Source organism: Cyprinus carpio, chromosome B4 (assembly GCF_018340385.1).
Source record: "Cyprinus carpio isolate SPL01 chromosome B4, ASM1834038v1, whole genome shotgun sequence".
NCBI lineage: Eukaryota > Metazoa > Chordata > Actinopteri > Cypriniformes > Cyprinidae > Cyprinus > Cyprinus carpio.
This window is the reverse complement of record NC_056600.1, coordinates 27892414-28036592: the sequence shown is the minus strand read 5'-3', so window position 1 is coordinate 28036592 and position 144179 is coordinate 27892414. Positions and strand designations below refer to the sequence as shown.

Genomic DNA, 144179 nt, shown 5'->3' with positions numbered 1-144179 from the left:
GGGTGATGCTGCACAGACAAGCCAGTCATCCAGGTACGGTAACACTCTCATGTCAGTTCTCTGGAGTGGTTCCAATGCTGCCTGGATGAACTTCGAAAAAACTCTTGGTGCCAAAGCCAGGCCAAACGGAAGAACCCTGAACTGAAATATTGGACCCCCTATGGCAAATTGAAGGAACTGCCTGTGCTCTGGTGCAATCGGAATATGAAAATAAGTGCCCTATTGTCACAAACGTATCTTGCGGCATGATGGCCTGCAACACATCTGTTGTGCGTAACATTCTTGGTCAAGCGTGAGCACGGGGAGTTTTCCACTAGTGCTTTCAGCACTGCCTCTGGCAGTCTGGAGCTAAAGGAAATAGAATTAAGTTTCTGAGATGTTTATAGTAGTTTTGTAATTGTATTTAAATAGATTAATCAATAACAAACATTATATTTGTATAATAAACTAGGGGGCTTATTCATCAGAGTAGGTGGGCCTGTGCCCTCTGTCTTTGTCCCCAACGCAACCCATTGCAATGCATTATGACAACGATGTCTCAGATAGTCTGACAACAGATAAACGTTACAAAAGTTCGCATCAAATACACTGAAGACGGAAGCTCAAATGTGTGTGATACACTAGAACAGACCTCACTGGTTTTCATGCATCACATACGCACATCTTCTTTCGGTTTTAATGGTGGCTCAACACACACATTTGAGCGTCTTTATTCCTTTTAATGGTGGTTGGCCACTCTACTGGAAGGCGAATACTGATACCTACTGCAAGTTTTACCACAAGAAAACGCTTAACATGCAACTCAGCGCGTTTTGATCATATTCTGGGCTATATTCTGCTCGTCTGTAAATGGTATATGCTTTATTAATAAGGTGTGTTGAACTTGGTCCTCCAACTGTATTAAACCAAAACAACTCGTTACAGAATATCCCTGAAAAAATGTCCCATTTCAGAATGTCCCTTTAAGAATGACTTAAGTCATAATTTTGACTTTTGAAGTTATAATTATGACTTTAGTCAAAATGTTGAATTTTTTCTCTCTTAATTATGACTTTTAAAGTCATAATTTCAACTTTTTATTTTGTAATTATGACTTAAATGTGTTATAATTTCGACTTTTTAAGGCATACATTTTTTTCTTACGTGGCGGAAATGGGCTTCCATTCATTGCTGCCACTGTGGTGTGTGTTGAGTTTTTAAGTTTGTGTTTGCTCTTCCATACTTCCATACCCTACCCTTGCAGCAGCTGCAGCCCTTTGATTAAATCTGGGTTCAAGTAGGGTAGCCTCAGAAAGCAGACAAAAATGCTCTAAGTTGGAGGTAGTCACATATCAATCAACATTTTTTTCTATAGCACATTTAAAACAACACAAGTTGACCAAAGTGCTTTACACTCCCAAAATTACAAAAAAAAAAAAAAACTAAACATACAATAAAAAACAAAACTTACATGCAATAAAGTAGAGATGCATCTTCAACATTGATTTGAAACATTCAGTTGAGTAACAGGATCTAACATGTAGAGGGAGGCTATTCTAAAGGCATGGCATGGCTACCGAGAAGGCATTTGTAAGTACAAGTCCATCTTTTTAATAAAAAGACACTGCTATGATTTCTGGGTCCCCCTCGGTAGATGACACATTCACTGCTAACACTGTGGTTTGCATCCTTCCAGTCTGCCAGTGCTGGTGTCATATAAACCTCTGAATGGCACAGACAAAGGAAGCTGTGGAGGCATGCTGAATAGGCATGTATAGGCCTAGATGTAAGCAAAACAGACAGTTATCTTTTCTTGTAAAACGTGACAAGATTGTAAATTCAAAAGTGAAAGCATCCAAAGCCACCAGCTTATAACATAGCAAAAGAGAAACTCCCATTCACAAAATTCAAATCAGAGATAATACTGATGAAAAAGAAAGGGTTGAATGTTAACCACTTTTGTTACCATATAAATATAAACTATGATAAAAGCTCATCAGCATGCATTGATTAATCCAATGTTGTAGCCCAAAAAATGTGACAAAAATTGTGTATATTTTTTGTTTTAATTGTATTTTATGGACACATTCTATTCATTAGCAATAGTTATTTGAGTTATGTAGCTCGAACTAACAAGAACAACAAGAGTACTGCCTTTAGATTTGTTAATCTTTGTTAGATATGTGACTACTTAAATAAGTATAGAAATAAATCGTTCACCCAAAAATCGAATTCTGCTATTATTTACTCACCATCATGTCAAACAGATGACATAACTTGCATGTATGGGTCGTTACTAGTTCATGTTATGGGTGTTAGATTAAGTGTAAGTCAGTCGCATGTTAAAATCATTCGCGAAACTACTGCCAAGTGGCACAAAGGGATGGTTTGCGAACTGAATGTAATTGTAAAATGTTGGTTTGTAAATGGAGATGAAAGATAAAGTAAAACAACAATAACATTATAATATAACATTGTAACATCCTTAAAAACCATTAGAAAATTTTACAGTGAGTTAATTTCAAAACGTGGGATAGTCTTAGGCTACAGTCTACACATCAAAAATTAAAAGAAAGACCTTTACACAAAGGTCTATATATACAGGTCCTTCTCAAAAAAATAGCATATTGGATAAAAGTTCATTATTTTCCATAATGTAATGATAAAAATTAAACTTTCATATATTTTAGATTCATTGCATACCAACTGAAATATTTCAGGTCATGAATAATATCCTCAAATGGGCAACATCACAAATATGGAAACATTTGGATTTCTTTTTTTATAGCTATATTATGATATACTGCAATTATATTTATCCATTAGAATTATATATTTTAAATTCTTGTTCTGTTCTGATAAATTAGTTAAATTTAAAGGATTTGTTGTAAAGTGAAGGGAACTAAAAATATCCTGTTGGTACATTAGCCTATAACATTATTAGGCCTGCTGTTATAATTTCTGAATGTAATAAAATGCAACTTATACATGACTTATTTTTTTTTCCTCTCACAAACTTTATTTTTTATCATTTTTTAAAAAAAAACATGCAGCAAATGAAAATAGGCGATTAATCGGTTAAAGTTTGTTACTTGTGGGTTAATATTTTTTACAATATATACTTAGGAACAGAGTCTGGGCCTAATCTAGGCTATGTTGTTAACTATTTATAAAGTTTTGTGTATGGTTTTATCTAGTGTTTTTTTTTTTAATTGCATCTGAAAATTAGTTTCTGGTGCAGAACCTGCCTCCCGCATTGCTCAGCTGTGGATGATTTCAAAATGTTTGATATAAAGGTTGCTGTCCCATTTTATACAGGAATTGTTCATTTAAAAAAAAAAAAATCTAATTATATCGTTAGTTTTATGCTAACATGCAATCAAGGTCTTCGGATTCTATAAGATACAAGTTAATTTAGGCTAACATGTACTGTGACATTTTACCGGTTCAACTTGTAAACTCCTTGAGATTTTAAAGTCAGTTTAATAGTATTGAAACTCAAGTTGAATCTAGTATAAAAAAAGGTTTTAATTGCTTAAATTATTTCTTTGAATTAATAATATGTTAGCGTGAAATTTTTATCATATTTTTACGAGCTGTATTTGTTTTCCGAAACCAAGCACTCACATTTTTCTTTTTTAAATCTATTATTCGCTGGCATATCTCCTTCAACCAGGCTTTTTTTTTTTTTTTGAGGAAGGTGCCACTGTCAGGGGAGTCAAAATATAATTACATCATCATTAGAGTTGCCAATTATCTTCAGAAATGGAAAATAAGGGGTAATTCAGATTCTTTCTTTTATTCTTTATTTATAATGTTTATTCTTGTAGAAAATAAGGTACAGAATAAGGGACGATCCAAATATTTGTAATGATAATATATTTGCAGTTAAAAAGTTATCATTTGTTTTGCTTCACCCATTTATGTAGGCTACAATTATTCGAAATAAAAATAAAAATAAATAATGTCGGCATGAGTAAACTTTACCATTATAGAATTGGGGTAGTAATTTAGGAGGTGAAAATACTGTGAAATTACAAATGGCATGGAATTTTAACTGAAGATCTATGAAACGTTAGTCAATAAAGCATTTTTTTTAAACAATGACACAAAGTTTTTTTAACTAAAATATTATTTCAACCATATAGCCTGTGAATAAATAAAATGCATACTTTTTAAATGAAAGAACACTTAGAGAGTGTGGGTTGTTTCTGGTGTTTGGATTTGTACTTCAATATAATGAGGTCCAAGTTTTTAACTCTCTATTTAACAGCATGAACTTACAATGAAATACATCTTTCTTCAGGTAGACTGAATGTTTTCCTGCCTTGCTAAATGTTGGGCTCATGATCACCGCGGACGGTGGAGCTGGGTCAGTTAGCGCTCGCGCTTGCTGTGAAGCGGGAGCAGCAGGCGGAGGATTCCGCTTGGTCTTAAAGCCTTCCTCAAATACCTACGTTCACAAATAACAAAGATTTTCGCAAAAATAATGATTAATTATCAATTGATAATTTGTTATTATTATTATGGTCTTGTGAAATTAATAACATGGGCTGCGAGAAAATAATGAATAAAAAGAGTACAGCTGCTGTGAGTGCAGGCATGTTTCAACCCAGTAATATGACAACACACCAGATGGAGGGGGTTGGGGTTTTTTGGGGTAGTTCTGTATAGCTTGTGGGGGTTGAAATAAAGGTGTGAACCTCTTGCTCTTTCATATGGACAGTGTTTTATGAGGGTTTCAAACTTGCAGAGCAGGTTTAGATAGGACAAATGCCTCGTCATTTTGGTTTAACGAAGTTGCTTTAACTCAAAAAAAAAAAAATTTGTTACATCCATACAATATTTTTTAGAGTGTGATATATATTTTCTCAGAGTGTGTAGTATTTTTTTTAAATATATTGAACCATCTCTTTATGTTTTTCTAAATCAGAGTCCAGACATCAGTAAAGTATCTGTCTATGAACATGTTTTATAGGCTATTTTAGATTTGGGAAATACACAAGCGTTACAGATGTGACAAAAAACACCAGAGTTTTGGGAGACAATATATTTTGTAGACTTTCTGTGATGTATAATGCACAAACCAGAAGCAATAATATCTGCAGAGAAGGGTTGGCCATTCTCAAAACATAAAATATCTATTTTATTTCAATTTTCGTTTTTGTGTTTTAGAGGAAAAAAATCAGTGTTAAGGTATCTCTCCATTATGGACCGTTCTGAAAGCAGAATTTATGCAAACATGTATAAAATGCTTTAAAAACTTTAACAGAGATGTCTTGAGGGTATTTAATAGGTCTGCCCCAACCTAAGATTTTTCTAGTTAGGCTAAAAGTCATTAATTTGTCATTATTCAACTAGTCGCAGGGTTATATTAAATTTACATCTATAATCCATAATGAGACTTAATATATTCCGCGATCAAGCACATGCATTAAGTTTGCCACAAAGCACAGGCAGAAGTAGCTTAATAATTGTAAAAAAGGAGACATTTTAATTATTTAAACAAATGCTTTCTTGTCGGCTCCAAGATGAAATTCACATTGCTTACTCTCTCCACATGGACGCGCCTTTAAAGAGAAATGCAACCTTCACAGATTACATAATGCTTTCATTTTGAATTGATTCGTTTAAAAGTATACATTTCAAGCTTTCTGTAGATATATTTCTAATGTATCTCCCCAATTTTAGATTTCATTATCAGGAAAAAATTAAAGTGATCGAGAGGGTGCCTCCCTGTCATGCATGCGCATTAATTTTCGCAAAAGCACTTGAATATAAATAATAATTCACATTTTGCATATGCATTACAAAGTAAATAAAACCAAACAAGATTTGTAATGAAGATAAAATGTAGACAAATAAGAATAAATGCTGCGCGTGCACTCAGCATAAAGCGCGCCACGTAAATCTTGCACTCTGATATTTTACACACCTGCATTTAAATGCGGTTGCAATTTATTTATTTATTTTTTAATTATATGAAAGCAAGTAAAGAAGGCTCCCTTTAAAATCACTAAAGTTGTCAGTTAATGAATCTCTTATTTACATTGTGTGCATTTTGTGATTATAATGAGAGAACTTGAGTTTAAACGTGAGAACGTTTTATTAATCAGTCCATTCTTTAGAGTTTCAATGATTTCGCTAAATCATGCAGGTTTAATTTATTCGTTTCTTGTTTTAATTAGGCCTAAATAATGGGAGCTAAATTATACAGTGCCTCACGTTTTGCTAAAATAAAAAAAATATAATTTATAAAATACGCAACAATTTCTTAATCAGTGTACAGACAGATATCTTTTTCCCAATAAGTTATCTGTCAAAATAAAGGACAGGTAACGAATAACAAAGTAGTGCATGACAAAAATGCATGCCGTTTTATTAAAGGAATTTTAAAATATAAATTAAAATATAGGCCTATTATGTGGAATGTTGACATTTTGCATATTAATCTATGTAGCCTAGCACACTAAAATAGGCTACCACTTTTAATGCTCCAATGCAAAGAAAAAACACAATTTCTTTATAATAATATAACACATAATTCATATTATATAAATAATACTGCACACCTATTAAATGTGTCAAATCTAAAATATGGTGTAATACTGTGTAGCTTAGAGAAAATATAAGCACAGGCTCATAGGCTTGACATTTATCCTGCTTGAATTTGTTGTAAGAAACGCACATAACTTCAAGTAATACACTTTCATCTGTGAATATTAAATATTTTAACTACAGTGTTTTTCTTTCATTTTTCCGACTGCAGCCGTCAAATGTAACATATCGGTGAAGCAAAGCTGATGGCTATTTGCAAAAATGTGCTTTGTTGTGCTTGTTTGATAACTTGTGGTTAAAGCGCCACTCAGCGGTCAAAAGCTGCAAATGCACTTTGCAGACGCGGTGGCGGCGGCACTCGCGGCGGTAGAACGATCATTTTGGTTGGCCACCTACTGTATATGATTTTATTTGTTCCTCGTGGAGTTTTAAAAGTACAAGGAAATTTTGCTTTACATGATAATTGTTGACTTCTGCATACTAAATTTCCAGAGCATTTTTTTTTGTATTTATTGAGGGTTTTTTTTTAATATTATTAATTGTTGTATTTTGTTGTTGTTATTATATTATTGTATTTTTTTTATTATTATTGCTTTTTTAATCGTGTTGTTTGTTATATGTTGGGATGAGAAGCATGGTAGGTTTTGCTCTGGTTAATTAAGTTGTTCCCTGAGAGTTACTTTCATAAAAGAATCTTTCTACACACCAAAAATTTATAAAATAACGTCAGCATATGTAAATACATGTTTAAACATTGGCGTTTAGCAAACATACAAGAAACATGAACCAGCTACCTTAAGACAAGGGTTGTTAATTTTTTTTTTACATCTTTTCCATATTATGCTGCATAATTAATTTTACTGCTCAAAAAGTGCGAAGCACCTGCCATTGGGACATGTCGCAAAACATCCACATTTTAACCCGGTGCTTTTATTTGAAAAATATTTTAACTATTGAAATGTTAAGGTTACTTTGTGCTTAATATAACAGAAACCATTCGCTTTCCTGCTATGTTGGTCTTCCTAAAATGTCACAGCAATGTGTCTTGAATATGTTCAGAGGTGGAAAGAGTACAAAAATATTCTACTCAAGTAAAAGTACCATTACATGAATGAAATTTTACTTAAGTACAAGTAAAAGTACCAGTCTAAAAATTTACTCAAGTAAAAGTAAAAAGTAGCTCATTTAAAATTTACTCAGAGTAAAAATTACTTAGTTACATTTTAACAGTAGGAGGGAGGCAAAAATGAAACAGGCCAAGGGTGTCAAACTCAGTTCCTGGAGGGCCACAGTCCTGCACAGTTTAGATATAACCCTAATTAAACACACCTGATCAAGCTAATCTAATCATTTAGGCTTATTTGAAAACTACATGATATGTGTTGTGGCAAACAAAAGAATCTGTTCTACTTTCACTTTCATTTTAGCGTGATTTTGGGTGGAGTGTGTCAATTAACGGCGGAAGGGAGTTGTATTTAAAGGGAGCGTGTCGTACCTGAAAGAGAGGCGTCATTCGTTTGTTTTGCACATGAGGGTTGCCCGTATGAGAGATGTTTTTACGGTGGAAAGACGGCTGCGTGTCAATCCGCTGTTCCATGGCGATGATGTCTGGTGCGTGAACTGAAGCATTGCCCCTTCCAGACCAACTGTCCATGAGCAGTCCTGAAGACAAGGCAAAAACTATCCGCTTATCCACCTATCTTGGTGTCTGGTGACCCGCGATACTCATTGGTGCCTTCAATACCTGCAAACGGGGTCAGTACCTTTGCGCCGCCATTACACACACTGCAACACACGCACGCACCCACTCGCATAGCTTTCATATTCGCACATTCTGTGTGCTTAGTGTTTTGTTTACAATTGTTGTTGCCGTTAAAATTATTGATGCTTTTGATTTAACTTAATGAGATGTTCATCCAATGTTTTCTTTGTTTTCTCTTTTCCTTTATTTTTTATGGACATTTTGTGAATGAATGTGGACACGAATCTGCGAACGTGGATTAGCGTGACACGGTCGGTTTCTGGCACGGGCACGGATTTCGAAGACCAGAGACCGCTAGTGGGAACGTGTGGTCATTGCTTATTTTGTTTTTTTTTTGTTTTTTATTTTTGTCCATTTCGGTTTTCTGTGTTATTATGATTTTGAACATATGGAAGAATAAATATCCTGATGACCTTTAGTCTGGGATTATTATTATAATTTGTTGTGTAACAGGTGGTTATTTTCCTGCTATCCGGGGTTAAGTTAATTTTTGATAGGTTTAATCCTGTCTGGCGCCCGAAGGTTTTTTTTTCTTCTTTAAAATAGTATTTGAGTTAGGGCGGCTACCACCGTTATATTGTGGCGCCCGAACAGGGACCTGAACTGAAACCTGCTTTGAACACTTGAAAACTTGAGTTTTTTGATTTTGACAATCCCTGTGAACTATTGAAACACTTAATTTAAAAAAAAAAAAAAAAAAATGCACCTCTGAAACATTGATTTGAAAACTTTATACATATATTTTTTCTTTTTTGGAAAATTAGTGAAACAATGAAATTGTCTGAATTAATCTTGTAAATTGTTTATGCTTGTGAAAATTGTTTTTTTTTTGTATAAACTGTGAACGCTAAATGAACAATTAGAGGTGTTATCTCTAAGGTGTCACAGTAATTGATAATTGTTTGAATATTTGAAATAAGTGAAGGTGAATTACTTTGAATACTTATTGTTTTGATTTACCTAGTGTTTGTGAGATAATACTGATTGAACAGTTGTGAAAAGTTGTATTCTGTTGTTTAGTAGAAATATTTCAGGGACAAACAAACTGATACACATCTCATTTACTGATATTTATTGTTTTTCACACTCAACATTCTTACACTCAATCACAGCAATCATGGCGCATACCCCTCCTTCCCAAACTACTTTTGTGGAAATTGAGCCTCCACCAGACATCTCAACTCCAGTATGGCCGCCTGCACTGCGACCAGGGATGCCTCTGGAACAACCTCCATATGCTCCGGTGTTCTACCATACCCCCACTCCACTCAGTTCTGTTCATCCTGGAACCCGTGTCCCAAGGTCCTTGCAGAATTTCTGGGCCGGTTTTAAGAGGCTTGGAAAAGAATTGGAAGGGGAGATTTTACAAAGTTTGATGTTTGTGGGGTAAATCCCTAAAAAAACCCAAAGACCCTCCAAAACCCCCCTCGGGAAAAACCAGTTATGTGGAGAGGGAAAAGGGACATCACCGGAAAAATGCCACACTATATCTCCCATCCCTAGCCTCCCAAATTCCCCTACCAAAAACCAAAAACCCCGCAGGTGGATGTAAAACTCTTTTTCCAAAAAAAGTCAAATACTCAGAAACCAAGCCCCCTCCCAAGTACAACCCCTCAAAAACCTATTCCCCCAAAAAAGGTTGTTCCCCTTTTGGTTTGCTGAAAAGCCTTGGGAAAAACGGTAAAGTAACACAATTCCCAGGAAAATTCTCAGACAGTAAACCCCCGACTGCAACTTTTTTCCTGGGTCCTCTTACGGCATGGAAGGGGCAGTTTCCCAATGGCTGAAACACCATTATTTACATGCCCCCAAGCTTTCCCTTACCTTTGGTCCTTTCTCCCGCCTTTAAATTAATGGGGGAGTTTGGGGGGGACTTATTTTCTTCCCCGTGGGCTGAACTCATTCTGATCAAAAACCCCTTTCAGCTGGACCCTTCAAAAGAGTACCCCTTTAAACCAGGAAAATCCAAGGTCCCAAAATGCAAGTCCCCAAAAAGAGAGATTCTTTTAAGCAAGCCACACAAAACCTTTTCCTTTAAATTCTGGCCCCCCTCCTCATCACCATGAAAATTCAACCCCCAGATGTCCCCATAAAAAATTGATAAAAAAATGTGTGGACGCTGCCATTTCCCCTTTGTAAAAAAGACATTTACCCAAATCCAAACGAAAGCCATCAGGGTGTACTCTCCGTACTGGACTACGGGGTTCCCAAACAAAAATTTTATGCCACCAGCCAATCCCCATTAAACAACGGCCATACCTTTTTGTCTCCCCTCAAGAATTTGCCCCGGGAGGAGCAACTTGATAAATTTTGAGGAAAGGAATTTGAACCCCCACCTGTTGGGCACCCGGGGGTTTAGTACCCAAAAAAAAAACGGCAAATTTAGATTCTGTGGGGATTACAAAAGGTTTAAAATTCGGTAACAGAAAGGCGCTTACCCTCTTCCCCAACATCACAGAAATTCTGGAATCCCTTTTGGGCACCATTTCTCTACATTGTTTAAAAACTTTGGGTTTGGCAGGTGACCAGGATCCCAACAGAAAAACCAAAGACAGCTTCACCTCCTGCGTCTCATAAATTTAAATGTTATCCCGTTTGGTCTCAAAAAGCTCCGCAACTTTTCAGAGGCTAGGAGACCTTTCTGGGAGAAAAAAGGAGAAAAATTCTTTTTTTACTCGATGACTCATTGGTACTCCCCTTTCCCCAAAATAATCAGCATTTTCCCACACCTCCAGACTGTCCTCCAAGACTGGGGAACTGCTGGTCTCCCCATAAACAAAAAGAAAAGAAAATTCGTCTTCAAGAACTAAACCTTCCTAGGACATTTGTAATGTCAAAGGCATTTTAGCGACCCAGTAAAACTAAGCCTTCTCCTATCCTTTTGCCTCGAACGTGAAGGAATTCAAAAGGTTCCTGGGGTTTCCGGGGGGGTTTTCACCCCTTTCTTCCCAAATTTTTCCAAGATTACTGAACCCCTCAACCACTGAAAAGAAAGGGACTTTTCAATGGGCAAATTTAGGGCAGCAACCTTTGACCAAAAGTCTTGTCTACTCACCTCCCCTTCGGGCCATCCCGATCTTCAGGCCATTCTGTTTAACCCATCCGCGCTCGGGCCCGGGGCCTATTACACAAAAAGGGGGATAGGCAAGAGGAGTTTAGCCCCAGCAAGCCCAACCTTAAGGGGGGCCCAACTAAATTATCCCAACGGAAAGAATGTCTTGCATTATCTGGGCCTGGAAAAATGGCAACATTAAATTTAGCCCAAAACTTTTTAAATTTTACCGACCATGCTGCCTGCATGGGTCATGAATCCACAAAAAAAAACCCCCAGCCGCCCCCATTCGTTTGGGTCCCCCGCGATTTCAAAAATTTTTTTTGTTTTTTGAACCGAAAAGAAAGCAAAATTGCTCGGGTGCTTAACCAGATCTTTGGTTTTCCCCCGGTGTAACTTGTACACCACGGAAAGACCCCCCGCCTGTATCGATTTTCCTGTGGGACGAACAGCACAAAGACCCCGAATTACAAAATTATTGCAAGCGGTTTTTCAGATAATTGGCCAGTTGATTGACCAACAAAAAATTGAGGGGCAAATTATACACAAAGCATACCCGAAAATAACCAAAGCATTACAGAATCTCATTTCCCGCATTCCCCAATCCCCCCTTCTCCTATATCACCCACTCCACTGTGGCCATGGGGGAAACTCAAGACCTATGGACTTCAGGAATAGCATTTTGGCCAGGCTGTGGCCCCGGTGAAACCATGGGACCTGTTTAAAAAGTTTTAAAACCTGAAAATTTATAACAGGGAAGCCGGGAAAAGCTACGCAAAAACACCAAGCCGCCCCAAAACCAAAAGGGGGATTTACCCAGGTCCCTTTTCCAGTACACAACTCAAATGGGAAAACCCCCTTGGTCTTTGTTATTATTATTCTCGATGGGTGGAGTGTTTCCCCTTCGATGCCACAGCGAAGAATATTGCCTCCATCTTCAAAAAGACATCCTGACCCTTGGGGGGGTACCCCGACTTGTTCTCTCCAAAAAGGCATCATTTTTTTTTTCAAACTGTTTTCAGAGAGTTTGTGAAACCCGAGTTTATTCCCAAATTAACTACACCACATCCCCCAAACCCCAACTGACCGAAAAAGTTTTTAAACGAAAAACTCAAAAAGATGATGGCGTTTGTGGACGACAACCATCAAAAATGGGCCAGTTTTACCAAATTTGATTCGCCCTTTTCGCCGTCAAGACCAGGGTTAAAACCCGCCGAAATCCAGTGGGGAGGGAAAATCCAAAATCCAATGGGGCCAAAACTTCGGGCCAAACTAACCCAGACGCTGCCCCTATGAGTAGTTTATAAACTTCATCATCTGCAAAACCAAACGAAGGAAACAGCAAAGAGCCCAAAAAGAGACAATTTAGGCTTAACAAAATAGGGAGATGTAAAAATTTAAAAACAAGGGGTCAGTAGGTTGCGAATTTTCCACAGCTAATGCCACGGGATAAGCGCAAAACTGCCCAAAAATGGGAGGGCCTTACCGCATTACAAGCCTGGGTTTCCCCTTTGAAACCTATCAAATAGCCCTTAAGCATGGGGAAGACGTACGTACAGCACATGTTTTCAACAAAAAATGTGTTATCCAAAAGCGCGGAACTGGAGAACAAAAAAGGGAAAAAATCCTGGGAAAATTTTAAAAATCTCTATGCGAAGATTTTCTAGGGTTTTATTCGCGTTCTCTCTCCTAAACACATAGTTTTTTTTCTAGGGGGGAGAGTGTGGCAAACAAAAAAATTGTTCACTTTCCTTTTATTTTAGCTTTATTTTGGGTGGGGGTCAATTAACGGGGGGGAAATTTTTTATTTAAAAAGGGGCGTGTCGTACCTGAAAGAGAGGGGTCATCGTTGTTTGTACATAGGGTTGCCCGTATGAAGATGGTTTCGTTAAAGACGGCTGTGTGTCAATCCCCTGTTCCCTGGGGTGATGTCTGGGGCGGACGAAACATTGCCCTTCCAGACCAAAAGTCATGACAGTCCTGTAGACAGCAAAAAAACCCCTTATCCACTATTTGGTGTCTGGTGACCCGGTATCATTTGCCTTCAATACCGGCAAAGGGTCAGTACCCTTTTCGCCCCCATTACCACCTGCAACACACCACGCACCCCTCGCAAGCTTTTCATATTGACATTCGTGTGCTTATGTTTTTTTTACAATTGTTGTTTTCCCCTTTAAATTTTTGAGCTTTTTATTTTAAATTAAAGGAAAAGTTCATCCAAATTTTTTTTTTGTTTTTTTTTCCTTTATTTTTTTTGGCTTTTGTGAAAAGGGAATTTGGTTGAATCTGCGAAAGTGGTTTGCGTACCGGTCGGTTTCGGCCGGGGACAGATTTCGAAACCAAGACCGTAGTGGGAAGGGGTCTTGCTTATTTTGTTTTTTTTTGTTTTTTTTTTTTTGTTGTCCCCTTTGGGTTTTTTGTGTTATTATATTTTGAAAAAATATGGAAAAAATAAAAACCTGAGACCTTTTGTCGGGATTATTTTTATAATTTTGTTTGGGGAAAAGGGGGTTTTTTCTGCTATCCTGGTTAAATTAAATTTTTTAAAAGGTTTTAAAAACCTTTGGCCCCCCGAAGGTTTTTTTTTCTTCTTTAAAAAAGTTTTGAGTTAGGGGGGCACCAACTGGCCACCTGGAGCTCTTCTCTCCTGTCCCAGCAATCCACAGAGAGAAAAAAAAAAAACACACAGACTTTCAACAGTCTAGAAAAATTGGTATTATTATTAAAAAAGTTAAAAAAAAAAAAAAAACAAAAAAAAAAGAAAAAAAAAAAAAACAAAAAAAAAAAAAAAAAAAAAAACAAAACTAAGCACAGGAGCAAAAACTTCAGGAGGGGACCAAAACAACAAACATAACAGATCTAATTTACAAAAGGGGTACTTTCTAATCTCTCAAAACAAAATTCAAAATAAACAACAAAAGTCTTACCTTACTCCCTTTCTAGCCAAAAAGATGGACAATAAAAGAAGTGGCATCCTCCTCCCTACTGCTCCAAAAATAAACATTCAACTTATGTGTCACCTTAGGAGTTTACTGGTATACAACAACTCCAAAGTTTCAAATTGTATACACCAACAACAGTGCAAACAGACAATTAGCACACGCTACAGTCAGGGGCAGGCAAAGAAGTCTCCAGCCGCAGCAGAGGCCAAGAAGGGCACCACTTCAGATGAAGTCTCCAGCTTTAACCACAAGCTCTCCCTCCATCAGCCAATCAGAGCAACCAAGTGATTGATGCCAACTAGGACCAGCTGATCTTCATTAAGCTTTTACACAGGAGAGAGAGAGAGAGAGAGAGAGAGAGAGAGAGAAAAAAACACTGCAAAGACAAACTGTAAGCAACATAGCAGCAATAATCAAATACCGCACAAATAACAAAATTATGCCTAGGGACGTAACACCCCCACCACCAAATTTACAACCCAAGGATTGTAAACACTGTTTCTTTCCCATGTACAGTAGCATACAGTCATCAGTCACCATCAGCATCACAGGCTCTAGAGAGTGTATCCACCACCATGTTCTCCGAACCTTTCTTGTGCTTGATGTTCAAGTTATATTCCTGCAGACAAAGTGACCAGCGCATCAAACGCTGATTGAGGTTGCACATGCGGGAGAGGAAAACTAGAGGGTTGTGGTCAGTATAGACAACAGGAGGCATGCAACTACCGCCAACGTAAACTTCAAAGTATTTAAGTGCAATCACCAGGGCGAGAGCTTCCTACTCGATGGCATGTGTCACATGACCGGCAGTAATGAGAGGACAGCAGATTTGATTTCCAGGCCAGTAGAAATGTTTAACAATCCTCTAAAACATTTTTGTGACACCAAGGTGTCCAGCAAGAACATGAGCCAATTTCAAAACATGAGAATGGTAGCTGGAAGGCAAAACAATCTGATATACTGTTTGCCAATCACCTCTATCTGAAAACTTTGGCTGCCATGTGCGCATCAGAATCCCATCATCCCAAAAGTGTACACTACCTTTGTCAACAAAAGATTGTGACCGTCCACTGCAGCACTAATGCAGTTTACAAGTGAAGGGTCTAACCTCTGGGCAACAGCCAAATGTTCCCTACCCACTATGGAATGAAGTTCAACTGGAAGCTGGGAATCATGCTTAGAGACCATTTCATCCTCAACAGATAACTTGCACTCTACCAGTTTAGGTTCCACACTCAGGAAAGAATCAGAGAGAGATCAACAACATCTTGAAAGCTTCTTGACTGAGAACGCGTACCAGCACATGCTGGAAAAGCTAGAGGATGTGTAGCAGAGAGATCAGGGGAATCACAGACTATTGGCTTGCTTACAACTATTGGACTGGGAAAAACGTTACCACTGGCAAGGTCATTACCCAGTATGAGGCCGACATTGTCTACAGGCAACCGTTTACACACCCAATTGAACCAAGCCTGTAACAAGGTCAGACTTCAAGTTAACGTTGTGTAATGGAATGCTAATGTAGCCCATCTCGATACCACGCACAAGGACATTTGCACCAGTATATGACACGTCAGAAGGGCAAAAAAAACCAAGCACGAAGGATTGAGCCGAACCAGTATCTTTCAGAACCTGCACACTCTTATCTACAGAGTCACCAGCTAGCGACACATAAGCTTTCAGAAGAGAAGGACCATAGGACGATGTGTCAGCAGCTAACAAATCAGAAACTGATTGTACAAATGCAACACCTTTAGGCTTTATATTTGTGGCCTTCTGCTTCCACGCCTTACAATCCACAATCATATGACCAGGATCGAGACAGTAAAAGCAAAAGTAAAAGCATTTTTGCCACTTTTTGTTCATTTAAATGAACAACAACAACGTTTTCCGGTACACAAGTTTTCAAATCCTCAAGTAAGACCAATTCTTGCAATTCCTCAAATGTGGTAACCTTACTAGCAAGACACCACTTTTCAAAAAACACCTTTTTCTCTTGCGAATTCAATAAGTTTGTTTGGCTTGCTTTAAACACGCCCTGAACTTTTGTCGATATGCCTCCGGCACCAACTCGTATGCCCTCAACACAGCTGTTTTCAGTGTCATAGTCTAATGACTCCACAATTGGCAAAGCAGCACATACCTCTTGTGCTTTGCCAACGAGGTTGCTCTGCAACAGTAAAGCCCACATCTTTCGGCCAATTCAACTTTGCAGCTACCCGCTCAAAAGCAACAAAATAAGAGTCTACCTCTGATTCACGAAAAGGTGGTACTAATTTGATGTATTTGCCAACATCAAATTCAGGTTTAGATGCAACGCTATCACTAAAGGAAGGCGGCCTAGAACGAGGTATAGGAATCGGGCGATTATGCAGAGTTTCCACTTCTAACTCAAGGTTATGCAACTTAATGTCACAATCTGCTTGTATTTCAAGAGCTCTTAGCCGAAGCAGCTGTGTCTCATGCTCCTGCTTTTTTAAATGCAAGATCAAGCTCTTTCAATTTCAGAGCTAACTGCGGATCTACAGAAGCTGCATGCTTACTGTTAGCTACCGAGCTTGAGTCATGTTCGGTGCCAATGCCAGCCTCATCCCCCTGCTCTAGTCTTTGTTCTGGGAAGATACCTGCCTCTACTAATTTGCTATACAACTCCTCTTTTATTGCTTGTTTATGTGCAGCTTTAGAAACTGACATGTTATAAAAGTCAGTTATCAAAAGCAGATCTTTTTTTCGACAACAGTTGTATTCCTCCAAAGAAGGAGACAGCGTGAACTTTATCAAATCAAAAATCCATATTTCCAATAAAACATAGGACCTCCTCAACCACCAAAGTTTAAAGCAGCCAAGCAAACTTACATCCAACAATGAGAAAAACTGCAGTTCAAATTTGTGTAGTTAAAAACAGACGAGCCCCCAATTGTAACATGCCTCCCTTGTCTAGGGTCAGGGATGGCAGAAACAAGGAAATTTATAAACAAGCTAGAAGAGACAACAACTCTTCTACTGGCCACCTGGAGCTCTTCTCTCCTGTCCCAGCACTCCACAGAGAAGAAAAGAGTAAAAAATAAAAAAAAAATTTTCACAGACTTTCAGCATAGTCTTGAAAATTGGTTTATTTAACAAGTTCAAAAAATAAAAAATAAAAACTAAGCACAGAGCAAAAACTTCAGGAGGGGACCAGGCCAAAACAACAAACATAACAGAGCTAATTTACAAAAGGGGTACTTTCTAATCTCTCAAAACAAAATGTAAAATAAAACAAAAGTCTTACCTTACTCCCTTTCTAGCCAAAAAGATGGACAATTAAAGAAATGGGATCCTCCTCCCTACTGCTCCAAAAATAAACATTCAACTTAAGGGTCACCTTAGGAGTTTACTGGTATACAACAACTCTCCAAACTTTCAAATTGTATACACCAACAACAACGCAAACAGACAACACGCACACGCAAAGTCTCCAGCTTTATCCACAAGCTCTCCCTCCATCAGCCAATCAGGCTCTCGCAACTTTCTTGTTAATTTTTTGTGTTGAGAGTTTTTGGTAGATGAAGTGGGACGCTGAAGACCAATAATGAACAACGATGCTTTGTGCTTTTGAAATGAGATGCCTTACTGTATGATCATTGTATGCATGTGATGCGTGAAAGGGACAGCTAATACAATTAATAAATCCTCGAAATAAACATCTATAAATTAAGTTTATATGTGTAATGGCTTTAATTTCTTCATAAAACGCCTGGATTTCTTAACTGAAATATTAGTCTGGAATCTTTGAAGCCATAACTATCTGGCAGAGTAATAGTGTTACAAATGAACAAAAGACTACATGCAGATAATTGATCTGAAATCAATAATTAATAACAGATTATAGCATTATACACTTTAGATTAAAGAACAAGCAATGTTTGCTGTGTTCTTGCATGGCTTTGACCAACAGATTCTTAATTTTCAGATTCTTATTATTAGGAGGTTTAGTCATTATGAGAAACTTTCTTACTATCAAGAGAAACTAACTCAATATTACGAGAAATGTTCTCATTATTACGAGAAAGTTTCTCAATATAATAAGATACTAAGTCATTATTAAGAGAAAGTTTCTCATTATTATGAGAAGCTAAGTCATTATTATTAGAAACTAAGTCATAATTATGAGAAACTAAAGCCCTATTCGCAAGGGATTAGTATTGTCTAGGGACCTTGTGTGATTTTGAAATTACCCTCCCACATCTGAATTTCGTGTGGTGCATTCGCACGGGATAAGAGAAGCCTGTGATTTCACTTGAATTTACTGACTTATCTCCCGGATACCCGGATGTCAAAGGCTTTTGACCCGTTCTATGGTTCAGATGGATTAAAAAAATAATATACGACCTGCCAAATGCTCTCCAAATCACAGAGATGACGAAATATGGTAGGTCTTTTGTGGGGAAATTTTTACTTTACAAATGACAGACATGGCCGATTCGCATGGGATTAAGATCACAGACAACCTCCGCAATTATTACAAATGACTGGAGGTAACCAGGTAATACTAATCCCGTGTGAATAGTGCTTAAGTCATCACTATGAGAAACTAAGTCAATATCACAAGAAAGTTTCTCATTATTATGAATTACAGAATCATATTTTTCTCAGCTGTGGCAGAAACGGGCTTCCATACCTATGTCTAAAATCAGGGATTAAAAATGAATTGGTTCTAAGTAAAATGGTAGGATTTTTTTTCCCCGCTACATTTGTCAAGTTACTGATTACAACAAAATAAATGTAAATGCACTGTAATTTCCTCATCCATTTGATACAAAACTATTATGTATAATGAATATATGTATAGTAATTTGATTTCGTTAGGCTACATTCATGATTTATGATTTTACATGTTTTATTTTATTTTGAAGTTTTGTTATGTTTGTATATTCATTATGAAGAAAATTCATTAGTCTAGCCCAGGTGTGGTGAACAGCTATGCATAGTTCAGCTCCAACCCTAATAAAATCTCACCTGCCTGTAGCTTTCTAGTTACCCTTAAGACCTTGATTATCTTGTTCAAGGGTGTTTGATTAGGGTTGAAGCAAAACTCTGTAGGGCTGCGGCTCTCCAGGACTGACGTTCGCCACCCCTGGAGTAGCCTAAAGTTGATTTCAATCATGACAACTCTCAGTAGATTTTAGCATGGTGATGGATATGACAATGTTAATGTATTTTGGTCTTGCCAGAATGACCGCGAATAGCATATAAAATAACCCATAGCAGATCTATACAGGTGGAGCTGGGGAAGGTGGAGGGTTTCAGAGAAACTCTGAAAGCGTGCTGCAGGAATCTCTAGTGAATGCTAGCCAGCCATATAAATGCAAGGCAGGAAGTTCATTGGCTGCATATGCAGCATGAACCAATCAGCTTGTGCCAAGTCGTTTAACTCTCTGAATATCATCAGTTACATTAACAACCTGTCAGCCACAGTGCCATCTAGAGTTTCGTGACTGATCTATATATTTAATATTCATCATAACAAATTTTAAGAAGTTGCAAGTTAAGAAAAAATTTAATTATTTTGTAGTCTATAGATAGGGCTATAGGCTATTTTTTTTCTTAAGTTGTTAGATGCATGCAGATTGAAATAAAATAATTCTTGATAATCTTTAAAATTAGATATTCACTGTGTTACATCTTGAGACATATATTTGATTGTTTTGTGCGCCTTGTGGTGTTTTTCCTTTTGTTTTTCCTTCTGTGTTTCCTGCTACCACTCTCATGGAGGAGACTGGGTTTATCTGTTGCTGATTTGCTGCCATGTACCTCAGCTTCACTGATTGGCTGCAGTAAGGAGAAAATCAGCATATAAAGTCAGCACTGCCTCACAGCAAGCTGAGAGGGAGAGGGCTGCAGATTGTAACCTGCCACCACAGTGTTTCCCAACCGGGGGTACGTGTACCCCTAGGGGTACGTGAGCAGTCCCCAGTGGGTACGTGGGATGATTCTCAAAACATTATAATAATCATGTTATAATATGGAAACCATTCAGTTAAGTCACCCTGTCCTTCCCCCCAACTGATTCTCAGCTCACTTGTCCGTGGCCGCGCGCGCGCTGCCGGGCGGTAGTGTAACCATAGCAACAGGCAGAGAGTCTAGCTTAACACTAAAACAGTAAAACAGAAACACTAGCTAGCTATGGATCAATGGCTAAAAAAATGCGCCACTCCAAACAGCAGCAGTGCTAGCGGCAGCTCAAGTGAACCAATGGAAAAAAAGAAAGAAAGCTGATAACTCAAAGTACCGTCAATTTCATGAACAGTATGTCATTTTCGGTTTTACGTCCACATCTACTGAACCGCCTCAGCCGCTGTGTTTCCTCTGCGGGGATGTGCTCTCTAATAATAGCATGAAACCAGCCCATTTACAACGACACCTAAATACCAAGCATCTTTCCTGTGTCGGTAAGACAGCAGAGTTTTTTTTTTCAAAGAAAACTATCGGAATTTAAGGGAAGTCAAGAAAAATTAAAAAAAGCGACTGCAGTGTCAACCAAAGCATTGGAGGCTTCATATGCTGTGTCGCTACTTGTGGCTAAATCCAAAAAACCATTTACTGTTGCTGAGGAGCTAATTTTGCCTGCTGCTGTAATTCTTGCAGAAACAATGATTGATAAGAAAGCAGCTGATGCACTGAAAACGGTACCATTGTCCAATAACACAGTGTGCTGGAGGATTGATGACATGGCCGTTGATATTGTCGATCAAGTAGTGGAAAAGTTAAAACTGTCTGGTTCATTCGCGCGCTGCAGTTGGACGAATCAACAGATGTTAGCGGGGAAGCCCAGCTTATTGCGTTTGTGCGATACAGAGACATTTCTGAAATTAACGAGCACATTCTATTCTGCAAGAAGCTAACGGGGAGCACTACCGGTAAAGATGTGTTTCACGTTATCGACACCTTTTTCTCAGAGCACAATCTGGATTGGAAGTCCTGTATTCATGTGTGCACGGATGGTGCTGCATCGATGACTGGGAGGGTGAAAGGATTAATAGCGCAGATTAAGAAAGTAAACCCCGACATTCAGTGGAATCACTGCATCATCCACAGAGAGGCACTGGCCAGTAAGAGAATGAGTCCCGAGTTACATGAAGTTTTGAATGACGCAGTGAAAGTGATAAACTTTGTCGAATCGCGGCCTCTGAACCACAGACTGTTTGAAAGGCTCTGTCATGACAGTGGCGCTGAGCACCAACAGCTACTTCTTCACACCAACGTACGTTGGTTATCGAAAGGGAAAGCACTACAGAGGCTTTTGGAGCTGCGCAACGAAGTAAGCGCTTTTCTGGCAGAACACTCACATCCCCTTGTTGTTATGTTGGGAGAACACAGACTGGGTAGCCCGCCTTGCGTATCTCGCTGATTTTTTTTAGCAAACTGAACAACCTGAATTTAAACTTTGCAGGGTAAAGACACACACATCCTAAACGTGTATGATAAAGTGTGTGGATTCATGAAGAAGATCAAACTGTGGGAGAGTAAATGTGAAGATGGGGACACAAGTTGTTTCCAGCAGCTCAACAGCTACCTTTCTGCAGGTGATGTTGACAGAGCTCCTATAGTGCAACTAGTAAGGACACATTTATCCAGACTCAGCAGTGAGTTCAACCACTACTTCCCTGATATTGAAAGCAAGTCTGCCAAACTTGACTGGGTCCGTAATCCTTTCATGACTGAAAGTACGGATAACAACATTCCAACCAGACTACAGGAAAATCTGCTGGATGTGTCCTCAGACCGTGGACTGAAGATGAGGTACTCAGAAACAAACCTGTCACAGTTCTGGTGTGATGTGGAGAAGGAATATCCTGATTTGGGGAAACATGCACTGAATGAACTCCTGCCATTTGGATCTACATATTTATGTGAAGTGACATTTTCATCCATGGCCGTAATCAAGTCCAAGCACAGGAACAGACTCAACTTGGAGAAAAGCCTGATAGCTGCTGTTGCCACACTGCCCCCAAGACTGACCAAGCTTATGAGTGAGAGACAGGGTCAAGTTTCTCATTAATTGGTGAGTCCTTTTGTGTCATACACAGGTCTAAACATATTTAGAGTAGGCTGCTACTATGTAAATAAAATGTAATCTTTGTTTTTGTATAATTGGTCTGGACATGTGAAGATGTGAAAATAAAAGTCATACAAATATTGAACGAAGACAATTATGAGTTATTATAGGAAGTAAAAATATTATTATTTACAGGTAAATTAGATGTTACACTGTGCAAACCTAAAATTTACACCAAATCTAAAAATCACACCGATCACATGCGCTTGTGGGGGTACTTCAGGAAGGATAAAGTGTTTTGGGGGTACAGTCCCCTAAAAAGGTTGGGAACCACTGTGCCACCACACCGACTTCACTCTACCTCTAGACTAAAAGAGGGCTAGCACATAACAAATGACATAATTTAGGCTATATTTCTTTTCACAGAAAACAATGAAACTATTTTGAGACTGAAATGAAACTAAGGTTCTCTGCTTTAATGAACTAATTATTGCAAAAATGGACTGCATCCATTTTGCCTGTAAAAATTTGCCTGTAGCTCAAAACTTTTGAGCATTACTACTCATTACTACCCAGCACAGGTCACAAATGTAGATTAGCTGATTGGTAGACTTTATGGTACAGTATGCAAAAAAAGACTTTCAGAAATAAACCTTCCCTCTGAAATATTTACTGGAGGAAATCTGGCGGCTAGCTCCAGCCTCCTCTAAACTGTCCATGTTATGACCCCAGTGTGGTCAGTCAAGGGGAAAAGGGGCGTAACATTAATTTGGGAGAAACATAACACACCAGGTGAAGAGTAAGGCCAGAGACAAACTGAACTGCAGGGAAGTGTTTTATTTACACATTGGAACATAAAAATGAAGGTGAATACTAATATATATATATATATATATATATATATATATATATATATAAAATGGGTACAAAAGAAAACACTAGAGACAAATAGGAAACACAAGATGGGTACCTGCAAAATAATTGGCATTTAAGTGGCATCCAAATAAAAATAAAAATAAACAAAAACCAAGCTACCTAATGACCAAATTACTTACCTAACTGCCAAAAGAAAACCTTGAAAAGGAAAAGAACACAGGGACCAGGTGAGTGGAGTGGACCAATGGGATGTGACTATGAAAGTGAAAGTAAAAAACAAAAGAGACTCTGAGAAAAAAAAAAAAAAGACTTTAACAATGCAAGGATGTAACAGTCCAGAATAGAGAAATATTGACAAAATCAAAACAAATCCATGTCAGTCCACTTGGAACTTATGCTGTTCTCCTGCTGCTCTCATTTAGGATCTGCTGTTCTCTTGCATTATATACTCACAGATCTTGCGTTATTCCTCCAGGAACAATTGCATGTGATCATCTGTGTGTCTGGGAGTAAAGATCACACACAATGTGGTCCCTTCAGTCTGTATCCATCACTAAGATATGAATATTTCTTCTCAAATAAGTTGCTTCTTCCTGTGGAGGACAGCGAGGGAGTTTACTGACCCCAGCTCTGCATCTGTGTTCAAGTGTGTGCTGCACTCCTCCGGTGTGTAACTATAATGTGCTGTATGGATGTACCATGCTGCTTCAGAGCGTCCCACAGATTGACAATATATCTGTGTACCGAACACTCGCCTGCTTCAGATACTGCTCACCTTGTGCCTGTCCTGACCAGTGCTGCATTTCCCAATAATGATGGATTTTAGCACTTTTAAGAGCATTTTCTACAAATGATTATACAAATGCTTGTTTCTTTAATGCACTTTTCACAAAAAAAAGCACTAACATGAACACACAGCTGTGCTTTTTTTGTCACCTTTAGATTTGTACCAAAACCTGTTAAAGTTTCTTTCATCCATTCAACTCAAAGGAAGATATTCTGAAGAATGTTGATAACCATTCATTGACTTCCATAGTATGAATAAAAATACCATGGAAGTCAATGGCTACTGTCAACTGTTTCATTATCCCTTTAGTTACTTTTTCAAATAACATAGTTTTCCCATGTATTGATTATGTAGATTATGCAGAGACGTTGTGAGCGCTGTGTAAATATGACAGTGTAGTTGCTAACTACATGATTCTAACTGTGAACATGCATTTACTCCTCTAACTTGCACAAAACAGATTCAGTATTCCTCAATTTATAAAATCTGTGAAATACAAGCTGAAATAATTAACACAAATATCCTTTATGTATTTAATCCCATTTTATTAACCAACGTCTTTGCTGCTAACCTTTGAGCATCCAGTTCAACCATACTAATAAGCAAAAATGACTTTAGATAAAATGATAATATTTATTTTTTTGCTGAGGAGTGTTTAACTTTCTTCTCCTGCGTCCTTTCCTTCATGCAATCCAGAGTGGCAGCACAGCTGAAAGGTTTGTTTGAGCAACTGGATAGGCTGGATAGGCTAACAAAAACATTAAAATGCAATCACACTTACAGCGTTATTGCATCTCGTGCACCACTGATAAGTGCCTCCTTAACGCACACGTAAAATTTGAAAGCAGCATTTTTGCATTCGAATGTGGATTTTTATTTTAAATTCAACAAATATTCCAAATTCCATTTTTTTTTTTTGACAGCCTCAAATAGCCATACATGGCCAAAAGTAATATCCAGAGGGAAAATTTCCACATTATTTTCTTTTAATGACCCTGCAACCTTAATAAAACAAGGAGCATGTTAAATTGGGAAGAGGAAAACTAAACCTGGTGGTTAATCTATTTAAATGGCACATTTATTTTGGCCAAGAAGGCAAACTACAGTGAAGCACAGAATAGGTTTTATTAAAAATGCTTAACAAAAACAAAAAACTCACAGGGAATGAAGTACTGTCATGGTGCACACAGTGGGGAGGAGCGATGAGCTGAGACCTAGAATAACAGACAGGAACCAAGCAGTAAACACAAAGAAAACCATAACAAAACAAACTGACCATGTGACAAGTACACATTGACTACAGTATAGTTATTATTCAATGCATTGATCCAACTATCTGATTAGCTGCCATTCTCCCATGCATTCCTTTAAAAGGTGTTTTTACTAATGAAACAATCAAAACGTGGAGCACATACAAATTCACTAGTTTTATTTTGATTTCCCGAGTCCGCTAGTAGCTTATAGCCCATTAGCATCACCAGCGTGGTTGCCGCGTGCATCGCTAATACTCTATTCACACACATTACAATTGCTTTACTCACTGTTACTTGCTTTAATGGCGAATGTTTGTCTACCTTTGAGCGCAGGTGACGACACGTTCGATCTGCATTCGGTGAAGCTCGAGCTGGAGGCCGTGGAGAAGCAGATTCGGGTCCTGGAGCAGAGGCAGGCCCAGCTGAGAGAGCGGAGAGCCGCGCTGGAAACCTCCCGGGCTGACGCTCACAAGTCCAGGGTAAGTATGCAGTGTGCTACTAACAGTCCCACCACCTCCACCCCGTGTGTTTCTCTGCACAGGCCCGGTGCACCCAGGACACGATCTGCCCAGATGTCCTTCACACCGGCGCCGGGACACCACGGACCCTGGGTGCATCCGCAGCGGAGGACGCGAGCCAGGCCCCGGGCGACGACTTCTCCCCCTCCGGTCTTCGAGATCTCCACACGGAACCGCTTCTCACCCCTCCGCGAGACGGAACGCGACGCTGTGATTGTCGGAGACTCCATCGTCCGACACGTCCGGGCTAAGTTAGCCGAAGGTAAAGTGCACACTCACTGTTTCCCTGGTGCTCGTGTTCTCGATGTTTCTGCGCAGATACCCGCGATCCTGAAGGCCGACGAGAGCCCCAGAGCGGTCGTGCTTCATGCCGGGGTTAACGACACCACGCAGCATCAGATGGAGACGCTGAAGAGGGACTTCAGGAGCCTGATCGAGACGGTTCGCAGCACGACGCCCGCGGCGATGATCATCGTGTCAGGACCGCTGCCCACGTATCGACGAGGACACGAAAGGTTCAGTAGACTTTTTGCTCTAAATGAATGGTTATTGTCATGGTGTAAAGCCAATTCTCAAATAACTGCTATGATGGCTTTTGTTCTACCCGCTTAAATGTTAGAAGTACTTGCGCTGTCCAATCTATTAAGACTGTGTCTGTTCCACGAATAGTGAGGTCAAAATATAAATTTGATGTAGGATCTAGAAAAAATTTGGTCGTGATTAAACCAGAAAAATGCAAAATAAATGAACAAAAACAATTTTTATAGTTTGGGCTCATAAACATTAGATCACTCACACCCAAAGCAGTTATTGTAAATGAAATGATCACAGATGATAGTTTGAAGTACTCTGTTTGACTGAAACCTGGCTCAAACCAAATGATTATATTGGTCTAAATGAGTCTACTCCACCAAACTACTGTTATAAACATGAGCCCCGTCAGACTGGTCGTGGGGGAGGTGTTGCAACAATATATAGTGATATTCTCAGTGTTACCCAGAAAACAGGATACAAGTTTAAATCATTTGAAATATTTCTGCTTAATGTTACACTGTCAGATATGCAAAAGAAATCTATTGTATCTCTTTCTCTGGCTACTGTGTATAGACCACCAGGGCCATATACAGAATTCCTAAAAGAATTTGGAGATTTCCTCTCAGACCTGTTGGTTACCGCTGATAAAGCGCTAATTTTCGGAGATTTTAACATTCATATTGATAATACAAATGATGCATTAGGACTTGTGTTTACTAACTTATTAAACTGTTTTGGAGTAAAGCAAAATATCACCGGGCCCACTCATCGTTTTAATCATACGCTAGATTTAATTATATCGCATGGAATCGATCTTACTGACATAGATATCGTACCTCAAAGTGATGATGTTACTGACCATTTCCTTGTATCGTGCATTTTGCGTATTGATGATAATAACTATATAGCTTCGCGTTATCGTCCGGGCAGAACTATTGTTCCAGCCACCAAAGACAGATTCGCAAATAACCTGCCTGATTTATCTCAACTGCTCTGTGTACCCATAAATACACATGAACTAGACAAAATGACTGGCAACATGGGCACTATCTTCTCTAATACATTAGAAGCTGTTGCCCCCATCAAATTGAAAAAGGTTAGAGAAAAACGTACAACAGTAATACCCACGCTCTCAAGAAAGAAACTCGTAGTCTTGAGCGCAAATGGAGAAAAACGAACTTGGAAGTTTTTAGAATTGCGTGGAAAAACAGTATGTCCAGCTATATACAGGCTCTAAAAACTGCCAGGGCCGAGCATATCCACAAACTCATAGAAAACAACCAAAACAATCCAAGGTTTTTATTTAGCACAGTGGCTAGATTAACAAATAACCAGACGCCACCCGATCTAAATATTACCTCACAGTTAAATAGTAATGACTTTATGAATTTCTTCACTGATAAAATAGATAACATCAGAAATACAATAACAAATGTAGATTCTACAGTGTCTAATACTTTAGTTTTATCTATTGCACCCAAAGATAAACTGCAGTGCTTTACAACTATAGGACAGGAAGAGCTAAATAAACTTATCACTGCATCTAAACCAACAACATGTTTATTAGATCCTGTACCCACTAAATTACTGAAAGAGTTGTTACCTGTAGCAGAAGAACCGCTTCTCAATATTAATAACTCGTCGTTATCTTTAGGTCACATCCCAAAACCATTCAAGCTGGCGGTTATTAAGCCTCTTATTAAGAAACCACAACTAGATCCTAGTGAACTGGCAAATTACAGACCCATTTCAAATCTTCCATTTATGTCTAAAATTTTAGGAAAAGTTGTGTCTGCTCCTACCTGCAAAAAAATTATCTCTATGAAGAATTTCAGTCAGGTTTCAGGCACCATCATAGCACAGAAACTGCACTTGTTAAAATTACAAATGACTTGCTTCTTGCTTCAGATCAAGGCTGCATCTCATTGCTAGTTTTACTTGATCTTAGTGCTGCGTTCGAAACCATAGATCACGACATACTCATAAATAGATTACAAAACTATACAGGTATCCAAGGGCAGGCTTTAAGATGGTTTAGATCCTTCCTGTCCGATCGCTACCACTTTGTTTATTTAAATGGGGAGTCATCTCATTTATCACCAGTAAAATATGGAGTGCCACAAGGATCTGTCCTAGGTCCTCTGCTATTTTCAATATACATGTTGCCCCTTGGTAATATCATTAGAAAATACGGGATTAGTTTCCACTGTTATGCTGATGATACTCAACTATATATATCTCAACAAGACCAGGTGAAACTTCAAAATTATCTAAGCTAACAGGAGTGTGTTAAAAATTTAAAAGATTGGATGACCAATAATTTTCTCCTATTAAATTCAGATAAGACAGAGATATTACTTATTGGACCAGAAAACATTACACAGAATCTCGTAGATTACAATTTGCAATTAGACGGATGTATTGTTACTTCCTCTACTGTCAAAAATCTGGGTGTTATATTAGACAGCAACTTGTCTTTTGAAAATCATATTTCCCATGTTACAAAAACAGCATTCTTCCATCTTAGGAACATTGCCAAGCTATGAAACATGTTACCTTTCCCTGATGCAGAAAAGCTAGTTCATGCGTTCATGACCTCTAGACTGGACTATTGTAATGCACTGCTAGGTGGTTGTCCTGCACCTTCAATAAACAAGCTACAGGTAATCCAAAATGCAGCGGCTAGAGTCCTTACCAGGTCAAGAAAATATGATCATATTACCCCAATACTACAGTCTCTGCACTGGCTTCCTATTAAGTTCCGTATCGGTTACAAAATATTATTACTTACTTATAAGGCCCTTAATGGCTTAGCTCCTGCGTACCTAACTAGCCTTATACCACGCTACAACCCATCACGCTCCCTAAGGTCACAAAACGCTGGACTTTTGATAGTACCTAGGATAGCAAAGTCCACTAAAGGAGGTAGAGCTTTTTCGCATTTGGCTCCTAAACTCTGGAATAGCCTTCCTGATAATGTTCGGGGTTCAGACAGACTTCCTCTGTTTAAATCTAGATTAAAAACACACCTCTCGTTGGCCAAGCATTCAAATAATGTATCTCGTAATTTTGGACTGCAGTTATATCTGATCAAATGTGCATTATTATTCTTTAGCTTGGGTTAATCTAATTAATATTACTTGGCTGGAACAGCAGCTACGCTAATTATGTCTCTATTTGTTTCTCTGCTTTGCCACGGGATGTAACTAGGATTTACACAAGCTCCAGTCTGGATCCAGAACACCTGAGAAGAGATGATGCCAACCCTTCAGAGGACCTCAGATGATGCTAACGCAGAGACAACATACAGAACTACCACATTTTGCTATAAGTTTGATTGCATAATTGCTGTTAATAGTGTTAATCATCTGTTTGTTTATGTCTTTTATTGATTTTTCTGAACATTTCTGCCATATGCACATGAACTGACAGTCACCACTGATAAGCTACTACTAAATATTGTAGAAACTTAATTTTCTGTAAAGTTGCTTTGTAATGATTTGTATTGTAAAAAGCGCTATACAAATAAACTTGAATTGAATTGAATTGAATACAAAAGTTTTACGCTCTCCAAGCACATCACTTTTGACCACTACTGTATATATGTAAATATTTATATTTGGAATTACAAATTAAATGTGTATTTTAGATTTTTGCCTGGATTTTGATTTCAATAAAGTTATTTTTGTGTCATTCATGTAAAATGTCAAATGTTTAATTAATTATATACTGAATGAAAGTCAATGTAGCAACTGTTTTTTTTTCTTTAGAAAAAGTCAAAATGCAGGAAGAATAGCCTTTCTGCTTTCTTCAAAAATACATGTCTGGCTGTAAATGCCAACATCAAGGGAACAGAGTGACTCCTCTACAGCCAACGTCCGACACAGATTCAGCTGATCCTCAGTTGGGCCCGTCCGGCTCCAAACCATCTGTTTTCCAGTATCAAACTGATCCTCAGCCATCCCCAACCCCAGGTCCGTCCAGTGTCAGTCCGACAAACTGTGACGCAAATCCAGCTGATCCTGAGTCAGCTGAAGGTGAGTCTTGTGTGCCGCTCTTGTGAATCCTCACAGAGTTCCAGGATCTGGCTCATGAACAAGCAGAGAGAGCGACTATGGAGCAGATCCTGCAGCATGACTGGATTCAGCAGGAACAGATGTTAGCAGTCGCTCAGGAGTCAGACAGTGTGACTTTAAGAGCCAAAGCAGAGGATGACCGAGGTCACTTAGTGAAAGTCCAATCAGTCCTGTCAGGAGCTGCACCGTTTCCATACAGTATTCATCCAGAAGATGCTCCTAGTCAGCTGCCGTGAAGAGATACTGCAAAAAACACTGAGCAGAGAGTCTTCAAAGAAACAAACTTAGTTTAAGGGCTTTGACACACCAAAGTCAGGCCATCGCTGAGCAGTGCACAGCTTAGTTTTTGCTGTGTCACCGGCACTAGTAGAACCTTGTCTTTTTGGCCAGTTGAGCATGTTGAATCACGTGACGTCAATGCTGAGAGAGAAAACTCTGACTGGTTGTTTAGTTCAGACTAAACAGAGAGTTAAATGAGTGCATGAGGATAAAAGCCAAAGTGATGAAGGTGAGCAGAGAATTGAAGACGGCACAGACAGAAGGCTGTTGTAATCTTAAACCACCTTACCTGAGCATTTCAGTACATGAATATGTTTTTAACAACATAAGCCATCTGGGACAAATAAATCGGCTGGAAAAATGGTTGCAAAATGCTATCGTTTGGTCGCAGTCTGGGGCCCTGCATGAATAGGAGCTGTGAATTTAGTACAGCCAAAAAAAGTACAAGGAAAACGAAAGTAACTTATGCTGCAAGATAAAAAAAAAAAACTTTCCCTGTCATCTCCTTAAACTGCTCCTTATATATATACATATATTCAAATTATTGTGTAGGTGGAGGGATGAGTGGCAAAATGAGTTTGAATGCGCACTGCCTAATTTTGAGCTTTAGTTTAGTTTTAGCTTTTCACGCAGAGCGTGCTCCATTGCGTGCGAATTGGATGAAATTCTTTAAAGCTTAAGTCGATGGAAAACAATTTAAACTTTGAAAGGTCATATCTCCGTAATGGCGAGGCGAATCTGCACCACATTTCGAGATCCCTTCAGCTCGAGGAACCCTCTCAAATGCTGAATTGAGTTTATTTCTAGAGGCCCCTTTTTAAAGGAGACCACCCCCACATCGATAGCCCCCAGGGTTCGGGAGTTACAGGCGGTTAGAGAGGGCTCCTCGAGCTGAAGGGATCCCCGAATTTGGTGGAAATCCACCGCCGCATTCTCTGGATAGTGACACCAGTCAACACTTTCACTTCAGTAAGTTTTCTTGTTCAGACAGCGGAATTCAAGCATTGTCTTATTCAATTGTAAGTGCCCTGCAAAGTGGACTTCACATGAAATTCCGCCATGATTCCAGTTCCAAGGGAACATACACGTTACACTCAAAGGGCATTAAAGTGCGTGAGACATGAATTTATATTGTATTTATTTACAGATGTATATTATGTCACACTTCACACTTAGTAAATTTCGTCTGTGTGAAGACAGTAGCGCAAATCTGTGAATTAATGTTCTGAAGTGAAATAAACGGAATAAAGTTAAATGGAATTGAAGTGAAATAAAGTTGAATAATCTTAAACTTAACTGTTCTCTTAACAGACTCATTTTTGATAATAAAGTTTATTGTTAAGTTGTTAAATGGCCTGCCTCCATTACATATCTTTTTCACATCATAAGTGTTTGATCACCACATTTGAGTGATCATTACAAAAAAATGTGTTTATGTATATTCTGTTTATGTATACTGTATTCTATATAATAGGAAAGTTTTCAAACTTTTGACTGGTACTCTACTATAATATACACAAAGGAAATATATAGATATATCGATATCTTTTTTTACTTCCTGATATTAGTATCGGTATCGGCCCCAAAAAAACCATATCGGTCAGGCTCTAATATAAATTTCATACATTCTTACGAAATATGTCTTGGCAAGATTCACACAAACATAATCTGTTAAGTCTTACCTGAACATTTAGTTAATGGTTGGGGGAAATCTGATGTGTAATATTACATTAGATCCTTGCATTACAGCAGGTCTTAAATTTTCTTGTTATTGTTTTATGTCAGAATTAAAACATTCAAAAGAAGTCAGTTGTTACAGTTGCTGTATAAGATTTAATAATTTCTGAAAGTTTATTCAAGTTTTATGAATACTTTGGGAATTAAATGTCCATTAAATGACTGGACCATGATTAATATGAATATATGTCTCTCATATAGGCCTGAGATTGACTCGATACCAGGTTAACGCTGTCCTAGAAGCTATACATAGAGGAAATAATGCACAAATCTGTACATAAATCTTCTGTTCCAGATTCATACACATTACTATTATTGAGTCTTACTTATTTTTTTCTGTTCTCATGTCAGATATGTATGTATGCATGTATGTACCAATAGCTTCTTAAAAAAAACACAACAAATTCCTTGTATGTATGCACACACTTGACGAATAAATCTAAAACTGATTCTGATTAAAACATCATGCCCAATGGAGATATGAGATCTGCATAGATTTTTAGTCTGCAGAGAATTGCAGTGGTCATAGCGTGAGTGTTCTGATCATAACTGAAATAGTCATACTATACTAAATACTAAGATGGTCTGTGCTTTCCCTTGTAGAGACCAATCTGCAAAGCAAGTTTTGAAAATACTATGCAACAAGTTTTTCTGCATTTTTGGTGCAACTTTGAGAGCCAAATGATTTGTGAACTCCTGGAAGTTGCTGATGTGAAGGTCAGGTTGAACGATTGAACAGAATCCTGGATAACAGGATCAGGGCATTGCCACCAAGGAGCATCAAAAGTTACCACAGATGTTGCAAACATTGACCCTTGCTTATAACTGCCAAGCCCACGAATCAACTGGTTATGCACCATTCCATCCAATGTATGGCAGAATTCCCAATGGATGTAATGTTCAGCAGTATAGAAAGAGACAGTATCATCACTGACTATATCTATGTGAGACGTCTGAGGGATAACTTGAAAGAAGTTTTGACTCTTGCTCAAAGGAATACCAAATCCAGTCAAAGGCGGCAAGTGGACCTCTATAACAACAAGAATAGAAGGTGCAGAATTGAAGTTAGTGACCAGGTTTTTCGAGCAAACATAGAAGAATATTGATGGAGAAAACTAGCAGACAAATGGGACTCCACATCTTATATTGTTGCGCTAAATCCACAATGCACACTTACCGCATCTGCAACACCCACACTGGACAGGGAAAAACTGTTCCCAGGAACTTGCTTCTTAAAGCTAACTTCCTGACCACTGAAGTTGAAGAATTTGAACCCTCATTCAGTGATGACCTGTTGATGACTGTAGTGGAGGAGCATTGAGTGATGCTGTAACATCCATGTCTGCATGCAGTAATGCAGACCGAACTGCTAGTTGGTTTGCAAAGACTATAACAGTGTGCCCTTTGGGCAGAGAGTGTTCCATAATTGGCACTGAGTCCTGAATCTTCAAGAACTACACAATACGAATCCATGTGTTGCGATGATGTCTCCGTTCATTCAAGTGATGCAGGGACTGATCGCGACAAGGCAACACCCAAGTAAAAGAGAGGTCCAATCAATGATGATGTAATGACCTCTGAATCTGTGGATTCACTCTCTAACCAATTCTCGTTTCAAGTTTTTTCCATTTAGTTTCATTTCATCAGGGACGGTGCACCTAAAATGTGCCATATTTAGTCAAAACTGGCTAATTTTCATCCGTAGTCAGAACATGGTTTGAAGGACTTGTGAAGCCTGTGAACAGGTTTATTCAGAACATGACCCAAAATGTTAAGACATACAGTGAAGTCATATGAGTGAGTTCCTTTTGTGTAATCTAATCTTTTGGCCCAATTTCTTATAGTGTATGGGATTCTGAGATTCACGAATCACTGTCTTATTTCAATATAATGGTGTTTGGGGCACCTTAATGTCAAGTGTGTCCTGATCAACCTGTTGGGACCACTTTCCCTGTGGAGTGGGAAGCATACGATGCCTTGACTAGTGTATTTACTCTTTCCCCACCAGCATTTTTGATGATTTTCACTAAGATTTCATGGTCCCTAGAAGATTTTGTTGTATGAATATCTGAGCATGCAATACATCGAAATAAAGATCAGAGCCTCTACTTTTAAACAAAAAAGTTTTATTTTAGCTTCAAGTATTCTTTTTATCAACATTTGAATATAGGTAGGTTTCATAAAAAAGCAACATTTTGAGTAAAAATGATCGCATTATTTTTCATATACATATGCATACATATGAGATTGCTCATTTCTGCATCTTCCTCATCTGTGTTTTTAATCTAATTTATTCTTGATCTATTCTGATTCTAAACTCATTCAGGAGATGTGTAATCGCGCTCCCGAGTGCATAACAGTGAAAACACAGAAAATTCTGTATTTGGCGAGGAAAGAGTTAATTGACAATTTGAGTTTTCTTTGAAATAGCAGTATTTTTAGCAATATGCTATTTACACTAAGTGCAAATACCTATTTAAATTATATTAAAATAGCAGGATTTTCTGCTATGTATACTACTTGTTGCAAATAGTGGCAATTATCTGCACTTCAGTATTGTAGTAAATTATAAAACAGTACGCAATAATAATCTAGAGTCCAAATTATAATTTTAATTGAAATTATTAAATGGATCCCACCTTATTGGTACAATAAAGCTCTCCCTACACTTACCCTAACCCTACCCTATACTTTATTTTCACCTTTTTGATTATTTCTTTAATTTTTAAAATAAATGCTATTAAGATGTAATACGAGATTTGAAAAGGGAGAAAAAAAAGTTTGGCAAAAGGTGGGATCGAACCCTGGTCGATTGCGACAAAAAGCCAAATACAAACGCTTAACCAACTGCACCACTGGAGCTGATTAATAACAGCTGCTATTAAAGTGTTGACACACGTAGGAAAGACACAAAGTGTAAATAGACACTCCGTATGTTTTATTCCATAGTAAGCGCAATTCATACAATACATTTAAACCAAGCTACTTTAAGACCATCTCCGAACTTTCTACCATGACTCTGCTGTTCTTCAGCTGGTTCTTTCTGTATATGTTGATTGACAGATGTCTCGTCCAGTCAGCGGTGAGTAATCCCAAACCAATGGCGCTGTCTCAAACTATACATACCTCTTCCAGTTTGTCTGATTTGTCTTTGTTTTTTCTAACTTTTTTATTTTGTTTTTCGGATTTGTCGTTGTGTTTTTTGACTTGGTATAATGTTTTCTGAATTGTTATTTTCTTTTTTGGATTTGCATTTTGTAATTTGTTATTTTGTTTTCAGAATTGTAGTCTGTTTTGCGCTTCTTGGTCACCGTAGATAACTTAGCCCATACAGTTAGTTCATAGCTGTCTCAGAGTTATACAGAGTTAAATGCTACTATCAATTAATAGACAAGGCGCAGGCCGAGAACTCTGCTGAGTTCATAGCTGTCTCAGGGTTATACAGCGTTAAATGCCACTACCAGCCAATCAGAAATTAGAATGTTGTTGTTTCTGTGTAAATTAGGTGATCCTGCTTCAAGGATGTTCATTACTAGGCAACATGGATGTGCGCACACACGGAGTCTAAGTTAGAAGAGCAAGCGTAAACCTGCTACAGTTGCACATATTATTGGTGCAAAGATGAGAAGTGGTGACATTTATTTTGTACCACGTTTGCATACTTTCAACACTAAGTGTGTCCCATCAGGTAATAAAAACTTCTACACACACTTGTGGTCTTTATGCTCACTTGAACACTTGAGCCAAATACGAGAAATATGTCATACAAGTGGTCAAGTGCAAAGACCACAAGTGTGGGTATTTGGAAAGGGCAACTTACTTTACTAACTTATTAAATATTCAGTAATCAATGACATTTAACTTTACAGTGCAACAGAATTACAGTAACGGTTATAATTTAAATAATAAAAATATAATTCATATGTAGGTTATTAAATATTTGCTTTTATTAAATGTTATTAAATATTCACTGAACAATGACATTTTATTTTACAGTGCAATATGGTTAATGCAAAAGTATTTAATAATAAAAATGTAATTTGCAACTTAAATCATAACAAATATTACAAGAAATAAAGAAAAATATTGTGATTTCAATAATCAGTAACAAAAATATCAATAATATATGAATTATAATTTTAATTATAATAATATTGCAGAAACATTAGTGCAATATTTAATAAATTATTATAATTAAAGAATATATATTAATAATAATAACCAAAGTAGAAATTTAATTTTATTGTTGTGAGATGATAATTACATAACAATGTTATAATTGGAATAATACTACTGTAATATAAAATAAAAACAAAATCAATATTTATTATTATTATAGATATTTTATCATATATTATTATAGATTAAAATTACCAATCAATTATTGATTAATTGTAATCCTAATATTAGAGAAAAATGCAATTACTATTATAGTTATTATTATTAAATACTCCCTTTTTATTTTACAATACAATTGGATTATTGCAACTGTAATATATTTTTTAGCTTATTTGTTATAATTAAAATAATAATAAATATTTAACAAATTTGTTTATTTATTATTATTATTATTATTGACAAAATATTAGTTTTTACTTTATTTTAAATATAACAGTTAAACAGGGAGGCGTTACCACTTTCACTGTTTGGTAGGATTGAGACGGTGAGAATGACTGCTCTTCTTATTCCATGTGGATTCCGGCATCTGTATTTAATGTGCTAGATAAACTCATCAAATAAAATATAAAACATTTTCAGATAAATTCTGAAAAAAACATATCAAAGTTAATTTGGCAGAATAGACGACCCAGAATAAGACTAAAGATGTTAACTCTAGGAAAAGATAAGGGAGGGTTGCGTCTCCCTAATTCAAGATATTAATACTGGGCCGCTGAGCTCACAATAGATGCTTGGATTAACAATGATGGGTTAACATGGAACAGGGCTCTGTACCAAATGCCCCTTTGTCAGCATTAGCCTTCATGACACCCCAATCTCAGAAAAAGCTGAAAATTAAAAAATATTTGGGTTAAGCAAACTCAGAGACATTTAAAAAAAAAAACCTGAGAGGAGTGGCAACCTTATCAAGAGCTGAGTCCACAGGAGATAACCCTGAGTTTCTACCCTCAGGTGGGATGCTACTTTCAAAAGATGGTCTGACGAGGGTCTTATAATAATTGATCATTTATTTAACGGAAGTACATTGCACTCATTCTCTGCACTCATTCTCTGAAAAATGTATTACTTTTCTTACAAATAAGAAATTATATTACAAATCATAAGGAAAGGGAAATATTTAAAGAAGCCTCAATTAATGTGGAACAGTACTTCATTGATATAAGGAAACAACACCCATTACACAAAAGACGTGTGTCACACATATATAGCAGAGATAATACACTTAACAAAGACAAAGTGGGCTTAATGAAATTATTGAGGATGGGACTTGGGAAACCATTTGTGACCCTGGAGCACAAAAGCAGTCTTAAGTCTCTGGGGTATATTTGTAGCAATAGCCAAAAATCATTGTATGGGTCAAAATTATAGATTTTTTTTATGCCAAAAATCCCTAGGATATTAAGTAAAGATCATGTTCCATGAAGATATTTTGTAAATTTCCTACCGTAAATATATCAAAAAATAATTTTTGATTAGTAATATGCATTGCTAAGAATTCATTTGGACAACTAATAAATACTGAATTTTATTTTCAGTGCAATGTGATTATTGCAATAATAAGAGCTTTTTTTATTTATTTAACTAATATAAAATAAAAGTAAAATTAAATTAATATTTTATTATTATTATTACTATTATAATTTTTGTTGTTATTATTATATTAATTCATTATTATAATATGCATACATTTATTTAAGAGTACAATAGTATTATTGTAATCATATCATATTTCTTTCAATGATTTGTTATAATTCAAATAAATCATATTGTGGTTGCTATCATTATCATCAATTTAGCAAAGGTTTCAGCAAAGCAATTCAGCGAAGGTTCATGTTTACATATTTGAGTAAATAAAACAAGTAAACAAAAACAACAGAATTACATGTTTTTAAAAGATACATTTCAATTGAAAGCTAATTTTGATAATAATACAAATGATTGATGTAACACTATAATAAAAACACAAATGTAGGTTGAGAAAATCATAGATACACATCACTGAGCATGACTCACACACACACACACACACACACACACACACTGATATTACTGTGTATATGAGGATTTCTGACACATTTATTCTGACTGTTATTTCAGTGACAGAGGTTCAGCTGCAGTATTGATGTGATGAAGAGACTGTAACATCTCACTGTCACTGATTTATCATGCAGCTCAAAGCATTATGGGTAGAATCTCTGGTCAGTCTCTTCTTATTCATCAACACAGTTTAATTATTCCACCTTCAACTCTAAACCCAGGATAGAGCGGCTGAGTGAATGTGGTCTGGACTGTGTGGATGAGGCTCATTGTGTCAGAGATGCTGTAGAAGGACAGAGTTCCTGCACTGTGATCCACATACACTCCTGTTCTACCACTGCATATGTAGGGCTCTACAAAGAAATCAGTCACTATGTTATTGTGTCTGAATGAATAATACGCCGGAAGGCAGCACAAACTCCAGGACTGATCATTAGCTCCAAACACACTCTCATTACCTTCTCCCTTCCTGCTGATGTTCTTATATGACACTGATATATGCAATTCTCTACCTCCACCCCACTCAGTCTCCCAGTAACAGCGTCCACACACACTCTCTCTACACAACACCTGCTCACACGCATCAAATCTGTCTGGATGATCAGGATACGGCTGTATCTCTTCCTCCCATCCCACTATTCTGTTATTCTCAGACAGAATGATTTGAGTGTATGCGGTGTTTGGATCCAGTGTGAAAGAACAGGCATCTGAACACAAGAACAAAGACATTTGGAACACAACAACAATCACTACAGCTGTGTGTGTGTGTGTGTGTGTGTGTGTGTGTGTGTGTGTGTGTGTTTACATACATTTCTTCAGTCCTGCTGTAATCCTGGATTCTCCTCCATGATCCACACTAGAAAACACACACAGAGTCACATTCAGTCAGGAAACGAGTTTTAATTTAGTCATTTTAAAAGACTGATTTTTTTGACAGACTTTAAAAAAAAACAGGCAGTGGTAATTTGCACTAAGTGAAAATAGCAGTATTTTCTTAGCGATATGCTGTTTACACTAAGTTCAAATAGCTGTAGATTTTATTTACACTACAATAGCAGGATTTTCTGCACATGCTTTAAAACACACAAGCAGTGCTACCCAGATGGCAAAATGACTCCGGAGCGGATCCACAAACAGGTCCGTATCTGAGTTCACTTGCACAGCGCAATGGATCTGGTCCAGACCCGTTCATTAATTGGGTGTTTTATGTAAAATGGGTAATCTGGCCAAAACTAGCTATGGAAATACCTAAAATAGAGCTGACAAACATCATATAGACTAGATTGCTCTATAAAAGCTTAAATATCCAATATGTCTGCCTTTATTAATATTAATAAACAATAAACCATAAAATCATTCAAAACTTAAATATCAATATCAGTGAAAATGTTGCAAAATGAATACATTATGAAACAAAGTTGATTCTGCAATAAAGCAGCTCTGGAGAAAACAGTGATATCATAATCCAACTCAATTCAGTTCAAGTTTTGTCATTATACAACGGCGTCAATACAATCAAATTAATATTATTCCTGAATATTCAGTGTCTTTTAAACCCCAGCTAAGGTGACAGTGGAACCCAAACTCCAGCAGGTGACTGAAACGAAGAAAAAACACCTTGGGAGAAACACAATAAATCCAGTCATTGCTTTTGTAGGTGGATGCTGCTGTTTGGGAACGCAGTAGTGTAAGACAATTATACAGAAATACTTTGATGACAGACTTTGCTCAGGAATTTCAGAACGACCAAAACAACATATAGATGCTGTGAACGAGAGCGGTTTGCTGATTAGTCAAGTTATCCTGTCTCATAGTGCAAAGTCACATGACTTTTTCAATGCACACGGTGGAATTTATTCATAAATGTGTTTCCATCATAGTTTATGCGTATTTTTTCTTATCAGATAAAAAGTTTATCCTACTTAAATGTGCGCATAAGTTTTATGCACATTTTTAGAATTTATGCGCATCTTGGCATTTCAATCCAGTGTTTTTTTATGCAATATTCCAAAATGCCCATAAAAATAGATGGATGGGGGTTCCGGGTTCCGCGCGATGGAGTAGGCTGGAAGTGAGGAAGCTCTGCCAAGATAAAACACTAATATATTAATCTGAGCCCTCAAATGTTGATAAAGCAAGGGTCAAATATAATATAAGTATCTCAACAACAAGACTTCTGCTATGAAGAGAAACTTACGGAAGGGAAAAACGAAACATATTCAAAAAACGTTAAGTCCCTTCACAATCAGCAGTCCAAAGATGGCGGATAAAGTAACGGAGTCCACACAAGAAGCCACATCGGAGAATTCAATCTCATTACAGACATTAAGAGAGGAATTGTAAGTATCCAGGGAAGAGGTGCTGGTGCAGCTAAAAGCTGAGATTGCGACATCGTTTAATGATATCAAAGCAAACATTTCCTCCCTGCACGAAAAATCGAAAGTGGACATTCGCGCTATACATGACGAGCTAGCCGGTGAGCTAGCACGTGTCCGATCGACACAAGCAGAGACGGTCAGTAATGTTGAGGAAATGGGAAACAAACTACAGAATAAATGCCTGGATCTACAAAACCAAAGCAGAGGGCAAAACCTTCGTCTGGTGGGCATTAAAGAAGGGGCCGAAGGTGGGAACATTATCAGATTCCTAACAGAATTCTTTCCTGAGGTGCTCAGTGCAGAGAACTTTGATTCACCGGTAATGATAGACAGAGCGCATCGCACTCTAGCTCTGAGACTGGTGGCTGGAGAGAGGCCCCGCGCCATACTCGTTCGCCTGCATTACTACACGGACAAACTTAAGATACTGGATCTCAGCAAGGTGAAAGGCAGACTCATGTACAAGGGACCCCAGGTACATATCTTTCCAGACATGAGTCCGGAAGTCTCCAAATTGCGTGCAGCCTTCAACCCGGTGAAGAGAAAACTCCGTGAAGCCAACATCGCGTACAGCCTGTTCTACCCAGCCAGACTCGCTATCACAGTGGACGGTATTAGACACTCATTTGACTCTCCGCGTGCTGCTGAAGAATTCTTCAATCAGAAGATTACCACAACAAGCTGACTTATGTGCAAGTAGCTTGAATGGACACTTTTGTCCGTAACTGACACACACACCACGTAATCACGTAATATTTTAATAAGAATTTTTTTCTCTCTCTTTTTATTATGATATAGTTAATATATCTTTGCATAACGAGAAGTGAATACACGATTATCTAGCAGGAGCTTGGGATTTATGTTAAACTGATGGATGATATGTAAGGGGGGACGTTATTTTTATTATATTTTCTTTGTTGTTACTTGCTGTTGCTTTATCGTATAATCTAATAATTGATTGGGGTTCAGATGTCTTACATTTATAAAAATCAAAGACGAGCAGAGAGAGTCTCGTTTAGTTTTCGTTTAGCTTTCTCTTCTCAAGCTGTTGAAAACAGCAATGTGTTTTTTGGTAAATTTGTTATTCCCCTACTACTTGTTTGGGAAGTGGCAGGGGGTGGGATGGGTAAATGTTAATGTTGAAGAGTTTGGAGTTTATATGTGGTTAAGTGTTATGTATATATTTTTTTTACTTCTTTTTTTTCTTTTCTTTTCTCTTCACTATGTGGATGAGGGGATGTTTACATATTTATTCTATCCTCTATTAATATAGAATGTTGTAAGAAGTATAACGGGATCTTTAAAGATGCTTGAAGAGAATAATGTGCAATTTGTCAAATGGAAATGTAAAGGCCTGAACGGTGCAGTTAAAAGAGGTAACATACTGGCTCATCTTAGGAAGCTGGGAACAGATGTTGCCTTTCTACAAGAGACACATCTTAAAAATCATGCACATAAACCGTTATATAAAAATTGGGTTGGCCGGGTGTTTCACTCAAAATTTAATTGCAAGTCACGTGGAACAGCCATCATAATCAATAAAAGTATTCCCTTTATTACATCTGATGTAATATCGGACCCAAATGGTAGATATATTATTGTAACTGGGAAACTTTATAGTAGCCCTGTAACACTGGCAAACATCTATGCTCCCTACTACGATGATGAGAAATTTGTGAACTCAGTTTTAGCAATCCTACCCAATCTTCACAGCCACAACCTAATTTTAGCAGGAGATTTTAATTTGGTAATGGACACAGTATTGGACAGATCATCAAGTAGACAACAGTCTATATCTAAATCAGCCAAACTAATCCAGAATTTTTTAAAATCTGCAAATATAATTGAAGTTTGGAGATATTTAAACCCAACTACTAAAAAATATTCTTTCTTTTCGCAACCGCACAATTCTTATTCTAGGATTTACTATTTTTTCTTGGACACTAAATTACTTTAGTCAGTAAAGTATATTGACTATGAAGCCATTGTTTTATCAGATCATGCCCCATTAAAATTACAACTAACCTTCCCCAACAGATACACTTCCAGAACCTGGCGAATGGATAATAGTTTATTATCTAATGAAACGCATGCCGAGTTTATAAGATCCCAAATAGAATTTTATATGCAAATCAAAAAAACCCCAGAGGTATCTAAAAGTATATTATGGGAAGCTTTGAAAGCTTATTTACGTGGTCAAATTATCTCTTTTTGTGCACTTAAGACAAAGATTAAAAAGATAAAAGACAAAAATTGATAGAACAAATTTCAGAAATAGATCACCAATATGCAGAATCTCCTACTGCTGAACTTCTAACAATAAGGATAACGCTGCAAACAGAATTTCATCTTCTAGCATCAGAAGAGACTGTTAAATTAATAAATCGTTCTAGACATAAATATTATGAATATGGTGATAAAATAGGAAAGTATTTGGCTCATCAGATAAGAGTATCTGAGACATCAAAATTAATAAGGGAGATTCGCACGGGTTCTGGTTGTATAACAAAAGATGTATTAGAAATTAATCAAGCATTTAAAACTTTTTATATTAAATTATACTCAACTGAATCAGCAAAAGAAGTCAAACTCATGGATGACTTCTTTGATAATTTGGATATCCCTTCTAATAATGAAAGAGATAAAAAGCTATTAGAGGAACCTATTACTCTGGAAGAGGTTGGGATTGCAATACAGAGTTTACAATCTTCAAAGGCACCTGGTCCAGATGGGTATACGCCAGAATTTGACAAGAAGTTCCTTGCTGACATCGCCCCTCTCCTTCTAGACGTTTTTAATGAATCATTAGAGAGTGCCAAGGCAGACAAGGCTGCCCATTATCTCCGATGCTTTTTGCATTAGCAATTGAACCTCTGGCAATATCTTTACGAAACTTAAGGGTCTACAGTGGGATCTTTCGAGGGGTGGGGGAGCATAAAGTATCATTATATGCGGATGATTTATTATTATATATTTCCAACCCATCTAAATCTATTCCTGCAATTATTTCCACTTTGAAGAAATTTGGACGAATTTCAGGGTATAAACCTAATATGGGGAAAAGTATATTATTTCCAATTAACAATTTAGCTGATCAACAATCTTTTGAAACACTACACTTTAAAACTTTAACCCAGTTTAAATACTTAGGAATCAATGTCACTAAAATATTTGTAGATCTATATAAGGAGAATTTAAAAAAATTATTTGATCAAATAACACAGGATTTACAGAGATGGTCTCATATATCTATTATCAAAATGAACATTCTTACAAAATTTTTTCCATAGTCTTGATAAAATTATTTCAGAAGGAGGAATGGGACTTCCAAACTTTAAGATTTATTACTGGGCAAGTAATATAAGAATGATGGCCTACTGGTTACAAAAACAACCCCAACTATGGGTAAGCATAGAAAGTGCACGCTGTTGTCCATCCTCACTTTCTGCTTATCCATTAGACAATCCAGTAGTATCACATACACTCAAGATCTGGTCCCAGGTTCGAAAATTGTTTTGGCTGGCAAGCTGGTTCCCTTCAAAGCCCCATTATAAAAAATCACTTGTTTGCTCCATCGTTTAAAAATACAACATTTGATGATTGGGTTGAAAAAGGAATATATAGCTTTATTGATGAAGTGTTTCCATCATTGGAACAGCTACAAAAAATATATAACATACCTCGATCACATTTTTTTTTAAATATTTGCAGCTGCGAAACTTTGTTAAACAAAATAATTCATTATACCCCAACTCTCCAAATCAAACCATAATGGAAATGATACTTTTGCATGATCCTCACAATAAAAGAAGTATTTCATATATATATATGAAGCACTATTCCACATCAACTCTAGAACACTTCCTGGGCGGAAGACTTGGAAGTTGAAATTACAGAGGAGCATTGGGAGGCAGCCCTTAAACAGATTCATGGCTCATCAGTGTGTGCAAGACACGGACTCATACAGTTTAAAGTAATACATCATTTACACTGGTCTACGCAAAAGCTCAGTAAGATATTCCCAAATGTAGACCCTTCATGTGACCGTTGTGGACGTGCACCGGCATCGATGGCCCATATGTTTTGGAGCTGCCCAAAATTATCCTACTGGAGAAGTATTTTTCTGACATTGTCAAGAATATTACAAAGGCCAATTGATCTAGATCCCCTGATTGCGGTTTTAGGTATTATTGAATCTGAGATAGCTAAAAACAGGGCTGAACAAAATATGATTTTATTTGTTTGTCTATGTTATGGTCCGCAAATTTTTGTGCTGTACCTGTTGTTGTTTTTTTTTGTCTCTTCTCAGTTCTCACTCTCATACTCTAGGGACCACCTTCCTTGGATTCTATTGGCTATCTTTGCTGTCATTTATCATTGACATCACGTTTCCTTTGCCAATCATGCTCTCGTCCAAGAGGTTTAAAAGGAGAACGTCCGCGGGAAGAGAGAGGGACGTTTTCTGTTGTGACTGTTGTGTGCACTTGTGGCTTTGCTGCTCTCTGATCTGATGTCTTTGTCAACTCGCTGTTGGTTTGGAAGACAAGGAAGGAGTGGAAGAGTGTAGTAAGTCACATGAACTACATACCTGCACGTAGTGATCTTGGATGTATTAGAAACGCTACTTTAGTTGTGTGCGCTTTTTTTGTATGTTTTGGTTTTAGTGCATTTAGTGTAGTTTATGACGCTTTTGCGTTGAAGACTTTTCTTTTTCTTTAACAGTTTAGGGGTTTGGGAATTTAGTTAGTTAGGGATTTTTTTTTTTTTTTTCATATTTTATTTTATGATTTAAGTGCCACTTTAACTTCCCTTCTCTCCTTTGTCTTGTTTGTTTAACTTGTTCCTTGGGGGCAATAAATATTTCTTGTAGTGCAGTTTGTGTCATGTGTTCCATTGCCACCTCTTTTCCTGGCTTATTTCTTCAATATGTCAACTTAAAGGGGTCATGACATGGGTTTTTTTATTTTATTATTATGGTCCCCTGGGTGCAATTATAGTATTATTATAGTTTTTTTTTAAAAAAACTTTTAAAATGTAGTGAATTATGACATTTTCCCACCCTGTTTCTCATCCTTTGATTCAAACAGTCTGTTTTTGGGTTGTTTCCCCTTTAAGAGTTCAGTGTTAACGCCCACTGTTATGATTGGCTAACGACAGTGCCTATGGATCAATTATTAACACCCCCAGCCAGAACATTTGCGGATTGAGCGTAACTGTTTTAGTAGCGGGTGATTCCATGTACGATGTCGCGTTTTCATTGGTCAGTCGTTGAAGCCTATTTCTGATTGGTTGTTGCCGGTTTTGACAGCGTTTATGCCAAGAGCAAAGAGAAAGAATTAGAAAGAGAAGAGTACTTGGCCATGCGCGAACGCACGGGACACAGTCTAAGCACATACGCGCTTACTTTAAGTGAAGAGGAGAGATTCGCGATTGCACTGAACACGGTTTAAGTGCAGGCATACTCTCTGAGCGAGCCCAGAGAAAATTCTTACAAGAGCAACGTGTATCTGAGAGCGCGCGCCCAGTTCCCGCGCGCAAGCAGAGAGATTCGCGCTCGCACATTATATTAATGTACTTTCGCGCTACAATAATGCACTCTCGACATTTGACAGGGAAATAACGCCATACTGCGTGGCATTGTAATTTTCCTGTACACAGACCCACTCGCTGTCCGTCGACTGAACACTTGTGAGGCGCGCGGCGCGTCAACGATACGAAATGAGCGTAGTTGTCTTGTGCTGGAGGCGGTCATATGCAAATGGTTGGAACGTCACTTCGCACCGTGACGTCACTTCTTACCATGGATCCAGAACGAGCTGTATTTAGAGCTTGATTAAATAAATGGCTCGTTTATAATGGGGAGGACGTCTTAAGCTATGAAACTCGCAGGACGTTTTAATTGGTACAAAGACCTCTTATATTCCAAAAGATCAAGGCAAATTTGGTTTCTCATTTCATGACCCCTTTAATGTTACCTCCTTTAATCCCTAGACAAAAAGTTACATCAGAGATGTAACAGTCTACTAGCACGAAGATTAATATTGTTAAACTGGAAACAGAAAGCTGCCCCCACATATATAAATCTGATGAGGGATATCATTGGTTGAATTGATCCATTGAGATAAATGGTTAACTGAGCTAAGAAGAGGATTGAATTAATACCTGAGGTGGTTATTGGACTAATGCCTCCACTTTTGTTTTATACATATTGTATACTGTTGTTTTCTCTGCATATATATATTTTTTATTTATTTATTTTTTTGTTCTGTAATTATATGTTGGATAGTTGTATGTGAGATGTGAGTGAATATTTGTTGGTTTATATATGCTGTAGGGTTTTGATATGTTTAAGAAAAAATCTAATAAATAAAGTATTAAAAAAAAAATTGGATGGATGGAAACGCAGCTAGTGACTGCAAGTACAATAAAACTGCATTGTGGTCCTAGCAGCTGGCATTGCTCATTTGCTCAGCGTTCATTGCTGGCCATAGGGGTCTATGCAGAGGATTGGGTGGTCTTTGGTGAGGATCTATGCCGATGGCTGTCCAGTCATGATGTTCACTTGTCATGGTCTTCACTGACATTCAGGGCTGCGTTGTGGTCATCTCAGGGTGCAGGTCCACCATCTGGTCTGGATACAGACTGGATCTGGCTGAAAAATAACCTTAGGACAAGAGTGAGACAGAAACACTGAAATAAGTAACAAGTATCGTTGTTGACTTTTTCTCACAGCACATTTTCATACAAAATTTCATGATGTCTCATAGCAAAGAATACTGTTAAATGTAGGATGTAAAAGTAGGTTTGTGCCACATGACCAGCTTAAACCAACAAAGGATCAGCTTAAACCACCAAAGGACCAGCATAAACCAGCATCCCAGTGTCAAAACATACCTAACCAGCATATGCTGGTTTTTTCAACAGGGTTGATATTGCACATTTATTACATGTTAAAGGTAAATCATTGTCAGTATCTGACAAACTAGTTGGCTAAATAAAGTTTAAAACTCTATTTAATCTTACTTTTAAAGATGAAGTAGAATATCGAAGGATGAAGTAGAATCAAAAAACAGACTGGAGCACTTGAATGAGCTGTAAAGCTGCAACAGAACACAAACACACACAGTATTTTAGTAATGTTATGAATTAATTTCATATAAGTTATTATCATATAAATTATACAAGAGGTGGGTAATATATCTGTCAAAATATAAACAAAATAGACTTAAACTAATATTCCAGATCCAAATTTCAGAGAAAAGTACAGATTAATATTGCCTGCAGTTTAAGGGGTGAAAAATTACCTACATATATTGTTTTGGATTAAAATCCAGATAACTAACCCATCTCATAAAAAGAAGTAGATCCTGTCCAAATAGGCCTGTAAAACTGGGCTATAACTCAAATCTATGATAATGCTATTTTGCTGAAGAACTAACTCAAAGTTCCACAGCAATTTCAGAATTAAAAGCCGCCAAAAAAAGCAATTAACTACATTATAAAAGAGTTCACCCAAAAATGAAAATTAGCCTGTGTTTTACTCACCCTCGAGGCATCCTAGGTGTATATGACTTACTACTTTTTGTGGCAAGTCATGGCCTAATGGTTAGAGAGTTGGACTTGTAATCGAAAGGTTGTGAGTGCGAGTCTTGGGCCGGCAGGGATTGTAGGTTGGGGAGTGAATGTACAGTGCTCTCTCCACCCTCAATACCATGACTGAGGTGCCCTTGAGAAAGGCACTGAACCCCCAACTGCTCCCCTGGCGCAGCAGCATAAATGGCTGCCCACTGCTCCGGGTGTGTCTTCATGGTGTGTGTGTGCACTTTGGATGGGTTAAATGCAGAGCACGAATTCTGAGTATGGGTGTGGAGTTATATTAAGAATTGTCCTGGCTCTTCTAAGTGTTATCATTGCAGTAGGTGGGTGTTTCTCTTTAACAGTCCAAAACACGTTAAATAAAGTGCGCGCATCCGTAATAAAACATGCCTCACACGGCTCCGGGGGGAGGACTCCTGTAGTGAATCCATGCGTGTTTGTAAGAAAAATATTCATATTTCAAACGTAATAAACACATTTCTCACACTTTGGACTTTTGAAGAGAAACACCCACCCACTGCAATGATAGATCTTAGAAATGCCAGAACAATTTTTAATATAACAACGATTGGATTCGTCTGAAAGAAGAAAGTCATATACATCTAGGATGGCTTGAGCGTGAGTAAATGACAAGCTAATTTTCATTTTTGGGTGAAATAACCCTTTAACGTTAATGTTAATAGCCACTGTACAAATAAAGCATATTTAAACAGTATTCCTACTGTGTTCTAAATGAAATTATGTTTCCCCTTAATTCAGCGTTCCTGCTAAGCAAACAGCGTACAGAGCACACACGTGTGTTCGTTCCACTGTTCCTGCACACTGTTTCAACTAATCTTTTTATCATCTTACAATATTTACTATATATTTAGATATTGATCACAGGATCGATTTAAAGGTTTGGAAGGCTTTTCCGACTGTGCCGTATATGTATGAAATATGAATTCAAATAAATGTACAACGTAATTCTACCTCTAACAAGTAGGCTATATTTTTCTTGTTGTGTGTGCTTCTCAATCTCAGTTTAAAATAGTTTATTGCCATGATTTATACACACAAACACATACGTATATATATATATATTTATATATCAGTGGTGTGCGGTTGTGTTCTGAAATGAGGAGGCAAAATTTTTATTTTTTTATTTTTTTTTATCAAATGTAAATTCATGTCCCAGTCACATTTTCTTAGGTAAATAAACATTACTTACACTATCAGAAAAAAAAACTATTCTATTTTATATTTTTACGTTAACAATGTAATGAAAATTCTATTAAAGCCATGTATGAATCTCATCAAGTTAGTATTTTTAAGCATTTTACATTTATTCCAAAATAATAACTCAAGGCAATAACAATTTTAAACAATATATTTTATTGTGAACTTATGTTTAGCTATTCTTTATAATAATTATGCTGCGTTCCAGGCAGGTTTTTGAGCCCGTAAGTCACGACTTCAAACCATGACTCACGACTTTGTAGCGTTCCAGGCAAGTCACGCCAAACTGCCTGAGCGCATTGTAATACATAATCGTGTGTGTATTATTTATTATTATTATATTATTATAAATTTTATTGCAACATTGTTATATTGCCCTAAAGTCTATTTCTCACCGTGTACCACTTGCATAAACAAACACAGCATCCGTAGGGGCTGCCATTGTTGTTTCGCGGGCTATGTGACGTCAGAGCGCGGAACTGGGAGTACATCGATCTAGTACCAGTTCGCAGGGGGGAAGTCACGGGTTTGACTGCCGTTCCAGTGCACTTTGACAGGTAGAAGTTTGAAAAAACACGGGCTGCCTTGAACGCAGCATTAACTTTTAACTATGTTTTAATTTTGTGGATCGTCATCGGAGCTCTGTAAATATTGGTCACAGATACAGAGATTTACTTCAAATGCAACCAGGCTGATTACTCACAAAAAACTCCCACAGATCATGTTTTCAGCCCATTTTAAGTCTTATTTTCACGTAACACCACTGTTTGCGTAGTGGGAATGCTTAACTAAGGGGAAACATAGGGGGAACAGACAACACCGTCTTCTACCACTTGAGTAATTGAGTAAAATATGCATTTTGGTAAAATATTTGTTGTTGGACATTAAATGTGCCTTTTGTAGAATTTTTATTACCTACATATAAGTGTATTTTTATGATAGCAGTAACTGTAAAGGGAGTATTGTAATGAGTAAATAAATTGTAAATTACAGTCCTAATTTCTAAGCTCAAATGAGTTTCTGAGACGGTGACGGTTAGAAAAATGTGTGTTCAGATTGCGAATCTGCCCAGCTTCAATCCGTGTATCATTCGTTCACTCGTTTTTTGATTTACTGGGGCAGAGTCTAGACAGGGCTTTCTTCTGTGTAGACCAGCAGTTCTCAAAGTGCCAGAGGATCTGTGAAAAAATTTGCTATAATCGTACAGTATTTTCCAGACTGTAAAGTCACATTTTTGATACATGCTATGATTTATTACAAAGTGACTTATATGATGCATTTGGCTATTATAGCCATTTATAGTTGTATGGCAAAAATGTATATTTTTATTTGTGTCCGTTCAAAATGACAACAAAATGTCATGCCTTTGAAAAATGCAGAGGAGAGCAAAATGTGCTGCTTTAGTATTTTATGATTTAATATTTTCAATATTAAATCATAAAAGGAGTGAACGAATGATACACAAACTAGCGGATTCATTACGGAAGCTAATCTATTTCATATGTACTAAAACAACATTACGAGGAGAGGTGGGGAATATATTTGTTGAAATATTAGCAAAATAGACTTGAACTAATATTCTAGAACCAAATTAGAGTGAAAAAAAAAAACAGTTTATTCTTGCCTGCAATTATTCCAGTAAAGGGTTGAAAAATTACTAACATTTGTGCTCAGGACTGGATTATAAACTACCACGTCTCACAAAAAGAAGGAGATCCCATCCAAATAGGCCTGTTATTACTCAAATGTACCATAATGCTAATCAGTCCCTCCAGGATTTTGCAGAACTTTTTTCAGATTTTTGCGGCCTAAAATGACTGATTTTGCTGCGGCTTTTCTCAAAATTTGTGGTGATACTTGTGGCGTTTCTTATTGCTTTGCAGTGAAAATATACCACAGACAACATTCTTCTAACATTATGTTACAACTTTTCTGACTTCCAGAACCACTGTAGGTCTCCAGACTAACGTTTGAGGACACCAGCACCAGTGCCATTAAGTTCTACAGAAGGTGGCACCTGCACCTGACGGTAAAGCACTCACCCTAATCACACATGTACATCTCAGAGATGTCTATTTAATGTCTGCATTTACATATGCAAGATGTATTTTTAAGAGTGCTTGTTCATCTGCAATACGTCTCTAAGATGTTTCCTGTCAGATGTCAAATAGATATTTATTATAATGCATGTAAAACTGCTTCTGAGACGTTTATCATAGCACACAGCAGATGATTCCCAGATCTTTAGCAGACGTCTTACAGATGTAATAAATATATTACATCTGATAAAATGTACTTTTATTAGAGTCGTTCATAATGTCTAAATATAATTTAATGAATACAAAAATATATATATTAGGGAGTGGCCTATAAATACTTCTCTGTAGCCATCTACTAGTGGTAATTTAATATATTTTTTTCTTTTTAAATAACTTTGCTTTCCTACATTATAAAACTTTTAGTTTTATACATGGGGGAAACCTATGAAGGATGAACAAATATCGTCACATTAAAAATAGGCTTACTTTCAAATTTGGTAATACTTAAAGCTTTGAAGTGCTGGGAAAAGTTGTGTGAAGCATTTAAAAACACTCAAAAACATTAGACCATATCTGCCACAAGTTGTCCCTGTAGTTTTACTGTTAAATCAATGGTGAACGGAGGTGGAGATCTGTGTTTATTGAACAATGTATTTCCTGGTTTCCACATCAATGACGTTTGTTCTGATATCTGTAGCTTTAACAGAATTCTTCGCTGAATTTAAATGCTTCTCACAAGATTTAACAGAGATGTTGATTCTGTGGTGAATTCGACTGCTTTCTTCACACTGTATCTCCCAGCGCTGTGTACTTCAGTGTCGCATGATCGAGATCAGCCCGCGGCTCCGGCTCGAGCACATAAACGGTCTGCAGCTGTGTAGCCCAAACTAGTAGCGCGGATTCATTCCACTTTTGGTTCGTTTATTCAATGAAGCTCTTGTACATTGGTCATGATGAGAACGCAAGGCTGTTCATTCCATTTTTGGAACTGAGAAACCTTTCTTTGACTGAATGCGCATTGCAATGACGTCACGGGACGTGTCTAAGCCCAAATTCTCAAGCAAATTTGCGGCAATTACAATTTGCGAGCTTTTGCGAAAATTGCGGCGTTTGCTTGATTTTGCGATAAATTAAGCGATCACGAAATCGGAAAATCCTGGAGGGACTGGCTAATGTGCTGAAGAGCTAACTGTTCCACAACGCTATTTCAGAATTAAAAACCACCAACAAAGCAATTAACTACTTTATTCATTTTTATTTTACTGGAAACTGTACAAATAAAGCATATTTTAACAATATTCTTACCGTGTTCAGTCCTCTTCAACCTGGCCGGCTGCAGCTTCTCCACTCTGAGGAGGATTTTTGACTGAGACGGCACCAGTATATATAAAAAAAAAAAAAACACGTTCGGATTGTGAAAGCGCCCAGTGTCCATAACGAGTCCGCTAATTGACAGTGCATTGTCCGGAGGCGGGGCATATTCTGGGCGCCTGGCCGAATAGAGTCAGACAGTACAGCGGAGCTGCCGACTTGAAGGCGGATCCGCCCCGGAGTCTGTTGCTATCAGGGTAGCAAGAAGTTAGCAAAAAAACTACTTTTTCCATCGTTTTCAGTTGTCTGTTTTCAGACTGAACTGATCTTAAGCACACAGATTGAAGAAGCGCCAGCAGTGAGGCGCCTGCATGAAAAATAAAAAAAAAGAAACCAGTCACATTCAGTCAGCGAACAAAAGGCTGTTTCTATGCAGTTACTATACAAGGTACTCAGAGTGGTTGCTATGTAGTATCTATGTAGTTGCCAGGGTACTTGGTTGCTAGGCTGTTCCTATATGTCTGTCTGTCTGAACCAAAGAAATAAAAGCGATCATTTTTCCATTTTTCATTATTTTTCCATTGCATCAAATCACATTGTGCTAAACTGAAACAAATCAAAATTGTGTGCGGATTGCACTGCATCATAATAGGGGTGAATCTTATTTCATTGCATTGGTACCTGCTTCATATGTATCTTTAATGAATAGTATCATTGGCTATTAATAAAAGTCGACAGCTGTTAAAGTTGATGAAGGAGGAGGAAAATGTTTTAAAGAGCATGCGAGAGATAGACAAATTGTTAATTTTATGCTAGTACTGTATGTCCTTTTAGCAGTGGAGACATTAGCAGCAAAGGAAGAGAGGAGTGACTGATACTCATTAAGGTCAGTAGGATTTTTGGATTTGCATCATCCCTTTCAGCAGCCCTGAGCTTAGAACGATGTTCAGGGAGAACATCAGATAACCAAAGGACAGAAGGGGTGCTACGGGCTGACCTGGAAGACAAGGGGCAAACAGTGTCTAAACAAGATGTAAGAATGGAGCAGAAAGTATCAGTAGCACTGTTAGCATCAAGAGATGATAACTGTTTAGGGGAAGGAAGCGAAGATGAAACCATAACAGATAGCTGGAAGGGTGAGAGTGAGCGTAGGTTATGTCAATATTCTGATTGTGTTTGCACCGTTGTGTTTTTAAGCCCATAAATAACATGCAGAGCTAATGCTAGCTGAGCTCTGAACTGCATTTTGGACGTTCAAATCGTTGGCCACCATTGAAGTCCACTATAAGGAGAAAAATCCTGCAATATTTTCCTAAAAAAATAAATAATTTCTTTGCGACAGAATAAAGAAAGACATGAACACCTTGGATGACATGGGGGTGAGTAAATTATCAGGAAATTTTTATTAACAGCATGATGAATCACTTTAGCAGCTGTAATTTTTATGTGCGCTGAAAAAAAGTGGAAGCGGTGAAAGAGGAAATGGATAAGAGCTTGAGGTAGGCCTAAGCAGATTTATGTTTTAGTGCCATGTCGCATTGATTTCATTTTGCATTTTTATTGGCTGGTCAGTAAACGTGGGTCGTAGGAGCAAACACACTGTGCAATGATCATGCTGAATTTCTGACATTGTCAGAAAACTATTGTAGACTATCACAAGACCATGATGACGGCCGTCTTTGTACCATGTCTTTGGCCACAATCACAGAAATTGCCACGATTGTTTCACAATGTCTTTAATTCATCATTTGGGATGGCTGAAAATCATCCAGTGTGTCTCGGCTTAAGAGAAGACATCTGTGATGTGGGCCTGTTTGAAGCAAGTATTATATGAAAGATAAGTTATACTTCTCTTTAATCATTTCTGTGAGAGCTTGTGGCTCAGACTGTTGTGTTTGTGCATGTCTTGTAAACTCTTTGCAGCTCTTTTTACAGTTAAAAAACAACACTAGCAGACTTGGTGATTGTGAAGATTATGAAGACACTATGGGGGAAAAACTAATTTTTCTCCGATGACTGAAGCCTTTTCAATAACAAGGCCAGAGCCCGCTATAATGGGCGGGGCCATCTGGCTACATAAGCGGACATATCGCAGACCTGCCAACCTGTACGCATTTTGCGTAGCGGCTACGCATTTTGACCTCAAAGTACGCAGGTACGATTTGTCACTAAAATACGCAAAAATCTAGTGACGTCTCTGTCCACGCGCAGTATTCAAAACAAGCAACAGAAAAAGATGAAGAGTTCAACCAATCATAGCGTCTTTTTGTTTGTTTCCATTTAAATAATTTCTGCCTTTTATTTCTCTCCTAGTAGCCTATAGTTTATAGTTTCAGTTCAAAGCAGCTAGCGCTCGCCCCGTCAGGTGCTCTGACAGAAAGGCTGTGTGTGAGGCTGACAGAGACGCGCTATTTAATGTGTTTGAGATGTGCTGTTTTCCTTAATGCATAACTTACATTGCACAGGTATAGTCATCATTTATAAATGTTAAAAACCAATGGAAAATTTCCATTTTGCTGTCAGAAGTGCATGAGCTTTTGCTTTGCGATTCTTCGCTAAACTCAACACTTAATTTAGATCGAGCACAGCCGTGCGCATGCGCACCAAACAGACAAAGCTCAGTGAAATAGGAGCACAATAACTCTGACTAAAGCAGGGGCGGAGCCAGGGGGTGGCCAGGGGTGGCCGTGGCCATCACTGTCGAAAGCTTGGCCACCCCTGCAGCCACCACACTCAAAACTGCAGTTGTTGTCCATTTTTTTCTTTTATACAAGAAATGCATTTATTAAGATGCGGAACCGTCGTATCTCTTTATGACCACATCAAACGGGATAATTTTCAGATGCGCGCTTCAGCTTTACCTCAGCGTCAGGCGTGAGTCAAACGAGTGCGGAAAAGCTACAACAGCCAAATCAGTTCAGTAGAACAACTGTGAACTGCGGTCTGATGAGATGTTGTTCAGACTATATGTCAGTAAAACACACTTTCCTGTCTAATCAGCTGTTTTACTGTGCTTACTGTGCACTCTTCAACAGTATGCAGATATGTTGTGCAGGCTCTATATCATTTCATCATAAATAACCCGCACAAGAAACTATGAGCATACAGTACATACTTAGCTCTGTCATCAGCTAAGTCATGTAATTACCAAAAGGCGATTAAAGCTACAAACTGTGCACGTATACGCAGCACACAAGAACGTCTCTCAAATGCATGTACTAAAATATATTCTGCAATTCGAGATCACAATATAAGGCACAAGCAGATATGTATTTTTTTTATTTGTAATTTAATGCACAAATAAATGTGAGCACAGTACACTTATACTAAAAAATATGAGAAAATAAAACAATTTAAATGCATAAAATAACTAATTTTATATTCTGGCACTTATGTCTACTGTTAACTTCCGGCCTTTTTCACATTTTTGTCTCATCCATGAGTATGCAATGTTGGAGAACAAGAATTTAGGAGTTTTGAGAAGCTGAATGAGCAATAAAGCTATAGTGAGCCCCTTGATGAAAATACCTGGAGGTGAGGATTTCAAATTCACTTTTTGAATTTTAAAATTATTTGATCTAATTCACAAATATCTCTACAGTTAATTGTACATTAATTGTACTCAGTTGTGTTTTAGGCACTAAAACAGTCCAGTACATTATAGTCAAACACATTTTTATATTGAAATTATGTAGATTTCTGTGTCACCCCAGACTGGTTGCTGGCCCCTCCCTGGCCACTTCTATGAAAACATCCTGGCTCCGCCACTGGACTAAAGTATACATTTTGGTGAAATATTTGTAGTTGGACAATAAATGTGACATGTAGAATTTTAAACCTATAAGAAAGTGTATTTGTATGATAGCACTAACTGTAAAGTTTAATGGGGTAATTAATATAGCCTTTTTACTCAGTCTGTGCTTTTTATTATTTCATTTTTAGTTTAGTAACTTTAACTTCTGCTTTAAAATATATATATTAGATTAGGTTGTTACTATTTAATTTTTTTTTATAATTTTTTTGTGTAATATTTTATGATTTAATGTTTTTTTTAACTTTTTTTTTTTAATTATATTTGAATATATTATGATATATAGGCTACCGTATACCGCAAATCAGCCAAAAAATATTTTTCTCTTTATTTTTAAATAGCATAAAAACAACTAAATAGCAAAAAATAACTAAACAGTTACGGTAAACAGTAAAAAAAAGGAAACTGCAAACAGTAAACTGTTTACTCCAAATCACCCCCCCCAGTCCTATGAAGGTGGCCCCGCCTACCTTGCTCTCATATTTATCTTCTCCCAGTCACCTTGGAGAAAGGAACAGTGAACTCACGAGGCTGAACGAACAGGCTTGAGTGATTACACGCCGGCATACATCCCGTGTGCTCACTTTGATCTGCCAACGTGTTAACATGTGAGGATTAGCACCCCTCATTACATCGAGTGGCTCAATCCTTCTAGGCGGATTGGAGTATGATGCTGCGCTGGGCGGCCCCCCTCCCCCGCTCTCAGGTTTCTCTTCTCCGTTACCTCGGAGAAAGAGACGGTAAAATCGTGGGGCTGAGCGATCAGGCTTGAGTGATTTTTCGCGCCAGCATAGCCCCGCGTGTTTCACTATACACGCAACGCTTTGATCTTGCGTTCGGTGAGAGCAGCACATGTGCCAGGCAGTTTGAACCGAGGAGCAGACATGCTATCCCAGGGCTGTGTCCCCTCAGGAGGGTGGATGCTCCTCCCCTGGGGAAGTCGTGGCCTAGTGGTTAGAGAGTTTGACTCCTAACCCTAAGGTTGTGGGTTTGAGTCTCGGGCCGGCAATACCACGACTGAGGTGCCCTTGAGCAAGGCACCGAACCCCCAACTGCTCCCCGGGCGCCGCAGCATAAATGGCTGCCCACTGCTCCGGGTGTGTGTTCACGGTGTGTGTTCACTGCTGTGTGTGTGTGCACTTTGGATGGGTTAAATGCAGAGCACGAATTTTGAGTATGGGTCACCATACTTGGCTGTATGTCACGTCACTTTCACTTTCACAAACGGTTCAAAGACTCTGGGAGATTTTCAGCAGGGCAGAGGTTGACCGCTTCGCCTCAGAAAGCAACTCTCATTGCCCAACTTATTTTCAAAGGACACAAGGTTCTGTTAGTGGCCCCGCTCTGGAGGAACCAACACTGGTTCGCAGAGCTGTCTCAGCTGCTCTCAGGAGCCCCATGGCCAATTCCCCTGAGATGGAACGTACTCTCTCAGGCGAAAAGAACAATATAGCACCCCCAGCCTGAGCTGTGGGCTCTGCGCTTTTGGCCTCTTGACAGAAGCCTGCGGACCCGAGAGTGTACTACATACAATCTCTTGGGATAGAGCACAGTCTACGAGACGACTCTATGCCATTAAATGGTCTGTCTTCTTTAAAAACCACTATGCTACTAGCATTAGCATCGGTAAAGCATATGAGAGATCTGCAGGTGCGCTCTGAGATCCTCCTGCCTTGAATTTTGGCCCAGCTACTCTAAAGTCATCCTGAAGCCAGGGCATGGTTATGTACCTAAAGTGCTCTCGACTCCGTTCAGAGCACAGGTGATAACTCTATCAGTGCTTCCTCCTTCGGAGCAAGACCAAGAGTGAAATTTACTCTGCCCCGTCAGGGCATTGAAAGTTCATATTGAGCATTCTGCTCCCTTCAGGCAGTCAGAACAGCTCTTTGTTTACTTCGGTGGCTGCACCAAGGGGTTTCCTGTCACGAAGCATAAACTTTCCAAATGGATAATTGATGCTGTTGCACTAGCATACTCTTCCTTGGGCTGCAATGCCCCATGGGAGTAAGAGCCCACTCAACTAGAGGCGTCGCCTCTTCCTGGGCTTGGTCTAGCAGTGTGTCCATTGCAGAGATTTGTGTGGCAGCCGGCTGGGCCTCACTTGCCACATTTGCCAGGTTTTAGAATCTGGGCATTCCGGCCTTACAGGCACGGGTCCTTTCTGCATAGTGGATTCACTATTGCCTTAGGGCAACCAGTACTCAGGTTTTGGCCTCCCTTCTTGTACGCTCTTGGCCCTTGTTGAAGTGCCTAGGCTGTATGGGGTTTTCCTTGGAACAATTACTTACGCCGGGTTAACCTCTGTGAGTTTGGCCCCATTGCCTCCTGTGGGGCTTTCCTGCAAAATACTTGGTACCTCTGGGCCCTTTGTGGTGCTTAAGGCTAGTGCAAGTATGAGTCATTCCAGTATCATAGCATGGCGGGATTGTAGCAGTAAATGCTATATTTCTAGCAATCTCAGGATGTACTGTAATTGGCATACATAGTTAAACCTTTTTTATTTTTCTTATTTATTTTTATTACTCAAATTATTCTTATTGTATTTTTCTAGTGCTCATATAAATCACTTATATGATGTCTAAGATTCTGTATATTGTTTTATAATTGAAAAAAACTATGCATTGGTATGTTTAATAACTAAAATAGTTTGTAGAACCCTTCAATACATTTGGTAAAAAAAAATTTTTTGGGGGGGGGGGGGGGGGACTAGACATAGTATCAGAAAAATGGTTGCAGGAATCTCATTTTTCATGGTATCTTCTTCAGATTTTAAATAGAAACTCATGAGACATGTGACTTTCAACCCATTACTTTTCTAGATTGCTCTAGGACTGATTTCATGTATTTTTATATCAAATAAAAAAAACTTTAATTTCTATGATTTAAATTCTTGAAACATTTTAACTGTATTCTCAAAATATTAGATTTCTAATATTAGATAAATCTTAGATTATTTTTTTCTTTTTTAATGTGACACTAAAATGCCGTCTTGATATTCTTATGGTTGAGTGTGATTTTTTTTTTTTTTTTCATTGCTCCATAATCTTAGGTAATGTCAACTAATTTACTGTAATAGTGACTCCAACGTGTAACTTGTAATACTTAAAGTTAGGGCTTTTTTTTGTTCCTTCATTTACAAGTTGTTAATGTTTGCAACATAAATTATCATTTTGAATATGTTTGTTTCTACCTTTTATGAAAGCTGTAGAGAGGTGGCTGTCATTTTTGTTGTATTGTCACTGTTTTCTCCTGTTTTGTGGCCTTTTTACCCATCAGATCAGTGCTCTTTAATTGTTGCATTCTCTAAAAACTCCTTGACTTGTATAGATATAAACAGAGATATTGAAAATTTTAAACAATAACACCTAAAAACTAGGGATTTAATGATATTATCAATATCATGATCAGTGTTGGGAAGATAACTTTGGAAATGTAATAGGTTACAGATTACAAATTACCCTATTTAAAATGTAATAGTAGTGTAACTTTTTCAATTACTTTATTAAAGTAATATAACTGATTACTTTTGATTATTTGCAACTGTTAATCATTTTCAAACATTTACACCATGCAGGGTTAACCTTACAGTAGTGCTCAACACTGTCAGACTTTCAAAATCCTTCATCACTTGAATGAAGATGATCAAATTTGAACACATCCACCACAAAATCAGACTTTAGTACTGCCTTTTACTTTGAGATTGATCTGAAGTTCAATGCAGATTTAAAATCATAAGCAATAGTTTACTGATACTGTTTTTGAAACCAAATCTTTGCATAATTACAGGAAACACTGCATCTAACAATAAATAAATAGTTAAAAAAATAGTTAATTAAAAACTAATAATAAATAAAAGCATATACATCAACTCAAATACGGTTATCTTATAAGCATGTGTCCTATTCTGTGTACTGAACTCCTGAAACATTGGTGTCTCTTTGTATATAATATGATGATAGTTTTCTCAAAATAAGTCAAATGCTCATGAAGTGACTCAGAGCAGTTCTAGAGATTATGTTTATGTGTTCATGTACTATTATATTGAGGCGGCAGAGGGTGAAAACACTGCAAGCTTCAGTAGGCCTATGTGTAGTAAATGAAACCGCATGTCTGCACCATTAATTTCCACGAAGGGCGGACTGGGGAAAATATTTCAGGCTGGGAAATCTTACATTCATACACCCACAACAAATTCTGAAACATGGACGACCCTATTTTTTGTATGGATCTCACAAAAAAAAATCTTAAAAAGGTTAGGGACATGCAAAATAATTAAAAGTTCTCTCCTGAACTGCACCTTCACTTCCATTTTTTTTCTGTCTTTTTATTTAACCCTGATATCTATCTCTCTCATGACTTTAATACACAGGATTTAACCCTCTGAAGTCAATGCCCGCGTATACGCGTGTTGAGGCATTTTCTCCTGATAACCCCGAAAAAAACTTAAATTGCACTTTCAGTTTTGATCGTACAGATAAGACCAATAGATCAATCGAATCTGTAAAGGGTATACTTTTATTTGTATACACACATAATAACAACAAAACTTTGTGCATTTATAAAATAAAGAAAACAAACAAGATGCGCTGTCTGCACCCTTGGTCTGCGGTGATCTTCATTCAGAAACGCATAATTAAAATGAACTGTAACTCAGTGAATACTCAACGAAGAGACATGAGAAATATATATATAGAAAGCTTGACATGTCTACTTTTAAACTAAGCAAGTGCTACCAAAAACAAATATTCTGTGATAAAGTAATCCATATGAAAACAACGCAATGTCCAGTCTTTCACGTCTCCCTTCATTATATCTAATGCGACCACGCCCCCGCGCCGAGCGAGCTATTGAGATTATAATCATCCACTTGAAGCTCTCGCGGGAAACAAAGCAGCAAGACTGTACTTCATGTTTTTTTAAATGTTACTGTTTGCTTTGCGCTGAGAGGAATAAGACATAATTCACCTCAATAAGACCGCTGAGAGGAATAAGATTTGGATCACCTCAGAAAGAAGAACGAAGTGGCTTGACTCAGCAGAGATAAACATGAGTAAGTCTTTTTTATTATTAATCTACTTGTATTAGTTTTCATATAACTTGTACACATTTTATTAGTTAGACTTTTTCCAAACTATAATTCCTGACTAAATGTATAATCAGGTGAAACATTATGAAGTTTCATTTACATCATCTCAATGTTTCACGATGCCAGGATGTTTTTTTTTTAATGTTCTATAACATAGACAGCAATACGATATAAAAGTAATATGAGTTATAATGTTGCTAGCTTAATGTCAGTAAGAATGATCAGACAAAACTTTACTGTGATAGGCTATTCTCTGTTCATGAATATAGCCATATATGTTCATAACTACATATATTGTATAGGCCTTCATACAAAGCATGCTTGTGTTTTCAAGAATGTAACTAAGCTTCTGTTCATGAATATCTGCTCTGGTGTAAATATTTTAAATGTGTTATACCCCGTCATTGGTGTTTGCAAGCGTCTGAGGTAAAACAAAAAAAAAGTCTATCAAGTAAACTGTAAATATCACTGACAATAAATGTGCTATGTGGTAATTTTGTTCTTTTTTACCCTATACATTACTAATAGTATCAGTGACCATCACAATAATGTTAATAATTCAGTTTATTTGCGTAAACAGCATGCTTACTTTTTTATTTCAGATAAATAATAACCTGTTGCAAAGCGAGCCAATGCAAATAAAGCAGCCCACTCAGATTTCAACATGACACATGAGCCTGCATTTATTTGATCCAAAATACAGAAAGTTGCATTTGCTAAAGCAGTAATATTGTGAAATATTTTTTACTATTTTAAATAACTGCTTTCTATTTGAATATATTTTTAAATTTAATTTATTCCTGTGATCAAAGCTAAATTTTCAGCATCATTACTCCAGTCTTACTCCAAGTGTAACAATATACACTATACCATTTAAAAGCTGGGAGTCAGTATATATATACAGTAGGTGGACATCCAAAACGTTGCTTCTACCGCCGCTCGTACCGCCGCCGCGGCGTCTGCAAAGTGCATTTGCAGCTTTTGACCGCTGAGTGGCGCTTTAATCACAAGTTTTTCAAACAAGTGCATCAAAGCACATTTTCGCAAGTAGATGTCAGTTTTGCCTCGCTGATGTGTTACATTTGATGGCTGCAGTCAGGGAAAATGAAAGAAAAACACTGTAGTTAAAATATTTAATATTCACAGATGAAAGTTTGGTACTTATGAAGTTATGTGCATTTCTTAGAACGAATTCAAGCAGGATAAATGTCAAGCCTGTGCCTGAGCCTGTGCTTATATTTTCTCTAAGCTACACAGTATTACACCATATTTTAGATTTGACACATTTAATAGGGTGTGCAGTATTATTTATATAATATGAATTGTGTGTTATATTATTCAAAATAAATTGTGGTTTACTTTGCATCGTAGCATTAAAAGTGGTAGCCTATTTTAGTGAGCTAGGCTACATGGATTTATATGCAAAATGTCAATATTCTCATATATTAGGCCTATATTTTAATTTATATTTTAAAATTCCTTTAATAAAACAACATGCATTTTTATTATTCGTTACCTGTCCTTTATTTTGACAGACAACTTCTTGGGAAAATATATTTGTCTGTACACTGATTAAGAAATTGTTGCGTGTTTTATAAATTATTTTCTTTATTTTAGTAAAACATGAGGCACTGTATAATTTCGTTCCCATTATTTAGGCCTAATTAAAACAAGAAACGAATAAATTAAACCTGCAAGATTTAGCTAAATCATTGAAATTCTAAAGAATGGACTGATTAATAAAACGTCCTCACGATTAAACTCAAGTTCTCTCATTATAATCACCAAAGTGCAAATGATGTTAAAAAGAGCTTCATTAATAGACAACTTCAGTGATTTTAAAGGGAGCCGCCGTTACTTGCTTACATAGAATTTAAGTAAAAAAATAAATTGCACCCGCATTTAAATGCAGGTGTGTAAAATGTCTGCGTGCAAGATTTGCGCGGGCGCGAGTGATGCTGAGTGCACGCGCAGCATTTATTCTTATTTGTTTTATCTTCATTACAAATCTTGTTTGGTTTTATTTTGGATAATTGCTACAATTTTTACAATTATTAGGCTACTTCTGCCTGTGCTTTGGGGCAAACTTAATGCATGTGCTTGAGCGCGGAATATATTAAGGCTTATTATGGATAATAAATGTAAATGTAATATAAACCTGCGATTAGTTGAATAATGACAAATGAACGACTAGTAACTAGAAAAATCTTACATGGGAGGCAGACCTATTAAATACCCTCTAGACATCTCTGTTAAAGTTTTTAAAGCAGAACGGTCTGTAATGGAGAGATGCCTTAAGACTGATTTTTCCTCTGAAACACAAAAACGAAAATTGAAATAAAAATTGATATTTTTTTTTTAGAATGGCCAACCCTTCTCTGCAGATATTGTTGCTTCTGGTTTGTGCATTGTAAATAGGCTACAAAAATAAAATAAAAAAAAAAAAATAATAATAATATTAATAATGTCTCCAAAAACTCCAAAATGTTTTTTTGTCATGTCTGTAACGCATGTGTATTCCCAAATCTAAAAAAGCCTATAAAACATCATGGATCATACTGATGTCTGGACTCTGTTTGGGATTTAGAAAAACATAAAGAGATGGTTCAATATATTGGTTATGAAAAGGCTACATTCTGTGAGAATTTATATTTTATAGTCTAAAAAATATTGTTTAGACGAAACAAAATAAAATTAATGCAACAGTTTGTGAATTTATTTATTTTTTTGAGTTAAGGCAACTTCCTCTGAAGTTATAATAACTAATAAACTATATTGCGCTATACATTAGTCAACATTTGAAGTGGATCAAAACCTTTCTTCAAAGTTGCCCTAAAACCAAAATGACGAGTCCTATCTAAACCTGTTCTGCAAGTTTGATACCCTCATAAGACACTGTCCATATGAAAGACCAAGAGATTCACACCTTTATCTCAACCCCCACAAGCTATACAGAACTACGCCCCAGCCCCCTCCAGCTGAACTGAACTCGGTCTGTTTTTTGGCTGCGAGGACCGGTGTGTTCTCATGTTACTGGGCTGAAACATGCCTGCACTCACAGCAGCCTTACTCTTTTTATTCATTATTTTCCCGCAGCCCATATTATTGTTTTCACAAGACCATAATAATAACAAATTATCAATTGATAATTAATCATTATTTTACGAAAATCATTGTTATTTGTGAACGTAGCATTTGCGGAAGGCTTTAAGACCAAGCGGAGTCCTCCATCAGCTGCTCCCGCTTCACAGCGCGCGGGACTCGCGCTAACTGCACCCAGCTTCAAAGTCCGCAAGTTTTGATTTAACTAAATCAGTTTGAGCGAATACAACTTACTGATCATGAGCCAAACATTTAGCAAGACAGAAAAACATTCAGTCTACCTGAAGGAAGATGTATTTCATTGTAAGTTAATGTTGTTAAAGAGATAGAGAGAGAGAGAGAGAGAGAGAGAGAGAGAGAAATAAAAAAACCCTTGTTGGCTATTCCTAAACTTGGAGCTCATTATATTGAAGTACAAATCCAAACACCAGAAGCAAACTCTCAGTGTTCTTTCATTGAAAAGTATGTTTTTTGTTTATTCACAGGCTATATGGTTGAAATAATATTTTAGTTCAAAACTTTAAGTGCCATTGTTTAAAAAAAAATGCTTTATTGGCTAACGTTTCATAGACCTTCACTTGTTATGCTTTAAAATCCCATAACATTTGTAATTTCACAGTATTTTCACCTCCTAAATCACTAACCTTTAAAGTCACAATTCTATAATGGTAAAATTTACTCAGGCCGATGGCACTTTTAAATACATTGTTTTTTGTTTTTTTTAGAATAATTGTAGCTTACATAAATAGGTGAAGCAAAACAAATATGAATAATATTTGGATCGTCCCTTATTTTTTCCTTATTTTCTTAAAGAATAAACACTTATTTTCTACAAGAATAAACATGATAACATATTATTAATTAATAGAAATAATTTAAGCAATTAAAACATGATAACATATTATTAATTCATAGAAATAATTTAAGCAATTAAAACCTTTTTTAAAAACTTGAACTTCAATACTATTAAACTGACTTTAAAATCTCAAGGAGTTTATAAGTTAAAAAGGGTAAAATGTCACAGTGCATGTTAAATAGTCTAAATGAACTTGTGTTAACAATATAATTAGAACTAAAAATATAATTAGATTTTTTTTTTAAATGAACAATTCCTGTATAAAATGGGACTGCAACCTTTATATCAAACATTTTTAAATCGTCCACAACTGAGCAACGCGCGAGGCAGGTTGAGTGTGTGAAGTGAATGTGCTGCACAAAGTCATTTTCAGATGCAATGAAAATAAAAAATAAAAAATAAAAACCCTGGATAGCCTAGATTAGGCCCAGACTCTGTTCCTAAGTATATAATAATTATAATTACCTCACAGTAACAAATTTTAACCGATTAATCACCTATTTTCATTTGCTGCATGTTATTTTATTTTATTTATTTATTTATTTATTTTTTAAAACAGGCTAAAAAATAAATTAAGTTTGTGAGAGGAAAAAAATATATAAGTCATGTATAAGTTGCATTTTATTACATTCAGAAATAATAACGGCTGGCCTAATAATGTTATAATGTGCCAACAGGATATTTTTAGTTCTCTTCACTTTACATCAAATCCTTTAAAGTTAACAAATTTATCAGAACAGAACAATAATTACAAATATATAATTCTAATGGATAAATAAAATTGCAGTATATAATAATATAGGCTTAGCTATAAACAAACAAAAAAAAAATAAATGAATAATAATTTAAAGCGAACCATAAGGTAAGGTTGGGCTCTCATTCAGGAGAACTCCAAACCTTTCCATATTCGTGATGTTGCCTATTTCAAGCTTAACTATTATTCATTAGGAAAAATAGGCTTTGTAGTTCACGCGTGTTTCAGTATCGACGAAAAAAAAAAAAAAAATAAAAAATCATAATTAACAAAAATATGCCAAAGTGGACCGCTACTCGCGCTGAATGGCACGGTGAACGGCTACTGTTTCCAATGAATGTGCGCGAGGCACCAGCGCGATCAAACAGCTGAAACAGAAAATACAAAATTTTTGGTCACACAGTAAAGGCATAATTCAAAAATGCAAAGTGTTAGCAGTTTGAAAAAATCAAGAATAATAACAGAGTTAATAATAATTATTGCTAAATGCTGGACCGTTCTCATTTCGATCTGCATATGGAACCTGAAGGACTTTTTTTTAAACCAAGAATGAACCGAAATGAAAACATTTAGCTTTTTATCCGTATATATAGGCCTTATTTAATGACTGTTTAATAACAATAGCATGCATAAGATCCTTTGTGTAAAGGTCTTCTTTTAATTTTTGATGAGTAGACTGTAGCCTAAGACTATCCTACATTTTGAAATTAACTCATTGTACATTTTTTAATGGTTTTTAAAGATGGTACAATGTTTTATCATAATGTTATTGTTGTTTTACCTCCTCCTTTTATCTCATTTTACAATTACATTCAGTTCGCAATCCGTCTCTTTGCGCCACCTGGCGGTAGTTTCGCGAATGAATTTAACACGCGACTGACTTGCAGTTAACGCCGCGGCCCTGCGGCGGCGGTACGCGCGGCAGTAGTACCCATTTTGGTTCTTTACCATATATATATATATATATATATATATATATATATATATATATATATATATATATATATATATATATATAACTTATTTAGCACACAAGTGATGATAAATACAATAATCATGTTAGAAACGATGCTGTTCTTTCGATTAATAATAAAAAAATCATCTCTTTTCAAAATTAATAATAATAATAATAAATGTTTTTTTTTTGAGTAGCAAATCAGAATATTAGAATGATTTCTGAAGGATCGTGTGACTGGAGTAATGATGCTAAAAAATCAGCTTTGAAAGTCAGCTTTGATTGTTCCTAATAAACTGTTTAACTGCACTCACAAGTGAATCTCAAGTTATTTTGTGGGATAATTAAATATATTCTAAATAAACTACAAACATAAAAATATATACATTTATTTTGTCCTCACATTCTTTCTTGTAACTCTTCCCTCTCAGTCACACCTGACTGAAAGGCTCATTATGCAGCTCATTATGTGGGTCTTTGTCTTCTTAGGTGTGAATCACACAAATATTCATGATAGTTGACGCCTACTCACATATGCCCTTTTGAAACAAAAAGTGTCTTAGAAAATTTAAATCAATCTATTGTTTTCTGTGAGTGAGTAAACAAGATGATTTTCACATCATGAAGCAAAAATTCTGGTTTGACAGTCTTGTGAACAAATGTTTTGTATGTGTTTTATGACCTTATTTCAGTGACTTCAAAATTGTAGTTTTTCACTAACCACGCATAAACATTGTTTTCTCAAAAACACAATCATGTTACATACATGCTATTTACACATTATTGTAGCCCAGTTTGTACTGATTACAGTGTTATTAGACTTTAGCCATGTATCTATTTATAAGCCACTAAAAAAGCACAAAAGTCAGGGGATGTCAAAACTTATCCAGGCCCCCAAAACCCCCTAGACCTCAGAGGGTTAACAAAACTATACTTTCTAAATTGCCTACATGTCAAAATGAGTACATCACTACAATGTCTTTATAGAAAAATCCTAATACAGATGTAGGACCTCAGGGAACAAACACACAAATACACTGCAAAGTCGGCTACTGCCAAAGGAATTAAAAGAGTCTCCTATCTCCCTTCTACGGTCTGAACATTAATGATTAACTAAGGATCAACAATGTCTGGACCCGTTTCCTGTCAAGGAGAAGAATTACTAAAAAACCTATGTCAGAATTAAGAGAAGTGATAACGTGATTTCACAACAGAGGACGTCTGTTCTGAAATACTCCTGCTCATCAGAAAAACTAATCAAACTAATCATGTGACGTCGATATCCTGAGTTGGTTTCCTGTCAGCTGTGTTGTTATCCACTCAAAAGGAGTTTTTTTTAACACTTGATCACAAGATACAACCCTGCAGGAATCATTAATGGACCTCAACACAAAGGATCCATACAGTAGGTCTCATGACTCTGCTTCCTGCTTGCTTGTGACTCTCTTTCTACGAACTGAACTTTTCAATGAATAATCTCAAAAGGACAATTATTGAGAAATCTGAAGGGTTAGCTATATTCACAAATAATATGTTTTATGTCTTATATGTGCTTAATGTGTTCAATGTAATCGGTGCAACTTTAACCAATGTTTTATAACCCCTTTTAGCAGATAGTGCTATTAAATGTGTAAGATATGGTAAGTTTAGTGAATGGCTGCGATATTTGCAAGACTGAAAGGAATGAAAAGATGGTATTTTGAACGGTGTGTGTTGTACGACACTTTATAGAAGTTATTAAACAAAACCTGCAAAGATATTTCCCCATGTGATAAATTGAAGAGTCATGTTAAGGTATGCACGCTCCGCCTTGCAACAAGTCGATTGGAAGACCGCGTCGTGGGATGGACCAAATCTGTTTGGATTAAACCCCAATGCCTGAACTAATAGTGCGCTTCCTTCTTCGCCATGGCTTTAACTGCCTACTCCAACACGCTGCTAGTGTTGTTGTCATCCAGAACTCAAAACACTCGGTTGAAACTTTGTGACCGCCGGAATCTTCAAAAGCCTAAAGTCTTTGAACAAAGAAACTTTGAGAAGAACTGCAAACCTGCTGCGTCACAAGGAAACCCCTGTCATCACCAAGCTCTCCCAAAAGACGTCATCATCAAAGAAGATCACCAGCCAATCAGCAACGGGACTCCCTCAGGCAGAAACGGGAACCCCGCTTTCAACGCAAATGCAAGTAAAACAAATAAAGCTTTATCTCTTGCTGAACTGGTGTGAACTGATCTTAAGCAGTAAAGATAAGACAAATCTCTGCTTTTGTGATTTTCTTAGTGCGATCTGAGAACGAATAACTTAAGTTATTAGACTCTTAGGACTTCATTGGTATTTTGTTTATAATTCTGTTAATCGTGTTTTTGTGTATGTGTGTGTGTTCATTAGGTTTTAGATCCATGTAATAGAGTAGCTCAATAAATTCTTGTTTCATTTATAAACAAGTATTGTCTTGTGTGGTGTAAACTTTGCCTAGATCCTGTGCTACCTAGCTCGTAGCTTATAAATTATCATTTTGTTTGTATGCTTGTTGGCCACGAAGTAATATAAACAGAATTGTGAAGATATATTGATTTTAACGTTCGCTGGACGAACCGTTGATGAAGTACAAACAAATTAAATTTGGAATCAGTTCATTTAAAGCAATTCGAATCTTTAGATTTGATTCCTCTTTTAAACAAAAGGCTAAATCCCTACACAGAACATGAGTCGTGTTTTTCCCTTATAAAAATTTACCATGCTTTTATTATAGTAACCATGTTTTGTAACCAAGTACAGTAACCATGTTTTTTTTAAAAAAAAAATGCATTACCATTTTTTACTACAAATTTTATGGTTAGTGTAGCAAAAACCATGGTTAATTTGTGGTTACCCTGGTTTAACAATAGTAACCATTGTCTCTGGATTTATAGCAAAATCATCATTAATTTTTGTAAGGGTTGTGTTGTCTGCCCTAGCTCCCCCTAAACCCATTATAAAATATGATTATTTGTCTGCTAAATTACTACTGTAACATTACAGTAGATAATTATGATGTCCTTTATACAGTATTTTGAGTGATGACTGTATGAGAAATGGACTGCTGCTGCTTGACTAAGTAAACAAAGATAAAACTACAATAGCATATTTACAGATGAAACTGACTTGCACTTGTAGTTTTGCTTCTCTGCTCCACATGTGCGCTTCTACAGTCCACTCCATTCTTTCTCTCGCATTAATAACTCTGATCCAAATGCAAATGAGGCGCGGAGCCGAAGCATTGCCAGTCACAACTAACCGATTCATGATTTATTAGAGATTTAGTTATCGAATGGCCAATTCAGAAATAATCGCTTTAGTACATTCAGCAGGCAATTATACAATAACAATATTAAAACAACGGGCCAAATCAGCTGCCAGGCCACTGGGAATTGTCCTGGTTCTCCTGATGGCCAGTCCGCGCCTGATTTCCACAGACAAGAAGAACGTGCAGGATTCATATATTGTATTTTTGCGGCTTAATATTCACAGACACTAGTCCATATCATGTTTTGATTCAAGTGTACTGACCTACTTTTGATTTATTCATCCAAAATGTGGCATATTCCGTCTGCGTTAGGCTATAGGAATTCTGTTTTTATGACCGGATTCTATGAACCAGACTGTGTTTTCCACATCGAGGAAATTATAGGGCCATATGTTTCAGTAGTCAGTGCAATTTTGGAAAGAAATCAATTAAATCTGTATGTGGATGTATGTAAATATTCAAATTTAATCCCCTTTGTAATTGTTAACATTTTCATAACTAATTAAATAACACATTTTTCCTTAGTAACTGTAACTGATTACAGTTACATTTATTTTGTAATTAAATTATGTAATGCCGTTACATGTAACTAGTTACTCCCTAACACTGATCGTGATATTGTGATTGAAAAACTATGGTCACATGACTATATGAAACAATAGGTCTTCCAGACAAAAGTGTAGTTTTTAAAATATATTTAAACATCTTATTCTAACATAAAAGGTCTTTAAAGTTGTGTTTTGGGCTATTATGCTTTGGCATCTGTCAAACTAACTATAACTGAAAGCACAATATGGCTTAATCACGTCATCAAGTCTGTTTTCGCTGCGTGTTTCAAAGCGAAGTGCACACATAGTTTACACAATCAGCTCTTGATCCGGTGTTTTCTGCGCTGCAGAACGGCTCCATTCAGAGTGAATAAATGCAGTGAACTTGTTTATTGCATGTGCTGTGAGTTTAGTATGCATTTGGGAATTATTAAGCCGCATTTTTGTAAGCATGTTTTCACTGAAGCTGGAGTTTTCATTCAAAATAAAAGCTCTACTGCCGTTTCCCTCAAAATAAAAGCTTAAAAATGCAGTATGAATTGCTGACAGCTAGTGGTTTAAATGGGTAATGTTACTGCAGTCCAAATTCAAAATATCTCTTTTAAGTGTAGAAATTAGGAAAGAAGTATTGTAATTTTCCTACTGTAGTGTATAGCAAAAGTAATATAACTATGAAATATTTATTTTCATTTATTTTACAGTGCAATTGTTTTACAGTATATGGCTATTTCTCTCATTGTTGTTATTATTATTATATTCTAATTTGTTTGGCTTCCTAAAACACCAGTGTGAATGTAATTTAGACTGAGACAGTATATCACAAATATAAAGATACTTTTTTCTGACTTAAGTTTTCTTAGTTAAGAACATGGGTTGGAGCTCTTAATTTTGAACTCTCAAAGTGCATCAGAATAATTTAATGTTATTTTTCGCAATAAATGTATCATGGACTTCATATAATGATATTATTGTATCGTGAGATTTTGATAGTTACATCCCTACTAAAAACTCCTCCTGCTCAACATACTTGAGTTTTTCCAATGAGCAGTTTGGATCCTCCAGTTTTTCAGAGAGCAGCTTGACTCCTGAATCTCCTGGGTGATTGAAGCTCAGATCAAGCTCTATCAGGTGTGAGGGGTTTGAACTCAGAGCTGAAGACACATAACCACAGCCTTCCTCTGTCACCATACAGCCAGACAACCTACAAAAATATACAGCAACAGTCCACATCACATTACAGTAGTTCTTCAGCATTGTGATTGTCTTTTTACACGGTACAGAAATACAATCTTTCATTGCTTTATTCACATTTAAACACAATAAATATAAGCAATGTTTTATTCAATGAGTTTTTCGATGAGCATTTATATATAAAGTTGCTCAAGCAAGTGGCAAAACATTTAAACAAAGCCTACAGTCTACTTGCTTTGTTTTAAAGTATTAGGCTATCAAAAGCAGGTAAATTAAAACTTACCACTGACAAAAGTCACACCCTCTTGCCTTTTCTTTTGCATTTAAATATTTGATGAAAGCAATTTTGTGGTTCAGAAAAAAACTTAGTTTTTCTACCTCCATGAATGCCACATTGCCTCATTTTAAAAGTGCACTTTTTCTTGATTTAAACCTAGCCCAAAACCATATGTATAATACATTGGCCCTCATTCCAGTAAGATGTGAACAACATATTGAACTTGTGCCCCCCGTAATTGCATTCGCCGTGAATGCAGTAGGCATTAATTATATGCATTTAGTTGTAATTACGTTTTGTGTGAATCTATGTTCATATTTTACCACAATCAATGAGCTGTCACTTTAATTCAGTATATGCAGCACAGCAAAAATAGACTCTGTGCAGAAACGTTGCACTGCTGCAGGCACACCACTCCTGGAACTCACCGCTGGACCACAACCGCATGCAGTGTGAAAGCTCTAATACGTTAACTTGGCTGCAGGGAAAAACACACACCACTTAAGCGCTGCAAAAGACATATGTGTGAGACAGGCATCACACTTCACTCCTATATTGAATATGTATAGATGGTTTTAACGGCAACAACATAAACAAATGTTACTGCGTATTCATGCTTTTGTGTCCCTAACTTAACTTCTGATAGACTTCCAAATAGAATCAATAATAACAGCTTAGTCCCTCTAGAGTATATTATGTTTGATAACAAGCAAAATATGTTTGCTCCGTAAATCAGACGGACCTATTGAAATTGCAAAATCATTCTCTGCCAACAGGAGGTGCTTTAACCCTCTGGAGTCGATTAACGCGTATACGCGTTTTGGGGTATTTTCTCCTGATAACCCCGAAAAGAACTTAAATTACACTTTCAGTTTTGATCGTACAGATAAGTGCAATACATCAATCGAATCTGTAAAGGGTCTACTTTTTTTTTGTATACAGACATAATAACAACAAAACTTTGTGCACTTATAAAATAAAGATAACAAACAAGGAGTGCTGTCTGCAGCCTTTGTCTGCGCTGATCTTCAGTTACAAATGTGTCATTAAAATGAACTGTAACTCAGTGAATACTCAACACTGAGACATGAGAGAGATATCTATAGAGAGCCTGACATGTCTACTTTTAAACTAAACAAGTGCTGCTGAAAACAAATATTCTGTGATAAAGTAATCCATATGAAAACAACGCGATGTCCGTTTTTCACGTCTCCCTTCATTATCTTCTAATGCGACCACGCCCCGGCGCCGAGCGCGCTTTTGAGATTCAAATGTTTCACTGAAGCGTGCGGCTTTTGAATACGCCCACACAACAGAAGACAACGCAGCGAGACTGTTCTTCAAGTTTTTTTTATTTTACTGTTTGCTTCGCGATGAGAGGAATAAGACATAATTCACCCCAAAAAGATGTGATGTGGCTGAGGATTTGAGATTTGGATTTCCTCAGAAAAAAGAATGAAGCACTTTATTCAGCAGAGTTCATAAACATGAGTAAGTCTCTTTTTATTTATTTATATACTTGTACTAGTTTTCACATAACGTGTAAAGATTTTACTAGTTAGACTTTTTCCAAAGACTTTTTTCCAAACTATAATTCCTGACTAAATGTATAATCAAGTTAAATATTATGAAGTTTCAATAAACAATATACACTACTATACCATTCAAAAGCTTGATGTAAATAATATAAATGTAACAATAATTGTAACTGTAACAGATGTAACAATCATTGCTGTTCTTTCAATTTATCCCCCCTAAAAAACCTAAAAAAAAATATTCTCAGCTCTTTTCAACATTAATAATAATAATAATAATAATAATAATAATAATAATGATGATAATAATAATAACAATAAATGTTTTTTTTGTAGAAAATAAGATTGTTAAAAGGATTTCTGAAGGATTGTGTGACTGGAGTAATGATGCAAAAAAATTCACTTTGAAAGTCAGCTTTGATTTTTCCTAATAAACTGTTTAACTGCACTCACAAGTGAATATTAAATTATGTTGTGGGATAATTAAATATATTCTAAATAAACTACAAACATAAAATTATATAGATTTATTTTGTCCTCACATTCTTTCTTGTAACTCATCCCTCTGAGTGACACAGCTGACTGAATGGCTCATTATGCAGCTCATTATGCAGGCCTTTGTCTTCTCAGGTGTGAATTCATGATAGTTGACGCCTACTCGCATATGACTTTTACCAACAAAAAGTGTCTTAGAAAATTTAAATCAATATATTGTTTTCTGTAAGTGAGTATACAAGATGATTTTCACATCATTTAGAAAAAAAAAAATTCTAGGCTACAAGCTCCAGTTTCTCAAAATTCCTGGGAACCAATTTTCTGTATGTGTTTAATTGCCTTATTCAAGTGATTTAACATTTTTAGTTTTTCACTAACCACGCATAACATTTTTTTTCTCAAAAAACACAATCATGTACATACATGCTGCTCACATATTATTATAGCCTAGTTTGTGCTGATTACAGTGAGATTAGACTTTAGCCATTTAGATATTTATAAGAAACTGAAAAAAGCACAAATGTCAGGGCATGACAAAACTTCTCCAGGCCCCAAAAATACCCTTAGACTCCAGAGGGTTAAAGCTGGAGAAATAGAGGTTTCCCCAGTATCAGCTGTACACAAAGCAGCGCTGAGCTTACAAATGCTGTTTTATCAGGCATATAACATGCAAGATTAAATGAAAATTACATCAAAAATATTTTAAGTACAGTCTTCCTTCAGAGATTTAGTGATATAAAAACACCCGTGCCTTGTTTTGAATTTTAAATTGCAGTACGTGCTCATGTTTATTCAACGAAGCGTTTTGGAAAATCGGTCAGTTTTGATATCGTGGCGGGTCGCCACAAATAAATAAATGTATGGGAAACACATCCCACAGCACAACAACCTGAGCCCAACTTCATTACTCATCACTTCAAATTTAACTGCGTTTGTAGCTGGCACCACTAGCCAGACCGATAAAAAAAAAAACAGACCGGAAGTTAACTTCAGGCCAGGTGCATGTGCCGAATGAAACCTTCTATATAATCGTACATTTCTATAATTACATTACAATCTTCACAATCTGATAATCACACTAAGCCATGTGACATTCTCACAACCATGCATTGTTAGAATTTATAAAAAAGTTACCTGCCACCTGGCCATTAACTGTGGTAGTATTTTGTTAGTTATTTTATGGAAATCCATTTACCTCAATATACCAAGCTGACAGTTTAGACTCTTTAGTCCTTCAGAAAGAAGCTTCACTCCAGAATCCTGCAGGTCATTGTTACTCAGATCCAACTCTCTCAGAACAGAGTTTGAGGATTGTAGAGCTGAAGACAAATTCTCACAAGACTGAGCAGTGAGATTACATATGGAAAATCTGAACAATAAGGACAAAGTAATTACACACAGAATGCATTTTTACAGTGTATGTTTTTTTAATTAACTTCCAAAGGAATTCTAAAGAATTAATCAAGTATTTAAAACTCAAACCTCAGTGTCTTCAGCTGACAGTTTGCACTCTTTAGTCCTTCAGAAAGAAGCTTCACTCCGGAATCCTGCAGGTCATTGTTACTCAGGTCCAGCTCTCTCAGGACACAGTTTGAGGATTGTAGAGCTGAAGATAAGCTTTCACAGGACTTACCAGTGAGATGACACCCACACAGCCTGTGTAAAAAATACAAAAATACAAAAAAAATCAGCGATGTTAATGTGAATTTAACAGTTTATAAAGTTTATAACATGCAGTGCATGTTTGTGATAGTGTAATTAGACTTTATTAATAACACTTTATAATAAGTTACAACATATAACTAATTTTAAAACTATTGTAGTTCATTAGTAGTTTATAAACTGTAGTTAATACATAAAAAGACAATACACAAATAGTTAGTTTGTCATTCATTGTCAATGTAATTAGCACAGTGTTATGGTTTAATTAGCTCAAATGTAAAGAAATAGATAATGCTTTATTAACAACTTAATGACCATAAATAGTTCTCATTTTAGACTAAATCATGGTAAATCAGAAAATATCAAGTACTTTAAACCAACCTTTACTGGACATTACAGTAAAAAAAACTGAAAATGAATGCTGTTAAAGACATTCTATTTCTGTCCCCTAACCCTACCTCTAATCCTAACCGATGTATTTAAACAATGGATTCTAATTTGCAAAATTTTAGGAACACTTCTTATTCATGGAATTAAAGATTGTAATAATGATAAAGGTAGTATTAAAGCACATAATTGCATGATTTAATCCAAAGTGAGAACTCTTTAGCCCTAATAAAACATTTATTTATGTTCCATTACTTTAAAAGTTGGCCATCACTTAAGCTTCTATTGTAAGGATCAATACAGACACAATGCAGGTCATACCGAAAAACATACCACATTTATTTTGGTAAACATCACACAACAATTTGAATTTGTGTGAAATACAATGCGCGCACACACACACACACACACACACACACACACACACACCAGATTAGATCCACTGTATAAAGTTAAAATTATTTAAAGATACTATTTCACAGCACACCTTTGTTTTATGTCAAAAGTGGCTCTCATCAATCACAACAAGCTCCTTTTTTTTCCACCAATCTGCTGGCCTTTACGTTTTCTCAACTTCTCAACAGCTGTAACACACTCTTCCCTTAGCTTCCCTAATCTGTTTAACGTATACATCAGTACACTTTGTTTACTATTATCTTGGCATTATTTTCTAAAAGTATTTCACACTGGTTTTTAAATATCTGATGATAATGAGTTGTTAAATTTGGTTCTAGCTTCTGACCATCCACTTGTCCCCCTTTGATTATTTATTTGATTATTTATTTAAGCATGGTCTTTGAAACCATGTGATGCTTTTCATTTTTTTTAATGAATGAAAAAGTAGAAATTATGTTTTCTATTTTCTGCCTTCTGTTCTATGCTGTTTTCCCTGCTATCATATACTTCCTCTTTCCAGTAAAATGTGACGCCATAACCAAACTGCTTCCTAAAAATCATCAAAGCATATTGGAGAGTATGCCATAGTTTAAGATTGTTATAAATTAATATTTTATCTACTGGTTCTATAGCATGTTGTCAGGGTTATGGACCTGTGTCTGTGTGTTTTTCCCCTCCATGTGTTTGATTGTCCATTTGGTTCAGGTGTGTCTAGTAATTATCCTCGTTTCCCTGTGTACACAAGTTTGAGTCTGTTTAGTCTGTGTTTGTTGGGTCTACAGGTTATGTTTGTGTGTCATTTCTCATTCCTGTTGTGGATGTTCCCCTATGTTTACTCATTAAAAGACTGTTTAACGCTTCTCCATGTCTCCTGCATTCCTTCATCAGCAATCGTGACAGAAGACCTGACCAAAACAGTTACCTCCATGTGTTCCCTCCATTTTTGTTTCTGTTTTTTTTGTTCCCTCTGTTTTTTGTTCTGTTGTGTCCATGGATTCCCTCCTTCGTCCTGAATACCATCAGACTTTTCCTGGTGCTTGCCAACCTCTCCAGCTACCCCGACGATGCCAGTTTAAACTCCACGTACAGAGCACCGTTGTCCGAGGAAGGCCTTCGAGTGAATTTCGCCGCATTTGTGGAGTGGACACTGGCTAGACACGGAGTTAAGAGTTAAGCTCCAGAGTTAAACCCAGAGAGTGCTCCCCTTCCTGAGTTCTGCCCTGAAAGCCCGGAGGCTCATTAATGCCCGCCCTCCCACCCACTCCTGCCTCCTCCTCCACTGTCATCTGCCAGCCCCTCTGCTCGCCCTCAGCCCACCATCTATAAGGTGCGAGCTCTGCGGGACTGCCATCCTCTAGCGTCGCTGTGGCTGGAGAATCCCTCACCTCCGCCTCCAGCCTCTAAGCTCTGGACTCCGCATTGGCCCATTGACCCGTCGGCAACACCATGGCTCCTAGCTCCCTCCTCTCCGCCGTGGCCCATCTGTCCACTGGTTTCACCAGGGTTCTCTTGTCCCTCCAGCTTCGCCTTGGTCTGGCGTTGACCATCCTGCACCTCAGGACTCCACTCCTCCGGCTGCGCCCTGTCCCTTTGGCTCTGTCAGGCTCCTCCATCCCTTTGACTCCTCCTCAGTTCTCTGTCGCTCCAGCTCCACTGCGGCCTTCTGGATCCCTGTCTCTGCCTCGGTTACTGGCTCCATCTGCTCTGCTTTGGTCCTCCGGATCCTCCCTGTCGCTCTGGCTCATCGGCTCTCTGTCTCCACCTCGGGCTCCTCCTCCACCTACTCGGCAGCAGTCAGTTGGCCCCCTGGAGTTGTCAGCGCTTGCTCCACCATGGCTTTTCCTCCCATTGGCTCCACCTGGGGGTCTCCATTATGGCTGTGGCCTGGGTCCCGCTTGGCTCCTCCCTCCTTCGTGACCTCCCTGGACTCTGTTTGCCTGTCCCCTCCCGGGTGCCTGTCCTCCTCCAGAGCCTCCCCCCAAGTTCCCACCCGTGCCCCCCTTCTGTTGTTCTACAGTGCGAGAATGTGCTTTCGGTGAGGGGGGCAATATGTCAGGGTTACGGACCTGTGTCTGTGTGTTGTTCCCATAGACTGTTAAAAAAAAAAACCATGGACCTAGTGTCCGTGACGTCACCCGTATGTTTCTAAAGAGGTTTTGAAGCTCAAAGTGGGCGGAGCTGGCCATCGCCATCTTGGCAGCACGTCACCGCGCATCACTCACAAAGGCGGGAACTGGTTGCTGAAACCACGCCCACCTAGACCAACGATGGTGACAGCAGCGGCAATCCATCTGCCACTCAAGTGGCCACGCCCTTAATTATGCAGAATTTTAAGGCTTAATATAATTTAAACAGATGAGTAACAAAAAAATTCACCCACCCTCACAGTTGTCATGAAGGGCAAAATTAGCTTTATAGACCAAAATAATTTTTTGAACCAGGCTGTAAACATGTTTTTTCTGCTGTAAAGTTGGACATTTTAACTTGGGGAGTCTATGGGACTGACTCCCTTTTGCAGCCAGCCTCTGAGGCCAGTTGACAAATTACAGTTTAAGTCACTTCCGTGTTGGTTTCACAAGAAAGACTGGAATGTTGCCGTTTGGTTTTTCCCCTCCATGTGCCTGCCCTGACCCAGTTTCCGGTATGTGTGATTGTCTATTTGGCTCAGGTATGTCTAGTAATTATCCACGTTTCCCTGTGTACATAAGTTTGAGTCTGTTCAGTCTTTGTTTGTCGGGTCTACAGGTTATGTTCGGGTGTCATTTTTAAGAAAATGACCGATCGTTTTGCTAGATAAGACCCTTATTCCTCATCTGGTATACTGTAGAGCCCTTTGAAGCTGCACTGAAACTATCATTTTGACCTTCAACCGTTTGGTAGCCGTTGAAGTCTACTATATAATCCTGGAATGTTTTCATCAAAAATCTTTAATTTCTTTTCGACTGAAGAAAGAAAGACAAACATCTTGGATGACATGGGGGTGAGTAAATTATCAAGAAATTTTAATTTGAAAGTGAAATAATCCTTTAATTGCAACATATTTTAAAGCATGTTATCAACTTATAAATGCATTTGAGAATCTTCTTACCAAATATACTGATCCATTCTATTTGTCTGCTGCTTTAAATGCATGACCTGCTTGCAGAACCAGCTTTTCATTTTTCTTCTCAAAAGTGTTCTTCTCTGAAACCACCTAATTACTTTTAATGTGTCTTCATTAATAAGCTTCATGAATTTGTGGGATCTCCACATTTGACTTGAAACGGTGGTCCTGCTCTCTCAATTTAAACTGAGGAAATGCAGTCCCACCATCGTACACGTGATTATTCAAGATTTTTATTTGTCACATACACAATTATATAGAGCATATATAACCAGCAGTGAAATGTGAGTTGGTTATATTACATAACCAACGCAATGTGCATACCAACAGCAGTGTAGCACAGTGCCAAAAATGCGCGGAGAGTGACTAATTTGTGGAGTTGATAGTGCTAAAAAAGTGATGGTGTGTTATACATATCAAAGAGCTTGAACTGGTGGTAATACAGAGGAAACAAATATATCAAGGCCAATCGCTGATACAGGTAAGCAGTTATAGATAATTATGTGTCTTATGGTTGTATTCATGGAACTGATGGATAGTTTTGTATAGTGTACACAGTATTCTTATATTTTCAAAATTATTGATAGGTGTGTTCATCGCGCCTTTCTGCACGGGGCCATGAATTAACGATGGCTAACCTGCAAATAGAAAACATGCAGGAGAAGACTGAAGCACTAACCAAGAAGATAGATTTCTTGAAGGAGCAGCAGTCCTCAGGTTTGTATCAAAGGTTTAATCAATGTTAACACCTTAAATTTCAAAGTAAACCAATACATTAAAATATCAGGCACTGATGGTACATAAGAAGAGGGGGAAATATGTGGTTCATCACTATTGTGTATTTACGTTTCTCCTTGTGCACTCTTCAGTTGTCAGGTCAAGTTAATGTTAAGTTGTGGATTGTTTTTTCTTATAGATTATTAAAGCGTTTATTGAACCTGATCTTCATCTTCCATGTAGTACTTCGATTCTAGACCTTCATTACGTCATGTTCCTATTCAAAGTGTTCGAGGAAATAGCAGAGCAAGTGAGCTATCATGTCATTGATGCGGAAGCAGTTCAGTTCATAGTGTGCGAGTAAATGGTGAGATTTGTGAGAGAAAATCGCTAAATGGCTAGTACAAAGTTGTTCCGTGAGGATGTGTTGAAAATGTTATTTGCCGATTCTGACTCTGAAGGGGAATATTTGCCTTTTGGAAATGACGATCGGTCGTCTAATAGTTGCGCTTCTTCTGATACATCTTTGCAGTGCAATGGTGCCGCCGTACAAGGCGAGAGTGTTCACGAAGCACAAATAAATGATCATCTCGACCCTTTGCCCAACGGGGATGGGGGTGGCAGGGGTGAACGTGGTCAAAGTGTCCATAGGGGAGCTGTTGCTGATCGCGCACGCTTTAAGGGCCGCCAGCAGACAGTACAGGTGCAGTCAGTGAGTAGGTGCACTCTGCGCTGTGCCATGCAATGAGAGGTACCATACTCTCAAGAACTATAAACTGTGTCACCTAGATACCTGATTGGGCAGATAGCTGGTCAACTGATCAAAAAATAGGCACATGCATTTACTATGGCACAGTAATATAGTAATTTATTACTTTTTCCATTCTTTTTTTTCCCTGATCATTTGGAATGAGAATAAAAAGACAAAAAACAAACAAAAACAAACAAAAAAAACCTTGCAAATAATTTCAAACATCTATTCAATATCTATTATTTCCTGAATATTACTGATGAACTGATCAAAAAGTAGGCTACTGTTCACATGCGTTTTACTACTATATAGTGTAGTAATATAGTAATAACTTAGGAAGCCAACAATAAAACAGGAGAATGTTCTCTTTTCTGATCATTTGGAATGAGGATAAAAAGACACACACAAAAAAAAAACATGCAAATAAGTTCAAACATCAATTCAATATCTAATATTTCCAGAATGAAGTCCCAATTAAAAAATTTCTGGTTAACCACTGTGCCAGTAAGCCCCCAGCCCCCAGATAAAAATCTGTATTTTATTATCTTACAAATAGTAAATATTTCTGAAGCATTTTTCATATATATATATATATTTTTTTTACTTTTCAAAATCCTAAAATTTGCATTAATTATTATAAATTGCATTACTATTAAACATTATTATAATGTTTAAATTAGACTTTTACAGTGTGACCCTACTCAACACCACTGTAGCTGCATCTCATTTTGGAGGCTGCGTCCTCTGAAGGTCTCGTTAGAATCTCTTGTTAGACATGCTTATTTTACTGTTTACATAGCCTGTAAATAGGCACTACTTTAGTGACAAGACAAGGTGATGCAGTTGTTGTGGAAAAAAATAATAAATAACTGTACTGATAGGAGCGATCGTCATCCCTCCATATTTAAAGTTTATGGCCTGCCCAACTCTGAAACTCAGGTATCAAAATGATCTTTCCTATTAGTTTCCCAGTAGTAAATACGAATTGAGAGGCCGTTCACTTGTACGATCATTCTGATAGCACATGAAGGCAGCATAAGACAGTATGTATGTGTGTGGCAAGGCCAATTGTGTGCATTAATGCTGCCTTCAGGTTCTATCTGAAGCTTCCTATTTTCCATTTATGAAGTCGTGATTACGAGCTTGTCGCATTCAAGTGCTTTGTTGTCAGAAAGAATAAAATGTAACATTCCACTAGTTGATAACCATAAACATTCACCGCGCTAGATAATCAGCTTGTTGACGATTCTTGAATTTTAGACAAATGCATGCTTATTTAACTGTTTATAAAACATACAACATGCTTCAAATGATTGTTCATATATATATATATATATATATATATATATATATATATATATATATTTATTTACACTACAGTTTAAAAGTTTGGGGTCGGTAAGATTGTTTACATCTTTGAAAAAAGTCTCTTCTGCTCACCAAGGCTGCATTTATTTGATTAAAAATAGAAACAAAAACAGTAATATTTTGAAATATTATTCCAATTTAAAACAGCTGTTTTCTATGTGAATATACAGTAAAGTGTAATTTATTCCCGTGATCAAAGCTGAATTTTCAGCATCATTACTCCAGTCTTCAGTGTCACATGATCCTTCAGAAATCATTCTGATATGATGATTTGATGATCAAGAAACATTCATTATTATTATCAATGTTGAAAACAGTTGTGTACAATTTTTTTTCAGGATTATTTGATGAATAGAAAGTTCAAAAGAACAGCATTTATTTAAAATATAGTATTTTCTAACATTATAAATTTTTATTGTAACTTTTGATCAGTTTAACTTATCCTTGATGAATAAAAGTATTGATTTATTTTATTTCTTTCCCCCAAAAATAAAATTAAAATTTTTACTGACCCCAAAGTTTTGAAGGGTAGTGTTTAATGTTACAAAAGCTTTAGATTTCAGATAAATGCTGTTCTTTTAAACTTTCTATTCATCATAGCATCATGAAATAAAAATGTAAATAACTGTTTTCAACATTGATAATAATCATAGATGTTTCTTGAGCATCTCATCAGCATATTAGAATGCTTTCTGAAGGATCATGTGACACTGAAGACTGGAGTAATGATGCTGAAAATTCAGCTTTGATCACAGGAATAAATTACACTTTACTGTATATTTACATAGAAAACAGCTGTTTTAAATTGTAATAATATTTCACAATATTACTGTTTTTGTTTGTATTTTTAATCAAATAAATGCAGCCTTGGTGAGCAGAAGATACTTATTTTAAAAACATTAAAAATCTTACTGACCCCAAACTTTTGAACGGTAGTGTGTGTATATATATATATATATATATATATATATATATATACACACACACACACACACACACACACACACACACAGTGGGTACGGAAAGTATTCCCTTAAATTTTTCACTCTTTGTTATATTGCAGCCATTTGTAAAATCATTTAAGTTCATTTTTTTCCTCATTAATGTACACACAGCACCCCATATTGACAGAAAAACACAGAATTGTTGACATTTTTGCAGATTTATTAAAAAAGAAAAACTGAAATATCACATGGTCCTAAGTATTCAGAAGTATCAGGATACTGAAATGGCCAGCCTGCAGTCCAGATCTTTCACCCATAGAAAACATTTGGCGCATCATAAAGATTGAAGATGCGACAAAGAAGACCTAAGACAGTTGAGCAACTAGAAGCCTGTATTAGACAAGAATGGGACAACATTCCTATTCCTAAACTTGTGCAACTTGTCTCCTCAGTCCCCAGACGTTTGCAGACTGTTATAAAAAGAAGAGGGGATGCCACACAGTGGTAAACATGGCCTTGTCTCAACTTTTTTGAGATGTGTTGATGCCATGAAATTTAAAATCAACTTATTTTTCCCTTAAAATTAAACATTTTTCTCAGTTTAAACATTTGAAATATCTATGTTGTATTCTGAATAAAATATTGAAATTTGAAACTTCCACATCATTGCATTCTGTTTTTACTCACAGTGTGTACAGTGTCCAACTTTTTTGGAATCGGGTTTGTATATATTAGGGGTTGTAACGGTTCACAAAATTCATGGTTCGGTTCGTTTTAGATATGGGGATGGGCGTGGGGGGGGTAATTGCTTTTGTCGCAATGTTGGAAATATTGAAACCATGAGTGGATATCACATAAGCAACGTGCAAACTTTGAGATTATGACGTTCACCGGCATAACTCTTGCACAGTCAATTCACTATGCAGAATGTGAAAGTAAAAATGGAATGACGGAGTAATGATGGCGCTTTCGGCATCTGACGCCACATATTCTCCCTGAGATGACAAGAGATGAATCTACTTCAACATATGCTGATAACGGTATATAGCTAATTGTTTTAATTTATTCCCTTAATATTTCTCTTGTGGCCTGTACACTTATTTCATGTTAAATAGGTTGTGTCTGAAAGTCGCTATTTAAAATTGGCTCAATAAAGCTTTTTATTTCATTGAGTTTTATTGATGACTGCAGAGTTGATATTTTAATTATTGGCCTGTAATTAATTGTATAATAGACCTGTTTTAAAATTATTATTTTTTAAACATTTTAATCGAGGAGTAAATAGCCTTATTTTTTGTTATCCTCGACATTCGTCAGTTATGCTGTAATATTGCGGGGCAAATTAACTGTAATGTTAATTTAACAATAAACTTTAATAAAAAGGTAATTTCATATTAATAATAGGCCTAATAGAAACAAGAATGTAACAGGCCTACATTAGTTAGAAATGCCACAACCTCTTAATAGTGTGAATTGTTACGGGCTGAACAGGACGTGAGGCGAGCGGATCCATGTGCAAGGTTTTATTGAATGACATGGTCAAAACAGGTAAGAATCAGACAATGGCAAACAGAGATATAGAAGGCGAGATTGAAGAGTATTCCGTAACAGATGTGGGTCAAACGACAGCAAACATTATTCAGAGGGCGAGGCAAATGTGTAATCCAACAACAGGCAATAATCCAGGCAAGGGGTAAACAGTGTCCGAACGGCAAGACAAGAGGATATCCAGAATACACAGACAAGGATCAAAACACAAGTAAACAGGCAAGGCAAGGCAAGACAATGACTAGAAAATGAAAACTAGACAGGCTCCGTAGTATAGCTATCGCTAGGAAAGAGATAACTGCTAGACAATACTCGGCTGTGTGTGAGAAGAAGACCAATGCTTATAAAGCATGTCTGATGATGTGCTGTGTGTGTGATTGATTTCAGGTGCATGGTGTGATTGTTATTAGGTGAACTTGTGATTGGTGCAATGGATCATGGGAAATGTAGTCCAGGCTGTACTGTGTAGTGCAAAAGTCTGTGTGGTGAATTAAAGGCAGTTCAGTGACCAGATCATGACATAGCCCCCCCCCCCAGAAGAGCGGTTTCCAGACGCTCTTAAACAATCTAGGAGGACGGTGGAGCAGAGATGGAATAGGGGGAGGGAAGGAGGGCCAGGTCCACGTGGAAGTGGAGTGGCTGGGGACCGAGGCCGAGTTGGCAGAGCAAAGTACCAAGGCAGAACCGCTGAAACAGGAAGCCAGTGCGGAGCCGGCAAAGAAGATGGAGCTGAAGGCCACCACAGCTGGGTAGACAGGTCCGAAGATCCCCACGGCGTAGCAGAAGGAACTGGAGCCCATCAGGGCATAGCAGACGGAACTGAAGCCCACCAGGGTGGAGCAGACGGAACTGGAGTCCACTGGGGCAGCGCAGGCAGAGCTGGAGCCCACCAGGGCGGAGCAGAGTACCCCCACAGCCGAGCAGATGGGACAGAAGCCCACCAGGGCGGAGCAGAGGACCACCACAGCCGAGCAGATGGGACAGATGCCCACCAGGGTGGAGCAGAGGACCACCACAGTCGATCAGACAGGACAGAAGCCCACCAGGGCGGAGCAGAGGACCACCACAGTGGAGTCGATGGCACAGGAGAGCAAGTTTGGTCAGGTAGGACTGAAACAGAGAACAAACAGATTAATGGCGGCCTCCGTGGCCGTGATAAGGTGGGTAGAAAGTTCCCACACAGCCTCCATAGCTGAGACAGGACAGGAAGAGTTCACTGACGGCCTTCATAGCCGTGACAGGACAGGCCATGAGTTCATGGATGGCCTCCGTGGCTGTGACAGGACAGGCAGTGAATTAGTGGATGTCCTCCATGGCCGTGACAGGACAGGCATCTAGTTCATGGATGGCCTCCGTGGCCGTGACAGGACAAGCAGTGAGTTCATGGATGGATACTACTGACACCTCCGAAGGTTCTGCAGCAGTTGCCGCCACCTCTGGAGGTTCCACAGCAATAACAGTCTCCTTGACAGCAACACAGCAAGCAGAGAGAACATTGCTTGGCGCAACAGACAGGATGTGACGAGGCTCTGGAAGTTCAGCTGAGACGTGACGAGGCTCTGGAAGTTAAAGAGGCTCTGGAAGATCAGCGGTGACTTTACTTGACTCTGGAAGGTCACCAGTGACTTGACCTGACTATGGAAGAGCAGCTGTGGCTGCCATTTCTGGAGGAAGTGCCATGACCCGACCTCCCTCTAGAGGGTGCATGCGAGGAGCGGGTTCTGGATTGGCGGCCATTTTGTCCTGGGGCACCGGGCTGGCGGCCATCTTGTGCAGTGGCACCGGGCTGGCGGCCATCTTGTGCAGTGGCTCCTGGCTGGCGGCCATCTTGTGCAGTGGCGCCGGGCTGGCGGCCATCTTGTGCATTGGCGCCGGGCTGGATGAGACGAGGCTCTGGATGATCAGCTGAGACGTGACGAGGCTCTGGAAGTTCAGGTGAGACGTGACGAGGCCCTGGAAGTTCAGCTGAGACGTGACGAGGCCCTGGAAGTTCAGCTGAGACATGACGAGGCTCTGGAAGATCAGCGGTGACTTGACCTGACTCTGGAAGGTCAACGGTGACTTGACCTGACTCTGGAAGGTCAACGTTGACTTGAGCTGACCTGGCGGCCATCCTGTGCAGTGGCGCCGGGCTGGCGGCCTTCTTGTGCAGTGGCTCTGGGCTGGCGGCCATCTTGTGCAGTGGCTCCGGGCTGGCGGCCATCTTGTGCAGTGGCTCTGGTGGTTCAAGCTCTGCTGCCATTTCGCGATCAGGTTCGGCTGCCACCACCATTTTGTGATCGTGCCCCAGTGCGGCAGCCATTACGTGAGTGAGTCCGGGGTTGTGTGCCTCCGCGACACCCACAGTGAATGTTGAACCAAAGGTCAACAAAGTATAGTCCATAAAACCACAAAAAACATGCAAGATCTAAATACTCTTGAATATAGCTCTCGAGTGATCGAGTGCCCTGCTCGAGAGCTAATAACAGTCTTGCAGTATCCATACCTGGCCAGTATCATTCAGGAAAGCCGCTGGATCCTTGTGGGGCCGAGTATTCTGTTACGGGCTGAACAGGACGTGAGGCGAGCGGATCCATGTGCAAGGCTGTATTGAATGACATGGTCAAAACAGGTAAGAATCAAACAATGGCAAACAGAGATATAGAAGGTGAGACTGAAGAGTAATCCGTAACAGATGTGGGTCAAACGACAGCAAACATTATCCAGAGGGCGAGGCAAATGCGTAATCCAACAACAGGCAATAATCCAGGCAAGGGGTAAACAGAGTCCGAACGGCAAGACAAGAGGATATCCAGAATACACAGGCAAGGATCAAAAAACAAGTAAACAGGCAAGGCAAGACAAGGCAATGACTAGAAAATGAAAACTAGACAGGCTCCGTAGTGTAGCTATCGCTAGGAAAGAAATAACTGCTAGACAATACTCGGCCATGTGTGAGAAGAAGTCCAATGCTTATAAAGCGTGTCTGATGATGTGCTGTGTGTGTGTGATTGATTTCAGGTGCATGGTGTGATTGTTATCAGGTGAACTTGTGATTGGTGCAATGGATCATGGGAAATGTAGTCCAGGGTGTACTGTGTAGTGTGAAAGTCTGTGTGGTGAATTAACGGCAGTTCAGTGACCAGATCATGACATGAATAACTGATGTTTTGGCAATATCTCTGGCTATCGTCGATACAAGGTCATCGTCTTTCAATGCACCTCAGCAACGGGAGGTTATCGCAGGCCCTTTCACAATGTGTGCCCGTTCACTAGACAGCGCGTTGCCTATATATATATATATATATATATATATATATATATATATATATTGTGTATATATATATATATATATATATATATATAAATATATATATATATATATATATATAGAGAGAGAGAGTGGGTACGGAGAGTATTCAGACCCCTTCAATTTTTCACTCTTTATTATATTGCAGCCATTTGCTAAAATCATTTAAGTTCATTTTCTTCCTCATTAATGTACACACAGCACCCTATATTGACAGAAAAACACAGAATTGTTGACATTTTTGCAGATTTATTAAAAAGAAAAACTGAAATATCACATGGTCCTAAGTATTCAGACCCTTTGCTGTACCACTCATATATTTAACTCAGGTGCTGTCCATTTCTTCTGATCATCCTTCAGATGTTTCTACACCTTCATTTAAGTCCAGCTGTGTTTGATTATACTGATTGGACTTGATTAGGAAAGCCACACACCTGTCTACATAAGACCTTACAGCTCACACTGCATGTCAGTATGTACAGGAGCATCTTAGGAATTTGTGGAATAGCTACATAGATATTTATACAGATGGATCTAGAAACCCTGAGAGTAAAAAAGTGGGCTTTGGTTTATATGTTCCGTATTTCCATGTTAGACAGTGTCATAGATTGCCTGATGGTCTTTCAATCTTTACGGCTGAACTAGTAGCAATCATATGGGCTCTGAGGTGGGTGGAAGAAGGTGGGGTGGAAAAAGCCATCATTTGTTCTGACTCGCTATCTGGCTTGATGGCGATAGGGGGAGAGAAAGAGGAGGGGCTAGGTTAGATTTAGTCGGGGAGATCTTAACAAGTGTTTATAGATTAGAGAGACGGGGGTGTAGTGTGGGTTTCTTGTGGGTTCCAGCACATGTGGGGGGTTGAGGGGAATGAGGCTGCTGATGAGGCTGCTAGGGCAAGTTTAGTTAGGGGAAATGTGGAGGTGGAGGCATTGCCATTTGATAGACTGGAGTGCCGCAGCATCATTAATGAAAGACTTACACAGCAATGGCAGCACGAGTGGAGTAAAGACATTAGCGGGAGGAAGTTCTATGACATAATACCATTAGTCAACCCTGGGAATTCAATTGATCCTGCCTCGGATGGATCAGATTAAGTTGGCCCGACTAAGACTGGGTCATTGTGGATTGGCAAGTGGGCTGTTTCTGGTGGGAAAGCACATGGACGGCAAGTGTCAAGCCTGTGGAGTACAGGAGTCTGTCAAGCATGTCATTATGTTCTGTCCGAGATATGCTGAAGAAAAGAGACTGTTATTCATTGGTCTAAATGTTCTGGGAGTTGATTTAGTCTCTGTTAAAACTCTGATGGGTGATGGTCCTAATCAAATAGAAAGAGCATTGGAATTACTTCACTTCCTAAAGGCCACTGGCATATATTGGAAAATATAGGCTAGGGGGAGCTTTAATGTAGATTATCTTTATCACCAGTGGGAGGCAGCAATGCACTAGAAGTGCCTAGTCTGCCGGAAAGGAATAGAAGAAGAAGAAGAAGTGCATGTCAGAGCAAATGAGAATAATGAGGTCAAAGGAACTGCCTGAAGAGCTCAGAGACAGAATTGTGGCAAGGCACAGATCTGGCCAAGGTTACAAAAAAATTTCTGCTGCACTTAAGGTTCCTAAGAGCACAGTGTCCTCCATAATCCTTAAATGGAAGATGCTTGGGATGACCAGAACCCTTCCAAGAGCTGGCCGTCCTGCCAAACTGAGCTATCAGGGGAGAAGAGCCTTGATGAGAGAGGTAAAGAACAACCCAAAAATCACTGTGGCTGAGCTCCAGAGATGCAGTCGGGAGATGGGAGAAAGTCAACCATCACTGCAGCCCTCCACCAGTCGGGGCTTTATGGCAGAGTGGCCCGACGGAAGCCTCTCTTCAGTGCAAGACACATGAAAGCCCGCATGGAGTTTGCTAAGAAACAGAGATATAAGATTCTCTGGTCTGATGAGACCAAGATAGAACTTTTTGGCCTTAATTCTAAGCGGTATGTGTGGAGAAAACCAGGCACTGCTCATCACCTGTCCAATACAGACCCAATAGTGAAGCATGGTGGTGGCAGCATCATGCTGTGGGGGTGTTTTTCAGCTGCAGGGACAGGACGACTGGTTGCACTCGAGGGAAAGATGAATGCGGCCAAGTACAGGGATATCCTGGACGAAAACCTTCTCCAGAGTGCTCAGGACCTCAGACTGGGCCGAAGGTTCACCTTCCAACAAGACAATGACCCTAAGCACACAGCTAAAACAAAGGAGTGGCTTCACAACAACTCTGTGACTGTTCTTGAATGGCCCAGCCAAAGCCCTGACTTAAACCCAATTGAGCATCTCTGGAGAGACCTGAAAATGGCTGTCCACCAACGTTTACCATCCAACCTGACAGAACTGGAGAGGATCTGCAAGGAGGAATGGCAGAGGATCCCCAAATCCAGGTGTGAAAAAACTTGTTGCATCTTTCCCAAAAAGACTCATGGCTGTATTAGATCAAAAGGGGTGCTTCGACTAAATACTGAGCAAAGGGTCTGAATACTTAGGACCATGTGATATTTCAGTTTTTTCTTTTTTAATAAATGTGCCAAAAATGACAACAATTCTGTGTTTTTCTGTCAATATGGGGTGCTGTGTGTACATTAATGAGGGAAAAAAAAATAAACAAATGATTTTAGCAAATGGCTGCAATATAACAAAGAGTGAAAAATTTAAGGGGGTCTGAATACTTTCCGTACCCACTTTATATATATATATATATATATATACACATCTAGGCACTACTTTAATGACAAGACAAGATGATATAATATATACACATCTAGGCACTACTTTAATGACAAGACAAGATGATATAATTGTTGAAAAAAAAACTAATAAACAATAGCAATGAAAGCAGCAATAGTTGTCCCCTCTACCATGTTTAAAGTTTATGGCCCACCCAACTCGGAAACTCTGAGATTATTTTGATACTCGAGTTTCTAAGTAGTTGATACAATTTAAGAGGCCGTTCATGTCCCATTTCTGATTAGGAAACACATAACTCTTGTTGCTGAGAAATGCAATATATTTTTCAGCAATGAGGGCGTAAAAAAGCTAACACTGTTTTTGAAGTAACTAAGCTTCATTGTTTGTAGAGAGATGCAGGTAATACAGGTGGAATGTTAGGGGCATCTAGTAGTGAGGTTGCGAATTGCAACCAACGGCTCAGTCCCCTGCTCACCCATACCTTTAGAGAAGCTACGGTGGCTGACACAGGTTAAGATGTCATCGGTATAAAGACAGCAGAGAGCAATGCGATTTTTTTTTTACAAGGGTAAATTAAGGAATTATATTTACTTAATTATTCAATAAATCGATGTTCTTGCGAATGTTAATGTACTTGTTCATCATTGTGTCAGTGTTGTATTCACAAGAACAACAAAGTGACGAAACACGCTCAGTAGAGCAGTTTGTCCATTTAGGGCTACAGTAGAAAAATGGTGGGGACTTCCATGTAAGGGGGCCCGCGGTGTATGTAGATATAAATTACTCAATCTAAGGAAATAAAAACATAATGGTTCATTAAGTAAGGTCTTTATACGCCTCTGAAAACATAGTTATGTACAGGTCCTTCTCAAAAAATTAGCATATTGTGAAAAAGTTCATTATTTTCCATAATGTAATGAAAAAAATTAAACTTTCATATATTTTAGATTCATTGCACACCAACTGAAATATTTCAGGTCTTTTATTGTTTTAATACTGATGATTTTGGCATACAGCTCATGAAAACCCAAAATTCCTATCTCAAAAAATTAGCATATTTCATCCGACCAATAAAAGAAAAGTGTTTTTAATACAAAAAAAAGTCAACCTTCAAATAATTATGTTCAGTTATGCACTCAATACTTGGTCGGGAATCCTTTTGCAGAAATGACTGCTTCAATGCGGCGTGGCATGGAGGCAATGTCAGCCTGTGGCACTGCTGAGGTGTTATGGAGGCCCAGGATGCTTCGATAGCGGCCTTAAGCTCATCCAGAGTGTTGGGTCTTGCGTCTCTCAACTTTCTCTTCACAATATCCCACAGATTCTCTATGGGGTTCAGGTCAGGAGAGTTGGCAGGCCAATTGAGCACAGTAATACCATGGTCAGTAAACCATTTACCAGTGGTTTTGGCACTGTGAGCAGGTGCCAGGTCGTGCTGAAAAACGAAATCTTATAAAGCTCATAAAGCTTTTCAGCAGATGGAAGCATGAAGTGCTCCAAAATCTCCTGATAGCTAGCTGCATTGACCCTGCCCTTGATAAAACACAGTGGACCAACACCAGCAGCTGACATGGCACCCCAGACCATCACTGACTGTGGGTACTTGACACTGGACTTTCAGGCATTTTGGCATTTCATTCTCCCCAGTCTTCTTCCAGACTCTGGCACCTTGATTTCCGAATGACATGCAAAATTTGCTTTCATCCGAAAAAAGTACTTTGGACCACTGAGCAACAGTCCAGTGCTGCTTCTCTGTAGCCCAGGTCAGGCACTTCTGCCGCTGTTTCTAGTTCAAAAGCACACGCCTGTGCACGGTGGCTCTGGATGTTTCTACTCCAGACTCAGTCCATGGCTTCCGCAGGTCCCCCAAGGTCTGGAATCGGTCCTTCTCCACAATCTTCCTCAGGGTCCGGTCACCTCTTCTCATTGTGCAGCGTTTTTTGCCACACTTTTTCCTTCCCACAGCCGGTCCCACTGAGGTGCCTTGATACAGCACTCTGGGAACAGCCTATTCGTTCAGAAATTTCTTTCTGTGTCTTACCCTCTCGCTTGAGGGTGTCAATGATGGCCTTCTGGACAGCAGTCAGGTCGGCAGTCTTACCTATGATTGCGGTTTTGAGTAATGAACCAGGCTGGGAGTTTTTAAAAGCCTCAGGAATCTTCTGCAGGTGTTTAGAGTTAATTAGTTGATTCAGATGAGTAGGTTAATAGCTCATTTAGAGAACCTTTTCATGATATGCTAATTTTTTGAGATAGGAATTTTGGGTTTTCATGAGCTGTATGCCAAAATCATCAGTATTAAAACAATAAAAGACCTGAAATATTTCAGTTGGTGTGCAATGAATCTAAAATATATGAAAGTTTAATTTTTATCATTACATTATGGAAAATAATGAACTTTTTCACAATATGCTATTTTTTTTGAGAAGGACCTGTATGTTTCATACAGATTACATAATCTGATATTTGTTTTCACTTTGAATTGGTTCATTTAGAAGTAGACATGTCACTCTCTATAGATATATTTTTAATGTCTGTACAGCAAAGATATACACTGAGTTTCACGCTCAAGTTCACAGAGACCGAGAACTTGGAAAAAAAGATGCAGAAAGAGCATCCTGTTTGCTTTTATTATTTTACAAAAGTGTATTTTGCTGTTATTGTGAGTGCACACAAATAAACGTAGTTTTTACGGATTCAAAAGATATATTACTCTCATCTGTATGAACAAAAATTATGCAGTATTTTAAGTGCAAGTGAGCACACCGGCGCCTTCATCTGTCCTGCAGTGAGCTACTGTTCAGCTTCCACACTCCGCACCGACACTTGAATAGTGGACATTTCTGTAGGTTAACATTAGATTGAGCGGCCATGTAGTTGCTAATACTAACATATTTCTGATGATAAGTCATATTTGGGGTGGATTAATACAAAGGTGAGCATTTAGATGTCCTGCCCGATGGACTGTATTACCATAGACCAGCCGTTAACGATCTGCGTGACTTTGCCAATATGGATTTTTTTTCTGTGACTAATAAAATGTTGGTTGACCAAGCCTTTTCTAGTCAACTAAATATAAGGGGGCAGCCCTACCCTTTAGTGGCTCCATAGAATGTGTTATTCATTTTCTGTGTCTTTCTGAATGCAGATTCACGCTTTGGGTGTAGCGTATCAGACCCGAACCAGACAAATTAAAGATTCGATCAGGACCCTGGTTGAAACATGAGGAGCCGAATTCCTCAGAAAGGCAACAGGATGTTGTAAACCCACACATTTGACTATCATGTTTCTAATCACTTATTGTGTATGTACTTTTAATACCAATTGAATAGCTTAAGTATTCATATTCATGTTTAGTATGTGTGTGTTTGAATCTTCTTGCTTGAAACGTTTCTGACCATCAGTTATTTGTCAAATGTATCATATTCTTATCATAGGAATCATGTCCAAAATTATACCCTGCAAGAGCGGGAAAATTCGGACCACGTGATTGATAAGATAACATATGATTTATGAATGGGTAGGACATACATCGCAACACCCCGAGCAAAGAAAATATCTAATTGGTCAAGACAACATTTGAGGTGTGGCCAAAAGGCCAGTTTATGATGGTTGTTCATGTCTATGCAATTTCACGTATTGCTGTAAACTTGGGATTTCACATTTTCATTCTTAAACCCATTCTTTCCTAACTTTCTATCCTCCTGCAACTTGTGTGAATGTGAGTGTGTGTGCTTATGTGTTAGATTAGTTTATATGTCTTAGATTTATCTAATAAAGCCTTATTCATGTTGAAAAGAGAAGTATCTTGTGTTTTGTGCTTACAAGTTAATGTCTTAAACTGCCGATCTTGTTACTGTGCTATTTAATAGTGTTTTCACTATATTTTGGATATTAATATCCATTGCAAAGTTGATGTTATACGGCTTGTTCAACGAATCGCTGGCTGTCTCAGTGATCAGCCGTAAAACAGTGATTCTGTTCAAATTCCCTTAAAAATCTTAAATGATTCCCTTTGAGCTAAATTGACCTGTTTCCCTTACATGGGCACACCCCTAATAGTGATTCGGTGAATGTGACTGGCAAACCTCAGTATGTTTAGTCGACAGTGTGGACTCTTCAGTCCATCATAAAGCAGCTTCACTCCTGAATCCTGCAGGTCATTGCTACTTAGGTCCAGCTCTGTCAGATGGGAGTTTGACAGTTGTAGAGCTAAAGACACAGTTTCACAGCATGTTTCATCAAGACCACAGCCATCAAATCTAAAAAAAACAATGTTTAGTCAGGTTATTTTCTGATGTTTAGTTGTTGTTTTTTCTGCGATAACTTAATGTAGCCTTTGATTTAAAATCAGGGCAGGAAAATATTTCACAATATTTCATAGCATTTTGACATTTTATTATTTTGTGAGAGAACAAAACGTTTGCTTGAACAGCAGTGAGTTAAATTACTTACAGTGCTCTTCTGCAGCACCTCACAGCTGGGATGAGCCTCTTGAAGTCTGAAGATGAGGATGTGAACCTCTTTGGGTTGAACTCTTCCAACACCATCTCTGACATCAGCAGTATGTAGGTCATTACTGTACACATTGAAGATGAGAGGTCTCTTCCTGGATGTTCATCTGAACTGAAGTAGCTCTTTATTTCCTCATAGAATGAATGATCTTTGAGCTCAAGTAAGCAGTAAAATAGGTTGACTGAAGTTTCATCTGAAATGTTATTTTTTTGTAATTTTTTAATGTGTACACTTATTTTTCTGATGCTCCCACTAGTGTCTTTAGTGTGTGTGATCAGGCCTTTGAGCAGATTTTGACTGGATTTCAGTGAAAGTCCCATCAGAAACCGCAGGAACAGGTCCAGATGTCCTCTCTTACTCTGCATTGCCTTTTCAGTGGCCCTCTTTGTTAAGTCATGGAATGTGACATTTCTAAAAAAGACCTGAAGCTTTTGTCTGGCTGTAGTTTGTGAATGTTCAAAGAAAAAACTAAGCTCTCGCATGTTCTTCTTCAGGTAGCAGATAAACACATGCACTGCAGCGAGGAACTCTTGAACACTCAGATGCACAAAGCAGAAGACCTTTGTCTCATAAAGTCCATTTTCCTTCTTAAAGATCTCAGCAATCATTCCTGTGAACTCAGTGCCTTTACTCACATCAATACCACATTCTTCCAGATCTTCCTCATAGAACACAATTTTTTCCTTCTCTAGCTGTTTAAACGCTAGCTTGGCTAACTTCAGAATCATTTTTCTATTTGAATGTAAGAGCTTTGTGCGTTGTCTTTGTTCTTTTCCATCATACTTCTGGTTCTTCATGTTCATCTGTATCAGCAGGAAGTGAATGTACATTTCAGTGAGTGTTGTGCTGATGTTCTCTGCATTGTTCTCAATGAGAATATCCTGAAGTACTGTGGCTGTGATCCAGCAGAATACAGGAATGTGGCACATGATGTAGAGACTACGAGACGTCTTAATGTGTGAGATGATTCTGGAGGCCAGACTTTCATCTGTGATTTTCTTTCTGAAGTACTCCTCCTTCTGTTGGTCAGTGAATCCTCGCACCTCTGTGAACAAACCCACACACCGACGAGGGATCTGATTGGCCGCTGCTGGTCGTGATGTCACCCACACAAGAGCTGATGGAAGCAGAGTCCCTTTGACCAGACTTGTAAACAGTACATCTAGAGATGCTCTTTCCTGAACAGTGTCCAGTGTTTCACTTTTGAAGTTCAACGGCAATTGACTCTCATCAAGTCCATCAAATATAAATGCTAGCTTACATTCCTCATATAGCTTTGATTTCCCCAGGTTCTTCAATAAAGGATAAAATTTCAGCAGAAACTCATGGAGATTGACCTCTCTGTCTTTAATCATGTTGATCTCTCTAAATGGAAGCAGGAACACACAGTCTATATCCTGATTGGTGTTTCCTTCTGCCCAGTCCAGGATGAATTTGTGCACAGAGACAGTTTTTCCGATGCCAGCGACTCCCTTGGTCAGCACAATCTTCTCCTCATCGTTTTTCCTCAGTTCAGTAAATATATCATTGCATTGAATTGGTTTGTCCTGTGTTTTTCTCTTCTTGAAAGCATCATCAATCTGTTGAATCTCATGTTCCTGATTAACATCTTTCATATCTCCCTCTGTGATGAACACTTTTGTGTAAACAGCCTTGAGATCTGTGTTATTTTCTTGGTTGCCTTCAAAAATATATTTTGCTTTCTTCTTCATTTTGTTTTTGTGAGTTCTCAAGAAGTTTTGCAGCTCTATGATTAAAAACAAATAAATGAGATTGACAAAAAAGCATTAAACAAAATTGACATACTTTTTCCTATAAACATGATCGTTATAAATAACTGATGCAGACAGATTCAATTTATACTGCACAGTCTACCCTTTACAACTTGATTTTTAATTTTACAACTTCTGAATATGTTTATGTTCTTGCCAGATGACTTGTTGGATTGATTCAGACCATCTTTAGGCCATGGTGACCAATGTTAACAAAAGCTGATGAATGGCTTCCACATAATCTAGACTGTATTTACTACATGTTTTGACTGGCTTAAATGAATCTTTGTATATGTGATTGCAATCATGCCTTGATGATACTGAATCAGTTTGATGACAGTGCCAACTACTGGTTAACTTTAGTAAACAAATTCTCATAATGTGATACAGTTGTTTATTAAAGGCTTTTATACTACTGTAAACATTTACAGACAGTGATTGTTATTTACTCCAGATCTGACCTGAATTAGCTCCAAAACAGACAGATGTGTTCGTATTGCCGTCAGCCTGAGCCGTGAGAGAAACACTCACTGAGAAACATAAATCAAACAGTCACATCAGCAAAGAGGAAAGTTAGTCAAACCATCAAACTGGTAAACAATCAATCACATTACAGTCACAGTGATTTAAACATTACCTTTCTTGTGTTTGTTCTCTAACTGTTCAGCCAGCTCATTCTGCTTCATCTTCCTCAGGGTGTCAACCATGATCTTCACAGCTTCTTCTGGTCCAAAACACGCCACTATCTTATCCACTGTTTTTAACCTATTTGCATTCTGAATTTCAGACTTTGATATACCCTCATGATCTTTCTCTAAGTGCCACTGAAACTCCTCCAATTCATCTTCTACTAGCTCCTTCAGTGAGTCCATGAGCAGATCTTTAAAAGACGCCATTGTCCTTCACCAATTAACAGCTGCAGAACAAGGAGATCTAAGTGCAAATGTTATTTGGATTATAAAGCTGTGAGCAGAGGCAAATTAATCATCATTAAATAATATATATATATATATATATATATATATATATATATATATATATATATATATATATATATATATATATATTAGCAAAACAATAGAAATGTACATGATACTGTAAGTGTATAATAATTGTAGTACATGACACTTTTAAATCTTTTTTTCAGTATCTTATGAAGTAGTATTTGCCAACCATAAATGATAATGTAGTTATTTCTTGTTTCTCCAGTTAACTGTGTATGACAGAAGTTCTGAAAGTTTTAAATTGTGCATTTTTAGGACTCTGGAGGGGGGTGTTTTTTTCAGAACTTAAACCTGTTAAACCAGAATTTGCCTTAAAGTCAAACTGGCCTTAAAGTTTAATCAGGATACAAACAAATATACTACACACATTAAGTATGGGCAAGACAGCACTTGGTTTGTTTAATAAAACATGTAAGAACTAGTGCTGTCAACTGATTAACTCTTTCCCCGGAAAACAGAATTTTCCTGGTTTAGTGTTTACACTGGGGGTGCTATTATGCATCTCCTGAATGAGTCTAGAACATGCCGATCAAAAACATAGAGAGTAAGATGCAAAAACAAGCTATCTCCTATGTATTAAAGTGACGTGACATACAGCCAAGTATGGTGACCCATACTCAGAATTTGTGCTCTGCATTTAACCCATCACACACAGCAGTGAACACACACACACCGTGAACACACACCCGGAGCAGTGGGCATCATTTATGCTGCGGCACCCGGGGAGCAGTTGAGGGTTCGGTGCCTTGCTCAAGGGCACCTCAGTCGTGGTATTGCTGGCCCGAGACTTGAACCCACAACCTTAGGGTTAAGAATCAAACTCTCTAACCACTAGGCCACGATTTCCCCATGCATATGAAAAATAATGTGATCATCAACACTAAACCACATATACTGTACATGAAAACTGCCTAATGTTACCCAGTGAAATGCTGAGTATTTGATTAAAAGGTGATTTTCTCATCCTGTTGCTCAAAATGTTGCTTTTTTTAACCTACCTACACTAAATTATTGATTTTTAAAAAAGAATGCTTGAAGTTAGAACAAAACTGATTTTTTGTTTGTTGTTTGTTTCAAAATAGAGGTTCTGTACTTTATTTTGATAAATTTTTCAGATATTTATACAACAAAATGTTCTGGGGGCCATAACATTTTAGTGAAAATCATCAAAAATGCTGGCTGTGGCTGGCAACTTTTTTCCAAAAATGCTGGCAGGGAAAGAGTTAAAAAATAACTAATCACTTTTTTTTTTCCATGAAATTATTCATGATTAAGATTAATTCTTCACTCATCATATGTACCTTTTCCGTGCTCGTTTGACTAGCGATTGGTACTGAGGTGAAGTCTGAAAAGTCTACCATTAGATGAGGTCTAAAGACATTCTGTGTAAAAATAAATGCAATTCTTCTCAAGAAAAAATAGCCAGAAGCAGCAGTTAGGAGTGGGGTAGCCAACTCTAGCTCTGCCCCTGCGTTAATTGTGTTGTGTAAAATATTTTTAACATGTTAAACTGATAAAAATAAATAAAAATAATAGCATACGTTAACACATTAATTTTGACAGCACTAGTAATAACACATATAATACATATATATTGCTGATTGCTAAGACAGTAAAAGATCAATCTCAACTAAGGCTGGCCGCACACTAGACGATTTTCAAATATTAAATGATTTTAAAACCATGGGAGACCACAGACGTGAAGACAGTTCAAGCGATTTTTAGCCTTATAATCCTCTGAACACAGACACTAGATGATTTGATCGGCCTTAAAATCATCTAGTGTGTGGCCAGCCTAAGCAGTTACAGACCTATAGAATTATCCTCAGACCTGTGGACTTATGGAGGAAATAGTAATATCAAGATTGGTGCATAAGGGATTATTTTCCCAATATCAGAGTGGTTTTAGGAGGAGGCAAAGTATAATGGATCCTGCGGTTATTCTGGAGGCTGTGATAAGAAAGTGTTTAAGTCTTGTAGTAGAGGTAGTAATAGAGTTGTCTATTTTATTAAGAATTGTTTTTTTTTCTGTTACATTTGAAAGATGAGCGGTAACCAGCCCCACCCCCATCTTAATTTTTCTCTCTATCTTAGCACTTTTCATGAATGACTACACTATTTTTAATTGTCATTTGTGACCCTGGAGCACAAGTCCAGTCTTAAGTCACTGGGGTATATTTGTAGCAATAGCCAAAAAAACATTGTATGGGTCAAAATTATAGATTTTTCTTTTACGCCAAAAATCATGAGGATATTAAGTAAAGATCATGTTCCATGAAGATATTTTGAAAATTTCCTACTGTAAACATAACAAAACTTAATTTTTGATTAGTAATATGTATCGCTAAGACCTTCATTTGGACAACTTTAAAGGTGATTTTCTGAATATTTAGATTTTTTTGCACCCTCAGATTCCAGATTTTCAAATAGTTATATCTTGCCCAAATACTGTCCTATCATAACAAACCATACATCAATGGAAAGCGTATTTACTCAGCTTTCAGATGGTGTATGAATCTGAATTTTGAAAAATTGACACTTATGACTGCTTTTGTGGTTCAGGGTCACATTTCATCTGTATATTAACGTTGGTGAGATTTAGTCAGTTGAAGCCTGTATATAAATGTTACAATTTAAAAGTAAATTCACACTGTTCTTTCAGAGGCATCTTTCCCCATCTTACCCTACTAGTCAATTGCATTGTGTGAACCTCTAATGGTCAAATGAGTAATTGTATTTGTCTGTGTGATTCTGCAGCTGCATTACTTCATTTACTTGCAGTTTACACTATTATTTATACGTTTTTAGACCTGTGCTGATGGTTTAACCCTTAAATGCATAAATGTTTCACCAATCATAAGTACATATTCAGGTCTTTACAGACCACGTATCTAACATGAATGGTTCGCTTACTGCTGCAATAGTGTAATACCACACGGATACATTTTTCATTCAAATCAAAGCATAAATAAACGTAGAAAACATATCCGTGTGGTGCGGCTGACACAAGACAACATACGCTGTTTGTGTTCAGTGGATAGTCTCTTACATGGCGCTAGGGTGATGCGGAGGAGATAAATCGTTGAATAAAGTCATTATTTTTGTTTTCTATGTGTACAAAAAGTATTCTCGTAGCTTCGTAAAGTTATGGTGGAGTCCCTGATGTCACATAAATTATTTTAACAATCTCCTTGCTACATTTTTGAGCCTTGATTGTGTAACTTACATTGCTGTCTATGGGAGGGTCAGAGAGCTCCCAGAGCACAGCAAAATATCGTAATTTGTGTTCTGAAGATAAAATGAGGTCTTACAGGTTTGGAACGACATAAGGGTGAGTAATAAATTACCATTTTCATTTTGGGGTGGAGTAACCCTTTAAGAATCACAGACTCACTAATAAACAGTAAAATGAGAAACACGGGTTTTACAACATTTGACAACAATATCAGAATGAGCAGCTTTCTGTGATTCACTTAGACACACTTGAGCATCTGTTTGATTATGGCATAAAAATGTTAAAATAAAATCATCAAAATGACTTCAGCACAGTATTAAAGTCTCAGAAGCACAAAATGACCAATGACACATCATAAGACTACAGTACATGAAAACAGCTAAAGACAAAACTCACCTCAAATAATATTTGTAGGTCTTTCTCTTTCCTCCTCTGAAACCATTGTGTTGAACAGCAGCTCTGAAATTTCTCTAACTTCTGTAATACAAGTGAAACCTACTTCCTGTTTTCCTCGAGGAAGCGAGGTGTGAATCAGAAGAATAACAGTCAGAAATAAACACTCACACACTCAGTCTCATCTGGTTTGTTATTCAGAAAGAGTGAAGGAAACTGCTGCTGAAATGCACAAATTCTAAAGTGTAATGGCAACTACATAATTGTAACGATACTCAGTAGAGTGTGTGGAAGTGTCTGACTTAAACAGTCCTCCTGATTGTTCCTAGGCAGGGGTTATAAATATAAATACAAAATGTAAAGAATATAAATACAAATATTTGTATTGTTATTCTTTTTTAAATTTTATATTTTTTTTTTAATATTATTGTTGTTTTTAGTTTTGATTTTGGTTGGGTTTTGTTTTTATGTATGATATAGATAAAAATAAATTGAATAAGCCAAATTTAATTAAGGCGAAATTGATTTTTTTTTTTTTTTCAATGTCCGAAAAGACCGATGCAGTGCTTGTTTATGTGACTCATGCCGGACCACACCTACAAGATTGCAATCAAGCACCCTTATCACCCACATACACAACATCCACACCAACTGCCCTATTATCCTTATCTACATTCTCAGTGCAAAAGTAAGAAAAGTTCAAATGTTTACATGTTTTAAGAGAAATACTGAAAGTGAAAGTGATATGTGGCCAAGTATGGTGACCCATACTCGGAATTAGTGCTCTGCATTTATCCCATCCAAAGTACACACACACAGCGGTGAACACACACACCGTGAACACAAATTTTTTGCTGCGGCACCCTTCAGCTGGGGCTTCGGTGCCTTGCTCAAGGGCACCTCGGTCGTGGTATTGAAGGTGGAGAGAGCACTGTACATTCACTCCCCCCACCTACAATCTCTGCCGGTACGAGACTCGAACCCGCAACCTTTGGGTCGACCTTTAAAGTCGATTTTTATGTGATGATATTTGAAGTCGACTAGTCGCTGATGATCTCATTAATGAACAAATAAGTCTGGAGCTGTGATAAACATCTTGTGCACAGCTATGGCATATAACATAGTGCTGCCCACATGGCTATTGCTCCTATAACAGCTCATTTTTATCAGTTCTTCTGTCTTTGGGTCGCTATATTTCTCACAGATTTCAGCTCGTCATAAAACAGATACAGATAAAGTAGCACAGTAAAGATTAAATTCATATGAATGCATTAGTGAGAGCGATTGCATTTGTAAATTCAGTCTACCTGGCAGCATCTCTCTACTAGTAGTAAAGATGTTTTTTATTATTAAGAAATATATGCTAGAACTATTCAGTTTCTAAGCTATTTTGAGAAATCTGTGTTGACAATACATTTCCACGCTGAATGATTCTGTGTGTTCGTGATCTGCGCGTGTTGTATGTGCTGTTGTATGTGTGTGCGTTACAGTGCAGCAGTGCAATATATAAGAACGGCGATTAACTTACCTGTACAATAAGCTGTTTAAAACGTGCATCCTCCTGTTCAATTTTGAGCATCCAGTAATATAATCACACATGTCTTGTGGAAACAGAGTGTAAATGTGGAAGTCCTTCAAAGATTTTTTATACTGTTGTGCCCTCTATAGGACCAGCGACTAGTCGATGTCAAGCTTAAAGCGTCATGGCAGAGCATTGAAGTCAACTAGTCGATTTGTTCAGTGCAACCTCCAACATATATTATATACATATGTATGTATATATGTGTATATATATATATACACACATATATATTGTTCACAAATCTGTCTAAATCTGTGTTAGTGAGTACTTCTCCTTTGCCAAGATAATCCATCCACCTCACAGGTGTGGCATATCAAGATGCTGATTTGACAGCATGATTATTGCAAAGGTGTGCCTTAGGCTGGCAACAATAAAAGGCCACTCTAAAATGTGCAGCTTTATCACACAGCACAATGCCACAGATGTCGCAAGTTTTGAGGGAGCGTGCAATTGGCATGCTGACTGCAGGAATGTTCACCAGAGCTGTTGCCGTGAATTGAATGTTAATTTCTCTACCATAAGCCATCTCCAAAGGCGTTTCAGAGAATTTGGCAGTACATCCCACTGGCCTCAGAACCGCTGACCACATGTAACCACACCAGCCCAGGACCTCCAATCCAGCATCTTCACCTCCAAGATCGTCTGAGACCAGCCACCCGGACAGCTGCTGCAACAATCGGTTTGCATAACCAAATAATTTCTGCAAAAACTGTCAGAAACCATCTCAGGGAAGCTCATCTGCATGCTTGTTGCCCTCATTGAGATCTCGACCTGACTGCAGTTCGTCGTCGTAACTGACTTGTGTGGGCAAATGCTCACATTCAATGGCATCTGGCACTTTGGAGAGGTGTTCTCTTCACGGATGAATCCCGGTTTTAACTGTACAGGGCGGATGGCAGACAGCGTGTATGGCATTGTGTGGGTGAGTGGTTTGCTGATATCAACGTTGTGGATCAAATGGCCTATGGTGGCGGTGGGGTTATGGTATGGGCAGGCGTATGTTATAGACAATGAACACGGGTGCATTTTATTGATGGCATTTTGAATGCACAGAGATACTGTGACGAGATCTTGAGGCACACTGTTGTGCCATTCATCCACGACCATCACCTCATGTTGCAGCATGATAATGCACGTCTCCATGCTGCAAAGGATCTGTACACAATTCCTGGAAGCTGAAAACATACTCACCGGACATGTCACCCATTGAGCATGTTTGGGATGCTCTGGATCGGCGTATACGACAGTGTGTTCCAGTTCCTGCCGATATCCAGCAACTTCACACAGCCATTGAAGAGGAGTGGACCAACATTCCACAGACCACAATCAACAATCTGATCAACTCTATGTGAAGGAGATGTGTTGCACTGCGTGAGGCAAATGGTGGTCACACCAGATACTGACTGGTTTTCGGACCCCCTGGACCCCCCAATACAGTAAAACTGAACATTTTAGAGTGGCCTTTTATTGTGGCCAGCCTAAGGCACACCTGTACAATAATCATGCTGTCTAATCAGCATCTTGATATGCCACACCTGTGAGGTGAATGGATTATCTCGGCAAAGGAGAAGTGCTCACTAACACAGATTTATACAGATTTGTGAACAATATTTGAGAGAAATAGGTCTTTTGTGTACATAGAAAAAGTCTTAGATCTTTGAGTTCAGCTCATGGAAAATGGGGGCAAAAACAAAAGTGTTGCGTTTATAATTTTGTCCAGTGTACATTCACACACACACTGAACAGTATGCACATTCACAAACAAGCACACAGAAAGGCTGCTGTTGTCTGTAGAGACACCGTCCGCACAGTTTTGCCAGAAGATAATTTACACAAATATTATTTTGTACCGCACTACACTTCCTTGTCATTTTTTGTTCTTTTGTTTTGTATGGAACTCTTCTGATTTAAAATTCAGAAGTATTTTGTATGTTGTTTAACATGCTCCATTCTGCACTGTCACTTCTTTCTTTTTTTTATTTGGTATGAAAGATTCAGGTTTAAGAATTTGGAATATCACTAAATTTACCTAAGTGTTATGAGTCTCATGTGTTTCATACAGATGTTAATGAAGGTGCACTGTGTGAAGGGGAAAGTGATAAGTGATGTGCTTCGTTAGAGCCTCTCTCGCAGTGTTGCTACTAACAATTTTCTGGCAGTGCATTTGCTGACTTTACCGAACGAAGTTTACTGTGGCTTCACAAATTTCCTCCACCCAGTTGCTGTTACAGAAATCAGCTTTTTTGTTGTTGTTGACAAAAATTGTGCAGAGCACAGCATGTAGTGATCACAGCTGGTCCGCATGTAAAGTGGTAGTCACTCCTCTTAAGAAGTACCCTTCATCTTGACTTGAGGATACCAAAAAACTATTTCAATACCCACCCAGACAAAGCTAAGGGGCACACTGAATGACTGCACAAGCATTATTCACAAGCATTAGTCTTTCAAGTAAATTACCAATTAAATTAATAAAAACACACTGGTTGAGTGGAGCCCAAGGAACCAAGGTCTAACCAACTCGAAGAAAGGGAACGAAGCTGAGCACGTAACCCTTACCGTACAGGATTTCAGAAAGTGCGCAGAGTCTTGCGTGCAAACTTACCACTTACGTGGATTTCAGAAAGTGCGCAAAGTGTCCAACGTGCACACTTACCACCATATGGATTTCAGAGAGTACACAGAGCTTAGCATGTGTACTCAAAGCTTCCTAAGCATCGCAGAGGTGTCGAACCACACGGGAGAGGCAAGCTCAAATTTACAATCCTCTGGCGAGGGGAGCACTGCCTGAGACACTGCCAAGAAGATTCTCGCAAATGCCACCTATACTTCCCACTCGATGCGTCAGCAAGAAGGGATATCCAGATGACCAGGAGGCCCCTCAGGGCGACCTGGCCAGACATCCAGAAAATTCTTGCAGTGCGGTGCCGGGGGCCTGATGATCAAGAAGGCTCCCGCAGAAGCCTATGACCTGGCTGCATGATCCAGAAAGCATGAATCCAGAATCAGGGCTATCATACCAGCTGGACATAATATTGAAGAGTGAGGAAGCACTGCAAGTCGAGCACCTGGTTCTGAATCCAGTCCAGAAGACACTGCAAAGAATCTCACAGAGGATTATACACACATAACCTCCAGCAAAATAATACATATATCTATATCTATCTATATATATATATATATATATATATATATATATATATATATATATATATATATATATATATATCTATCTATCTATATATATATATATATATATATATATATATATATATATATATATATATATATATATATATATATATATATAGAATGGATCATACTCACCCACCCTGTTCTCGCGCTGGAGCCCCGCTCAAGAGAAGACTGTAATGCAGGAAGTTCCCACCTAACCTCGGTCAGGTGGAGAGCTGGTGGTTACAGGGGAATTAGGAAGGGGAAGATAAGGGCAGATGTAAAACCCCCAAAGGGAGTGAGTAGATACTGAAGTATCACTCTGATCCGGACGAAAGCGATGACGCGTTGTCTGGATCACTCGCAGGTGGGGGAGGAGCACGAGCAGTGACAATAGCCTTCTTTGTCAGTCTCTGATCTTCAGACCGGGACGGACCAGGACCCCTATGTTGTTCGGGCTCAAACCTGGATGTTCGTGAAGGATTGAAGGCCGCTGAGCGCGCTTTCACCTCCCTGAACCTCTCGACCACCGTCTCAATGGAGGCACCAAAAAATTCGGAAGGCGAGACCAGAGCATCAAGAAGAAAGCCTTACTTTCTTCCCAATATCTGCCAGGTTCACCAACAGATGTCTCTCCTTTACTACCATGGCCACCATAGACCTGCCAATGGCAGAGGCTGCCTGCTTAGTAGCACGGAGGGCGAAATCCGTGGTGCGGTGCAACTCAGCTACCTCATCCTGAACCGTTTTTGCGAATCACCTCGATATTGCATACTATGCATAGTATGCTGGAATCGATGGATGCGTAAGAAAAACGGCCTCTTCCATTTCTACTTGATCTCTGTATGGAGATCAGGAAGAAATGGAAGGCTCACCTGAGCTGGAGGGCTATGGCCAGAAAGATAACGCTCATCGAGATGACCTTGCGCCGTCACCTTCTTAGCACGCTTCCACGACAAGGTTGGACTTGATCCATAACCTCCAACAGCTCGCGGGAGGTAGATGTCTGCCCCTCTTTCCTTGAAAAGAGGGAAAAACGAGAGCAGAGCTTTAAAAAAAAAAAAAAAAAAAAACGCTCACAAATGCACGCAAATTGCCCCCTCATGGACATTGCGTGCGTGCTCTTAGCCCAAACAAACAACGCAGAGATCGTGTGTCATTGGGTATCAATAATGATGACATGGATGCACACATCCTCTAAACGTTTTGCTAGTGCTCGCTTTGCAAGGAGGAAGTCTTAAAAGAAGACTTCTCAATGTGGTTATCGTGATGCGGAGCATGCATTCAGCTCCCACGGGAGCTAAACGCTCCGTTTTCGCGAACTAAACTGCTGCCGCGAATGCATCTCTATTGCTGCCGCGAATGCATGTGTGTTCCTGTGGCTCAGTGGTACAGCATTGCGTTAGCAGCGCAAAAGGTTGTGGGTTCGATTCCCAGGGGAACACATGTTAGCCAAAAAAAAAAAAAAAAGTAAGTCGCTTTGGATAAAAGCATCTGCTAAATACATAAAATGTAAATGTCTATTCCCGCGAAAGGCGAACGCACTCATGCACATGGCGTCTACAAACTCGGGTAAATGGTAAAATACTCACATCTCCCTTAGTAGTCCCGCGAATGCCTCACAATGAGCACAGCAGAGCGAATCTAACTCCCTCAAGAGCAGAATGCACTTGCTCTTCAGCGCACACACACAGCACGCGAGCCGTGTGAACTGCCTGTATCAGAGCAAAGCCTTTGGCGAGAAACATGCACTCCTAAACGCTGTACGCTTCAAACAAAATGGTCAGTGAAGATGAAGAAAAGAATGACGTGTTCTCCCGGCTCCTATTTATCTATAGTCGCACCGGTAGTGACGTCAGGGGCTGTCGCCGGCCAATTTGTTGGTGTTTTTTCATTGTATGCTTCAGACACGGGTCACAACGAAGCTTTCCCCATAGCGACCCCTAGAGGATGCAGTTCGAAGTTCCCTTAAAAGGGAACATTGTTTAATGCTGCTTGTTTTTTAGTGGAAATGTGTGTTTTAGGTCATTGTTTTATGAGAGACAAAGTTAGTTTGTTTGTTTGTCCTTAAGTCCTGTAATGTTATCCCTGCTGAAAAAATCGGCATATGCTGGTTAGGTATGTTCTGACACTGGGATGCTGGTTTATGCAAGTGAGGATAGCATAATAAAGTAAATTGTGACATATTATACCCAAAAAGTCTTCATACAGTGGACTACCAGTCAAACTGATATAAATTTGGGACCAGAAATTTGATTTAACACTTTGACCTGACCATGTTTTGTTTTATCAAAGTTATCTGACATTATCAAGATGAATTTGTTCTGATACCGTTTATCTCTTGTCATATTTTATTACCATTTTCTAAACTATAGCAAATAAACTGATAATGTGAGGAATGTTGAAGGTGTCTGAATAAATTTGGGTTTGACTATATATAAGAGGTTAATATATATATATATATATATATATATATATATATATATATATATATATATATATATATATATATACACATACATACATACATACATGTGTCTGTGTGTTTGCTGTTGTAAAATAATTATGCTGAATTATTACATTAATCTTGCCTTTCATTTACATCTGGGAGAGAATTTCATCTGCACATTCTTGCTGCACTTACATCATGGGGGAAAAATATGAGAAGGATAAATCCATGCTTGACAAGCTCCTCCCAACACCTCCACAGGCCTCTTTCTTTGTGGCTGGTGATGTTGTTCTGGAGCACCATGTCAACAATGCTGCTGTAATGTCTCCTTACAGATTCTCTTCTTGCATGTCTTTTCTTGCTTTTTGTATATTTTCCCCTTTATAGTTAAAGCGGTTGTGTTAAAAGTTAGAAAAACTGTGTTTCCTGTGTTGTATTATTAAATGAGCAGTTATTAGTTTGGAGGCAATGAATGAAACCTTACAATCTGTAACTAACTACAAAGTGTTCAGATCACTGTGTTAACTGTTTTGAGAACAGTGACCTGATATTAGAAGTGAAATTTAAACATTTGGAAGTCATTCACATGTAACTGATCAGTCTCTGTTACCCTGTTTCCACTGTAATGGTGCTGGTTCTTGTGCCCGAGCTGGAATTGTGTTCAGTGGGGAACTGTTAACTTCAGACTGCCGCCCTGCGTTTCACTTATAGCCAAAATATGCTATGACTGACTCCATAACCTGCCCATAAACAAACAGTAAACAGCTCTGCACTGTCACTGTATTTTTTCATTTGGTATGAAAGATTCCAGATTTAAGAATTTGGAATATTTGGAATTTAATTAAACAAGCCTAAGTGTTCTGAGTCATGTGTATGAAGGGGAAAGTGATAAGTGATGTGTCTTGTTAGAGCCTCTCACACAGTGTTGATACTAACAAGTTCCTGGCAGTGCATTTGCTGATTTGACTGAAGGAAGTTTACTGTGGCTTCAAAAATTTTCACCACCCAGTTGCTGTCACAGCAATCAGCTTTTTTTGACAAAAATTGTGCAGAGCAAAGCATGTAGTGATCACAGCTGGTCAGCATGTGAAGTGGACGTCTCTCCTTTTAAGAAGTACCCCCCATCTTGACTTAAGGATACCAAAAAACTATTTCAATACTCACCCAGACCAAGGTACACACTGAATGACTCTGTACTGGGGTCAAATTAGCTGAGTTGATATAGCCTTTCATGGGCTAGTCTAGGAGGGGGGCAGGGTCAACAATAATTTGAAGCCTAGTTTCTCCCTCAATGTTCTTGACAAACTGAAAACAGAAGACAAGAACAAGATTAATTTATTTTTCAGTTGTAGCTGTGTGAAGTCACAATATGTGTCTTGGTTTCGTCAGCATCACTACAAAGTTGCATTAAAATTACATTTAAATTGAATTTATTAGCACTTTTTGGTCAGAAAAAAAAATTACTCTGAGGTTCATAGGGGACAAAGATAACTATAAAATTTTTTATTAAAAATGTAGGCTTTAAAGCATTTACATTTTGTCACATTTGAAAGAAAACCCATGGTAGATTAATGTTGAAGTGCATGTTATAGAGATTTTAGTTTGTGGAAAATATTTATTTATTTATTTTTATATAAATGTGTATTTTATAAAACAAGAGTCGTCGATGAATAGTGGTTCGAGCGGGGATTTTGCCTGAGAAATCCTAAGGCATAGATATGCTAGGATGGATTGGTAGGGCTGGATTGGAGAGGGGAGATTGAAAAATATGAATATTTTGATTTTCTGAACCTGGAATATGTTTAGCAATCATTATGAATTGGTCGCATGCTGCTATCCATGTTAAGCGTCTAAGGAGAGGCATGAGGTCAGGAGAATGAGTGCGGCCTTTGTTAATACACTGGACGGCTGCTTCGTTGTCGCAGTGTACTAAGATACTTTTAGTAGCCCATTCGTTTCCCCACAGAGAGGCTGCTACCACCAGGGGGTAGAGCTCAAAGAAGGCTGAGGACAGAGGGGAGCCCTGCAGCTGGGGGGCCCATGGAGCTGCAAACCAACGACCTTGGTAAACCCTCCGTAGCCAATTGAGGGGGCTGCGTAAGTAAATAATTGGATGTCGACGGGAGACGAAATTTGGTTGCTGTAAAAAAGGGAAAGGCCATTCCACTGTTTAAGGAACATTATCCATAATTTAGGTTCATTGCGGCATGCGTTAGATAGGGAAATGCATTCCTCGAGCCCGTGTACGGATGACGCGAGTGAGAAAAGATGCGAGATGAAAGGGCGGCCCTGGGGAATGATGCGCATGGCGAAATTTAAGTGCTCGGGCTGAGAAAGGAGTTTGCGTTTAGAACAACTTGGGATGTCGAGGAGGGTAGACGCGACGAGGATTATTCTATCGATCTTTTCCTTAGACTCAGTCAAATTTCAACTTTCTCTGCCTAAGATGATACCTAGGAATTCGATGAATGTAGCAGGACCCATGTTTTTTTTTCCTGAGCAATGGGGATCCCAAGCTCGGAAAAAACTTTTTGGACTGTGAGAATGTGGGCGGCTGGGATTGCGTCGGGAGGTGAGATGACCAGAAAGTCGTCTAGGAGGTGAATAAGGTGGGGAATTGCATAATTATTCGACAAAATCCAGCAAACAGCTTCTGACAGTGTGTCGAAGATTTTTGGGCTGCTTTTGCATCCGAAGGTTAACCGAACGGCGAAATAGGATTTCCCGAGCCATCGTATCCCAAATAAATGCTATGAATCTGGATGCATAGGCATAACTCTAAAATCTGAGGTGATGTCGACTTTTGCCAGCCAAGTGCTAAGACCCATGACATATATAAGGTGTTTTTTGTTTTGTTTTTTCCTTCCAGAATTTCTGAAATCATCAAGAGTAATCGAGGTGATTATGTTTCAAACAGCAAGTTATACGGAGCTGACGGATCGATTAGGAGTTTCTTACCCCCCAATTTTTTTTTTTTATTAAGTAGCCACACCAGTGGCTAATGCAAAACTGAGAAGGTGGGGCATCGAAAGGGCTGATCATTAATGGGTATGGACCGGTATGATAGCCTTAAGCCAAAAATATCGCTGTTTTACAGTATGGTTTTTTTTTTTTTTTTTTTTTTTTAGAATTCATGTACATATCATTTCATATCATTTAGTTACATAACAATAATCATACACCTAATCTGATTTAATAACCCAATTTGAAGCAAAAACCAGAATGTTCTCACAAGCTTTGTGAAATTATACCACGTAAACTTTTTATTAGACAGTCAGCTCCCCTCAAAACACGTTCATATAAACACCCAAATCAGTATTGGGGATTTTCCTCCAATAGTTCGTGGGTCATGAACAGTGAGTGATCTGCCTGCTACAGCAAGTCAAAATATATATATATATATATATATATATATATATATATATATATATATATATATATATATATATATATATATATATATTTTTTTTTTACACATCAAGAGGGCTCTGATGAAAAATGGCAACTTTTGATGTCCACATTCAAGGATTTATGATTGCCGTAGCACCGCTGTTGTAAAGAATTGTTTAAAAATTCAAGATTAAGTGTATTTGAATTAGACACGGGAGCGGACACTGCAGCGGCAGTGGAGAAATATAGGTAGAGGCTCCTGCGGGAGCGGACACTGCAGCGGCAGTGGAGAAATATAGACAGAGGTTTCTGCGGGAGCGGACACTGCAGCGGCAGTGGAGAAATATAGATAGAGGCTCCTGCGGCAGCGGACACTGCAGCGGCAGTGGAGAAATATAGATAGAGGCTCCTGCGGGAGCGGACACTGCAGCGGCAGTTGAGAAATATGGATAGAGGCTCCTGCGGGAGCGGACACTGCAGCGGCAGTGGAGAAATATAGATAGAGGCTTCTGCGGGAGCGAACACTGCAGCAGCAGTGTAGAAAATAGGGAAAAGCTCCTGAGGGAGCAAGAACTGCAGAAGTTTTTTTTTTTTTTTTTAAAGAACGTGCATTTCCTCTTAATCACGCAAATAAAAAAAAAAGTATTGAAAAACTAGCCGATGCGCACGTTGGGTAGACTTGGAGAGAGGTGCCTAGTAATACTCACGTCACATGTGAATTAGGTTGCGCTTGTTGATTGTTTCTTAGTGGTAAATTTTTAGCTGTACAAAACAGTTGGTTTAGCTGCTTGATATTGACAATTGACGTGTCCTATCATATTATTTTAATCTGTTATCTTAATTAAGAACACTCTAGTTTGTACTGCAAACAGTATTACTGTACGTTGTTATTCTCCTCGTTATTTACCCATAGCGGCTAATGAAATGGAAGTCTCACCCATAGGCTCACCTCGGCGTTGAGGAAAAATGTGGATAATCGATAGTCGTTTAGGTACATAGCTGAAATCATTTTCTCGCAAATCAATCTTTTTCATTCGTTTATCTGAGTGAAGTGTAATTTAAAATACAGGAAAAAATACTCGCGAAATTAAGAAAATCTTAGAAATTTCTTTGTATTCTGCGCCGTTTGCGACGAGGCTGAAAATAATACAAAGATCCTTGTGTCACAACGTCTTTAGCAACTTTCAGCAACCAATGACACCTTTTAGCGACTTACCTAAAAATGTATTTGCAACACTTACTGTGCCGCTAGCGCGAGAGCTTGAGGCCCGGCTGCACGATGATGCTGCGGCCGGATTAGCCACGGTAAAAGGTTGAGTTGAAGCGGGAAGCCAGTGGGGCTTTGCTGCGGTGAGATCAGCGGCGCGGCCCAGGCTCGTTGGCAACCAGCCGCAGCGAGCCCGCGCTTAAGGACACCTGTTTTTATGTGCCGCGGGGCAATGGAAGTGTCGAGCGAGGCGAGTTCGGGGCCTTGCGAGTTTTGCCCGATATATTGGCCGCCCTGTTGTTGTGGATTTAGGAGTGAGGTTTCGCGGATTGCTGGGAGACTAATAACTTAGATCGTACAGATCCGCTTTTTTTACCTTCATGAGGACGGAGTGTCGGAATTAATCGCCGTTTGCCTCGGGATTACGTGCGGTCCACTTTCTGATTGGAGGAATTGTAGGCACAGCCTAAAGATAAAAGGACGCCGGGGAAAAATGGACGTGACGTTGGTAGATGCGAGGTTAAGCCTCGGCATCGTGGGGAGCGTGTGGCTGGTCGAGCAGAGCAGCAGCTGTAATAGAGCTCGGAGCTCGCGGCGGTGTCTGGCGGAGAAGAAGTGGTTCTGGGCCCGCAGATTGGCCAGAGAACTGAAAAATCCCCAATATAGACCTCGTCTTCTAAATGAGAAACGCCGAGTCTGCCATATAATGGCAAAAGGTGCAAACCGAATGCTGATAACCCGTCAATGGGTAGAGGTAAGTAAGCGGTATTTATACTGTGGTATTGATTACTTGATTGTGGTCCACCGGTGTTGATTAGGCTAATTATCTGATGCGCTCCTCCCGAACCTTGTTAATAAAACATCATTTACAAAATCCTTCCATATGCCTTCTCCTCAACGGATTAAAAAAGGAAAGCCCCGCAATTCCCGACAAACGACTACCGCTCTCTCGCGCGCAGGTGCACATGATGGTAGACAAATTAAGATCAGGTCTGTTCACTCCGCACTCAAACCTGCTTTTAGAAGCAGCGTTCCTCACTGCCTTCTATGGATTTCTCAGAGGAGGGGAATTCACGATCAACTCCAAAAATTTCGACCCCTCTCATGATCTCACAATCAATGATATAACATTCCACACTGATCATTTTTCCATTTATCTGAAACATTCAAAAACAGACAGAGATAGTAACGGGAGTACCATCAGCATTTCTAGTACAAACGATGGATATTGCCCCCTCCTAGCCATGAACCGGCTGTTAAGCTCACGCAGTAAATCCGTTCCTACAGATCCTCTTTTCATCACCGACAAAGGAGAAGCCATGTCCAAGCCTTGGTTTGCCTCACGTCTCCGAACCATATGCCTACTTTGTGGCATGGACCCCGCGCTTTACACCAGCCACTCTTTTCGCATAGGTGCGGCCACCACCGCAGCTTCCATAGTCTCCATACCCATGCTCAAAGCCATGGGTCGGTGGTCTTCTTCAGCGTATCAACGTTACATTAGGCCTACAGCACAGGACGTTATATCAGCACAAAAAGCCTTGAGCAACTCTAATAAAAAAAAAAAAAAAAAAAAAATTTGAAAGAAAAGGGGCTGCTGTTTTCTCTTGCGGGCAGATCACCCTTGCCGCGATACCTGAGGGGGCCGCTGTTATCTCTCAAGCGAGGGACGAACTCCCCCTCAGAAGAAAGGGACCTGCTGTTCTCTCCAGCTGGAGAGAACACCCTTTGCTGCTTTGGCTGCAGGGGACTGCTGTTCATTCTACAGCAGAGAATGAACACCCCTGCTACTTAGATAAGAGGGGACTTGCTATTCTCTCCCTCGCTTTTAGAGGGGAGAACAGCCCTCTCCTACCATAGGCGGCCTAAGGACATCTCTATAACATTATCTTTCTCCTTTGCAGGAAGGAAACAGGGAACGCTACTCTCCTACCACTCATACCTTAATTATACAGAGGCCCGCTATTTCCTGCCTCATTAGAAGGGAGAATTACCCCTTCGCTAGCCAGTAGGTTACATTAAGGATATCTCAATAACACTGTCTTTTCTCTTGCAGGACTGGAACAGGTTGGTTTTGGGGGTTCTTCTTCAGGCAGTAATACTTCTCATGTTTTGGGGGTTAATGTTAAAGCTCTTGTATGTCAATTATTCTGGGAGTAAGAACCCCCATAAGGAACCATACTGCCAAAGATAAATTGTGTTTAATAAACCTAAGGAAAATTGCCAAAGTGGTTCCTGTCTGAAATCGAGCGCAGCGTTAGTTCAGACAGGCCATGGAGGCAAGGCTGTGAACAGCTGATGTGGTCAGCTGTCAAATCGCTCCAATCACCACATCTCTCCTATTAGATACGGGACATATATATACGTGGCACTACGGCTTGGTAAGTATGCTCAAAAACGGCTCGCAACCCTCCCTCCCTCCCCATTATAAGCATGAGCACATTACTGTGCACCTTCTGGCTGTCGTCTTCTTTGTTTCAGATCACTAAGGCTTCCAAATCTTAGCTGGTATGGACCTCACCACTGCGAGACACCCATCTTCATAACCAGGCTACAGGATAGACGTATCACTGCCACATCCACATGATTATCATGTTTGTTTTAAAGACTTAATTGTTATGTATTTCTAAATTCATGGTTCAGGGGGGTTAATGTTAAAGCTCTTGTATGTCAATTATTCTGGGAGTAAGAACCCCCATAAGGAACCATACCGCCAAAGATAAATTGTGTTTAATAAACTCAAGTAAACTTGCCAAAGTGGTTCCTGTCTGAACTGTGATTAACCACATTTTAGAAAGCTGAGTTAAATTTCACTAGCCACACCCAGGCCTGATTACTGCCAGACCTGTTGAATCAAGAAATCACTTAAATAGAACCTGTCTGACAAAGTGAAGCATGCTTAAAGAGCAACACATCATGCCGCGATCTAAAGAAATTCAAGAACAGATGAGAAACAAATAGTTGACATGTATCAGTCTGGAAAGGGCTATAAACCCATTTCTAAGGCTTTGGGACTCCAGCGATCCACAGTCAAAGCCATTATCCACAAATGGAGAAAACTTGTGGTGAACCTTCCCAGGAGTGGCCATCCTACCAAAATTACTCCAAGAGCGCAACGACGACTCATCCAGGAGGTCATAAAAGAACCCAGAACAACATCTAAAAAACTCCAGGCCTCATTGCCTCAATTATAGTCAGTGTTCATAATTAAACAATAAGAAAGAGACTGGGCAAAAATGGCATCCATGGGAAAGTTCCAAGGTAAAAGCCATTGCTGACCAAAAACAACACAAAGGCTCGTTTTACATTTGCCAAAGAATATCTTGATTATCCCCAAGACTTTTGGGCAAATATTCTGTGGACTGATGAGGCAAAAGTTGAACTTTTTGGAAGATGTGTGTCCCGTTACATCTGGCGAAAACCAACACAGCATTTCATAAAAAAAAAAAAAAAAAAAAAACATCATAGCAACAGTCAAACATGGTGGTGGTAGTGTGATGGTCTGGGGCTGCTTTGCATCTTCAGGACCTGGAAGACTTGCCAAAATTGATGAAGCCATGAATTCTGTGCTCTATCAGAAAATCCTGAAGGAGAATATCCGGTCGTCAGTTTGTGACCTCAAGCGCACTTGGGTTATGCAGCAGGACAGTGATCCCAAAAACACCAGCAAGTGCAGCTCTAAATGGCTAAAGAAAAACTAAATGAAGGTTTTGGAGTGGCCAAGTCAAAGTCCGGACTTTACTCCAACTGAGATGCTGTGGCATGACGTTAAACAGTCCATTCATGCTCCAATGTGGCTGAATTAAAACAATTCTGCAAAGAAGAGTGGGCCAAAATTCCTCCACAGCGATGTGAAAGACTCGTTGGCAAATCTAAGTTATATTTGCAGATTTAAAAATATAACCGCCACGTCATTGATTCATTCAATGAGGAAGCAAAATGCTGTAGTTATGAATGGGTTATTAATCACTGACTCTCCGAATTGTTCGAAGTCACAGATTCGTTCACTACCGAAACACTGCTCTATGTTCCTTGGAGAGACACACCAGATGTTGCAGAATTTGTTGGAACAATTATTATTTCGCTGCAAAATATAACAAACAATATTGACAATATTCTGATTAAAATGTAGGCAACATTTAAAATGTTCACTTAATATTACCTTTTTTTATTAAACTGTTGTAAAAATTAATGTCACATTTGCCATCCTTTGGATATTCTGGGAAATTTGCATTCTTGCTCATAATTTAAACATGAAAAACATTAAAGCGTACAGGGTGTGTCCATATCGAAGAGAGTTTAAATCGATCTCAATATACAGTGCAATATTTGCTCTTCATGCTATCAAGTGCTAAAGATCTACTTTAAAGATACATTGAACAGCAGCGCGATTTGCAGCATACTCAGCAGGTATCCTATCACATGCATGCTGCTTCTGTGGATGAAGTCCGTTTTGACCACAAGAGATGTGGTAATTTGATTGAATTGCATGTATTTGACCATTTATGGCACTCCCATTTTCCTGTTTTTATACTAGCCTTCCCATTACGAAGTAATATTGGACTCCTAAAAGTGATTTACAGGGGCATTTTTTCTAATTTTATTGGATGTATGTTATCTTTTGTCAAATTCATAAGTGTATTTTTATAATCTTTTTTTCTAAATTTCTAATTTAAACAATTTGAATAAGAAGAATAAGTTACCAATCAAATAAAGTCAGCATTAACAAAATTAATTTGCACTACAGAAGTGGCACAGAAAAACACAAAATTGACTTGTAGGTATATTTACAGACATTTAATGAGGCTCAGAGGTGGCACGAGTGCAATTAAATTCATAAATTCATGTTGAGATTAATGTTTTAAATAAAAATTTGAATATAGAAATATTCAATGATTTACAGTAAATAACTGAAATGATAGTCAAAACTATGAAAATAAAACTGCCATTAGATGGCGACAAATTACTGATTTTATCACTGAATCATTCTTTCAACTGATTTGTTCAAACGGCTGATTCATTCAGGAACAAAAGACATGACTGTCTTTATGAATGGGTAATTGAATCACTGTTTAAAAATGCAGATTCTTTCATAAACGAAACAACACTGTGTTTGAATGGAGAAGTGCAGCAGCTCAGCTGTTACTTTGTAAAAAAAATTTGACGAAATGGAGCAAAATCAGGCAATAAGTACTGTTATAGTCAGACAAGTCACTTAATATTAACTTTTTCTTTATTGAAATCACTCATTGTTCACATATGCCAACAAACCCTTTGCTGTTACAGTTAATGATAACGTATACACTACTTTGACGTACCAGGTAACACTACGATAGCATCAGCCTCCTTTTCTGTACCTCGTAGGACAGCATCAGCCTTATCTGGCTCATTTTCTGTGTTTTATATAATATTAACGTTATTATCATCTGTTTGCTGTGTGTCACCCGAAGCAGCAGCAGCTTCAGGGGCAAGCTTACGAAAACACTGAAAGAGCGTAGTTCGTTTCATATCTCCTTTAGTGATTCACATTACTTAATTTCAAGCTTGCCACTCAACGCTGCATAACACAGACAGGGTGAATTTATGAATGAACATGGGAAAGGTCTGTCACAAAACGATGCTGTTACATATCCTCACGCATTTTAAAGTGAGTATATGGAAATCTTTGACCTTTTCTAGTGGGTATACGGGTATACTGCTAATTAAAATACAGCCCTTTAAACTACACCATCCAAAAGTGTAGCCAAGGTAATGTATGTCATACAACCCTGCTGAAAAATCCAGCATGCTGGTTGCTGGTTACTGGATCCCAGTACAGTAAGCAGGTGTGCTGGTGGACCAGTATAAGGTATGTTTTGCATGCTGGGACCAGATTGGGATGTTGGTGGACCAGTATTTGTTGTCTTTTGGGGGCTGGTATGATCCCAGCAAGACCACAACAAAACTTGTGTATTTGTTACATATCACGTTTCTTTTGAAATTGGTTAGTGTTTGTAGTTAAAGACCAAGACAATTTTTCAAATAAATTTTAATAAATTATTTAATAAAGAAAAACACATGTTGCTTGTTACACAGTAAAATGCCAAGTCTTAAACAAAGACTGCTCAGTTTTCATATGATCCTGATATATAGAGAGTAAAAGTAACATTGAAGCAGTGTTGCAGTTAGTGAAATAAAGTAAATTTATTCTACAGGTGATGACTGAGCATTAGTGATGACCCCTGCAGTTAACAAGCAGAATCACTGAGGATAAGTAGAACAGCAGGAACAGAAAAAAAAAGTGAGGAGGTGAGCAGAAACACAACTTCTTACAGCCACATAGCCTTAGATTAAATCAATATCTCACCGGAGGATGATTAAACAAAAACAGAATGACCATATTCACTTATTGCAAACCATTTTGGCTTTATTTCTTTTATATGGTACATGCACAAAGGCTGCTAAAATCGGTTTTGGTGATTGGTGTTCCCTTTAGTTGGGCACTTAGCCATTGACTTTGGTTGGATTAACTCTTGTTTCAGCAATTGTTAAAAGTGCCCGCTATCATTATTTTCAATATTTTTTCATGGTCCTCACTGCACTGAAATACCTTTTACTATGTGCACTTTTTGAAATCAGTGACTGACAGCTGGATTTGGATACATGTGACTTCCCAGATAAGTATGAAAGTCTTTTAAAAATGACAACTTTCAGTTTTGAACATTCATTATGAAGTTGTTATTAAATGCCCCACTGAAAGAACTCTTCTCAAAACCCCTGTTAACCAATGTACACAAGTTCATTTTAACTGATTTATGTACAGATTTTGTGGAACAGGAGACAATTCCTTTGATGCTTTTTTAAACATTTTACCAGTTTACCAGTGACACTGATTAATAATGTAATCATAGCTAGCAAGCAATTAAAATTTTCAGTTCTACTTTCAGCAGAGGGAGCAAAAGAAGTTACAAAATTGTCATGTAATTCAATAAATCATATTTTACCCTTATATTGTTTTTCCTTTACATCATTAATATGTTAAATAGAGAAATATACAACCAACACCAGCACTATACCAGCATAAACCAGCCTGAACCAGCACTATACCAGCATCAACCAGCACTATACCAGCATCAACCATCCTAAACCAGCACTATACCAGCATAAACCAGCCTAGACCAGCACTATACCAGCATAAACCAGCACTACACCAGCATCAATCAGCCTGGACCAGCACTATACCAGCATCAATCAGCCTGGACCAGCACTATACCAGCATAAACCAGAACTATACCTGCATAAACCAGCCTAGACCAGCACTATACCAGCATAAACCAGCACTACACCAGCATCAATCAGCCTGGACCAGCACTATACCAGCATCAATCAGCCTGGACCAGCACTATACCAGCATAAACCAGAACTATACCTGCATAAACCAGCCTAGACCAGCACTATACCAGCATCAATCAGCCTGGACCAGCACTATACCAGCATCAACCAGCACTATACCAGCATCAATCAGCCTGGACCAGCACTATACCAGCATCAATCAGCCTGGACCAGCACTATACCAGCATCAACCAGCACTATACCAGCATGAATTATACTGGAGCATATCAGCATGGATATACCAGCACTGCAACAGAGGTCATTTGGTCATTTGTTTTTTGTTTTTTGTGAATTAGTCAAGTCGTGGCTTTATTTATTTCCAAAAATTGATGTTGAAAATTGGTCTTTATTTGGTCCGACAGATTGGGTCCAAATGAAGCCCAAAAATCGATGTTTAACATTGGTCCATCTGATTTAGTCCAAATTTAGCAGAAGCACATTTATTTCGGACCACATATATAGCCATTAACATAAATGTAGCTAGTGAAGAAATAGATTAGACATCTGACATGCCTGAAGCACTGTTAAATATATTGAAATATATTTTAAAAATACATCAAACATAAAGCTTGTTGAAGATAAAAATTGTTCCTCATGATACATGTGTAAATATGTGTATGAATATTCATGCGTTTTTAATCAATATTTTTTTTTGTTTGATTTAAAATGTTTAAATGTTATTTCTACACCACGTTTACAAAGATTATATTATATATTATATTATTTTACATTATATTAACGTAAATTCTGCGTGACTTCTACGCACCTTAATGGGCGCGGGCGCTTTACTGGAGTGGAGGAAGTCACCATGGAAACGGGGCGGCAGCTCAACTGCCAAGCAACTGAACGGTGTCTAGGGTTTCCCACACATTGATTTATTTGTGGCGGGTTGCCACAATATCAAAACTGACCGCCACAAATAGATTTTCCAAAAGACTTAGACTTCATTGAATAAACATGAGCACTGCACGTTTCAAAATCAAAAAACGATGCGGGTGTTTTTATATCACTGTATTTCAGAAGGAAACCGACTGTATTTAGATAATTTTCGATGTCATTTTCATTTCATCTTGCATGTAATGCTTGTTAAAGCAGTGTTTGTGAGCTCAGCGCATGTGTATGGTGGCGGGGGAGTGCCGGCACCAATAGAGTGTAAGGCTGTGGGAAACACTGCTGTCTCACAGTTGTTTTCACTAATTTCAAGTAAGTTTCGTCCCTAAAATTACACAAATAGTACATAAAAGTTTTCCTGAAACTTTCTTTCATGTAAATGAAACTCTTTCGTTGAAAATTTACTCTATAGAAATGGTTTAGTGTCTTCAGAAAAAGTCTGTTAGCATCTCAACCGTAATGCTAACTATAAGAGGTAACCTATCTATATCTATCTATCTATCTATCTATCTATCTATCTATCTATCTATCTATCTATCTCTCCATTACAGACCGTTCTGAAAGAAGAATTTATGCAAACGCATATAAAATGCTTTAAAAACTTTAACAGAGATGTCTAGAGGGTATTTAATAGGTCTGCCTCCCATGTAAGATTTTTCTAGTTACTAGTCGTTCATTTGTCATTATCCAACTAATCGCAGGTTTACAGTATATTACATTTACATCTATAATCCATAATGAGCCTTAATATATTCTGCGCTCAAGCACATGCATTAAGTTTGCCACAAAGCACAGGCAGAAGTAGCTTAATAATTGTGAAAAAGGAGACATTTTAATTATTTATTAATAAACAAATGTTTTCTTGTCGGCTGCAAGATGAAATTCACAGTGCTGACTCTCTCCACATGGACGCGCCTTTAAAGAGAAATACAACCTTCACAGATTACATAATGCTTTCGTTCTGAATTGATTCGTTTAAAAGACATTTCAAGCTTTCTGTAGATATATTTCTCATGTATGTGCGACTCCACAATTTTAAGTTAATTAATTATCAGGAAAAAATTCAAGTGATCTAGAGGGTGCCTCACTGTCATGAATGCGCATCCCCTAATAATTTTCGCTCAAACACTTGAATATGAATATTAATTCACATTTTGCATATGCATTACAACGTAAATTATTTTTTTAATGCAATTATCCAAAATAAAACCAAACAAGATTTGTAATGAAGATAAAACAAATAAGAATAAATGCTGCACGTTCACTCAGCATCACTCACGCTGCGCAAAATCTTGCACTTGACATTTTACACACCTGCATTTAAATGCGGCTGCAATTTCATTTTTTTTACTTTAATTATATGAAAGCAAGTAAAGAAGGCTCCCTTTAAAATCACTGAAGTTGTCAATTAATGAAGCTCTTATTTACATCGTGTGTATTTCGTTGATTATAATGAGAGAACTTGAGTTTAAAAATGAGAACGTTTTATTAACCCGTCCATTCTTTAGACTTTCAATGATTTAGTTAAATCGTGCAGGTTTAATTTATTCGTTTCTTGTTTTAATTAGGCCTAAATAATGGGAGTGAAATTATACAGTGCCTCACGTTTTACTAAAATAAAGAAAATAATTTATAAAACATTTAACAATTTCTTAATCAGTGTACAGACAAATATATTTTTCCCAAGAAGTTATCTGTCAAGATAAAGGACCGGTAACGAATAACAAAAATGCATGCTGTTTTATTAAAGGAATTTTAAAATATAAATTAAAATATAGGCCTAATATATGAGAATATTGACATTTTGCATATAAATCCATGTAGCCTAGCTCACTAAAATAGACCACTTTTAATGGTCCGATGCAAAGTAAACCACAATTTCTTTTGAATAATATAACACATAATTCATATAATATAAATAATACTGCACACCTATTAAATCTGTCAAATCTAAAATATGGTTTAATACTGTGTAGCTTAGAGAAAATATAAGCACAGGCTCATAGGTTTGACATTTATCCTGCTTGAATTCATTCTAAGAAACGCACATAACTTCATAAGTGCCAAACTTTCATCTGTGAATATTAAATATTTTAACTACAGTGTTTTTCTTTCATTTTCCCTGACTGCAGCCGTCAAATGTAACACATCAGCGAGGCAAAACTGACATCTATTTGCGAAAATGTGTTTTGATGCGCTTGTTTGATAACTTGTAGTTAAAGCGCCACTCAGCGGTCAAAAGCTGCAAATGCACTTTGCAGATGCTGCGGCGGCGGTAGAACCACCGTTTTGGTTGGCCACCTACTGTACTGTTATAAGCATGAGCCCCGTCAGACTGGTCGTGGGGGAGGTGTTGCAACAATATATAGTGATATTCTCAATGTTACCCAGAAAACAGGATACAGGTTTAACTAATTCGAAATACTTCTGCTTAATGTTACACTGTCAGATATGCCAAAGAAATCTTTGAAGCATTTGGCTCCCAAACTCTGGAATAGACTTCCTGATAACATTTGGGGTTCAGACACACTCTCTCTGTTTAAATCTAAATTAAAGACACATCTCTTTAGCCAGGCATTCACAAAATGCATCTCATAATCTTGTACTGCAGTTATATCTGATCAAATGATGATGCTAACCCTGAAACAACATACAGAACTACCTAATTTTGCTATAAGTTTGATTGCATCATATAATAATTTCTGTTAATAGTGTTCGTCATCTGTTTGATTATGTCTATAATTGATTTGTCCATAAATTAACTGAACATAATCACCACTGATAAGCTACTACTAAATATATTTTGTAGAAACTTAATGTTTTGTAAATCTGTTTTGCAAAGATTTGTATCATGAAAAGCACTATACAAATGAACTTGAATTGAATTGAATTGAATTGACTTATTTTGGACTGAGTGCATTATCATCCACTGTTGCTACTTCACAGGAGAATGAGTCCACTGATGAATCTTTAGATTCCTCAGAATCATCAGACTCATCAGATTCTCAACCTACAGCAAAGAAGAAAAAGGGTAAAAAGTGAAAGAACAAGAAGAAATCCAAGACACACAAGATTGATTTCAGACAGGGTATATTTATCCAAATTAAAATGTTTAGTTCATCCAGAAATTCAAATTCTGTCAAGGCTTTATGTAATTTAAAAATACTAATTCTAACTATTATTAATAATATAATTTAGTCCCACACACAGATTAGATTATTATTGTTTTTACATCTATATAATCTATAATTTATAAGTCAATGGAGTTCAAAATTCTCATGATTAAAAAAGGACATAAAGGAAGCAGAGGTAATCCTTACATTTTAAAAGGGACCTACTATGCAAAATTCACTTTCACACGTTGTTTGGACATAAATGTGTGTTGGCAGTGTGCGTACACTGCAATGCATTTCATCTCTCGCTGTGTGTGTGTGTGTGTGTGTTATACAGTATAAACACACACACTTCATTACTTTATCACTTTCCACTAATATGCTGGTTTGTGGGGGTGTTCTGGCACACTATGATTGTGGATGCTGTACACTGGTGGTGGTTGAGGAGATTCCTCCCTTTTAATTTATCTTATGAACAAAAAAGTCTATATAGTTTAGAATATGTACTTGTAAATAATTTCATGATTTTTTTTTTCTTTTCCCAGTAAGAACCGCTAAAGACTCAATCAAACGCTACCACAAAGTTTTACAGCTAGTAAAAGGTGGTTTCAGCAAAGTTGAAGCATACAATAAAATAAAGGTTGACAGAAATGCCATTGTCATGCAAGCCCCTATTGCTGAGTTGGCTACAGCAAATCCTGAGGAGTTCAAAGCTTTGAGAGCTACTTTAAAAAAGGGAGAAAGTATCCAGAAATGTTCTGATATCTGTCTCACACGTTGTCTAGCTCAGCCTAATGTGGACATGATAAAGCATTTGAAAGAGAGCATTGCCCTTCTTGATATATTTTTAAAAAGTGACATTATAGTTGACTACTTCATTAGGCTCAACATGTTTGTTAAAGAATCAAGTTTCTAACGTCAATTTTGGTTATAGTGTTTGGAAAACTGTTGTAGTATTCACGGTTAAAAAAATATGTTTGCATTGTTAGTTTTTTTTTTAAGTTAATGCTGTGTTTGATGTAGACTAAATACTGGTTCACTTAAACATCTTGATGTGAGTTTTTGCGCGTCATTGAGAGAACACATGAAATGTATAGAGTCATCTGATAGATATTTCAAGTTGAACATTATACTAAGTGGTGTGTAAATGTGCTTTGATTTGTCTACAAAATAGTCTAAAATTTGTCTAGCATAGTCTATGTAAGCCGAACACTTCCTCTCAAGGAGTCCAGAAGGATGCATACAGCTACTGTTAGGCAGAGAAAGTCTTCATATACATTCATGTGCAACACTTTTTTCAGAAGATGCAAATTCACCAGGTAGCTTCCCAGATAAAGACACAAGAAGAGTTGAAATCTCCCCAACATTTCTATGTGACAGTCTACATTCAGGTGGTCCTTTTCTTAAGAAGCACAGTAGTCTTTTTACAACTCCAAGATATACTAGATGCATATAGTCAAGAGCTTTCTCTGTAGTTCGCTGTGTTCATCTAAAAAGTCTTCAAGAAAATCATCAACAGTTAGGCTTATGTTCATCACAAACAATGGCAACTATAAATGGTTCAAAGTCACTAAAAATGACAGATGATTGGCCATAACTTTCGTCAATATGTCGCTTTTGAATAAATGTCAGTATTTGACATCAATATAACGTTGGCTTGATGTTGGATTTTGGTTAGTTAATGCCACAACCGCAAGCCAACAAAAGATCCAACATCTACTATTTCCATTATGATGTTTAGGAGATTTTGGGTTTTGGTCAACATACTTTTTAATGTCAGTATTTGACATCAATATGACATTGGCTTGACGTTGGATTTTGGTTACTTTACAACACAACATAAAAACAACTAAATATCAACGTCAGCTTACATCAGTATTGGATGTCAAATTAATGTCCTTGACTTGACTTTAAATTTTGGTCACCCGACGTCACAACCGAAATTTAACCAAATATCAACGTCTTATGATGTTGTGTGATGACTGACCACAGCTGTTGTCAATATGACAGTGGGTTGAGGCATTGGCTTGATGTTGGATTTTAGTTAGTTAATGCCACAACCTAAAACCAACAAAAGATCAACGTCTGTTGATGTTGGAATTTAACATTGTTTGGGCGTTACCATTATGATTTTTAGGAGACACTGGGTTTTGGTCACCATACCACATGACTAAATGTCAGTATTTGACATCATTATAACGTTGGCTTGATGTTGGATTTTGGTTAGTTATTGCCACAACCTCAAACCAACAAAAGACCATGTCTGTTGATATTGGAATTTGACGTTGTTTGGACGTTACCATTATGACGTTTAGGAGACGTTGGGTTTTGGTCCGCATACCTCAAGACTTAATGTCAGTGTTTGACATCAATATTGACGTTGGATTTTGATTACTTTGCAACACAACATGAAAACAACTAAATATCAATGTCAGCTCATGTCGGAATTGAATGTCAAATTAACGTTATCATTAGATGTTGACTTGACATTGAATTTTGGTCACCCAACTTCACAACCGAAATTTAACCAAATATCGTTTTATGACCTTGTGTGCCTGCTGGGCAAAGTCACAAACATTTTAGGTTTTGGCTGTCTGAACTTACTGGAATGATTTTTCTTTTTTTTTTTTACTGAAATAAAACAAATATTAAAAATAACAAAATAAGCATATTTTACATCAAAATATGGTATATTTTATAATGTATAAATTTATAGTTTTAATTTTATCAATGATAATGATATGACAATTATAAAAATAAAATAAAATAAAATACTGAGATCACACCTGAGACCTTTGTGCCCAAATTTGTCCATGAAGGACCAATTAAGTTCTGCAATGCAAAAGATGCTTGAGGGTTAATCAAGTTCAGTTACTTTCGCCCACCCTCTTAAAATCCATTTTGTATTTGTTTTTATCGACCCCCAGGTCTGCTAGGTAACTTCTTGGAAGTATTAGGCCCTGTCCCAAATGGAACACTTCATGTGCACTTGCAGTCTTACGGACTTACAGTGGCCGCTGCATGCTCATGTCCATTAAGTCAACGAGACCAAAGGGTGTCCCATTTGTCATTTTAGCATTCAAAAGGGTGCTCACGAGCTCCCCTTTGCGGCTGTTATGTGCCCTCGATCCGCACTTCTGCCGAGCTCCACAGCAGACCTCTACCCGACAGTCAAAGCAGCATTACATCACAAAAGTACGGACACATAGGAAGACCGCGAGGGTTTAGGGTGCCATTTGGGACAGGGCCTTAGATGTGTTGCACTCAACCTTCCCTGAGGATGGTACTCCCCTCGTAATGTTTGGAGATTTCAACATCCAGCTAGATAAACCTCAGGCTGCACACTTCCACACTCTGCTTGCCTCTTTTGATCTCAAGAGAGTGTTAACTATGGCTACACATAAATCAGGCAACCAACTAAATCTTATTTACACACGATACTGCTCCACTGATCATGTACTGGTTACTCCTCCGCACACCTCGGGTCACTTCCTCCTCACTCTTAACCTTAACATGGTTCCTGACACAACACATACCCCTTCACATGTCATCTTTCGACGTAACCTACGCTCACACTCACCCTCTCAGCTATCTGCTATGGTTTCATCTTCACTTCCACCCCCTAAACAGTTCTCATCTCTTGATGCTTACAGTGCTACTGACACTCTCTACTCCACTCTGATGTCTTGTTTAGACACTGTCTGCCCCTTGTTTTCCAGACCAGCCCGTACCACACCTTCTGCCCTTTGGCTATCTGACATTCTCTGTGAGCATCATTCTAAGCTCAGGGCTGCAGAAAGAATGTTCAATTTATTTATAAAGCACTTTAAAACAAACCTTAGTATACTAAAGTGCTGTACACAGTTACACTGATCCAATTACACAATAAACAAGTCATTAGAAAACCACAGTCACAAAACATTAAAAGCATGAGAAAAAAGATAAGTTATTAAAAGACTTTTGAACTCAGACAGTGAAAAAGCTATACTGATAGATAATGGCAAATTGTTCCATAGCTTGGGCCCAGCAACAGCAAAGGCTCTGTCACCCCTACATTTCAATCTCGTTCTGGGAACCAAAAGCTGATGCTTAGTCTGTGATCTGAGTGATCTAACTGGATTGTGTACTACAATCAACTCAGAGAGATATGGAGGAGCAAGGTTGTTCAGAGCTTTGTACACGAATAGCAGAATTTTGAATTGAATGCGATAATTAATCAGTAACCAGTGCAATGAACGCAGGATAGGCGTAATGTGATTCCTTCTGCGACTGCCTGTGAGCAAACGAGCAGCCGCATTTTGGACAAGTTGCAGACGATGAATGGATGAGGCAGGCAGCCCATAATATAGCGATTTGCAATAGTCAAGTCACGAAGAAATGAAAGCATGAATAACAATCTCAAAACTCTTCCTGCTTAGGAAGGGCTTAACTTTTGCTAATCTTCGCAGATGGTAAAAGTTATTTTACCAGGGCCCGTATTTACAAAACATCTTAAGGCTAAAAGTAGCTCCTAACTTGCTGATTTAGGAGAAAATCTTAATAGTAATGGGCGTGTCAGTCCTAAATTTAGGACTCCTAAATTTTTGTTCTAAGAGTATTTCACAAAGCTTTTTAGTGCTTAAATTAGCTCCTAAATCAGTGAAACGTTAGGAGTAGTGAAGAGTCACTAAGACCAAATCTGAAATATCCTAAAATGGCTGTTGCCAGCAATCTACCTCGAAATATAAACATTTTAGAAACATTTTTTCTAATTGGTTTGGTTTGGAGGTTATCCCATCTCCAAATGTTTGATTATATCCTTAATATATAGCTGTTTTCACGTCCAGTTTGTTTTTCTTTTATGTTTGTATGTCTTTCTTTATGCTTTGATTATTCTGCTAATTAAAAGGCTGTTTATATGCATATTACCAAAATTGTATTAGTCGCAAAAACAAAAAAAAAATTCCACATGACGTGGCGAAATCACTCAGTCCGTGACAGACAACTCGTAACGGCTGGTCTATGTGGTAAAATATACATTGGGCAGGACATCCATATGCACACCTAACATTAATCGACCTCAAATATTGCTTATCATCTGAGATATGTATGTAGTACATTGCAGCTCAATCTGATGTTAGCCTAGAAAAAAGTGTGCATGTTTGTGCGGAGTGTGGAAGCTGAACAGTAGCGCACTTAGGCTGCATTTACACTGCAGGTCTTGATGCCCAAATCCGATTTTATGACTATATCCGATTTTTTTGACGACCCGCTTACATCATCTTTTAAAAGTGACCCGTATCCGATTTTTGCATTTACACTATACACTGCTGAAACTACCAAACGTAGACGTTCTGACCCGGAAAAGGAAGTAAAACAACACGAAATACAATGGATGCCCATGCAAATAAAATTATACAGTGTTTTGCTTTCCACACTATTTTGAAAAGTCAGCAAAAAAATCAGCAAAACATTGGTCTCGTACGGCGGAGAAAAAAGAGGAGAGCCCTTGTTGCAGCCTGGGCGAATTTAGCGATGATCGCTGCAACATCGGTTCAAAGGGAGGTTTGGATGCGGCAAAGGACTCAAGACTGGTGGGATCGCGTTGTTGGAACCTGGGGTCAAGAACTGTGGGTCAGCAACTTTCGTATGCGACGAGAAACTTTTGAAATGTTGTGTGTGCGGTTGTCACCAATGCTCTCTTACGAGGATACGACATTTCACCAGGCAATCTCAGTGCAGAAGCGCGTTGGAGTTGGACTATGGTGGCTCGCGACAGGAGCTGGTTATCGAACACTGGCACATCTGTTTGGCATAAGTGACGCATCAGTATGCCTAATAGTCCGGGAGTTTTGCCATGCCGTACGAAATGAGATGATGCGCGAGTACATCAAGCTGCCAGAAGGTGAGGAGCTCCAAACCGTACTTCTAGGATTTAAAAATCGATGGGGTTTCCCTCAGTGTGCCGGGGCTATAGACGGGAGTCATATCCCAGTCATCGCTTCACCTGAGAACCATGCAGATTATTTTAATCGCAAGGGATGGCATTCTGTGATCTTGCAAGCAGTTGTGGACCACAAATACTGGTGAGGACATACATAATTTATATTGATTTGTCTCCCTGGTTGTTGCTATGCCTTTTCCCATGTTATTGTGTTATTACGTGTTGTCTTTCATTTGTTTCTGTCACTGTCTTTACTCAGATATCATGTCTTTCTCTTTATTAATGTACAATTAATACCTCCACCCCAATAGTTTCACAAACATCAACATCGGATGGCCAGGAAGTGTTCACGACTCCAGGGTTCTTCGTAATTCTGTTATCTACGAGAAGGCAGAAAGAGGAGTCCTCTTTCCAAACGTGAGTTATTTTTTTCTTGTAAACTCAAATTCAGCCTTCAATGTGTGCAAAGCATACATAGTATAGAAAGGTATGTACATAAACTATACTGAACTATCCCAGCTTTATCTACTCACATATTTATTAATCATGCTAAAAGTTATTGTCATGAAGTATGGATCAATGATATTGACGTGCAATTATATAACTTAAAACATTTACCTTGATTTGCATTGTAATGTCATTATCACAGTATTTCTCTTCAGCAAGAGTTGTAATTTGTTATTTTCATGACCAAAGACCACTGAGGAGATCCAGGGCACACAAGTGCCCATCATGCTGTTGGGGGATCCAGCCTACCCACTTCGGTCCTGGCTAATGAAGGGGTACCCGGAAACTGGGAATCTGACCGACCACCAGCGTCATTTTAACAAGAGACTAAGCAGGGCTAGAATGACGGTGGAGTGTGCATTTGTAAGATTAAAAGGTCGGTGGAGGTGCCTGTCAAAACGTCTTGATGTGAACATATCACTGGTCCCCACAGTTATCTCCACATGCTGCACTCTGCATAACATCTGTGAAAAACACAATGAGGCCTACAGTGAAGATCCTAGTGCAGCTGGACCTCCTGATGTACCACCAGGTGATGTTGACCCGGTTGGGCATTGCAGACATCCAGCCACTAAGAATCAGGGAGGCACTGACCCAATATTTTGCTCAAGAATAAATGTAAACAATGTAATAAAAGATAAGACAACATTCCTAATGCTGAACTTGTATTTATTTTTACTGTTATTCAAACAATTAACGTTTTCCAGTCTGTGTATATATCAAACATTTTATACACATTACAATAAGAAAAAAATGCTCTTCCAAAAAAAAATAAAATAAATAACTATAGTTTAGTCTGAACTTGACATTCTGTAAACTAGAAAACATGTCATCCTGACTAGTCAAAAACTAGAAAAAACTACAAGATGACTTGAAAATTACTAGTCATCCTCGGAAGGCAGGGGTGATGAAAATTGTAACTCGGGTATGTTTGAATTTGAATTGGGGGAACTGACTGGCTTAGAGCAGATGCGGCCCTGTTGAGAGGGTGGAGGTTGAAGGGTGGTGAAGGTTTTTGGAGGTGGGGTATCAGGAGGTAGGAGGGGTGTATGATTATCTGAAAAGAATGGAGGGTGGGAATAGTGAAAGGGACCAGCAGAGACATAATCCTGGTAAAAGGGGGGACAGGGGTGGCCATCATTTTGGGGAAAACTGGGCGTGTGTGATCCTGAGTAAAGGGACCAGGGTGGGAAAAATCTTGACTAAACCTAGGTGGGTGAACCTGATCTGGGTAATAGCTTGACCCTGTGGCATGGCCTGGGTGAGGTGGTGGCTGGTACGATGGTCTTCCTGCAAGAAACTGTGTAAACAGTGTCATCATCTTTAATTCGTGGGCGTGCTGGGCTGCTTGCAATTTAAGCTGTAGCTCAGTATCATCTGCCTGAGACAGGGCTTCTTTGATGGTCTTTGAAAAAACATCCATTGTGGATTCAAGCTTATTTTTTCGCTTTCTACGTGTGGTAGGTGCACCTGTAAAAAGACAAATGTTTTAGATAATGAGCTATTTGTTTGTTGACTACTTTATCAATTACTGCACTATGAGTGTTGACCAATAACATTATAGCTGTATTGCTGTAATATTTATTTTTGTACAAAAAAATATGTACTTAACACCGTGAATGAAAATGAAATTACCTATTTGTAAAAAACAAAAATTAAAATTACGGTTATACAAATGACTATTAATCCTACCTGGTGTACTACGGTCCGGTTGATTTGAGCAAGGTGTTGGTGTTGAGGCCCTTGTAGGTACTTCTGTGGTGCTCACACTGGATGAGGCTCTCTCATTGAATGATGTGGTATCACTGAATGAACCACTGGTCTCACTCGAGGTGGTCTGTGGCGTGTCAGGGGGCTCATCTGTTTGACAAATGTTGACTTGTAAGTTTACAAAAAGTGGCTGATATGAACTAAAGATATCAGATATTACTCTTAAGAAGTATGACTAACTGTGATCACGTGTTTGTCTAGAGTCTATGATAACAAAAAAAAAATAAATGTAATATAAACAACTGAAGTAATAGCCTATTGCATATTATATAATATTGAAGCATTCATCATATTAGAAAGTCATGTTAGCTATCATACTTTGTAATGAATAATGGTAGCTGTAATACTGTAATTGCTAACATATTTTTCTAATCTGTCGATTGCTGAAACAACTTTAAAATGCTAGACTATCTAAAAAAAAAAAAAAAAAAAAATAAAAAAAAAAAAAAACTTTAGTTTGCCCTTACCTGGAACGTTAATGTTCTCACACTCCGGCTCTTCACAGTCCACTGATGAAGCGACATCATCTTCTCCGAAGCTATCTAGTAATTCGGGGTGGTCGGCAGCTTGGCCTGTCACACCCAAAATGCCTTCCATTTGGTCGAAGAATGGGAATGTTGCACGGCTATTTCCACTCTTATTGTTGTGGTCTTTTATCGCTTTGTATTTGTTTTTTAAGCTTTTTATCTTACGTTGGCACTGTAGCCACGAGCGCTTAAAACCGTGCCTCCCCATATCTCGTGAAATGTCTTCAAACACGGATTTATTTCTGTAACAACCCTGCATTTTTGCCTGCACTGTCTCTTCGCCCCAAAGACTTAAGAGACACGAAACCTCCGCATTGCTCCACTGTGTGTAGCCTTCGTCCTCCATCGCGCCTATAAGAAGTCATGTGATCTCAGTTGGTGGTGTCCACCTGAGTTGACGTCACTGACGTACGACTCGCATTTACTGGGGAATATCCGATTTGTCTGCTTACATGGCACACGCAAATGCACGTATCCGATTCATATCCGATTTATTACCACATATGAATGAGGCCTGAATCCGATCTGAGAAAATCGGAATCCATGCGGTTTTTTTCCTGCTTACACGTTCACCGGTCATATCCGATCTGTGCCACATGAGAGGAAAAAATCGGAATTGGGTCACTTGAACCATGCAGTGTAAATGGGGCCTTAGGCTACTGCAGGACAGGTGGAGGCACCGCTGCGATCATTTGCTCTTAAAATACTTCGTCATTTTTAGTCATACAGATAAGAGTAATGCATCTTTACGTATCTGTAAAGACTATGTTTATTCGTGTGCACTCAGAATAGCAACGAAATGCTGCGCTTTTGTAAAATAATTAAAGCAAACATGATGCGCTTTCTGCCGTCTTGGACTCTGTGCACTTGAGTGTGTCACTTCAAAATCTGTGTATGCCTGCCTTATTACAGACATGAAAATATATCTATAGAGAGTGAAACTTTAAATGAACCAATTCAAACAGAAAACAAATATTCTCACATTATGTAATCTGTATGAAACATGCATACAGGTGCTGCGGAGATGAATCACTGTCGCAGACTTCATCTCTCAAACCAAAATCAGAAAGCACTAGTGTAACAATAAAGTACGGCGTTACAATATATTAAAACGTTAATGCAGTGTACATGCTGTTTTTCCCTAACAAGTTCATAATTATTATATTTGCTGGTGCACTGTGGCAAGCTTTTTTGCGTGTGCTTGAGCGCTTATTTGGCTATGTAGGCAATTAAAGGCTTATTATTATGATTTATATGGTTTATTAATAAAAGTCTGACTAATAGTCGACTAATGCTTAAAATGAATGACTTCTAGTCAACCAGAAATATCTTAAGTCGAGGGCAGCCCTAATGCATATTGACTAATTGTTTATGAGAAGCATATATATAAGGGGCTGACAATTAGCTGAATATATAGCCTACTTGTTTAATTAGTGACACTTAGCCTGCATTTTAAATCTTTATTTGAATGTGGCAATTAACATTTTTATTTATTTGAATATGGCAACATATTATTGCGCTCTACAATATTTCTATGAATAAATCTCTGACAGAGACTATCAGAAAATCACTGTGTGCATAGTTAGTAAGTATGCTGACATCATCCATAGCAACGAGGTCAACCCCGCCCTTATTCTTAGCTTAAGACTTCTGTCTATTCCTTAGTAAAAGATTGTCTCAGCAGCTTTGTGAACAGGTTTTAAGAAAAAACTCTTAGCTAAAAACTTTTACTGCTATTTAGGAGAACTCTTAGTGGTAAGATAAAATGTTTTGTGAATACGGGCCCAGATCCTTGACCTCAGCAGAACAATATGGGGAAAGACAGCCCAGATCAACAGTGCTCAGATCAGTTTTCTCGTTAGGCCTAAACAGAACAATTTGAGTTTTATCTTCATTCAAATGCAGAAAATTATTGGTAAGCCATGTTTTTAATTCTTGGAGACAGGCTGTAGTTGTCATTGTGCTTAAGTGGTATGTAAAGCTGGGTATCATCGGCATAGCAGTGATATGACACATTGAATCTCCTAAAGATTTAACCAATGGGTAACATGTACAGCGAGAACAATAATGGCGCCAAAGTTGAACCTTGAGGAACACCAAATAAAGAATATCGCACAAATAAAAAAAAATCCTTCCAACCTTAAAGGGTACATAACATACAAAGTTTCACCTAATCTCATGTTAATCTTGAGTACCTATAGAGTAATACTGCATCCCTCATATCTCCAAAAAGTCTTTAGTTTTATCATATTTATAAAAGAAAGATACAGCTTTCCAATTCTCTCCGGAAAAAGCCGAGCTCCTGGAAGCGTGTCTTCACTGAAATGACGAGAACACACAAACGCACTTGCTACACTCCGTTACTGCCCCGGAAAAACAAACTGCAGCCACTGTTCGTGTAAGGCTGGGTTCTTTGGGAAGCTGAACACGGTAAACTTTCCCTCACATCCAAAAACACACTTATTTGGAGACATTCTCGAACAAATCATACGCAGCGCTGCCGACGATTTCCCGATGAAGCACGTTGATGAGCGTGGTCTCGCTCTCCTCTGGTTGACGTGTGCAAGGGCGCGCTTTTCCGAGAGAAATGCTCATTTAAGGAGTTCCACCATCGTTTACGTCATTAGATCCACGATCAAAAAAAACAGACGAAGATAAGATTAAGATTTTTATTATTATTATTATTATTATTATTTTTCCGCCGTAAAACTGATCGTGCAGACCAAACCATAAGGCCTAGAGACTTGAAACTTGGCCAGATCGTAGAGCTCAATTTGAAGAGAGGTTGACAAAGCTAAATTTTTTTTGATGATTTTGGCCGTAGCTCATAGACCGTTTGTCGTAGACTCAAAAACTGTACATCATTGTGATCCTTCGGTCGGTGCGGATTGAGATTAACATTATGAATATTACCAATACTGTAATGTATGGTGTCTGGGAGCTCACATTTGCAGTTAACTAAGTTGTGTCGTGACCACGACATAATAACTCTTGATAAAATGTCGTGCCCACGACAGATTATTTAGTGGAAACATCATCATAACTCATGGGAATGTGATATCGTGGCCACTATATCATTTTGTGGAGGTAACAACATCCTTATGTGTAGCCACCACATGTTATGGTAAGGGAACAACAAATTTGTCTCGTGCCCAGGAGTTTTATACATAACCAAACCTGTGTGACCATAGCAAACTGGGATTATCTGAAATGGGTGAAACATTTTTATTTCCATCAAACATTGATTTCAATATTTGATTATTATTATTATTATTATTACATTAACTTATTAGGCCTATATTTTGATATTTATTGTTATATATGTTTATTACCCCCTTTCAATTTGTGAATGGCTTTACCTAGTTGAAGTTTGGTATAATTATGCTAGCCTGTTATATATTTTGTAAATAAATGCCAGATAGTTCTGGTAATAAAGTTTACATTTTTTGATTGCATTTATGCCCGTGTGTGATGAAAAATTAGCGTGTTGTGGTTTCATTTACAAATGAAAGGACGTGAATGATTAATTCCTCAACAAAACACTATAGTTGTCTAATTGTCTATTCAATAGGCGAAATACAGTTCTATATATGTTACAAGTAAAATGCATTCCAGCAAAAAATCCTATCAGCATAATCAAAGCTTATTGGCATGTCCAGCATTTACAGTAGGCGATTATTAACAAAACTATTCAGAACATTAGGTAAAGAGATCGAAATGAAGGGTGGAAATTAATATAAACGATTGTAAAAATATAACCAACAATACTAGGCTAATAATAATAATAATGTACAAATATTACGGGGAAAAGAAGAACAGTTAATGGACAAGACTGTAGGATGGATAAAAATGGTTTCTTGTAGGCCAATTTTATATTATGCAGTTTATTAATTCATAATAAACTTCATTTGAATGCTGACAATCGCATGTAATACAGCCAAAGCCTATAGTTAATATAATAATGTAATAATTAAATATTTCCTATAATAAATCATAGAATAATTTCTTAAATCAAAATAAAATATTACTGAATAGATCTCTGATAATCCCGGGATGCTCACGCAGATTTGTCTCCGCATTAAACTTGTGGTGATGTGAAAATTATGTCGTTCCCTCAACATAACATCTGGAGGCCACTACATCCATTCCCTCCACAAAATGATCTTGTGGCCATGACATAATATCACGTTCCCACGAGTTATTATGTCGTGTCCACGACTAAACAAAGTAAACCGACTATGTCACTTTAAGGGGACCGTAAATAGGAGGTGTTTGTAACAGTGTTTTCAATTGATCAGGAAAATAGTCTTGGTATTTAATAGTTTTGTGTGTCATCTGAGGCCAAAGATTAGAGTATGTTTTTGATTTAAATGTTTCACTCTTACCCAAAAATGTACAGTTTGCACAAGCTTGTGTGTTTTGGGATTGTTTATAGTTGTGATGAAATGGATATTTGTTTCATGAATTGTGTGTTATAAATGGAGAAAGCTTTCTATATTTATTAGCCTACTACTTGTTTGAAGTTTTTGACTATATGTTAGACAGTACTGTATATACACTGAGAAAAAGTTATTCATTGCATTTACTACATTTTTTGATGATAAGTGGTTGCAATCAATTTATTTTAGCTATATTTTAATAAACTAATTTAGTTGATTAACTTTCAGCAAAATTAGTTTATTTAAATGTAGCTACAATAAATTGATTGCAACCACTTACCATAAAGACATTTAGTAAATTCAATGAATAATTTTTTTCAGTGGAGAGAGTTTTTTTTTTTTCTGTGTGAGGGTGACTATAAATGAGTGTGACAATGAATTGATTACAATGATGTCACACAGCTACAGAAGAGGCAGATGTGGACACCCAGTATGAGACTGAGACTGTTGAAAGACAGACAGAGTTCCACTCTCAACCTATATACGAAGATCCACACACCAACTCAGAGGGTGTAAAGACTACACCTAGGACTATGACGATACAGGAGGGAGAGCCTGGTTTAGATGTTTTGAGAAAATGTCCAGAAGTGAAGAAACCTTTCTACCTCCATGACAAAAAAATTGTGGGATAGGATCAGGCCACAAAAAGGAGACTCCAAAAATAAGAGATCCTTGGACTGACCATGTGTACAACAGCTTTAAAGAGACAAATCCATGTTGCACTCTCACATTTAAATATCAATATGTCAAGCCTCCATGGAGCAGAAAAAAAAATTCACCATATTTAACAATGAAAGCATCCTGCACATTCCCCTCTTGCCCAGCAAAATACTCTTTCACAATGCAAAGTAATCCTACTGCATTGGACCAAGATGTGAAATTGCTAGTCCAACAAACTGGAGATATACAACACAAACTTTCAGAGAAAAAGGCTAGACCAGCTACCAACCTAAAAAGAGGATACATAGCCAAGTCCATGGAGCCAGCCAGCATTTTTACAGCACACTTCAATCAACACCAAAAGAGCAACTCCTTGCTGGGAACAGTGTTGAAAGTAATCGGCTCAGAAATGAGAAAAAAGGAATCCATTCACTCTGACATCTTCTTGGAAATATACTTACTGCAGACACTACTCAAGGAATGTGGCACAAAATTCTTCAGAATACCAGGCTACATACAGCTTTTCAGTATGAATCCCTTTATTGTTCATTTGTACACAGAGTGTGGCCTCAGCATTCTTGTGCATCATTTGCGAAGTAGGTCTCCTGTGGCCCTCTATCTTGATGCCACTGGTGGAGTTGTCTCAAAAATACCAGAACAGGCAAAATGTGTGTTGTACTATGCTGTCGTTCTTCCAGGAAATGATCGAGATGCACCACCTCTTCCCATTTGTGAAATGCTGTCCAACGATCATTCAGTACCACCAATCTCATTTTGGCTCATGCAATTTACATTGCATTTGTCAAAACAGACACAAATAAAGATACACCAGGTCGAGACTGATTACAGCTGAGCATTAATACAAAGTGTGATGCTTGCTTTCAACAAAGAGCACATCAGCTCTTACCTCGACAGAGCATATGAGTTGTGCATGGGGCAAAAATCATGGATGGAAATGAAGTCATATACTGTCCTCCACATTTGCTCTGCGCACATTTTGAAGGCAATCTGTTGGCAAACAGATGACAAAGGACTGAGAGACTTTGCCACATTTGCTTTCGCAAGACTCCAAAATGCCAGCAACATGACTGAATCAAGAAGTGTGTTCCGTGTATTATGTCCCCTGCTCACAACCCCACAAAACACAAAGCTTGTCAAAGAAAGTCTGTGTGTTTTGGAGAGTGTAGTCTCCAGATCCAAAGAAGAAACACTGGAAGAAACTACCCAATCTAAAGGCTGGGAAAAGTGTGAAAGTGAAGACAGAAAACATGCAACCACCATCATTGGCAGATCACCATTCTCTGCTTATTTTCAGCAAGTCATGCAAGAGGTGAAGAAACAAGTGGCAGGTGATGAGACATGGATGTAAGAGGACAACCCATACTTTTGTCCAGGCATCATCACTCTCCTCTTTGATACGAACTCCTTTGCAAGAATGAGATCAGAGGCTGGGAAACGTTTTGTCTGGTTGCCTCTGAAAGTGCAGGAATTGTATTCATACATTGGACTTGTGATCTACATGGGGCTCCTTGGTGCCAAAAACATCATCGATTACTGGTCTTGCAAAGAAATTTACCGCTTGCCCTTCCCAAAATCTGTCATGTCCAGGTCCAGATTTCAGGCCATTTCCTGGAACTTCCATCTTTGTGATCCTGAGGACGATCTAGAAAATGCAAGAAAAAGGGGAACTCCAGCCTACGACAAACTTTTCAAAATCAAGCCCCTGTACACTGACATCGTCACAGCATGCAAAACATACTTCCACCCAGACAGGCAGCTGGCAGTGGACGAAAGGATGGTGGCTTCAAAGGCAAGAATTGGAATCAAGCAGTACATAAAAGACAAGCCGACAAAGTGGGGCTACAAACTCTTTGTGCTTGCAGATTCTGCATGTGGCTACACATGGAACTTCTTTGTTTATGAAGGCAAATCATCCCTGGCCACCGGAAAAGGGCTCAGTTATGATTCCGTTATGCAGCTCTTGGATTTGTCTCTTCTTGGTGGTGGCTACCAGTTGTTTATGGAAACTTCTACACAAGCCCATGCCTTTTCATGGACTTGCTGGCAAAGAAGATCCTGGCGTGTGGCACAGTATGCACTAATCAGCAAGGCTTTCCGAAAATGAAAGCAAATGATCTCAGTCGGAGAGACCCAAGAGGAACCATAAGATGGCTTCGAGATGGGAAGCTTCCTTTTTTTCAAGTGGATGGACACACGTGAAGTTACAATGTGCTCAACCATGCACAAGGCTTATGGCGGTGAGACAGTCCTTCGGCGTGTCAAAAATCAAGATGGCAGTTGGGAAATGAGGAGAATCCTGATTCCAGTGGCAGGGAAAGACTACAACAAGTACATGGGAGGTGTGGACCTGTCAGATGCCCTACTTGGGTATTATAATGTACTCCACAGACCCCTAAATGGTACAAGACTTTTTTTTTCATTTTGTTGATTATTGCAGTGGTGAACAGTTTCATTCTCCACCAGCATCTCTCCAGAGCTCAGAACAAAAGTCCTCTCAGCCAGAAAGAATTTCGAGAGAAACTTGTATCTGAGCTGGCTGCAGTTTCCAGCACCTCAGCTGCCCAAGACCCGCCTGCATCACATGCCTCAGAGCCACCTGCATCCACATCACATGCCCCAGACCTGCTTGCATCTGCCACAACAGCAGTAGAGCCATGTTGTCCAGAGTACTTGGGGTCAGATGCCAGGAGTGGGAGGAGAGTTTGTGCTCTGTGCAAACTTTCAGGCCTCAAAGTAAAGACTTCTGTGTACTGTACAATATGCAGTGTACCCTTGTGCTTGGTGGTATCCAGAAATTGCTTTAGGAAATGGCACACTGATGGACACACTCAGACTGTCTAAGTGAGCTCTTGTGTTCCATTATTTTTTCTCAGATTTGTATATTTTTGCACTTTTTTTCCCTCTATACATTTGATTTATTTACTTTGAGGTTTTTTTTGTGTGTGTGTGTGTGTGTGTGTGTGTGTGTGTGTGTGTAAAATAAAATGCAAGAACAGAACTTTTGCTTATTTTGCTTATTACATGACATGAGTTTATGGAGGAAACTTGGAGACATAAGACATTCTGTCTTTTCAGGTAAAGCTACAGAACTTAGAGACTCCAACGCCTCCTTTCGGTTAAAGCTAAATGACTTTTGCTTAGAAGATGTTATCAACAAAATTGTTTTTTTTTTATCTGTTTACTGTCACCTAGTGGAAATAAAAGAAACTTTCTGCAGGGAAATAGACCAAACATGTCCTAAATAACAGACTCCTAAATAAAAACTTACTTTAAAAAATAATACAAATCTGACTTTGTGTCTGTGTTTATCACAATATTGTAAAAATACAAAATATGCAATATCTTGCGCTTGTGTTAAACTTCCGAGAGTTTTCTGTAAAATGAGACCATTTTTATCAATTTATTCCAAAGTATGAGGGTAGGGCTGTCTTTTAAATTCTGGTATGCCTAATTCTGTAAAAAATTCAAAATATGCTGCATGTATTCTGGTTTTATGTAGGTTTTACAGAACGTCCAAACTTCATTGGTATTAGGGTTGTATTTCTCATGTTCATTTTAACCATAAAGTTGTCCCACTCAACCTGATTGCTTCCAGTTTAATGAAGAGGGTGTCAGATGGTGTTTAAAGATGAACAGTTTGTTAAGAAATACATAATTTAGAAATACATTTTTTAAAAAGCAATTTACCAAAAAGTGTCCCACTTTACCTGACTTCACTCTTATCCCATGTTTTTGGGGAAAGGAAAAAAAAGGTGCTTCTGCGACCAACTGTGAAAGTTGCAAAAGAGCGAGCAGTGGGAGTCTGGAGCTAATTGCCCAGCTCCGCCTGTCAATGTCGATGTATTGTGCTGCAGCGCACATTCTATCAGCTGCAGTTCTGGCGCCGCGGAATTACTGCGAGGGACCATAGACTGACTTTGACATACATCCCCATGTATGACTGCGACATACATGCACTTATTCAGAAAAGTAAATTTTTTGTGCATTTGCTTTAAAGCCCTACTGGTTTTTTAAATGTTTTATTTGTGTGCTTTTCTGATGTGCGTTTCTTTTCTGAACACACTCAAATAGTGCGCACAAAAACAAAAAACCCGTCAAACTCTGCCTGATTGCTGAACTAAGTTATGTTTTGTGTTAATACTGTCAAAACACACAAGGTTTATGCATAGCCTCAATTGGTTATGTCTACAATGAAAGTAACCAACGGAAAGAAACGGATGCATGTCTGTATATTAAATGTGTGCAGGTCTTAAAGGGACAGTAGGCTACATGCTGTCGACTGTAATTACAGGGATACTTCGCCCT

At 38.2% G+C, this 144179-nt stretch overlaps 4 protein-coding genes across 5 annotated transcripts; 1 reads left to right on the top strand and 3 right to left on the bottom strand.

Moving 5' to 3' along the window:
• Nucleotides 1-38349: 38349 nt before the first annotated feature.
• On the bottom strand, nucleotides 38350-39799 carry LOC122137233 (neoverrucotoxin subunit alpha-like). The gene is made up of 2 exons (XM_042722994.1): nucleotides 39763-39799; nucleotides 38350-39314 (listed from the first exon to the last, which is right to left on the bottom strand). Exons 1-2 carry the CDS (start codon nucleotides 39797-39799, stop codon nucleotides 38788-38790), a joined length of 564 nt encoding a protein of 187 aa, XP_042578928.1. The 3' UTR covers nucleotides 38350-38787.
• A 7204-nt stretch (nucleotides 39800-47003) lies between these two features.
• Nucleotides 47004-103001, bottom strand: LOC109099950 (NACHT, LRR and PYD domains-containing protein 12-like). Of its 2 annotated transcripts, none has more exons than XM_042722825.1 (10): nucleotides 102857-103001; nucleotides 98859-99137; nucleotides 98683-98751; nucleotides 96390-98196; nucleotides 96023-96196; nucleotides 76528-76701; nucleotides 76241-76414; nucleotides 72575-72748; nucleotides 48009-48085; nucleotides 47004-47649 (listed from the first exon to the last, which is right to left on the bottom strand). In XM_042722825.1, exons 2-10 carry the CDS (start codon nucleotides 99115-99117, stop codon nucleotides 47570-47572), a joined length of 2988 nt encoding a protein of 995 aa, XP_042578759.1. In that variant the 5' UTR covers nucleotides 99118-99137; nucleotides 102857-103001; the 3' UTR covers nucleotides 47004-47569. The 2 variants fall into 2 exon arrangements, with proteins under 2 accessions (XP_042578759.1, XP_042578758.1); XM_042722824.1 differs by having other exon boundaries at nucleotides 98859-99154; nucleotides 102857-102985.
• A 28382-nt stretch (nucleotides 103002-131383) lies between these two features.
• Nucleotides 131384-133332, top strand: LOC109058769 (protein ANTAGONIST OF LIKE HETEROCHROMATIN PROTEIN 1-like). The gene is made up of 4 exons (XM_042722993.1): nucleotides 131384-132092; nucleotides 132262-132367; nucleotides 132647-133003; nucleotides 133300-133332. The coding sequence occupies exons 1-4, from the start codon at nucleotides 131398-131400 to the stop codon at nucleotides 133330-133332; spliced, it is 1191 nt and encodes a 396-aa protein (XP_042578927.1). The 5' UTR covers nucleotides 131384-131397.
• Nucleotides 133333-133338: 6 nt separating this feature from the next.
• Nucleotides 133339-135061, bottom strand: LOC122137232 (leucine-rich repeat extensin-like protein 5). The gene is made up of 4 exons (XM_042722992.1): nucleotides 134695-135061; nucleotides 134150-134317; nucleotides 133616-133927; nucleotides 133339-133514 (listed from the first exon to the last, which is right to left on the bottom strand). Exons 1-4 carry the CDS (start codon nucleotides 135011-135013, stop codon nucleotides 133339-133341), a joined length of 975 nt encoding a protein of 324 aa, XP_042578926.1. The 5' UTR covers nucleotides 135014-135061.
• Nucleotides 135062-144179: the final 9118 nt, after the last annotated feature.

Excerpts from the sequence above, each read along its gene's own strand:
- LOC109099950 (XM_042722825.1), bottom strand. The coding sequence starts at position 99,117 with ATGGCGTCTTTTAAAGATCTGCTCATGGACTCACTGAAGGAGCTAGTA. Across the intron at positions 48,086-72,574 it reads TGCTCATTGGAAAAACTCAA|CTTTACAGCTCATTCAAGTG; the intron begins GTATGTTGAGCA and ends GTTCTGTTGCAG. Across the intron at positions 47,650-48,008 it reads ATTCTACTTCATCTTTAAAA|GTTATTTTTCAGCCAGATCC; the intron begins GTAAGATTAAAT and ends TCTTGTCCTAAG.
- LOC122137233 (XM_042722994.1), bottom strand. The coding sequence starts at position 39,799 with ATGAACGGGTCTGGACCAGATCCATTGCGCTGTGCAA. Across the intron at positions 39,315-39,762 it reads AGATCCATTGCGCTGTGCAA|ATGCCTGTTCTTTCACACTG; the intron begins GTGAACTCAGAT and ends TCTTGTGTTCAG.
- LOC122137232 (XM_042722992.1), bottom strand. The coding sequence starts at position 135,013 with ATGCAGGGTTGTTACAGAAATAAATCCGTGTTTGAAGACATTTCACGA. Across the intron at positions 134,318-134,694 it reads TGAGAACATTAACGTTCCAG|ATGAGCCCCCTGACACGCCA; the intron begins GTAAGGGCAAAC and ends TTTGTCAAACAG. Across the intron at positions 133,515-133,615 it reads CTTTACTCAGGATCACACAC|ATAATCATACACCCCTCCTA; the intron begins GCCCAGTTTTCC and ends CATTCTTTTCAG.
- LOC109058769 (XM_042722993.1), top strand. The coding sequence starts at position 131,398 with ATGGATGCCCATGCAAATAAAATTATACAGTGTTTTGCTTTCCACACT. Across the intron at positions 132,368-132,646 it reads GAGGAGTCCTCTTTCCAAAC|ACCACTGAGGAGATCCAGGG; the intron begins GTGAGTTATTTT and ends TCATGACCAAAG. Across the intron at positions 133,004-133,299 it reads CACCAGGTGATGTTGACCCG|TCAAAAACTAGAAAAAACTA; the intron begins GTTGGGCATTGC and ends CATCCTGACTAG.